The 143,679-nt window shown below is 43.7% G+C and overlaps 1 protein-coding gene across 1 annotated transcript; it reads right to left on the bottom strand.

The window, feature by feature from the left end:
* Positions 1 to 31,314: 31,314 nt before the first annotated feature.
* RBP1 (retinol binding protein 1) lies at positions 31,315 to 103,692 on the bottom strand. Its single transcript, XM_033958965.1, has 4 exons — positions 103,337 to 103,692; positions 102,418 to 102,596; positions 38,755 to 38,856; positions 31,315 to 31,589 (listed from the first exon to the last, which is right to left on the bottom strand). The coding sequence occupies exons 1-4, from the start codon at positions 103,407 to 103,409 to the stop codon at positions 31,536 to 31,538; spliced, it is 408 nt and encodes a 135-aa protein (XP_033814856.1). The 5' UTR covers positions 103,410 to 103,692; the 3' UTR covers positions 31,315 to 31,535.
* Between the last annotated feature and the right edge of the window lie 39,987 nt (positions 103,693 to 143,679).

Below are 143,679 nucleotides of genomic sequence, written 5' to 3' on the forward strand. Positions count from 1 at the left end.
GACCAGTTCTCCCCCATAGAGAATGAAGGATGACACTGCAATCCGGCAAATTGAAATCCCTTTCCCAATAATTTTGTGAACGTCTTCAGTTAAATCTCTTTTTCTTTAGCCTATGAGGGCTGTTGGTATATACCCCAATATAAACATACACCCTCTTTCCCGAATAACCTACAGCACCTCCTTTTCACCTCATAAGTCCTTCAGTTCGTTTGCTTTAATAGCATCACTCCTCCTCCCTTTCTACCCTGTTCTTACTGAATAAATTATAGTGTGGTATAGCCATATCCCAGTCGTGGTTCTTATTGTACCACGTCTGCATGATAACCACCAAATCCAAGTCAGATTCATCCTTCATGAACTTTATTTCTCACGCTATGGACATTTGTATACATGGCTTTGCAAACGTCACCCTTTCCCCCCGCCATTTCTATACAGGTGTCTAATGTTTTGCTTACCTGAGAGCTTTATCAACTCATTCCTGTTGACTCTAGTCTAAAGCTCACCTCAGTTGGTTAACCGGTCTCCTGGAAGTGTGGTGATTTTTTTTTTTTTTTTCTTTTAACTCATTTTGTTTTAACCTATTGTAAACCGCCTAGATATAATGATAGGTGAGATATCAAACTAAACTAAACTAAACCTTGGGTTTATATACCGCACCATCTCCACGAATGCGGAGCTCGGCATGGTTTACAGGAAGAAAGATGAGAGAGGAACTATAGTGGAGAGATTAAAGAGTTAGGTGTAAAGGGGGAAGGTGAGAGGCCTAAGAGGGGGGGAAGTGTTACAGTTTTGAGAATAGCCAGGTTTTTAGGTGTTTGCGGAAGAGTTGGAGGGAGCTTGAGGTTCGGAGAGGGGAGGTGAGGTTATTCCAGATCTCAGTGATTCTAAAGGGGAGGGATGACCCAAGTTTGCCTACAAGGGAAATACCTTTTATGGAAGGGAAGGATAGTTTAAAAATTTGGGAGGATCTGGAGGAAGTAGGGGTTGGGGAGTTCCAGGATAGAGGGATAACGGCAGGAAGGATGCCATGTAGGATCTTGTAGGCCAGACACGCACATTTGAATATCAAATATTTTAATAAACGTGACACTTGAAACACTATCTTTGCTAACGTTCCTCATTTTGCCAGCCCAGGTTTTACTTCTGTATGTTCACTTTTACCAAGGAGTTCTCACAGGTACTTGCCCAGTCTGGATCAAATGTACCAGACTAAAGATGGCTGTGTTTATATCCACAGTGAGAATTGACAGTTTCTATTGTTTCACATGCATTATCAGGAGTGATTTACTCTCCTCCATAGATTAAATATTCACAGCTAAAAGAGTAGGAGTAAAGGTTATATTACTGCGTGGCAGCAAGACATTCCCTAAATCACAAAGATGCAGAGCCATTACTATAAGCAGCTATAAATGGAAAAGTCAAGTCAAGGTTGAACTGATAACTTCAAGTCTTTTCAACTTTATAATGAAAGGAATGTTACACGTCTAGTCTGAAAGCAGATAGGACAAGTTTGATTGTACTCAATTAAACTACATGGACATCTCAAGGTTATTTTTGATGTTCATTTTAGCAAAAAAAAAAAAAAAGACTTGATTTAAGGAGTGAATTAATGAAACCAGCTATTTTTATTTTTAATGCTTTTTTTTTCCTGATTTATATGTTGTTTTGAAATGAGCGACCGAATCATTTATTTATCTACACAAGAGGTGTGTCGCCAACAGTTGCAGAACACAATTTGCAGGCTACCTCATTTTTCTGCTTCAGTTCTTTTGTTTTGAGAGACAGTCTTTGGTGGTCAGTTGATAGATCAGTATTTACAGCAGTTCGGTCTGTGGTCCCTCTCTTTCTGCTATGCTGCATTAGTAGGTCCATATTCTCTTTGCTCTGCTGGGATGTGCCAGCCAGCAGTGCAAGAACAGAAGCCTATAGTGCTGTGCTTCTCACACAAACTAGGTATATGGTAGAAAGAGCTGACCTGGAAGCCTCCCCTCTGACACATCTTGCCCAGGCAAACAGGAAGTCACGGGAGAGGGCAGGCTTCCGGGACAGTGGCAGGCAGCGGGTGGGAATTGCTACGTTGCCAGGGACCCATTCATCTGGAAGAGAGTGACGCAGGATTGTGGGAGCTGAACTGGCACTGTCACTGGCACTGTGAAAGCTCAAAGCGTTCACCCCACCCCGCTTTATCACAGGCCTTCAGCCACTTTGGGGAGTTCCTAACAACTTTGTTGATCTGTTCTTTTGCTAGGCTGTCCCAGAGCTTCTTTGAGTTTGGTGATTCTTTGTGGCTTTGGGTGGCACTTGTGATAGACCTCCAACACTACTCCTGAAACAAAAAACTACGGTATATCACTGTAACATCATTAACATACTGTTTAAGCTCGGTTGCATTTGTTTTAAGGCCTTATTTGGTCTGGCTCCCACTTAACTGTCTTCATGTTTTGAATGATATAAGCCAAACAGGGTCACTCGAGGAAATTATCTGCTTGTTTATCCAACCATAAAATCTTGTCAATATAAGAGATTTCTTGACAAACTATTTGCATTTCAGGCAGGCAAAATGAATGAATTCATGGTTATGTACCATTATTTCTCAGGCTTATTCTTATATGTCTTTTAGGAAACTGTTGAAAACTGATCTGTTTGGTAAATTTGCAAATTGATATTTTAATATGTATATTTTAATTTGATTTTAATGTATTTTCATGTCAATTGTATTTTTTTTTCACTGATTGTACAGTTCTTTTAGATGTGAACTGCCTAGAACTATGTGGTGTGGCGATATATAAAAATAAATTATGATTATTATTAACTGTTAGGTGCCACCTAAAGGCATAATGACTATTGATGTGTACAGTTGGGTCTAGGTGGGTTTTGGAGGGCTCCCCATATACCTTAAGGGGTTTATGGTGAGATGTGCTCCCTAGGGTGCCCCACTGCTCTGCTGGGATGTCTGTGTGGCAAGTTTGCCTCAAATGCTGGTCTCTCCTACATCCCAATAGCTTGTTTTGTGCGTCTTTGAAAATGGTTCATTTAAATTTTAAAAAAACAACCCTGATTACTAGCCTATCCTGCACTGCTGTGTGGCCAGTTTACTAGGAATGTTGCCAGCCAGACATAGGCTGTCTTGTGTTTCTACATTTTTCCCTGCAATTTTTTTTTTTTTTTTTTTTGAAGTGGTTCTTACAGATGGATGTGTTCGGCCTGAAAACATCTAACTCCAAACCATAACTGAAGAAATAACAGCCACACATATACAGGGGTAACCTACCTGAAAAGCACCACCAAGAGAGTGAACCTGTTGTTGAAATATCAAAAGTTTCTTTCTGTGTTCTTGGATAATCATTGTCAAATCCAGAATTTTTGTCCTACAAACTCAGCAAACCTGTTTTGAAAAAAAAAAAAAAAAAGAAATTAACAATCTCAGTCTTGGGCAAATACAAAAGTTACTAGAAGGGTAGTTCAACAAACTATATATCTCAGAGTCAGAACATTCCAAGAACCCAGTCAAATCTAAACTATTTTGTATTAATTCTTATTCCATCCTAGGAGCACCCTGATTTCTGATCAGCATAAATTTTCTTTGCATTAATATAATAAAGCTAGGAGAAAGAAGGAATAGCTTCCTTAGGAATATGTAAAACTTCCTGCATATATTTCTTAAGTAGCTAAGTAGATGACAATATAGGGTGCTTTGGAAAGTTCAGAAGATGCAAGTTCAAATAGCACTGCAAATTCTCTATAGTCTCAGGTTTCTTATGAGTAAGTATCTTATCTTTAATCAGAGCATATTGGATGTTTTGCAACTGTTGTTTTCTCTTCTAATTTGTCTAATCTCTTGAAGTTATATAGATGATTCTCAGATAATGAAGTTGCAACTTGTTGATTTGAAATGACTGCAGTTAATGTTGTAACAGATTTATGAAATTCTGTGATCACATCCTTCAAAGAACTCAGTGTGACGGTGCCAGGTTTCAAAAGAGGGGTAATACTTAGCAGGTCCTGATTCTATAGCCCCATAAAACCGGTGTACTTACAAATCTTCCCGATTCATCTCCAACAGTTTCAGATCTCATTTTCCTTGAGGCTGTGCCCAGCATCTGCTTCATCAGTTGGGAACTCCCCCCCCACAGAAGAAATGCTGATTTGTGATGCAGTAAGCTACAGCTCCTCAGCCAAAATGGGAGGAGATGGAGCATCTCACAGGTCGGAGATCAAGGCTGTATCAGTTTCCCAAGGTCTGTTGCCAGCAAGTCCAATTGAAGAATAATCAACCAATTTAGTGAGGAGTTCTGGGATGGTAGATTATCAAAAGAAAGACCACTGCTGGGTTTCAGGGGGGGATTCACATATCTTCCCCTTCTGTTTTCTTCCCCATTACTAGGGAAAACTTCAGAGCACCACTCAGACTTCCCTTCAGGATGACATCTTGACTCCTCCCAATGGCTTGGCCCTCTCATGATAATACCCCTTAGAAGATACATGTTATAGAACAGTGATGGCTAACCTTTTTGAGCCCGAGTGCCCAAACTGCCGCACAAAACCAAAGAATTTCCTCAAAGTGCCAGCACGTCAATTAAACCTTAATAACAAGATTTTAGTATCTAAAAACTCTTTATAAAGTTGCCTGAACTATGTAACATCATTTTTAAAGGTTGGAATCTTTGTATTGTCAGAGAATCAATTTGATTCAGAATCCTTTGGTTTTCATTTCAATTTATTGGCAATTTATAATGTTTTAATGATTTCATTCATGGGCCGAATACACACATACTTTTCTCTGTCGCCGCACTCTTTGACCAAAAGATTTGTAAGCTTGCAACCACATCAAGGTAGACTCTTTCAGCAGCTCCCCTCCCTCCCCTTTACCTTTGTGGCCAAGTCAAAATGATCTATCAACAATAAAATTTTAAAAACACAAAGCACGCTGTACGCAGAGAAAATGTTAATTATCATTTATATTCCGCGGGTTTTCAAAGAGGTCAAGGCAGATGACTTTATGCAATGTCACCTCAGTAACAACTATACAAAAATAGACAAATATTCCCCCTCCCTTTTTACTAAACCGCGATAGCGGTTTTTAGCGCAGGGTTAGAGGTTATTAGCGCATGGAGCCGCGCTGAATGCTCATAGGAGCTCTATGAGCGTCGGGAGCAGCACAGAGCATTCAGCGCAGCTCCCTGCGCTAATAACTGCTATTGAGGTTTAGTAAGGTGGGGGGGGGGGAATAATGAATTAACAGCAGCAACTTAAGGCCCCCTTTTATCAAGTCGCATTAGGGTTTTTTATCACGGTAAAAGCTCCGATGCTCTTAGGAATTCTATGAGCGTCAGAGCTTTTACCGCAGCAGCCAGTGATTTTTAAAAAAACCCCTTAATGCAGCTTGATATAAGGGGGCCTAAATTTTACGTGATAAAGCTTTGAAAGCTGATTCAATGTTTTATATTTCTGAACTTGAACTGCGTCAGTCATTCTGGCTTAGATTTATCTGTAGATAGAGTAGCAGAAATTTTTATCCTAGCCTCATTGTATTAATTATATGCAGCAAAAGTCAAACTACAGTATGTCTAAAAACTAAGTTTTGCTGAACTGCACTATTATTCCTTCCCGGTGTATAATGATTGTGAGTGGTGATCAGCAATAATTCAGCACCAGATTATTGGGGGGTGAGTCATGTTGATTTACAATGATTTAAAGAAAAATGAATTTGTCATGTGTCAGGCTGAGCCTGATGAAGTGTGAGGTGTCAGTAAGCCAGTCTCATCTGCTGTATATTTAAGCAAGAACAGATGATACTGGGGAGAGCAGAAGGTAATAAATGATTCTTTTTCAACAAAGTATGTAGAGAACAGCGGCCAGTCTCAGAATAAGAGAAGTTGTACATGTATATGAGGCAGTTCCTGCTAAAGTAGCTGATTTTGCCCCTGAGGAAGGGAATGTGAACTGTAATTAATGTGTCAGACACCTGCTTCATTTCCTACCACATTAGCTCCTAGGGGAAAATGGAGAGGGCAAAATAGAAGGAAGAAAGAAAATGGGTCAAATATCAAACTGTGTTGCAAGACAACTTTTTAGACAATTTTGACCAACTTGGCTAAAGGAAATTTTGAATTAAATAAAGAAAAAAATAAAAATAAAAAAACACCCTCTTCCATCAGAGCACCTTTGTATTTGTTGGGGGACAGATTGCAAGCAAATGGGAATCATTACTACTACTACTACTGAAAGGCGTACGCAGCGCTGCACATTTTGACATTTATAGACGGTCCCTGCTCAGAAGAGCTTACAATCTAACTTGGACATGCAAGACATGACATAGAGGGTAGGGGATGCAGAACCCAAGTAAGGAGTTAGGAGTCGAAAGCACTCTCAAAGAGGTAGGCTTATAAATGGGCTTTGAACACTGCCAGAGATGGAGCCCGCCATAGGGATTCGGGCAGCCTGTTCCAAGCATATGGCAAAGCAAGGCAGAAGGAGTGGAGTCTGGAGCTGGCAGTTGAAGAGAAGGCCTTTCAGTGCTATATAAGTGATAAGTAGTAGTAGTAATCACTGACTGCCTGTTGGGTGGAGTACCTATGCATTGCCATTTATTTTTCTTATGTGGTCCCACCCTAACTGCTGTTATAAGGATTAAATTCCTTGTAAACGTATTATCAAAACCTGAAAATATAAAAAAGAACGGTGACACATAGGAGGATTGCTTCTGCTCTGGTTCACCACTCGACTAATAGGGCATCAAACATAGAAACATGGAAATATGATGGTAGGTAAAAGCCAAATGGCCCATCAAGTCTACCCAACCAAAGCATCCAATATCTCCTCCTCTCCCTAAGAAATTCCATGTGCTTGTTCCACGCTTTCTTGAATTCAGATGCAGTCTCCATCACTTCTATTGGGAGCTTATTCCATGCATCCAGTAGCGTACTAAAGGGGGGGGGGGCCATCCGCCCCAGGTGCCAGCCCTGAGGGGGTGCTCCCGGCTTTGCCGTTCAGTCCCCCCACCCCCGAAGGACCGCTCGCCCCCTGGCCTCCCTGCACCACCTATGAAGCAGCCCGCAGCGGGATCGCGATATCAGCGATCCCTGAGCTGCTTCGGCGCTGCTTCCTGCGCCGCGGGACCGCGGAGGAGGAAGCAGCTCGCAAATCACATTGAGCGATACGAGTAAACAAGGTTTCTCAACAGGGAACACCTGGCTTGGCCTCCGCGGGTGCAGGTCGCCGGACTGGATGGACCTAGGGTCTGATCCAGCGAAGCCATTTCTTATGTTCTTATGTTCAGATAGCATTGCTGATTTTAAGAAAGGTTTGGACAAATTCCTGGAGGAAAAGTCCATAGTCTGTTATTAAGACATGGGGGAAGTGTCTGCTTGCTCTGGATTGATGGCATGGAATGTTGCTACTCTTTGGGTTTTGACCAGGTACTAGTGACCTGGATTGGTTACCATGAGAATGGGCTACTGGGCATGATGGACCATTGGTCTGACCCAGTTAGGCTATTCTTATGTTATGTTCTCATCTGTAGGGGCCTTTGTTTTCACTTCTTATTTTAATATATTTTTTTTCTGGGAACTTATCAGTGTTTTTTAGAATGGGAACAAAAATGGAAGAGAATTAATGTGTGTGGAATGGGGGGGGGGGGTTACTAATTTCTTCAGCTAAATAATTAAATCCACCTCAACCAGACATAGGAGAACTCACGCACCATTCACACACCCTCCAACCAAAATCGTCAAAAGAAAAAAAACTGTTCGACAACCTCCTAACACTCGACCCCCAACTCTACAACCTATTGACCTCGACCACAGACTACAAAACCTTCAAAAAAGAAATAAAAACCCTTCTATTCAAAAAACACATAAAACCGAACTAACACAATCAGAACTGTCCCAAGCATCACCTGCAACTACTCCATATGTACTTCTGATGTCATGACAATTCAGACATAATTTATGTTATGTTTGGATTAATGGTTACATATATGAGGTTCAATAAAAGAAAATTTTCAGTGCCTGTTTCTATTATGACCATTTATTTTTCATGGTTATTACAAAAAATATTTTTTTACATGGGGGGTGTGTCAAAAAATGATGGGCCCCGGGTGCCACATACCCTAGGTACGCCACTGCATGCATCTACCATCCTTTCTGTAAAAAAGTATTTTCTTAGATTACTCCTGAGCCTGTCACCTTTAAATTTCATTCTATGCCCTCTCATTCTAGGGCTTCCTTTCAAATGAAAGAGACTCAACTAATGCACATTTATGCCTAACGTGACCATTTATTTTTTTCATCAAAATGGGACATCTACTAATTTTTCAGTCCAGCCCCGCACCCAATTTATTACATTCATTTTTCATTTACACACAATATCTTATTAATTCATAATGGTAACCATAAAATAGAAAAACCCACAAAGCACACTGTATGCAGAGAAAACATTAATTATCATTTATATTTGGGGGGGTTTCAAAGAGGTCAAGACAGATGACTTTAAAATATGCAATATCACCTCAATAACAACTATAGAAAAATAGACAAATATAGTGCAAAATATAGGCAGCAGATATAAATTCTCAAAACTAACACATTTCAATCACTAAAATCACTAAATTGAAAATAAAATCATTTTTTCTACCTTTGTTGTCTGGTGAGTCTCTGGTTGCACTTCCTTCTAACTATGCATCCTTTCTTTCTTTCATTTCTTTCTGTCTTTCTTTTTCTCTCCCTACCCCTTCTTTTTCTCTCCCTGCCCCTTCTCTCTTTCTGTCTTTCTTTCTCTCTTCCTGCCTCCCCCAAGCCACCGCCACCTCCCTGCCCTCCCCATGCCGCAGCCGCTGCAGCCACACTCCCCTAACTTTTTCTTTCTTTCTTTCTCTCTCCCTGCCTCCCCCATGCCACCGATGTGGGGGAGGCCGCCGCAGCAACAAGGCCAGGTGAGGCGAGGTGAGTGCAGAAACTGCACAACGGCTGGCCCAGAAGCCTTCCCCCGACGTCAATTCTGACGTTGGAGAGGAAGTTGGTTTGTTGCCCTTACAATAGCTCCTTTTAGTTTTGCCCACTGCTTTCCTACTTCTTCCAGACGTTCCCATCCAAACAACAATTCCATGATGTAATCTCCCATCTGAACAAAATTAGTTTTTTTTTTAGTCTAGAACCTTTACTTTTGAATGAGCCCTCTCTACACTTGTCTTAATATTAAATGACACCATGCAATAATCACTTTTGATAGATTCAGAGGGGTACCTAGCAGTATCATTAGTGCCAAAATGGATGAGCAGCACTGGATAATAGTCATTAGGTTTGATGAGTCTCAGCATCTTGGATTTTGGCACCAGGCAGACAGCATTCCTCCTGGGACATCATGTCTGGTCTGCAGATGGACGCCTCTGTACCCCTCAGAAGGGAATCACCAGCCACCACTACCTTCCACCTCTTAGTGGTCTCAGATCCAGTAATTTTGGGGGTTTTGAGCTTTTGTCCTTCCTCTCTCTGGTATGCTCTCATCTCCTCCACTTCCAGGGCTGCATACAGGTTCTTCAGTTCAATGGCAGGTAGAGTCACAGCAGGGCCGGATTAATGAATAGGCCCAGTAGGCACGTGCCTAGGGCCCGAAATAGTCAGGGGGCCCACTGAATGATGACTTACCAATATGCCAATTTTTTTTCTGACGGCATCGGGACCCACATCCGACAACGATGACAACACTGGCCGCCCCCCCCCCCCCCCCAGCATTGATGGACGGCAACACGGCCTTCCACCAGCATCAAAGGAAATGTGGCCAATGCAGCTCCAAGAAGGTCCTGCGATGAATGCGGCTGCTGGTCCACCCCCCCCTCCCCCTCCTACGTCACTTACTTCTTCTGGCAGACACAATCATTGTAGGATCTTCATGGAGCTGCTGTCTGTCGATGCCGGGGAGGGGGGGAGGGTGCACCGGCCGGTGTTGGTGTTGTTGTCAGCAGGGCCAGGGGGCCCAGTGTCCTTGTGTGCCTAGGGGCTCTTGAAGAATTAATCCTGCCCTGATCATGAGGGATTCAAGCTGAATACAGCTTGCACATGGAACCACTCCTTCTGCTTGGGTAACATTTTCTGTTTGCGCAGAAACAGAAGCTGTAAGCTTTGGTTACACAATGCTTCCCAGACATATTGTGGTTGCAGAAGTACATGAATCTGATGAGAAGATTTAAAAAAGAAGAAAAAGCAGAAAAATAAATCCTACACAAGCAACACCCTGTTTCTAATTGGCTGAGGAGCCTATAAATCAAAAGATGAGCCTTACAGTGGGTGAGAGGAATTAAAAACTAAACAAAACCTTTCCTCAGCTGCTATCTGTGCCCTAATCTGATTTTATGATGTGAAATGCAAACCTAAAATACTAATCTAGACTAAAAAACTTTTTATATAAAATCCTAATAGAGAATCTAAAGGCTGCACTGACTTTGCTGGAAAAGCAGAGTACTGAACTAAATAGTAAAAGGACAATGAAATAATCTACTGAAGCCCAAGTTTTACCTTTTCCCAAGTTTGAATGCCAGCAGGTAAGATATTACAATGGAGTTTTTCTTCCACTTAGCAGATCTTCATTCAGCACCTCTTCAGGACAAGGTATATGGGCATATGGGAGGTCCAGGAGGCAGGAGGCAAGGGGTGCGGAGCTGGCTGGGACAGGGCACAGGAGGGGTTGCTCTTTTCCAGCTCATCACTGGACCACCAGGTTCAAGAAAGGCTTTGGAGAGGACTACAACAAGCCCGGGATGGGGGAGGGGGTGCAGAGCTCAGGAGAACTCAAATATAAATGGAGATCCCCATTTTGGGCTCCAAAATCTCGGTACTTCAGAATTAAATAACCATGCTGTTACATCTGTTATCTTTTTATAGTTTTGGTAGTTATACTGGTCGCAAGGAAAATTGGATTTTCTGCAGAATGTGGCACCTTTCTTTTTTTATATTTTCAGATTTTTATAATACATTTACAAGGAATTTAATCTTGATAACTGTAATTAGGGTGGGACCACAAGAAAAATAAAAGGCAATGCACAGGTACGCCACCTCTCTAATGGGTCCCATTGAACAAAGGAGGAGAAACTAACTTACTCATAAATCACATGGAGTAAACCAAGAAGAAAAATGAGGACTATATTATGAAAGTGTCTATTCAGACTACTTAAACCCTCTCAACAAAAGTTGCAATGGGACTTCCTGCAACATCCAGTAATTTTGAAATAGAAAAATATTTTTGACAGAAATTCTTTCATGTTTGTGGATCCAAAAAATATAATAGGCATTGGCAATTTCTAACTAAACATTTTGCAGAATATTTTATTTATTTATTTCAATTTACAGTATATTCCGTTCTCCCAGGAGCTCAGAATGGGTTACAGACTGACATTCACAATCAGATTTAGGACAGACAATCATGACAAGGAAAGGGATACAATTAGATAAAAGCAGATATTCTGGTCATAAAGAGGAGAGCATAAGAGGAATATCTGAGGAGACTGTTCATTGGTGGCCCAATCGGCAGAAGAGGAAAGTTTTCACTAATCTTAGGTCATTGGGAGTCCAGTGATCTTATCTGTCTGGGAAGCTGGTTCCACAACTGGGGGAGGAAGTGGCTGTAGGAGCGTTTGCGAGTGGTGTTCATCTGAAGGGATCTCCCTGCGGGAATGCTGAGTCTTAGCTCTGCTTTGGAGCGGAGGAGGCGATTGGGGGTGTATGGCTGTATCTTGGATGCAATGTAGGCTGGATTTTTGTGGTGGAATCTCTTGTGGGACATCACTAGGACCTTGAAGATGCAGCACTTTCAATTGGTAACCAGTGGGCTGCACGAAATGCTTGAGTGATGGGGTAACGGAAACTGAGGTTGTACAAGAGGTGAATAACTGAGTTCAGAATTTTTGGAGGCGTTTTAAATTTCTTGTGCTGATTCTATTGAATAGAGAGTTGCTATAGTCTACCCTAGAAAGTACATAGGCATAGAGCAGTTGAATTAAAGCTGATTCTGGGAGGTAGGGTTTGATCCGACAGAGTTGGCGCAGGTAGTAAAAAGAGGTTGAGACCACCTGTGATATATGGGCGGAGAGGGCAGGTGGCCATCCAGCATTATTCCAAGACTGCGTACCTGGTCTTTTGCTATTAGGGGGGTTGATTCCCAGGTTAGTGTTGGGTGGGTGAAAGTTGTGTTCTTTTTCCTGATCCAGAGTAGTTTGGTCTTTGAAGCATTCAGCTGGAGTTTATTGGCTGTCATCCAGTCTTTCATATCAGATAGACAGTGTTGGAGGTTTGCAAGTTGGGTTGATTGATGTTCACCTAGTGGGAGCAGTAGTTGAAGGTCATTGGCATATGAGTGAATCTTAATGTTGTATTTATGCCTAATGTCGATGACTGGCCCGATATACAAAGCACTTTGGGGAACTCTATATTTGATTTGCTTGGGGTTTCATTTGACTGTCCCTAATAGCATGGATTGTAATCTTTGGTCCAGGAAGGAGGTGAACCATTGTAGAGCAGAGTGCTTTATTCCTACGTCAGCAAGTCTGGCTAGTAGGAGTTGAAGATCGACCGTGTCAAACGCAGCACTGAGGTCAAGCAGGACCAATAAGGCATCATTACCTTTATCAAGTATTGACCAGCTGTCATCAATGATGTCAAGGAGCATTGTTTCCGTGATATGGCCTGCTCGGAAGCCTGACTGAAATGGGGATAGGGCTTCTTGTTCTATGAATGGTTGGAGTTGGTGGAGTACTATCTTCTCCAACAATTTGGAGATGTAGGGGAGGTTAGAAAGAGGGCAGTAGTTGCTTGGGTTGTTTGGGTCGAGGGAGGGCTTTTTGAGAGTGGGTTTGATGATAGCCGATTTCCAAATGAGAGGTATTTTCCCAGTTGACAGGGAGGATTGATTCTGCAAAGGCATCTTTTGTGGATAGGATGAGACTGGATGGGCAAGGGTCAAGAATAGTGTTGGTTGAAGCTCTTTCATCATTTCTAGGAGTTCAACATGTGTGACCTGGTGTAGTTGGGAAAGGGTTCTACATGGTGGGGTTTTGAGCGTGTCAGGGGGGTGAGCCTGGAGGAGGGTTTTGCTAGGAGCAGAATTGAGATTGCTGCAGATCTTATCAATTTTTGTGTGGAAGAAGTTGGAGACATTTTCTCTGTCAAGATTGGTCGGGTCATTATGACTGCATCCCTGGTCAGCGGAGAAGAGGTTTGTTAGTGAGAACAGGTATCTGGAATGGTTAGGAGCTTTCTGCAGGAATTATGAGTAGGGGATTTTCTTTGCTTCCAGATTAGCAGCTTTGTAGGTATTTGATAATTCCCGCCAGTGTGACATGCACTCTTCTTTTTGGTGTTTGACCCATTTCCTCTCTGCTTTCCTCAGCGTCCTCTTTAGGGATCATAGGTCATTGTTAAACTAGGGAGCAGGGTTTTTGTGGGTAACTAGGTATTTTGTTTTGGTCTGTGCTAGATTGTTATAGAGAGCTTGAATCCCTGAGTGCCCGGTAGAGGCCACCAGATCAATGATTTTACTGAGGTCTCGGATTCCAGTGTACATGATTAGAGGGTTGATGGCATTTGGATTCTGAGTTTGCTTAGTTAGGGTGGGGCCCTGTGGTTTGGTGGAGGCAGCCATGGGTGGAAGGCGGAGTTGGATGAGGTTGGATTTCACCTCCTGTAGCTGAAACCTCCTCATAAGGTTGAGGAAGAGATTCCTTCTCCATGTTTCCATATGGAAAGAAGGAAAACAGCACAGATGTTAACCAAAAAAGCCATCAGTTGATTAAAAAAAAAACCCAACTTCACTATCAAACTCTTTGTTTCAAATAAGAAGGAAATGAACAGGGTGGCTTGATCTGTAAGGTTCTCAAATGAGATCTCAAATACAGCTTATACATTTAATTCTTCCACTGAAGCTTGTCCTGCTCACCATCAGTCCCCATATTACCAGCAATCATCCTTTTCTTCTTATTTCAATGCAATATATAGCACTGCAGGAGGAGAATCTAAGATGTTACCACCATCAGGTACATGACTGAGCTCTGTCCATGAGAATGCAAATTTCTTTGTGTTTACTTTTTTGAGATATTTCCAAGATGGAGAAGTGTAAGGGTAAAGACTGGATTGTGAACCTGCTTAGACTTCACTTCTGCAATTTGTGATACCTTTGGGTTTGTTCCATGCTGCTGGAGGTCTCCTTACTTAAAGTGACGAGAAAGGAAGCCAGCCCTATCCCGAGAATCCTCTTTTCCTCTTGCTGTGAGTTTCCTGGAAAGGAAGATATTGTGAACTTGTCCTCAGGAGAAGACACAATTTGAGCACCAGAGGCGAAGCCTACTGCCCAGAGATGGCTATAAAATTGGGTACTGGTATGGAGGGAAGCATCCAATATTTGAGTGATCATGTGGAACTGAACTGGGAGCAGCTAGGTATTGTGGATCTGGAAGGTACTATGGGGGACAGCTGGAAAAGTCATGGACAATCTCCTTGGAAGCAAAAGTGGATCAAAAGGGGAGACAGTTAAGATTATTGGAGAAGAAGCTTGGTGATACTCATGACATTCAGACTAGATTGCTGGATGTCTGTGACAATTTACAGAGGAGATTAGAATTATTTGAGAACAAACTGAGATGTTCTGAAGTGAGCTGATGTGCGTCAGTTTCTCTTGCTTTTATTCTATAGGTCCTATGGGTTATTAAAAGTTCATATGGTATAAGGGGAATTTTGGACTTAGCTTATGGCTCAAGGTGAGTTACATTCAGGTACAGTAGGCATATCCACCTTTGGTTAATTCAAACAGTGATTTAATAAAAGGTATTGCAATATATTTACAGAATAAGTACTTTTAAAGGCGAAGTGAAAATTGTATTTGTTTATGGTTAAGGCAAGTAAATCAAAATGTTAGATAGCCATTAAGCTCTTCTAATTGCACAATCTTATATTAAATCATTTGGTACCGGTATATACTCCAATACATCTGATTATACTGCTCAGCTATGAAATAAACAATGAGAGGTCTGTTTTTAAACACTGTATATAAAAACTCTGAATAGCCATGGTGGACCTAGGTTGACCAGGGCCCATCCACTTTTGCCTCGGGGCCACCTAAAAGCCAGATGCACTCTTCTGTAGCTGGTGGGGATCCCCAAGCTCTGCTACCTGAAGAAATCCAAAGCCCAGCCCTGCAAGCATGCTCAGTTCTGGTGTAAGCAACAGCATTTTGAACTGCTGACAATTGCACTTTAGGTGACTGGGGCAGGCTTTGGATTTCTTCAGCTGGCAGAGCTTGTGGATACCTGCCGTTTAGTGTCTGATGCCTACATTAAGCACCACTAGGTGCCCAAATCAAGGATGCCTAGCGACACCTAACTTCAAAATCTGCGCACAACTTTTTAAAAAATTGGCGTGATAATTGACTGTGCCAGTTTTCAGCCAATCAAAAAAAATTAAATTAACAATTAAGAGTTTGGCACTGAACTCTTAGGATGCCTAGTGATGCCTAAGGCAAGGCGCCCTCTGACGTCTACCTGAAAAGAAGGCATGGTTGGGGCAGAGAATAGGCATGGTTGACTTAGGCATTGCTAGGTGTCCAAGTTAATGTTAGGTGCCGACTCATGTTCGATTCCTAGGGATTTGATGAATTACAGATCTTAGTCCAGTAAGGTCTACCAGCGTCATCCCCATGGTTGTTTTCAATGTGTCCAGCCATTTCATTGCAGGTCACCCTCTTCGCCTGGTTCATTTGATCTTCCAAAACATGATGTCCTTCTCTGAGTTAGGCGCTGGTAAATTAGACCAAGTAAAACCTGGCCTAATATACTGGTGCCTACTTCTAATATGCCTAATGATGCCTAAGCATGCCTAGGCATCGCTAGGTGGGATTCTACAAGCGGCATCTAGCGGTTGATTCACAACTGCACTGAACGGTGTCTACAATGTAGACCCTGCCAGGTGTTGTTTATATAATGCAGCCCTTAAGGTATTGTTCAATGTTAATTAGGGGAGAGGGAGGTAAAAAGGACTACTCCCACCAATGTTCACCATTAGCCCATTGAAAATGTTGGTTCTGGCTATTCTGTTGCAATGGTGTTGCCCTTGTAATATAAAAGAGGCGAAGCAAAGGGGCAAAGTCTTCAGATTTAAAACAAAACTACAGAATAAATTGCTTTACAACCATAGGATGGCTGATGATTAATCCAATATATTAGCAACCTTTGACAAAATGGTTTTGTGAAATCTATGCATGACTAATATTCAAGAAAACTGACATGTTCTATACAAAGCTATGATCAGTTCTACTGAAGAGAAATTAATTTTACTTTCTTCAAAAGGTCTTAATGAGTTCTGAGAATAAAACATAATTTTACATAAAAACACAGCCCTTGTCAGTCACAGAATCAGGAAAATCATATTATAACTGCTTAACTTCGTTTTTTGTTTTTTTATAAGAAAACCGATTGTGCTCCTTCACTGAACTTTGATATTTTGCTTAGATACTAATTTGAACCCATTAAATGATTACAAGTCTTATATTAAGATGTTCTTTAAATATTAAATATATTATTTAAATCAATTTGTTCTGCTTCAGTACTCCAATCATTATATATATTTTTTACATCGGGCTCACTGGACTCCGTAGAAGATCACTAAATTCTCATATAAAGTCTCTAATTTATGTTGATCATGTGAGAAATCTGTGGGTACATTGCCTCATATGATATTTCAATGTTCTTAGCTCAAGATTTATTAGGACAGAGTTTGGAATACCATTTCCTCCATGTTAATGATCCAAGAGCCGCTAAATCTCAAAATTATTGTTTTAGGCCAACAGGGCCTCCTACAACCCCTTTTGGAGCTCAATGCTCGCTTGCTTAACAAAAATATTTTGCACTGCTGGAAAAATCTATCCAAAGTAGAATTCATGGGCATGGTGGAAAACTGTATGTATTACTAATAAATATGAAAGTGTAATCACAGAAAAACATCATTCCACTAGCACATTCCTCAAAATTTGGAGCCCTGTTCAAACTTATTGTGCTTTAGACCATTGACAAACAGAGTTTATTTAGACAGTGATGCTTCTTGAAAGTTCCATTATATTTTAACATGATTGCTGCGTACCATATGCCGCCAATATTTTTTTTTTGTTCCCCCCCTTCATATTCATTTGCTATATACATTTTTTGTAATTATATAGATATATACATTGTCAAAAGCCCGACTCCCGTACCAGCCTTGTGCCAGTTAAAAGATACAGAAATACCCCCATTAAGCTGGTTAGGGCAGATCAATGTGTCTCAGCAGGGCAGAATCCAGAATATAGTGACCCCACTGAGCCCAGACCGAACACTAGGCACAGAACACTACCTGCACTACATTACAAGACCAGCCAGGGAAAACAGGACTCTGTCCCATTAAGGACATCCCTTTTGAAATTGCTGGCTGAACAGGCTGGGAGGCAGTCAGAGCTGAGGAGAGACCATTCCCTGCGCAGGGCTGGGCATGGCTCTGCAGGATTTAGATGCCTGGAAAACTCAGTCAGGGAAGCTCCCATGCAGGAGGAGCTGTTGCAGCCCCAACAGCCAGAAGATATTGAAATGGAATTTCCTGAGGAGGACAGTAAGCTAGCAGGGCAGAATGGATCTGAGGCCATGGATGTGGAAATCTTGCCTGAACCCATTGGTGAAACCATGGAAGTAAGTTAAGGTTGCTTGTGGTTTTCTTTTGTGGAAAAAATAAAAAGGAATTTTTTTTTGTGACTTCTGGCGGAAGTCTAGGACTCTGGACTAAGTTAAATTAATGAGAGCTGATGGTGGGCTCGGTGAAGGGAAAGTTTTGTTTTCAACTTTCCAAGTACTGGACATTTTGGTTTATTTCTTTGTTACCTTGCTGGGAGTTTTTTTTTCTTATCCAAGATGGCTGTTGCTACAGGCAGGAATATGGTTTGAGGGCTCTGCTGAAGTCAAGCAGGTTCCAGCACTGCAGGGAGAAGTTTGTGTCTCTCCTGAGAAGTAAAAGCCTGTACTGAATACAAGAACTGTAGAGACGGGGGGGCTTGAGTTTGCCCGACATCTTTGGATGCATTTTGAAGTGCTATTCAAAGTGCCAATTTTGGTAGACTCATCAATCTCTCTCCTAACGTGGTCAGAGGAGAGTACCTTGAAGCCAACCTGTTAATTTTTGAGGTGGTTGGATTAAAGACTGTAAGAACTGGACTGAGGGTCTCTTGGTTTCTTTTCTGTTTGGATTGGGTTTTTTTTCTCCCTTGTGTGAAAATAGTTGAACTTACCAGGGTAAGGACTCTATGATTGGTCTGCTCAGCCGGGTCAGGAAAGCCTTGTTTTTTTTGTTGTCAAGATATGACCTGCTTTATTTTCTGAACAATCCTGTATGAAAAATAAATGAACTAAAGTCAGGCCTTACCAATCAAGAGCTGCTTTGACACGCAGCTCCTGATTGGTAAGACCTGACTTTAGTGTAGGAAGACCCGCCTGCGCTCTGGCTGCTCTCTCCTGCCTCTCCCACTGCCCTCTCCAGTCTCCCCCACGAAAAACCATATTCGCGGTTTTTCAAGATTCGCAGGGGTTCCAAATTGGCAGTGATGGTGTACAGTAAAGTATGGTATACAGTAAAGTATGGTGTGGCGCAATCTAGTCCATTCTCTTCCCACCTCCTGCCCATTTTCCACCCTTTAACATGGCATGCAATTAGCACACATTTGCATGCCAGCTCAGTAACAGTTTCCGCACTTGTGCACACTAAATTATGCCTTAACTACAATATAACATGGGACATGTCAAATACATATCCCATGTCACTGCATGTTGCTAAACAAAAAATGATTTTTAAAAAAGCCAACATTTTGTGTTTATTCATTTGGTGATATTATTTTCATAGAGGGCGTACTCTAGTGCACAAATCATTACACAGGCATATAATATCAGGGAAATGTGCACACTCATCAAAAAGAGTGCAAATAAAGTGCATTCTTAACAACATTGATCCTGCAATGCCAAAATGGCTAAATTCCTGGAAATGAGACAAAATGAAAAATTTCCAGCTGCCTACCACACTTCAGTAAACAGGCCCCTTGATTTCTGAGGTGCCAGCCCCTTGAAACCCTCAATTTCAGGCTTAGCCTTTTACTATTGAGGAGCTTAGAAGAGTGCTTGGACACATTACATATTTATGCTTTTACCTTCTCCAACAGTAATGATTAATTGGCTGATCTCATCCTTTAATGGAACATCTATTCATTGTACTCAAATGATTTCAGACTAGCCTGAAGCATGAGAGATTTGACATCAATATGGAGGCACAGTTAGGCACAGACTTTGCATCACAATAACATGCTAATATTTACTGCTTTGTCACTGCCAGATTTGACACTGACCTAAGCCACAAAATACTTTATACTACTGACCTTGATGTGACAATATCAAAGAGTCTTGGGTGGTACCATCATTTTGCAGCTGTAGCATTACTGGCAAGTGGGCTCTCTTGCCCATGAAGATTGGGACCATCCAGAAGAGGAGTTCTCAACCCAGTCCTTGGGACACACCTAGCCAGTCAGGTTTTCAGAATACCCACAATGAATTTGCATCAGATAAATTTGCATGTAGTGCCTCCTTGGGATGCAAATCTACCTCATGCGTACTCATTATGGGTATCCTGAAAACCTGACTGGCTAGGTATGGCTCATGGAATGGGTTGAGAATGATAGGCAATCATTGTGGAAGGGTAGGTGGGTGGGTGGGTCATAGGCCTAGATCAGAGGTGGGCAACTCCAGTCCTCGAGGGCCGGAATCCAATCGGGTTTTCAGGATGTCCCCAATAAATATGCATGAGATCTATTTGCATGCACTGCTTTCAATGCATATTCATTGGGGATATCCTGAAAACCCAATTCGATTCTGGCCCTCGAGAACCGAAGTTGCCCATGTCTGGCCTAGATTTTCTAAGTGTCCCGACCACTTTGCAACTCCGACCCAAATCACTAACCTGTCATACGATCTGTGTATGCAAATGAGGGGAAATGGCATGCAAAGTAGGAAGGCAGCGATTCACTAAACTGAAGCAGGAACACCAATTGGGCTGGCCGATCCAAAAAGAAGCGCCTGCTGAGGACCAGTCGCTCATGTCCTTGCCGATTGTCCCGCTCTTTGCCACCCTGAAATCCACTAGTATCAAAAGTAAAAACAAGAAAATAAAACATCTCCCTTATGCAAATAGGGTCTTGCTCTCTTCAAGCCCACATTTCTAACCCGCAGGTTTAAAGTGAGGCTCTAGAGCACAGGTGTCAAAGTCGGTCCTCGAGGGCCAGAATCCAGTCGGGTTTTCAGGATTTCCCCAATGAATCTGCATGAGATCTATTTGCATGCACTGCTTTCAATGCATATTCATTGGGGAAATCCAGAAAACCCGACTGGATTCCGGCCCTCGAGGAGGGACTTTGACACCCCTGCTCTAGAGCAGGGGTAGGGAACTCCGGTCCTCGAGAGCCGTATTTCAGTCGGGTTTTCAGGATTTCCCCAATGAATGTGCATGAGATCTATTTGCAGGCACTGCTTTCAATGCATGCTCTTTGGGGAAATCCTGAAAACCCGACTGGACTACAGCTCTCGAGGACCGGAGTTCCCTACCCCTGCTCTAGAGGAGTGATTCCCAACCCTGTCCTGGAGGAACACAAGGCCAATTGGGTTTTCAGGCTAGCCCTAATGAATATGCATGAAGCAAATTTGCATGCCTATCACTTCCATCATATGCAAATCTCTCTCATGCATATTCATTAGGGCTAGCCTGAAAACCCGATTGGCCTGGTGTTCCTCCAGGACAGAGTTGGGAATCACTGCTCTAGAGCGTGTTCTGTTCCCCTGCAAAGCGTGTTCCAGCAAGGGAAGCCACCCATCCCCCTTTCATTTTGTCCTCAAGCTTGTGCAGAGAGCAGGCGCATGTGTGGATCACATCTACAGGTACAGAGATGGTCTGCGCATGCGTCTGGGTTGCTCTGCAGAGATCCGTGGAGTTGGTAAGAGGCGTGCATCCGATCACTTCATTTGCATGACACTGTATTGAATCGGTCGCCCAAGACTCGGCCACGGATCACCCGCGGTTTGCAAAGATCAGTGAGCTTTAGTGAATCTAGCCCATAGAGTCCAACCTATAGAAGGATCACGGAGAAAATGGTCCTTATTTGAACAAGGAGTTGGGACTTGCAAGGGTTGTGGTAGTCACTGCTGTATATCGCTGAAGAAATCTGACCTTACGCAGGGGCTTGGCAGGGGCCATAATCCCTGTAACAACTGGCTCATTCATTTTGTACCAGTTAAATGTGTTCATGGTAAAAAATAAATTAATTAATTAACAGTAGCTTTAGCTTCAAGGGAGGTGTTATTTTTTTAGGCCTTGGCTTAGTGCTTCTGCTTCTCCTCCCCTCCTCCCAACTTTCATAACTTTCCTCCAGCTCTCCTTTCTTGGCTGGCAGTATGACAGCCCTGGCATTGCCTCCTCTACTTACAGTACTTGCGTTGATTTTCAGAAGCACTGGGGGTCTTTTACTAAGGGGCGCTAGCCGATTTAGTGCACGCTAAATGCTAGTGTATCCATTATATTCTATGGACGCATTAGCATTTAGCACGCTAAATCAGCTAGCGTGCCTTTAGTAAAAGACCCCCACTGTGAATTAGTTACCAGAATTTTGAGGTAGAAAGAGAAATATCCAAAGATCTGGAAGCCTCTTAAAGAATGATTATTTTGGTACAGATTAAATAATGGATTAGCTAGGCTCTGAAGTATTTTTTTATACTATTCCATTTTTTTGTGCTTTTTTTCCTATAATGATTGCTAATATGTTTATTTATTAACCACCTTTATGAAGTGTTGAAATTGATAGGGCTGGTGCAAGAATTGAATTGGGTTAATTGTACATTATCAATCAAGGGTTTATGTGTGTGTATGGGGTTTATTTTTGTATTTCTGTCAATATTAATGGTTGTTAAGGGTGGGAGGATATTTGCCAATTGCTTTAGGAATGGGTTTTTATTGCTATATTATTATTTGGGGGGAGTATTTTTGCAACAAGAAGATTGTTTACTTGCTATAATCTTCCTTGTACTGATTTTAGTGAGATATAAATACTACAAATTACAGTAAAACCTTGGATTGTAAGTAGCTTGATGTGCGAGTGTTTTGTAAGATGAGCAAAACATTTTATTAAATTTTAACTTCATAAATGAGCATTGTCTTGCAATACGAGTACATACAGTATAAGCGCATGACAACCAAGTCGATGGTTCTCTTTGACACTGCGGACTGTTCTAAACGAGCACAGTCTTGCAATATGACTACGTATATGCGCATCGCGCTATCACAACTGAGCCCATCAATGGCTCTTCTCTCCTCTCTCTGATGCTGTGAGGTCTTGCAATACAAGTATGCACTCTATATGCACGTCACAAGTACACACTGTATATGTTCGTCACATCATCACAACTGAGCCATTGTTTCTGCTCTCTCTCTGATACTGCAGGAGTGTAGTGACTGCTCTATAGTATTTTGTATTAAAGTTTTTGGGTTGTGGAACGAATCATCCGAGATTCCATTATTTCTAATGGGGAAATTTGTTTTGTTATGCCAGTGTTTGGGATTACAAGCATGTTTCTGTAACGAATTATGCTCGCAAACCAAGGTTTTACTGTATATTAAATTATGGGTGTGCACAGGAATTGTTTGTTTTGTCTTGCCTATTTTTCATCGATTTTCATTGTTGCAATGCACTTACTTAAAACACAGATGAAATGAAAAAAGGAAATAAGTAAATGGATGTAAGTGCTGTTCAATGTATTTCTTGTTTGTAAAATTTTTTGTACTTTGTACTCAAATTGAAAATCAATAAAGAATTCTAAAAAAAAAAAAAAAAAATCTACTACAAATCTCTGGTTTAGAACAAATGCTAGAAAGTTCTTTTTTATCCAAAGGGTGGTGGACACATGGAACATGCTTCCGGAGGAGGTGATAGGCCAGAGCACTTTACAGGGGTTCAAGGAAGGTTTGGATAGGTTCCTAGAGGATAGGGGGATTGAAGGGTACAGATAGAACTAGAGGTAGGTTATAAAAGTGGGCAAAAACCACTTCACAGGTCACGGACCTGGTGGGCCACCGCGGGAGCGGACCGCTGGGCGAGATGGACCTCTGGTCTGACTCAGTGGAGGCAACTTCTTATGTTCTTCTGGTCCCTTTCACCATTACATCCTCCATCCTCACAGAGCATTCTATCATAGAGTGTAAAAAGGGGGAGAGAGAGATCCCTAGTTGCTTCTGCCCTACCAATGCCTATTAATAAGGGTGGCACCTTTTTTACAAATCCCCTTTTACAAAAGCTGGCAGCGCAGGTCAGTGCAGTGAATGTGCCGACGCCCATAGGAATTGAATGGGCATTTGGAGCATTTGCTGTAAGGCACCCGGCTGTGCGGTTTTTAAAAGGGAGTCAAAGTTTGACTACAAGAAAATAATACTAGCCTCACCATCACCTTTCTAGATTAGGCTCCAGTGGAGCAACCAAGAGCTCACTGCTAGAGAATGACACGGGGACAAATTTTTCCCCATCCCCATGAGTTCTTTTCCTGTCCCTGCCCCATTCCTGCAAGCTCTGTCCTCATCTGCACAAACCTCAAACACTTTAAAATCATAAGTGTTCAAGGCTTGTGCGGTTAAGGCAGAGCTTACAGAAATGGGGCAGGAACAAGAACAGCGACAAAACTCGTGGGGACGGGACGGGGAAAAATCGGTCCCTGTGTTATTCTCTATTCACTGCAGCTGCTTTTAAACACTATCATGGGGTAAGAGGGCCCTGGGGGGCCATGGAACAATGGCAGGAGTGCCTAGCGAGGCTTTCCATGGTGGTAGCAGCACGGCAGGCTCAGGACTAATATTTTGAAAAGAAAACAAAGTGAATGAAATTTCAATTTTTTTCCCCCCTCACTTTCATTTTAAATCAAAATGATATGGGGAACGCCATTAAAATGTTCCATTTCATTTCAAACAAAAATCTATCCCTGCAGGGATAGTGACCACAGATTGCTTTTAACATCCCCATGGTATGCAGTGTTGGCCAAGTTCTTCCATCACTATTCTCAGGTTTTTCACATTTTTTGATCTCTATGTCAATCTCCAAGGTTTGTAAACTAGAGGGACAGTCCAAATAGAATTTGAGCCTCATGCGTTAATGCCTAGTAATATCCCTACTGCAAAATGCATTGTGTACTACTTGTATGAGGAAGCACAATGATCATTCTACCTTCTAGACAGCGAGATTTTTAAGGTCTCCCAACCAGCTTACCCTGTTTCTCACCTAACCCACCCCCTACTCTCTTTCTGCGAGACTATTGGAATATTATTGGCTGTGGCTCACTGGCTGAGCTGCTGTCTCTGCACCCAGAGGTTGTGAGATCAAATCCCGGTGCTTCTCCTTGTGACCCTTGGCAAGTCACTTAGTCCTCTAGTTCCCACGGCTTTGAAATGCCAAAGCGACAACAAGGCGGTATACAAATCCCCATTCCCTTATATGTTCTGATATTTGTCAACATTTGCTCATTTCTGATCCGAAGAAGGGATTGCCTTTGAACACTAAGCAGAAAATGCATTGTTAGTCCATAAATAAAAAAAAGCCATTGTCTTATTTTCTATGTTTTATTTTTATCTCTTTTTCGGTAAATCTTGTTTTTTTGTACTTTTCAAATCCAAACATCACTAAAAAATAGCCTGCAGTAGCCCCAACTCGGCTTTTTCAAACGCATTGAGGCCACTTTTAATGCTGCCAGTAAACGGCAGGATTTTGATATTTTCTGATAATGGCCAAGCACTAATTTCCCCATTTATATACAAGCCCTTACCACTGCCTTTGTTGTAGGTGGTAAAGGGTCAAATACGAATCCTACACTCATCAGTTAAACTGTGGCAATACCCATGTGCATGCAAATTCATAAACTATCACGTGATGTCTACGTACACACCACAGTAGTGCATTTTAACCTGTGGTAAGCATGTGTTAGTGCTTACTGCAGGTTCATAAAAAGAACCCTCAAAGCTGGAATTTTTGGTATATTTTAACCATTTAATAGTTATGCAACTTTTACAATGCTTTTCACAGAAATGATACAACAATATTTAAAGAAATGTGTTTTGATAAACAGGGCCCAAGCAGACAATTGTGATCCTATTGGAAGAGCCCTAAGGCATTAGCCACTATCACAGAAGACATAACTAGCCCAAAAGGTCATTATTGCTATCATAAACTGCCAAGTTCTAAAAAAAAAAAGCTAAAAAAAATAAATAAAAACTGAAGCTCATTTTTATGGAGAAATGTGAACTGCAGAGAACACTTAAGAAACTTCTAATTATGGAATTGAAATACTTCTCTTGACTTATTAATTAATTGCGCAGTAAATTTACTTTTCAGTTGCTAACTTGGAGATTTTAGCCATAAGCACTTATTACATGCTTTATAACTTTTTTCCCTAACTTCTTAGACCTAATTTGCTAGTTTTAGGGCTTTGAGCAATGTACATTTCCCAGTCTCTAATGTTCTGTTTTCTAGATCAATTAACTAGTTGAAGCATGAGACTTCCATCGCTGCATTTTGGTCATGCTTTATATCTCATGCATGGTAGTAAGCTATGGTAAATGCCCTATCCATCAAGTAACAGCTGTCAAAATGCCCAAAGACTGTGAAAAGACAAGACATGAGTTGCTGAGAAGAGTATAAAGCAAATCTAATGGCCATAAATAGTGGCACACCAGAAGACAGAATAATATTTCACTACAAGTCAAAAAAAAAAAAAAAAAACAGAAGAAAAAAAAGAATTAAAACTAGAAGCGCATTCACTATCACCCTTAACATGGAGATCATTTTCTTTAGAGGTTCCTGACATTCATAGCGAAACTGTGGCATGATGTGAATTATTGTAGGTAATACAAGATGAAGAGACCATAAAGGCTGAAGGAGTAAGTGCTATAATCTTACCAACACACTCAGCCGTGAGTAGTTTTATTGCCAAGCATCTAATTGTCATTGAAAAAAAACAAAACAGAGCAGAGATATATTTGTTAAAAGTTTTTATTACCCTTCAGAATAACACTAGAACATGAAATGTGTGCTTCAAGATCTAACTACATAAACACATCTACGTGAGCCACTCTTAACGAAGGAGGCAACTTCAAATATCTAAGGCATTTATTTTTTTTTACCTTTTTTTATTCTCAAAGAAATAGTCTATGTGGAACTTTTATGCCCATCTTTCTTTTCCCTCTTCTCTAATCATCTTATTGATAAACAAATCTTTTAATCCCGAAGACTCCAAACTAGATTGGGAGGGTTAATAACTTCCCTACAACGCAGACCATTAAGCTGGTTATTCACCTCAAAGCATGGTTTATTGAATGGCAGCCAGAGAACCTAGCAATGGGAGCTTTGGAAACTAAGGAATATAAAGCAGTCTCGGATCCCATTGCTTTTTATTTTGTAGTTTCCAGGATTCTTGGTTTCAGATTCTGGCACTGCCATCAGAAAAACTCTTCCCACAGATAAATGCTCAGATTGTGGGTACAATGAGATTTGAAATAGTGGTGGTATTTAAAATGATTTATCAGCCAGGAGGAGGTACTTGGCCATTTAATCACCTGTCTCGGGCTAACTGGGCATATCCAGTTAGCAGCTCCGCAAAAGGTGAACTCGCTTACTTATGTCTACAAAATGAAGGAAAAGACCTCAGACCACCACACAAAGTAAGGTTGTGGACGGTATCAATTCACCTTCATAAATTGTTTAAAACTCAATATTTTTTTATTTAATTTTACGAGTTTATCACTACTTTTTTATTTTTTTCTCTCTCTTTAAATTTTTTGCTTCTATCAGCCAAAGTACAAATAGCAATTTTGTGCAATTAGTAATGAAAACGCCACTTATCTTTTAGCCTCGCAGACGCCAACAAGGCTAAAATCATCATTTTCTAAGCAAAGGCGATGAAAAGTAATATCTTTGACTGCAATAACCCGTGATAAATCTGATGAAACCTACTATGTGAGGCGAAACGGGACCCGTCAAAAGCAATAGAGCAAAGGGGCAGCTTCGCTGTTACAGGTTTCTGTAACCTTTGGCTAATAAGCCGATTTTCCAGACACCAGTGGCGTACCTAGCATATGTGACACCCGGGGCCCATCATTTTTTGGCACCCCTCCCCCCATCTGTACGAAAAACATGATTTTTAGTAACAAGCCACATGTAACAACTAACATTTTTAGTAACAATCCCCTTCCATCTCTCCTCTAGGCCCCCCCCTTTGGTCTGGCATCCATCATCTTCCCTCTGTTCCCTCATGGCCTGGCATCTTTCTCCTTTCATCTCTCTTTCCCTCCCCCCTGTGGTTTTTAGCATTTCTCTCTTCTCATTTCCTCCACTCAGAACTGATATCTCTGTCACCTTCTCCGTTCTCTGGCATCTCTCTCTCCTCCCTTTCCTTCTCTGGTCTTCCTTCTTTATTTTCTGCCTCCGTTTAAATTAAATTCTTTCTTACTATGCAGTCCTCAGTTTCCCACTTTTCACTATGTCTACCCACAGCATGTCACCCCTTTTCTTCACCCCTCCACTATCTCACTAACTCTATCTTCTTCCCCCATCCAGCATATGTCCTTTTTCTTTATCCCTCCTTCCATCCAGTATGTGTTCTCTTTCTCCACTTCCATTCAGCATTTGCTCTCCCTTCTCCCCACTTCCATTATCTGACCTCTTCTCTCTCCCCTTTCTACCCACTTCCATCATCTGCCCTTTCTCTCAATCTTTCCATCCACCACAGGCCCTCTTTCTCCCTTCCTCACCTTTCCGATTTTGGCAACAAGATCTGCAACGCCCCCCCCCCCCCGGACAACAGGCCCGGTCCGACAAACCTCCCTGCCTGTGGCCGGCGATGTCTAAACTGCCTTCTTACAGCATTGTAGTTGCATATGGCTGCCGTAAAAGTCATCTCTGATGCAACTTCCGGTTGTGTCAGAGATGACCTTTACGGCAGCCACATGCAGCTTCAACACTCTAGCTCATGGGTGCCCACACTTTTTGGGCTTGTGAGCTACTTTTAAAATGACCAAGTCAAAATGATCTACCAACAATAAAATTTTAAAAAAACACAAAGCACACTGTACGCTGAGAAAATGTTAATTATCATTTCTATTCTGGGTTTTTTTCAAAGAGGTCAAGGCAGATGACTCTATGCACTGTCACCTCAGTAACAACCATACAAAAATAGACAAATATAACCCCTCCCTTTTTACTAAACCACAATAGCAGTTTTTAGCGCAGGGAGCTGCGCTGAATGTCTAGCGCTGCTCTGGACACTCATAGGCTCCCTGCGCTAAAAACCGCTACTGCGGTTTAGTAAAAGGGGGCCATAGTGCAAAATATAGACAGCAGATATAAATTCAGACACATTTTGATCACTAAATAGAAAATAAAATCATTTTTCATACCTTGTCTAGTGATTTCATGAGTCTCTGGTTGCACTTTCTTCTTCTGAATGTGCATCCAATCTTCCCTTCTTTCAGCCTGTATGCTTCCTCTCATTCAGACCTCATTCATAAGAACATAAGAAGTTGCCTCCGCTGAGGCAGACCAGAGGTCCATCTCGCCCAGCGGTCTGCTCCCGCGGCGGTCCATCAGGCCCATTGCCTGAGCAGTGGTCCCTGACTATTCCTATGACCTACCTCTACTCCTATCTGTACCCCTCAATTCCTTTATCCTCTAGGAACCTATCCAAACCTTCTTTGAAGCCTTGTAACGTGCTCCGGCCTATCACAGCCTCTGGAAGTGCGTTCCATATATCCACCACCCTCTGGGTGAAAAAGAACTTCCTGGCGTTTGTTCTAAACCTGTCCCCTTTTAATTTCTCCGAGTGCCCCCTTGTACTTGTGGTTCCCCATAATCTGAAAAATCTGTCCCTATCTACCTTTTCTATACCCTTCAGGATCTTGAAGGTTTCTATCATGTCTCCTCTAAGTCTCCACTTTTCCAGGGAGAACAGCCCCAGCTTTTTCAGTCTGTCAGTATATGAGAGGTTTTCCATACCCTTTATCAGTTTAGTTGCTCTTCTCTGGACTCCCTCAAGTACCGCCATGTCCTTCTTGAGGTACGGCGACCAGTACTGGACACAGTATTCCAGATGCGGGCACACCATTGCACGATACAGTGGCAGGATGACTTCCTTCGTCCTGGTCGTGATACCCTTCTTAATGATACCCAACATTTTGTTTGCTTTTCTTGAGGCTATGGCGCACTGTTCCGACGCCTTCAAAGTTGTGTCTACCATCACTCCCAGGTCTCTTTCAAGGTTACTTACCCTAGCAGTGATCCCCCCCATTTTGTAGCTGAACATCAGGTTCTTTTTCCCTACATGCATGACCTTGCATTTCCCTATATTAAAGCTCATTTGCCACTTTTTGGCCCATTCTTCTAGTGTCGTTAGGTCCCTTTGCAGATCTTCGCAGTCTTCCATGGTTTCAACCCTGCTGTAGAGTTTGGTGTCATCCGCAAATTTAATAACCTCACATTTTGTTCCCACCTCCAGGTCATTAATAAATATATTGAACAGGAGCAGTCCCAGCACCGACCCCTGCGGAACTCCGCTCGTGACCCATTGCCAGTCTGAGTAATGGCCCTTTACTCCAACCCTTTGTTTCCTGCCTGCCAGCCAGTTTTTGATCCATCGGTGGATCTCCCATTGCACCCCGTGTTTCCACAGCTTTTTAAGCAGTCGTTCGTGCGGTACCTTGTCGAAGGCTTTTTGGAAGTCAAGGTAAATGATGTCAATTGTTGACCCCCTTTATCCACCTGGCTGTTTACCCCTTTCTTTCTCCCTGCCTCTCTTTCTTTTTTCTCTCTTCATGCCCCCTTTCTTTTTTTCTGCTTCCCTTCTGTCTCCCTGCCTGCCCCCTTTCTTTCTTTCTCCCTGCCCTCCACCAAGCCGCTGCTGCCACCATCAGGAAACAGGCCCCAAAGCCGCCGCCGCGGCTGCCCCAAGCTCTCTCTGCTTCCCAGCGTCGGGCCGATGGAGAGGAAGTTCTGCCCAGCCAGGCAGCGATTGGCTGGCCTAAACTTCCTCTCTGACGGCAGCCTTAGGGGGGTGCACAGCCGGCCAGGTCCGGAAAATGGTTGATCACTAAGGCAAAGTGAGTCTATCTCGACTCACTTTGCCTTGGCGATGGACCATTTTCTGGACCTGGACGGCTGTGCACCCCCCCTAAGGCTGCACCTGGGGCGGACCGCCTCCCCCTTGGTATGCCACTGCCAGACACGAAGCATAGAGCATTCCAAGATAAGTGGCGTTTTCATTACCAATTGCACAAAATTGCTATTTGCACTTTGGCTGATAGGAGCATGATGATATAAGTGAAAAGTTGGCTGTTAATCTACACTGTTTTAAAAAAGTACCATGATATATGTGATAAATATGGGCACTTAATTTATTTCTTAAACTGGTGTGTTAAAATCAAAAAAATTAAGAAAAAATAAAAAAAGTAGCGATAAACTCGTAAAATTAAATAAAAAAATATTGAGTTTTAAACAATTATGAAAGTTTTTGACGGTAAATGATACCTACCACTACTTTACTTTCACTAGAGAACTCTATTCCCCTCTTCTACGAAACTACGCTAGCAGTTTCTAGCACAGAGAGCCACGCTAAATGGCCCGCGCTGCTCCCAATGCTCACAGGAACTCTATGAGCATCGGAAGCAGTGCGAGCCATCCAGTGCGGCTGCTAGCGCAGTATCGTAGAAGAGGGGGATGTGTTCTATGGTGTGGTGCTCTGAGGTCTTTTCCTTCATTATATAGACATAAGTAAGTGAGTTGACCTTTTGCGGAGCTGATTTAAATATTGGTTAACTGTTTTCCATGCAACAGTATTTTGAGCATATCCAGTTAAGTGCCAGTATTCAGCATTTACCCCCACCTCCCTACTTTTACAAAGCCACACAGCAAAAGCCCGGAAGCCTTTTAAATCCCTTTGAGCTTTGGGTCAGTTACTGCAGCGGCCAACGCTATTGGGCTTTATAAAAGAGAAGGTTAACCAGCCAAGGTACTGCATAAATAGAACCACAGAAGTCAGTCCTATCTTTATGCAGTTCGGCAAAGATGATTAAAGACTACATATCACAGTAGTATTTGCTGTCACCGAATACTTGGAAATTCAACCAAGGAGCCTGGACATGGCCCGGCCTTGAATTTCTGGGGATAATGCTGGTGGTGATCAACCAAACAATAAGCGATTTTGGCCGAATATCAGGCCCTACATTTTCTTTTATTATTAAAAAGGGAAAGAGAATAAAAAAAAGTGCAGAAACCATTTACATAATAATCAAGCCAATGGTGCACAATTGGATCACAAGACTTGGAGATGTCCACTTGGTCATATATCAAGGGCACTTTAGAAGCAAGAGGGCTTTGAAAGCAATCCATATTTTCATTTTTCCATCTTCATTTCAGCAGGCAGCAGTATGGATTTACTGTACCTTCTTGAAGACTTGTTTACATACCACATCTCCTACTCTCATTTCCTGAAAAGCAAATTTAAATCAAACAGTGACTGACAGTTAACAGAACAGCAAATGTTTCAACAGGTTTCTGAAATAGAAGGCAATTTTATATAACCTACTCATATGAAGAAAAAAGTTTTTACAAAATTGTGTACCTGCATGCATATAAGGAGGGGGGGAGGACAATTCCATAACAGGGTACCTCCAGTATGGCACCCAATTATGTGCTTGGAGCGCCTTGATTCTGTTCTAGAATACTAATGTAAGCCCACAAAGTGGACACAAGAAAGCTCCAGGGGCCTCCTATGGATTTTAGACTTACATTCCAGAAAGATGCATTTTTAAAAGTGCAAAACAAAAGTGCAAAACCCAAAAACACTGCACTGCTGTAAATGTGTGGGTACTCTGTAATGGGCAAGCTACATGAGAACCTGTATAAAAATAATGAATACTTTAAGATGCACCCTTAGTCTTGCTCAAATCGTATTATACCTTAAAAGCTTCTTATTTAAAGACTCTTATGATTGCTAATTGATCTCTGGCTCCTTTCTCGCCACATTCTGTTTTTACTCATATTCAGCATCAATATGATTTCTCCTATTTCCCTTTTGTTTTTAACCTTAATTGTACTCTCTCCTTTTAAAATTGTATTTCTCCCTACTTTCCTTGTTTTCTTGAAAGTAAAGTTGTGTCTTAAGTCCTTTGATTGTCCCCATTTTAATTTTTTTTGTTAAACGCTTAATATTTATGATTAGCGTTTTATCAAATTTTAATAAACTTGAAACTTGAACTTACCAGATGGAATAGTCAATACACTAAATAAGGTGGACGCAGATGTTGTCCAATATCAATAATTCCAAAACAAAAATGCTCTGCTTATTCAAATATTGTTGGGACTTCATTTCTTCCACAGCATTAAACCAGAATGACAATGAAATCATAAAGACCAAAGTGGAGAAAAACAATCCTCAATAGAGTTGGGGACACGTTCCAGCCGAAAAGGTCAACAATTCGGGAGCAAATTGAGATAAATGAATTTTTGATGTTTTTTTGGAACCCGTTCACATAAATATGCACTACAGCTGGTTATGGAGCTTAACTATTCATTCAGTAGCCATTTAAGAAGTTTTACATTGAAGAGCACACAGTGGAAAAAAGGACTGCATGCTTATCTATGTTGAAGTGGAGTTTTTTTACAGACCTGTGATGATATGAGCTCCATCAGACACTTAGGGCTCCTTTTACGAAGCCGCACTAGCAGGTTTAACGCGCGCGACTTTTCATCACGTGCTGGCCGAAAAACTACCGCCTGCTCAAGAGTAGGCGGTAGTGGCTAGCGCGGCCGGCGGTTTAACACGCGCTATTACGTGCGTTAAACCACTAGCGCGCCTTTGTAAAAGAAGCCCTTAATGGTCTAAGAGACAACTAAATTGAGTTTATTTTTCTCCACTTTGGTCATTATGATGTCATTGTCATTGTGGTTGCATGCTGTGTGAGATGTGAAGCCCCACCAATATTTGAATAAGCAGAACGTTTTTGTTTAGGTATTATAGAAAACTAGTGTTTAAGCCCGTTACATTAACGGGTGCTAGAACAGATGTGTAGAATTTCATTCTCTTTCTTTCTGTCTCTCTCCCTGCCCCCATCTATCTTTCTTTTTCTCTCTCCCTGCCCCCTTTCTTTCTTTCTGCCTCTCTCCCTGCCTCCTGTCTTTTTGTCTTTCTTTCTTTCTTCCTTCTATTGGCTCCCGGCGCTATCCATCAACATTTCCTTAGTCCTCTGTACTCTTTTGGCCCTCATCGATCCTCCACTGCATTTATCACCCTTTCAGTCCCTGCTCCATTCCTATCTATCCTTCTTTCCATTGCCTCCAAGGCCATTCTTCCTGTCCCTAAATTCCACCCCCATCAAGCTTCTCTTCCTTTTTTACTTTCTCTTGTACCCCACCCCAGGACCAGTTTCTCTGTTGTCTCTCCCCTGCCCCTCCCCACGGTACTGCAACTCTCCCCCTCCCCATTATTTTAACCCTCTTCAACCAACCGCACCCAACACCAGAGCCTGCCCCAATTCAAACCCCACCCTCCTCCCTGGCCACTGCACTGAATCTTTGGGTAGGCTGCCCCTCCCCAGCCCTTCACCATGATGGACCCTCCACACACACACACCTGGTCCACCGCCCCCACATGGGTTTGGCCTCCTAGACCACCATTACTTAACCGAGGTGGCAGCAGCGGTCTCAACCTACCAATCCCTCCTCCTTCCCTCTGTGCCCCAAAACAGTAGCAGCGGCAGCAGTCCTGACCCTACAACCCCCCCACCCCTATTCCTTACCCAAAGCAGCAGTGGCAGCACTGTAAACAGGCTGTTTGCGGTCAGCCCCGAAAGGGCCTTTCTTTTACTGCTGCTTTGGGTAAGGAATAGGGGGATGGCAGATCAGGATTGCTGCCACTGCGTTGAAACGCTTCCCTGCTTGTCGGTTCCTCCCTGAGACTCTTCCCTGCTCAGCGATTCCTCTACTGCGCATGTGGAAGCATGGAGTTTCAGGTGCGCATGCTCGGATAGGGTTTTATTATTATAGTCAACCAGAAGTTTTCATTTCTCTGCACACATTTAAACTTATAGGCAGAGCAGTAAACCTCACTTGCTAGATCACTGCATTAAGAGAGATACTAATCATTCATGTGAATTCCTCATTAAGTCACTGCTTCTACTCAGTCATAAAGCCCAGAGAAAATGGAATGATAACCCACAAAAAATAAAATTTATTAAAAGGAAAAGCAGATAGAGCTGAAAAGTTGAATTTGCTTACCTGAAGGATGAGGCGCCATCAGGAGGTGGGTAAAAAAAAAATTCCCCATGAAGCATCACTGGGTGGAGCTTCGCACGTCCTTTTCTCTATCCGCCTCCCAATGGTGTTGTATGCTTAAGTGAGCAAATTCAATTATTCATTATTGTTTTTGGGCTTGCAAAAATTGATTACTGGGTCTGCACGCATCCTGTAGGCTGTCTGTTGGAGACCACTGGCATAATTGATAGCATTCTCTAAATTGGAGAAATACCCATGCCTCTCCCAAGCTCTATGTACAGCTCCAAGTAGTTATACAATATAGAACTTATGCACTATCATATACTGTAGAATTGCATTTAGTGAAATGCATGCGTCACAATTCTATACACTTACATGCAGAAAGCACATTTAACTGCAGCCTCTCAGTTATAGAATTGCTCTTATACAGTACAGTATAGATAAGAAGCCGACCAAACACAGCAAACGATGCAGATAGTAGACTATTTCTTGACGAATAGATCGGTTAAACCTATGCCCAATGTGTTCATGTTTCACCTAAAAATAGGATGCCTCAAGGGATAATAACTAGAGCAGGGGTGTCAAACTCAATCACATTAAGGAGCCGAAATCCAAAACACAGGCTAAGTCGTGGGCCAGACACCATCCAATCTCCGCCCCAGACCCTACCCCCATAATACTAATTTCAGTATAAGTCCATTTTTTCCATTCATTATAGGACACAGACAGCGGCCAAGGAGAGAGATAAAGAAACACAGACAGACAGACATATCTATTCTAGCACCCGTTAATGTACCAGGCTTAAAGACTAGTGTATATACATATATATATAGTGTGTATGTATATATATATATATATACTAGTCTTTAAGCCGTTACATTAACGAGTGCTAGAATAGATGTGTCTGTCTCCCCCCCACCGAGCAAAGCTGTCTGCCCCAGCACACACCTCTCCCCCAAAGCAGCCCCCTTTCCCTCTCCCAAACTGTTTCTCCATGGCCCTCTTCTGTCTTACCCCCCAGATCAAAGCTGTCTGTCCCCAGCACACCTCCCCCCCAAAGCAGCCCCCTTTTCCTCTCCCTATCTCTCCATGGCCCCTTCTGTCTCCCCCAAGCACACCCCTCCCCCCAAAGCAGCCCCCTTTCCCTCTCCCTGTCTCTCCATGGCCCCTTCTGTCTTCCCTCCCAGAGCAAAGCTGTCTGTCCCCAGCACACCTCCCCCCCAAAGCAGCCCCCTTTCCCTCTCCCTGTCTCTCCATGGCCCCTTCTGTCTTCCCCCCAGAGCAAAGCTGTCTGTCCCCAGCATACCTCCCCCCCCCAAAGCAGCCCCCTTTCCCTCTCCCTATCTTTCCATGGCCCCTACTGTCGCCCCCCAGCACACCCCTCCCCCCCAAAGCAGCCCCATTTCCCTTTCCCTCTCCCCCTGGCCCCCGGTAATAATCCGCTTCTTACCCTCCCTCCATCCCGGCGTCTTCTGTCCTGCTCCTCTTCAAAGCAGTCTGCGATCGTGGTGGCCGGCTTTAGCGAACCTCGCAGGCCGCTCTCCAACTCGGTAGCACGTTCCCTCTGACGCGATCCCGTGCGTCAGAGGGAACATGCTACTGAGGTTGGAGAGCGGCCTGCGAGATTCTTTAAAGCCGGCCACCATCGCAGGCGGCGGCAGCGGAGAGTGAGGGTGGGACAGGCTGCTCTGGAGTATCAGAAGCGGCGGCAGTGGCAAGTGAGGGCGGGAGGTGTGTTCCCTGCCGAGGACGCGGGCAGGGAGAGAGCTTGCCTGCGCTTCCAAATGGTGAGTGAGGGCGGGAGGAGGGAAGTGGCCAGAATGTTCCCTGCCGCCGGGTTCTAAAATGGAACACAGCCACGGATCACACACCACAGCGGCAGGGAACACAAAATCTTAAGTACGCATGCGCACTTAGGGTTTTATTATATAGGATATATAAATATATATATAGTTTAATTTTGTGGTTAACCATTATGCGTTGTTAATGAGATTATATTGTGTGTGTGTATCTATATATATGTATCTGTATCTATATATCTATATATATACACACACACATATACATATATATACACACACACACAATATAATCTCATTAACAACGCATAATGGTTAACCACAAAATTAAACTACACAAAACACACTGTATGCTTCTCAACATTCATTCCTACCAGAACACAGACAGCCCCTAAGGAAATACAGAACCAAAAATTAAAAATACTAATATATTAAAAAAACTACCTTAAGATTCAAGATTCTGCATGCAGTACAACCCCCAGAGAAAAAGAAACAAATGTATTTCTTCCTGAGCAGTGCAAAAGATAGATAGCAGATTAAAATGCTCAAAAATTACCCCAATTCAAACACTAACTTGAAAATAAAATCATTCCCCCTACCTTTGTCTCCCTCCCTCCATGCTGTGCCTCCCTCCGGCGGGTGTCTAACCTATTAGCTGGCTCCAACCTAGCCATTTTATGCGGCCCGTGGTCCGATGCTCCCAGTGTTACCTTGTGGCCAGCTCCCTCCTCCACACAGCCGTAGTGTGTATGGAGCTAAGTGCAGCGGCTCCTTGTGCGTCCTGCACCTGAACCGGAAGCCTTCTCTCCGATGTCGCAACTTCAGAGGGAATGCTTCTGGATGAGGTGTGGGACACGTGAGGAACCACTGCACGAGGCTCCTTGTACACTATGGCTGTGAGGAGGAGGGAGCTGGCCACAAGGTAAAACTAGGGGTATTGGACTGCGGGCCGCATAAAACGACTAGGCGGGCTGGATTTGACCCGCGGGCCTTGAGTTTGACACCTGTGAATTAGAGGGAATCAAAGAAAGGCACCTCCCTCTAGAATTAACAAAGGTTAGCAACATAGCCAAAGCTGGGATCCACACAGTGTATCAATTAACTGATCTAGTCACCAATATTTTGTCTACTACAATGGAACCTTGTAGGGGGGAGGGGAGGTGGAACCAATCAAGCGAGTTTCCCTTACTTCCTATGGGGAAACTCGCTTTGATATATGAGTAATTTGGTTTACGAGCATGCTTCTGGAACAAATTATGCTCGTAAACCAAGGTTCCACTGTATATCTGCAGGTATCTGAAAGAGGAACCGAGTTACTGTATATATATATTAGTTGTCTTGAAAACCAAAACCTTTTTGGAGGCCGAGAAGACTGGCATCTGCAATTCCAGGTTTACCAGAAGATGATTACAAGACACAGGTCATGTTAACCTGGAGCTGTGATTCCTGGCAATTCCTTAGTAGTGTAGATTCTACTGGAAAATAATGTAATAATGACACAAAGAAGTTCCGCGGAACTTGGGTTAATCGTGGACAAATTTTTTAGTGATCATTATGACTGATGTGTTTGGTGAATGACTCAATCATTATAATTTATAAGATAGAACAGTCAACACATACTGTATTGATCAAAGCATTAAGACTCCTGAGGCAGGCCTACTGGGCCGAAACACGTACGTGTCGAGTCTTCAAGGAATAAAGATATTGAGTACCACTTGGTCGCCTTCTCTGTTTTCTTTGGTTGGGAGAAGGGACCAGAAATTTAACAATAAAAATAATCACTACTGTTCCATCTCTGGGCTGTAATCTCTTTCAACAGAAAGCAGGGTCGAGTCTAACCCACGTATTTCACCTTTCAAAGCTTATGCTGTTAGCTACAGATAGTGCATGACTCTTTTTATTGTTTTCTGACTAAACGGTTAACCCTTTCAGGACCAAGGGACATATTTGTCCCATAACTTTAAAATCCTATAAATTTTGATTGGGATAGTCTACAGTTCTAAATTTGATATGTATGGATTCCATATGATACTGCCTTTATGTAAACAAACTGGTTCCGACATTCATTCATTAGCGTCGTTGCCAGATTGATGAGAAGATTCACTTGCCACACTGTCCATAAGCCAGAAGTTTGATTTTTTTAAAAAAAAATAATGATATTTCACAAAAAAAATCAATTTTTTGGCATCTGCAAGCCCTTTTTACCATAAAAATGTCGTCAAAACCACAAAAATTGGCCTACGATCCTTATGGTCCTGAAAGGGTTAAAAACCAGTCCTATTAGTTCATGGCTCCCTTGGTATGCACAATTTAAACTGATATATCAGAAAGTAGACAGTTAACACAAAGCCTTCCTGCATTTAGAACATTGCCTTGCACATAAAGGAATGTGAAAAGAGCAACGACACTGCATAGGGTATTGTTTTAGATTCAGGACCGATATAAAACCAATGCTCAATTATTGCATAGTAAGCTCAGATAATGTATTGCAAAACTGTGTATTTTTTTTTTTTTAACATTATACAGATATAATCACAAAAATGAGGAGAGAAGTGAATCTTAAAATGCTTTAGGAACATACCAGGTGCAGCTCATCTCCTTCTACCCACTGGGTCCATCCACGTCCTTCTTTTTCTCCTTTCTGTATGCAAACCAATTTATCTTCATCCCAATTCACAGTGGTCTACACAAAATACAAACCACTTGAGAATAACAGACATGCAATTTTACCCTACTAAATTTGCTCATATGATGTTCTTTCACTAAGTGAAAAAGTATTCTGTTGAACAAGTCTCTTCGAGAATGAATATAATTGACAGTTGCTATGACGCATAAAAACAACCAGAACAATCAGGAATGCAGCAATGTTGTACTTCACCTTACCAAGCTGTTTATCAAGGCAGTAAGGCACTATGGTCTCGAACTGAGGTGCATGATTTCATGATACTTTGACAATGAGGCTGTTTCCTCATTCACAATCATGGTCTGTTACACACACAGGCAGATGAAAGTAATGTATTAGATTTAAATGTCTTAGCAAGAAGCAGTGACCAAAACCATTTTTACTGCTTTCAGCTGAAATTCGCTACTCAATTTCAGCTGAAACGAAAGCCAAAACCAAAACTGACCCAAACCCTGAATGAGAACAGACCTCCCCCCTTCCCCCCCCCCCAAAAGTGAAGAGCTCCACTATTTCCACCTCACTCCCTTGGACCTATCATATATTCTGTACATCTCCTGGTGGTCTGATGGCTATGCAGGACAGGAGTGATCCCTAGTAGCTCCTGCTCATGCTGTCTCTGCAGTCAAAATGGATGCCATGACTTCTTGTGACAGTCTTGCAAGATTGTGGTGGAGATCGGAGGAGACTGATTGGAGCTGACATGGCCAAGAATGCCTGTGCCAGTGTCAGCTTCAACTCCAAACTGCTGCCACGACCTCCATTGGCTCTCTCATGAGATTAGGAACATAAGCATTGCCTTTATAAAATATCATCAATATATCTCCCATCTGATCATAGATAATTCTTAACAGAATAGTCAAGTACACTTCCCCCTTTGTATTTACGGAGGTTAGGGGCAGAGCCGGCCCGCGAATATTGAATATTTGCGAATAACTTTTGGGTCGGCTCTGACCCATCCCCGCCTCCCTCTCAGCATCCCAGACCTTACTTGGTGGTTTAGCTGGCTTTCGGGGCAGGAGCGATCTTCCTACGCTCCTGCCCCATGCAGATCACTCATAGCAAATGGCTGCCGTGAGTTCCCATAGTCTCTCTCGAGTCTCCCATAGTCTCTGGGATGCTGGGAGGAAGGCGGGGAAGGTCCAGAATGCAGCTTTATTTAAAAAAAAAAAAAAATTGTGAATAACCGAATTTGCGGATACTGAAACCGCGGATTCAGAGGGCTCACTGTACAATTGTTCTCAGTTCACTTTTATTTAATATACCACAAATAATAATTGTTTAAGCGGTTTATAGTACAATAAATAATAAATTAGATTAAGTGAAAAGGGGGGCATTTACAAAGGGAGTCTAAGGATACAATAGGGGAATTAATAATCTCAGAAGAAAAATATAATTTAAGGAAGAAACATAAAAGTTGGGGAAGGAGTAGTGAGGAAGGTGACGGGACAGCGATGGGGGAATCATTGCTGCAAAGGGGTAGGGAACTGGTGAGGAAGGCCTAAAGATTATTTAGGTTCCGATGGAAATGCCTTGGAGAAAAGATGGGCTTTAAGGATAGCCTTAAATCCAGTGGCGTAGTGAGGGGGCGTACCATCTCAGGTGCTGTCACCGCTTTGCCCACCCACACCATACCTGCGCCCTCCCTTCCCCGGACTCCCTATTTAAATCTTCATCGGTGTGAGCAACTACTCTGGCCTGCTACTCGCACTGGCTCCCTCTGAAATCACTTCTGGGTCACATGGCCAGGAAGTGCTGTCAGAGGGAAAGCTAATGCTGGTGCGAGCAGCAGGCCATAAAGCTGCTTGCACTAGAGAAGATTTAAAAGAGGTATGGGGGTAGGAAGGGAGAGTGTGAGTGTGAGTGTGGTGTGGGGGGCATGGAAGGAGTGGGGGATGGAGAGGAGGGCACCACCACCCTGGGCATCTCCTACCCTCGCTACATCACTGCTTAAATCTAAGAAATGAAAGTTCAGTTTGCAAATGCAGGGGAACAGGATTCCATAGGGCAGAAGCAAGTACAACACTGTACTGAAAAAAGATTCATTAGTTGGTATGAACCACTCTGAGAGAAGGCACAGCAAGTACTAATAAACACACACAAAAGTTAAGGTTAACCCAATTTCCTTTCAGCTAGAAAACGGTAGCCGAGATGAGTGAGCTAGATGGAAGGTCATTGAAAGTGGGAAAAATTCCCAGGGCGGCTGTAAATGCAGGATCCTAGCACCTTGGCTCAATTAGAGCAGGTTCCGATTGAGCTGGAAGGGCACGAAAAGAACAAGTAATCAGAGAACAGAAAGTTATGAAGAAAGGAAAGAGAAATGAGAACAGGACCAAGCATAGCACTTATAAGAAAAGCATATAATGGTGCTGTTCCTAAAACTTCATTTCAGGGCTTAGAACAATCAGCATACACAAGAAGATATGCTAGCACTGACCCAGAAGGGAAATAGATCACAGCCATTTCAAAGAAAAGTGAAGTGCAGGCCTAACTGAAAGTTTAATAGGCAGTAAGGGGATTCTGGCAAGGCTCAAACCTATTATTACTTCCATTTATCTACTCTTGCACTATATATATTTTAAACCCTATATAGAATTAAAAAGGACTCCAGCTTACGTTTCACTTGAGGCATCTGTATTTGACTGAATACCTCCTTTGGGGGTTAGTAATAACTGCAGGCCCATTCTGTGCTGTCATGGCAAACCGACACCATTATTCCTTTCACCTCTCAACCCCAACCCCCCAACACCACTCACACTTCTGAGGGGGTTAATGCCACGTCTTGTTTTACGGCTCATGGAGGCAACTAGTGTATAATTAAAACAAAACTTGTAATAAAGACAGTTGTGGGGGCAAGCACAGCCCCAGGGATCCTTGCCAGGGAAATCAAGATTTATCATCAGACTTTAATGATTTGCTCCAAATGAAATAAAAAATTTACTGCTCAGCCATTTGAAAGGGTTTGAAGGAAGCATTTGGTATCTGTCATTATGGACTGAAACTAGAAAAAGAAAGATTACTCGAAAATCAGGCACACAGTTCAGTAACTGCTGATGGAGAGACAGACTGCCCTGTACTCCTGAAGTTTAGTAGTCGTGTTGATTCTACCTGAAATTGAATTCTTTGCAGTGGGCGATCTCTTAACGTAACAAAGAAAAAAAAAAATTTTCATGGATGATAGGTATGTAGTTTTAAGGCCATTTTAGACAGCGAGATGTAATATATGTGACCGTTCTCTGGCAGCTATATTAGGGGTTGAATTGACACATAATACCTTAGAAAGAAGCTCATTTTCAATAACAGCGTGACCTTCATGTACGGGGAAAAATTCTAACACTGTGAATGTCTCCACAGCAGAGTGTCCTCGGCAGGTTTATTGCTTGTGCTCTATACTAATGGGCCTAGAAAGCATTCCATGTATCTTGTGTAACAATTACATCAGCTCAGTCTTCTGAATAGGTTGAGGAAGGGAAATAAGAGCAGTGGAAAGCAAACCCAGACTTTTTCTGGGTCTTGGAGCTAACATTAATAAAAGTGAAGCACAAGCCGGGCATCTCCCATCTACCGTGTTTCCCTGAAAATAAGGCAGTGCCTTATATTAATTTTGGGTCCAAAAAACGCACTAGGGCTTATTTTTGGGGGATCTTATTTTTTTCATGTACAATGATCATCTCTCCCTTCCTCTCCTCCACCCCAATTCTTCCTCTTTCCTTTCTCTCCCCCACATGTGCAACATCTTTCCTCCCCTCTCACCCGTCACCTTGTGCCTTCCCTCTGCAGCATCTTTCAATCCCTCTGTCCCTCCCATTGGTACCCTTCTGCAGCATCCTTATATCCCTTCCTCCCATCCCCCCGTGCAGCAGTACCCTTGCACAGCATCTTTCTATCCCACCCTCCTCCCTCTCCCCTGCAGCAGAACACTTGCAAAGCATCTTTCTATCCCCCCTCCCCGCGCAGAACCACACCGACCCTCCGACCGTGAAACCGATATACCTCCCTCCAAACAGCAGCTTCGGCAGCACTTAACAGGATGCTTCGTGACCTCCTGCGGGGGCCTTCCCTGTGCTGCGTCGCTGATGACATCATCAGTGATGCGGCAGAGGGTAGGACCGGGAGGGTATTCAGCAGTTAACCAGCTAGGGTGACAACATAAATGGGACCACATAAAAACACAGTCCTATCTAAATATTGACTTAACCAACCACGTGGTAGCCACCGACATAGAATAGCTGGGAATAAAGTCGGTGGCAGTTAGCAAAACAATCGCCACTATTGGCTGAATATTGACAACACAAAACGAAAAAAAGAAGACCTGTGTTCCACAACAACACTGACAAGTCCAACAATGGAGCAATAGTCCCTGGATATGACAAGAGACATCTAATGCAAAAGTTTATTATGGTATAAAAATATCAAAAGTTATAAGCCTTAATACAAAAATATACACAGTATAATCTCGTTATAACGGATTTCAAGGAACCTGGAAAAACGGTCCATTATATTCAGAGTCCATTATATCCAGAGTTGCATTTTTTAAAAACTTTATTTAGGGCCACTTGAAACAGCGTAAATCGAAGAACAACAGTCACTGCACAAGCATATCAGCAACATCAAAACTCAGCAAAACACTGGTATGGCACGAAATGAATGCAAACCAGAACACTGTACTGGAAAGAAAAATACTCTTTGTCATTTTTTTTCTGGGCTGCATTTTGATACTATATCACCGGCATGCCATAGCTAAAAGCGGCTCTGGGGACTAAAATAGTTGTCCGTTATATGCGAGTCCACTATATCCGATGATTTTCTGTATGCTTATAATGGCGCTTGGCCAGGACCAGCAGACCTCGTTCACTATAGATGAGGTTCCGTTATAACGAGATTATACTGTATTCCAAAGTACTGTAGTTTCCCAATACACCAATTGCTCCCATGAATGGCAATGAAAACTGGACCCTACATGGGCTGTGTTTCATGAGCTTTGCCTTCTTCAGGGGTCCTGATGGGTGATGGAATACTGAAACTGAGCAATTAGGCCAAAGCCGCGGATGCAGAAAAATGGAAGCCTGAGCCTAACAGCCCTGTTACCCCCACACCTGACAGGCTCTGAATAGGAAACCTGCGAGTTGCAGTTTGGAATATGTCATTTGTATTTAGGTTACTAACTTTTGATGTTTTTATACTAAACTTTTGCATTAGACATCTCCTGTCACATCCAGGAACTATTGTACCACTTTTGTTGCACTGGGTTGAATACTGAGCCCAGTATTCACTGTAAATTGACTCCTCATGGCTATGGATCCCTGCAATAATATCATGGGCCAACTCTCTAATCTAACAGTCAATAATGAACACTAAAATTAGAGACATTTCCTATGTAGAAAATAAAACCCACCTAAAGTGTCTTTTTTTTTTTCTTACATCTTTAATGAGGTTAAGCATACCCTTGTTACTTCTTCTATTGACAGAACTCTCTCTGTAGGCCATTGTATGGAAGACAATTGCTAATTACCAACAAGGAGAGAGAGAGAAAAGGAGAACACAATAGATTATAAACCTAGACATAATAAAACATTAACAGAAACTGAAGGGGGAATGGGACAGTGTATGGGCTTAATGAGGATAAATGCTTGAGAAGTTCAATCCCTATGAACTCTGAAAGCATTTATACATACTGTTAAGTAAATTGAATCATTTTGAAGTCACGCCACTCTACTAGACTGCCTAACATCTATTGGAATCTCAGGTCATGTTCTCAACTGGTTCCACAAATTCCTGACAACAAGAACCTACAAGGCGTTCAAGGACGACACTACCTCTTACAGCTGGGTCAACCCCTGTGGGGTCCCACAAGGCTCCCCCTTGTCCCCCACCCTATTTAACATCTATCTTGCCTCCCTAGGAAACCTCCTGCAGAGTTTGAATCTCAAATTCTTCATCTATGCAGATGACATCACCATAATCATTCCGCTCTCCTACCTTACCTCAGAGCTACTCAACTTGCTATCTCTCACCCTAAATCAGATCGAACTTTGGATGACAGCGTTTAGGCTAAATCTAAACCCAGAAAAAACTAAATTCTTCTTAGCATCCCCAAACGACAAAATCAAGGAAACTGCGATACATATCAATGGCCTAGACTACTGTATCGAGCAATCCTTAAAAATTCTAGGAGTCACCTTAGACAAACATCTCTCACTAGAGAAACATACTGACCTAGTGTTTAAAAAAATGCATCTCGATACTCTGGAAACTCCGCACCATTAAAAAATACTTTAACGAAACCTCCTTTAGTCTGCTGGTCCAAGCTTCTATTCTTAGCGTCCTGGACTACTGTAACATCATTTATCTAGGCGCCTTCAAGAAAGTCACCAAAAAGCTGAGATTGGTCCAAAACACCGCCATCCGCCTTATCTTCGGCCTAAAGAAATGGGAACACATATCCCCCTTCTACCACAAGTTGCACTGGCTGCCATTCGAATCCAGGGTCCTATTTAAGTTCTCTTGTATCTGCTACAAAACCATATGGGGTATGTCACCTGACTATCTTTACCCCCACTTCAACCTGAACTATAATAATAAGAGCTCCCGCAGAATAAATATGTTCGCTTTCCCCTCACTGAAAGTATGTCATCTTAAAAGATTCCTTGAACGAACCTTCTCTTTTCAAGCGGCCAAACTAAACTCATGGCTCGCCCAAATTATACTTGACACCTCTTCATACCTCCACTTTAGAAAAAAGCTCAAAACTCTACTTTTCAATGGACCAAATCCTTAACGCTCCCTTCTTCCGCCTTAATGCTCCCCCTCTCCTCATTAGAAAACAGATCGAATTCCCTCCTCTACATCAGACCAAATCCTCCTCTTCCCCCCCTCAACACGGCCCACCTTTCTTTACTTTTTCCCCCCCTCCCCCCTCCCAACGATCCCTGTCCCCTCCTCTCTTACAATATGCTTGGCTCCCCCTTCTCACAAATTCTATTGAACTCTTTTACGGTAAATACCATATATGCTCTGTATTAGCCCTTCCTTACTTAAATTGTCAATGTAAACTAGTTTGACCCTTCGATTGACTTGTTATGTACTTCTTTTTCAACTGCACTGTATGTAACTCATCTATTTGTTGTGAACCGCCTAGAACTCCATGGGTATGGCGGTATACAAAAAATAAAATTATTATTATTATTATTATTATTTCTCAGTGGCTTAACAGTCAAGATAACCAGCTAAGTAGGGATGTATATTCAATTGAAACATCAACAACATTTTCCATGTCATTTTGCAGAATTTGTTTTACCCAAAATGGCAAGAAAAAAAAATCCATAATTTCAGGGTTTTTTCCCCTTGCTGTCAATAATGTGCTCTATTTATAATAGTTCATAGTATCACTTGATAGTGTGGGTTATTGATCAATAGCACACTTTGGCAGCGTTTGGAGAAGCAGCAGGAAGGACTTGCCCCGAACTAGACTTTAGGGACAGGCAGCTCTATCTTCCATACTAGAGAGGGCAATGGTTCCTTAGGCTTTGGGGGGGGGGGGGGGGGGGTGAGATCTCCCAGAGGCCCAGCAACAGAAGTTGACCTGGGGAAGGGCACTAAAGGTGCGACAGGTGAGAACACAAAAATTGAAATTACAACCCATCAGAAAGAAAGGAGAGAGAAGGAAAACTCTCCTTGCAAAATGGAAGTAGAACCTGATGAATAACTCTCCTAACATCAAAGTCATAGAAGAGGGCAAAAAAACCCAACAACCCCAAAACAAATTCCAAGTAAAGTTGAAAGGGGATAGATTCCGTATAAACTTAAGGAAATTCTTCTTCACCCAGAGAGTGGTAGAAAACTGAAACACTCTTCCAGAATCTGTTATAGGGGAAAACACCCTCTAGGGTTTCAAGACAAAGTTGGACAAGTTCATGCTAAACTGGTGAGACTGGACTCATTTGGAGCACTGGTCTTGACTTTTGGGCCGCTGCATGAGCGGACTGCTTGGTAGGATGGACCATTGGTCTGACCCAGCAGCAGCAATTCTTATGTTCTTACGTATGGTAAAGGCCACTTTATGGACAAAATAATTCTTGGACAGAAGACTCAACTCAGCATCTGCCTACATCCGTGGTATGACATCACCCAAAACGTTTGTAGGAAAATATAAATACATAAAACAAATGGTATGTCAATGAAAGCAATCAGAAGAGATGCAATGGCAACTTAAAACAAGTCAAACAAGCATGCAGTCTCCAAAGACCAGCTTCTTTTGCTTAACTGCTCCTTAGAGACAGGAGAGATGGAATTCTTGGGACAAAATAAAGAACAACATTCTGCTGCTTCTATACAAAAGAGGTCTATACAGGGCAGGATTAATTCTTTGAGGGCCCCTAGGCATACAAGTACATTGGGCCCCATGCCCTACCCCCATTTATTTACCTGCTTTCTTATTTATTTCTTTATTTATTTTCTCTTTCGAGCAGGGACTGTTTTCTTACTCTTTTTTTTTTTTTAATTCTTTATTTATATTTTAAACTTTTGACATACTTAGTCAAATAAAGAAAAAATACAATGTGAACAAAAATACTTCAAGAAAGCATTAACTTCTTGCACAAAGATTAAACAATAAGATAATAATCACAAAGTATAGTCAGTCCTCAATAACTGGAGGAGGAACTGAAGTTGAACTGAAGAATGAAGAGGAAACTCTCAATAACGAAAAATCAGATGGAGCTAACAGGTGTCCGAACTTATCCTCACTGAGCTATATACTTGAATGCAGCAGGTTCACGCAGTAGTTACAGACTGCCCTTGGGCAGAAATAAATCTAGACAGCTGCCGTGGTTCATAGAAAACATATCGACTATCTTTATAGACCATAACACATTTACAGAGGTACCTCAAGACAAATGTAGCACCTAATTGCAATGCCTGGGGTCTCAATATGAGAAATTGTTTCGTTCTCTTCTGTGTGGAACGAGATACACCAGGGTATATTCTTACAACATTTGACATAAATGGAACATCTTTATATTTGAAAAAAAGTTTTAACATCCATTCCCTGTCTGAATCTATAGCAAACTGAACCAGCAAAGTAGCCGTGACCTGTACTTCAATTTCCAACCTCTCTAAGAAATTAGTTAAATCCAAACTATCAGCATATAAATTCTGCTAGTTAGGATTTGGGGATTTGACTCTCTTGGGAAGGTAATACATTTTTGAGAGAGGTGGATATGAAGTTTCTAGTATCTTCAAAACTTCAGTTAAATATTATTTTAAACATATCTTCTGCTGATAAAGGAAAAAGTTTTGGGAAATTTATAATCTGCAGATTACATTTCTTAGTGGCATTCTCCAGCATTTCTATCTTAAAGTGGAGATTCCCACTATCCTAAACCCAAGTTAAGGCTTGAATTTCAACAACTTTTAATCTGGAGTCTTGTTCTACCACCTTAGTTTCAAGAGATGATACTTTATTCTTTATATCCAAGTTTTCTGACAATACTGTCGTATATCGTGATGAAGGTTGCTGAATTTGAGATCCCAAAGAGAGTTGCAAACTTGATATTGCTTCCCATAAAGTCTCCATGTTGAATAACTTTGGCCTTTGCATAGGTGAAACTACATTTCCCAAGCCCTCTGAGGGAAATAAAATACCTGTGGACTCAGCAGTGTTCTTAATCGCCGAGGAAACTGAGTAGCCTGTTGCATTCTACTCTCCGATTGCAGTGATGTTAGTAGAGAAGCCTCCGCTGCCCTCCATCCAGAGCTGCTATCCGCTCTCTGCTGGGTTGGCAGTGGAGCATCCCAGGCTGGTTCCACCTTCCTCTGCTCTACCCTTGCTTTGGGGCAAATCAGAGGACTACGCTCCTCCGGAGACAAGGTGACGCCCTTGAGGGAGAGACCAGATCCCTCAGTCTGCATGTCTCTCCAAGCCGAGGATCCCTTCGGTTGCAGTATTCGGGCTCCTCGCTCCACTTAGGCATCCATTGGCCCAGTCGCGACAGCAGATTCTTCCGGGAACACCCGGGTTTTAGACTTTCTTTTGACCATGAAACATGGTCAAACAGTTTCCCGACTGGAACTCCAAAGGTGTCTCCATGGCAGCGTTTAAGCCGCCATCTTTGGTAAGCTCCTCTCTATTGCCTGTCTGTTTTCTTACTCTTTGTGACTGTACAGCGCTGCGTGCATCTGGTAGCGCTAAAGAAATAATTAATAGTAGTAGTATTTCCACTTTATTTCTTTTATTTTAAAATTGAAAATAAACAACAAAGATTACCTAGTTATGGTCCTTAAATGTTGGCCACTCCCTTCTAGCATTATAAGCTCAGATATATGAAATTTCACAGTGGATCTTCAAAAGCTCTCCTGGTTCATTCACTCTTTCCATTTTCCCCATATACCACCTTTTTGTGATTCATGACGTGGTGGGTGTACTAGAGGAGCACCGGAGGATCCGTGGACAGGCAGATGAAGCCGTGTTGATACCCCTGACGCAGCAAGAACTGGCGAAATGGGAGATTCCCCGTTGGGTACACGAGCTGCTGTGTTACTGGGCTTGGATTGAGACATATCTGAAGGACGAGAGCAGCTAAGTGTTTTTTTCTTTGGCCTAATGCTATGATTTCAGATCGCTGTGCCTTTGGGCCCTGTTGCCACATTTTTTCACGTGCGGGGTTGTGTACCCCTGGTGCATTTAAACATTGACTCTGCAAGCTATTATCGTGCTTTCTTCACTCTACCGGTTTGTTTGTGTAGGAGTGTGTGTGAAGTGGAGTTTTTATGCTATATGAAGCTGAACTGAGGTTTTTTCTCCACTTCTTTTGTGTTTTTTTGGGTTGAGTGTTTCTTCTGCTGTGGTTGGCTGGGTGAGTGTGTGTTTAAGCCTTTTAGCGTTGCTGAGCATGTTCATTTGTTCTGTGTGGAGGTTGTGTCTGAGTTATTTATTGATATAAATCGCCCTTCTGTCCTTAGTTTGTATAAGATTAAGTGACTTGCCCAGGGTCACAAGGAGCAGTGCGGAATTTGAACCCACAACCTCAGGGTGCCAAGTCTGTAGCTCTAACCCAGGGGTAGGGAACTCCGGTCCTTGAGGGCCGTAATCCAGTCGGGTTTTCAGGATTTCCCCAATGAATATGCATTGAAAGCAGTGCATGCAAATAGATCTCATGCATATTCATTGGGGAATCCTGAAAACCCGACTGGATTACGGCCCTCGAGGATCAGAGTTCCCTATCCCTGCTCTAATCACTGCACCACACACTCCCACAAAACAGTTTTGAAACAAAACCGGGCCCATGGGGAAAGAATCTTGCTATTTTCAATTAGCAAAAATAGTAGCACAAACCTAGAAAACCTCTGATTTGATGCAAAACTTTAATAAATCAGCCCTTAAGAATCCTCTATTACTATTTCATGCCTGCTTGACAATTTTCAACTTTTAAAAATAAAGCTATTGAATCTCTCTTGCCTTTTTATGGTAACATTCTCTATTATTTGGATTCAGTCTCAAATATTATTTTAGGATGATGGGTCTATGCAGCAGCATAAAATTGATGAATCATATTGCTATTTTGCTTGCATTGACAAAAACGCCAATGCCATTAGTAACACAGGTCCTTTTCCAAAGCCTCCCCTTTCATGTTTCAAGATTTGTGTGGTCCTTCTGAAGGAAACTGAAATAAACCATAAACTTGCTTGATTATTTATTGATTGATAAAACTTGGTTGTGCAATTTATGTATTTCCACACTGTAGTGGAACCACTCATATAGCCCTAACAAAGAGAACATGATGTGGAAAAGATGCAGAGAACAAAACACTGCCCTTAAAACACAAAATTCAGAGCTATAACTTCTGGAGCAATTTTTTTTTTTTTTCTATTGAAAGTCAGATCACTAGCTATATTACTAAATTACACTTTCGTTCTGATGCTTTCTCTTTCAGGGGAATTCTAAAAATGGCACTTAAAAGTTGAGCGATCAAACCTGGGCAAACGCCCATTTTATGCACACAAATTGAGTAACGAGCCTATTAGCACCAATAATTGAGCACCAACAATTTGAATACATGCTCATTTCTTGCTAAGCGCTATTTCTAAAGATGTGGGTGTAAAAATTTTAGTATGCATCTGAAAAAGCCGCATGGCCATGAAATAGAGGTCTGCACGGGAACGGGGATCGCGGGGTCCCGCAGGAATCTCCCCTAACCCACGGGACTCAAACGGGGACCCCCCTCTGGCCTACGGGACTCCCACGGGGTCCCCACTCTGGCCCACGGGACTCCCACGGGGATGGAAGGCTTTGGAAGCAGGGTTCATCCATATAATATAATGGACACGTCAGCCTTAGTAAAAGAGGGGGGTTTATAAGTTAATTACCTGAACAGAAAACAAAAAAAGGGTTCCACCAAAGAGATTCCACAAGGAAAACAGCAGCGCAAACACAAAAGAAACTGTGGAATTGATGATCCTGTCAGAAGTAATTGCTGCTTTTTATGGGGACGGGCGGGGATGGAGGTAATTCCTTGCGGGGATGGGTGGGGACGGAGAGGATCCTGACGGGGACGGGTGGGGACGGAGAGGATCCTGGCGTGGACGGGTGGGGATGGGTGGGATTTCTGTCCCCGCGCAACTCTCTAGCATGAAAGTGGCATGGGTGGGTCTGCACTGTTATAGAATTCAGGGCATCCCTACCTAATTTAAGCCCCCATTTACAAATTTGTAGTAGTGAGTCCCAGCATGGCAAATGTGACGCATCCCAAAAGAATTGAATGGGCTGTGTCACATTTACCATGCAGGAATCGCTACCGTGGCTTTGTAAAATGAGCCCTTAGGCATGGGAATTTACACCAGGGTTCAACGGGTGTAAATCCTCACACTTAGTTTGGACATGGATCCTAGCACTACATATAATTCTATAAGTAGCACCCAACTCCCAAGTGTCATTTATAGAATTGCACTTGGTGCACATTTTTACGGTAACCAAATCTGGGCCCCATTTACTGAATTTAATCCTTTGTTCCTAATGCTTTTACACGTGCAATGATATCATTAATATCCCTTTTTATACAGAGTAGGTTGGTATTATCACTGGCTCTGTTTTCAATATGTTGGGTATGTTATCAAAATTAACTAGGTGAAATTTCTCTAAATGGTTTTTATCTTTGCCCATATCACTGCTATATTTCAGTTGTTACCAAGTCAGGCAGTGGAAGAAACCTGGCAGTCACAAACCTGTGGAGGAAAAAAAGCCTCAAACCTAAGTAGCAACATAAATACAGAAACTTCTAGCTGCCTTCAATCTTATCACTGGCATAAAAAAAAAAAAACACTCCACAGAGAACTTGCTCCATATCTCAAAAAGGTTCAAACCACTGTGTGCACAGGAAAATTAGAAAAATACTTGTCTTTAACTGGAGAAACAAACATAAGAACATAAGAATAGCCTCACTGGGTCAGAACAATGGTCCATCAAGCTCAGTAGCTTGTTCTTACGGTGGTCAATCCAGGTCACTTGTACCTGGCCAAACCCAAGGTGTAGCAATATTCCATGCTACCAATACAGGGCAAGTAGTGGCTTCCCCCATGTCTTTTAAAATAACAGACTATGAACTTTTCCTCCAGGAACTTGTCCAAACCTTTCTTAAAGCCAGCTACGCTATCTGCTCTTACCACATCCTCTGGCAATGCGTTCCAGAGCTTAACTATTATCTGAGTGAAAAAAAAATTTCCTCCTATTGGTTTTAAAAGTATTTCTGTGTAACTTCATCGAGTGTCCCCTAGTCTTTGTAATTTTTGACAGATCGAAAAATGAATCCACTTGTACCCGTTCTACTCCATTCAGGCTTTTGTAGACTTCAATCATATCTCCCCTCAGCCGCAATTCATAGTCCCCAAATGTTCACAAATTCTTCAAGTCATTAAATCTTCAAACACTCCAGTAGCTCCAGAAGTTACACTGCTCCAGCAAAAGAATTCATAATCCCAACTAGGATCCTTGTTTTGCCAGATCACCTGGCTATGTCAGGAGAAGGACGCGGATTTGAAGGACTTCCCATGATACAGCCAGGTGATTTGGCGAAACAAGGATCCTTGTCGGGATTATGAATTTTTTTGCTGGAGCAGTGTAACTTCTGGAGCTACTGGAGTGTTTGAAAATGTAAAGACTTAAAAATTTTGTGAACATTTGGGGACTATGAATTGAGTGTTTGTTTCTCCAGCTAAAGACGCATGTTTTTCTAACTTTTCTGTGAACAGATAGTGGTTTGAACCTTTTTGAGATAAGGAGCAAGTTCTCTGTGGAGTTTTTTAAATGCCAGTGATAAGATTGAAGGCAGCTAGCAGTTTCTGTATTTATGTTGCTACCTAAGTTTAAGGCTTTTTTCTCCACGTTTGTGACTGCTAGAAACTCTGTAGAGGTTCCTTCCACAGCCTGGCTTGGTAACAAATGAAATATAGCTGTGACATTAGTTTTTGTTACCTTTTATTCTGGATTTTATTTTTCCACATATCATGATAGTAATAAACCTTACTCCTAAGTCAGGGTATGTGGAGTAAGATGTTAGTTTCTCAAATTTACTGCTATCGCTTGTAGTATTGTATTATGCCAAAGAGTGACCTTCTGGGATTTCATAAGCCGCTACACATAAAGGGAATTTATCCAAGTGTGCTTGGAAATTCCTGCTTTGTGAGGGAAGAATGGAGATGTAACATACTAATATAAAATTGTGATGAGAAAGTGTTTTTCACATTTCTTCCAACTTTCCTTGGAAGTGCCTGGCGCGATGGACCACTGGTTTGACCCAGCAGCGGCAGTTCTTATGTTCTTAAAGGGTACGCCTGGACTCCTATGAGAAGAGGAGCCAGAAGAGAGGAGGAGACAAAAAACTGGCAATTAAATGAAATCTGTGAAAAGAAAGAAGAGAGGAGATACAAGATTATATTTTTGCAGTTAACCCCTATTTGCCCTTTTTAATTTGAAGAAATTCAAGAAATAATGTTTTTATTTAGGGATTGGCCTATACAGGGGACTTTTTGTGAAGTGCTTGTTAAGCTCGAGGACTATTACAGCGACTGCAACAGTATCCATCGGAGCTCCAACATTGCCCTCGGGTATGAGTCACTGCTCACTGCCGGCAAAGAAATGAAGGCTTTAAAAAGGTACAAGGAGGTGTGTGTGTTGGGGGGGGGGGGGAAGAGAGGATTTAAGAGACGCTGGAACATATGTGGGGGAACGGAGGGAGAGATGCTGGAAGTCTTCAGCTGGGGGTCCCTGGTAGTGGGGTGACACCGATGCAAGTGAAGGGGGGCACTGAAAAGGGGTAAACAAGGAGAGGGAGTTGTATATCATGTAGCCCCTGTGTGTTTTCAGAACTTGTTCGAGTATTCCGTCCAGGGAGAGTATTAAGATCTGAAAGCAGTATGAGGGTGTCGGTAGACAGAAACAAATGTACTTCATGCAAAAATTAGAGCCTCCATGTTTTCAATAGCAGGGGTGAAACTTTGGAACGTATTACTGGGTCAGTTAAGCTTATGTCCAGGCTGGGTTAATTTAAAAAAAACTTTTGAAGACACAGGGCTCCTTTTACAAAGCCACGCTAGCGGTTTTATTGCACGTACTGGATTAGCGCGTGCTAGCCCGAAATCTACTGCCTGCTCAAAAGGAGGCGATAGCGGCCAGCGCACATGGCAATTTAGCGCGTGCTATTCCGCGCATTAAGGCCCTAGTGTGGCTGTGTAAAAGGAGCCCAAAGATTTCAGCTTTCTTGTTCTAAGCCCCATATTACACTAGTATCAAGCAAATCAGTCATATTTTTGACCCAACATTGCCCATGTATGGCCAAAAAACAAAAACATGCATAAGCTCATTATTACCCTAATTTTATATACAGTATGGCACTAAAAAATGCACACCCATATTTGGGCGCACACTCAATTTGCATTGATAATTGAGCACTGATAATCAATTATCAGTGTTAACTGGCATTAAGATTTGCGTGCACATGTTTAGACATTGGGATCCACATGTAAAAGATCCAAAAAGGGGGCATGGGCAAATCAGGGACATTCCTGAAACTTGTGCCATTTATAGAACAGAGATCTATATGTTCACCAACCATCTGTAACTATTTGAATATTGCCCAAGCTGTCTTTGCAGAAAGCATTCAGTGATGTAAGTGTATACCTGCATATAAAATGTATGTAAACCGCTTTGGTTGTACCATAGAAAGACCATATATCAAAACTATGACCCTTTACCCTTCCCCATAGGGCTCTGAGGACATATTTCAATTCCAAAAATACTAGGAGAGTAAAATCATCCAACAGAAGTCTATCACTCAGTTTCCGATGTTTCAATGCATGAAACAGAGAACCTGAAAGATGATAAAAATCTGCCAGGCCAATCTAGCCCATCGTATTTTCTTTACTACCTGCAATACTGGAGATAGTTCTTTAGATTTGACCTCACCTCACTTCCTACTGCAGAAGAATCTTCTGTACATATCCCATTTTCAAAATGAAAACCAGGACTAGCAGTGAGAAACAGTTTCAGCTTAGGGGACCGAAAACAAAAGTGTATTTCATTGCACACTCTGCAAGAACAAACATTATGCAAAACAAGAGTTTCAGCAATTGGAGCAGTGTACATACAAATGCTGGCCTTTACATGAATGGCTTTTGCAATACTGCATAGCCAAGAACAACTTGTTTTTTTTTGGCTTTTGGACAGACCCCTCGCTCCAAATCATATTTCCACAGCACAGGTCAAAATGAGCAATTACTGACTCAGGGCAGGTGTAAATGCAGATCAGGAAATAGGAAATACATGTATAATTTTGTGTGCATTGAGACTGGCACAGTATCTTCAATCAAATTTACTATACTTGAATGAGACAGTATTTTCAATCGAATTTACTATACTTGAATGAGACGTTTCGCTCAAGTAACTGATAAATCTGAGTAAGGCTCCTGAGGCAGGCCATCTTGGCCGAAACATGTGCGCACAGATTTTTATGATTGAAGAATAAATGGCATGCCGACATTATTTCGTATCTCCACCGAGGTTTGTTCAGTTCTAATTTTAAGGTTCACCTAAAACAAGGGTGGGTAACCATTATCCTCAAGGGCCACAACCCTGTCAGGTTTTCAAGATTTCTACAATGAATATGCATGAGATCTATTTGCATATAATGAAAGCACTACATATAAATCAGAGGAAGAAAATTAGCTACTAGAACAGGGGTGGGTAACTCCGGTCCTCGAGGGCTGAATATTCATTGGGGAAATCCTGAAAACCCGACTGGATTCCGGCCCTTGAGGACCAGAGTTGCCCACCCCTGTACTAGAGGAAAATAGCAGGCTCCCACCCTCCTACTAGAACAGGATAGGAGAACAGGTCATGGCATGAATGCACATAGTAGATCTTTCCAGAAATGTTTAAGATATGAGGAATATAGTAACAATTATAAAATAAGTTAGGATGAAAGCAACTAGAATTATGTTTATTAAAATCTTTATAGTCCACCTATATAGCCCAAAAGGATCAAAGTGGTTTACATCATAACTTAATTAAATTTGTGAAAAGAACTCGATTAAGTAATAAAAAGGAAAGAAGATAAAAAAGGAAAGAAATTGACGTTCCTAAAAAACCCCCATTATCATATTACAACTAAAATTAAAAATATATACATACAAATGAATTCAAATTAATACAAGTCAATGCAGACTGCAGTCCTGAATTCAATTACTCAATTTGGAAAGGCCATTTGGAAAAAAAAAAATGTGCTTTTAGATGTCTCTTAAAGTTTTGAAATGATTCTTCCTTTCTTAACTCTACTGGTAAATTGTTCCATAATATTGGAACCAAGTTAAAAAATGCATTATTTCTAGTTGAGGCAAGATCACTCTTCGAGATATGGGGAACAGCTACTCTTACAAAACAATATAACTAATAGCAAGTGGAATATTAATAAGACACACCACCAAAATATATTCCAATAAATACTCACTACTATGGAGAAATACAGACAAGAGATAAGGATATGTAGTTAAATGGAGAAAAGACCTCAGTTTCCTCTTAGAGAGGTCACTATGTCTGCCGTACTCAACTTAAAGCAGCATAGGAGAAAACATCCCTGGTCAAAAAACTCCACTACATATTACTAACAAAAAAGACTAATAGTTAGAGTCAAAAAAACTTATCTCTTAGGGTCACAATTCTCCAGGTGAGACAAGAATCCAGTTGGTTAACTTAGGATTATCATGTTAGTCTTCATTCAAACGTGAAAAATTTCTTTCTTAAGACTCTTAAGAAAGAAATTTTTCACGTTTGAATGAAGACTAACGTGATAATCCTAAGTTAACCAACTGGATTCTTGTCTCACCTGGAGAATTGTGACCCTAAGAGATAAGTTTTTTTGACTCTAACTATTAGTCTTTTTTGTTAGTAATATGTAGTGGAGTTTTTTGACCAGGGATGTTTTCTCCTATGATGCTTTAAGTTGAGTACGGCAGACATAGTGACCTCTCTAAGAGGAAACTGAGGTCTTTTCTCCATTTAACTACATATCCTTATCTCTTGTCTGTATTTCTCCATAGTAGTGAGTATTTATTGGAATATATTTTGGTGGAACAGCTACTCTTATCATTTAAAGATCTCAATAAAGGCCTAGGCGCATAAAACAACACTAGGCTAGCAAGATATGATGGCTGTAACTCAAACAATGCCCTCTATGCCAGGGATCTCAAAGTTCCTCCTTGAGGGCCGCAATTCAGTCGGGTTTTCAGGATTTCCCCAATGAATATGCATTGAAAGCAATGCATGCACATAGATTTCATGCATATTCATTGAGGAAATTCTGAAAACTCGACTGCATTGCGGCCCTCAAGGGACTTTGAGACCCCTGCTCTACGCCAACATCAGAATCTTAAATTTAATTCTAAATTCCATTGGTAACCAATGGAATTTCAAATATAAAGGAGTTACATGATCATAAATGTGTGCAAGACCTAATAGCCAAATTGCCGCTGGAGGAGTGTAAATGATCTAGGACAGGGGTGTCAAAGTCCCTCCTCGAGGGCCGCAATCCAGTCGGATTTTCAGGATTTCCCCAATGAATATGCATGAGATCTATTTGCATGCACTGCTTTCATGGTATGCTAATAGATCTCATGCATATTCATTGGGGAAATCCAGAAAACCCTTGCATAGGGACTGCAGCCCTTGAATAGGGACTTTGACACCCCTAATCTAGGAGGAGTGTAAATAGAGCAAATATGGTTCACATTACTAGAGCAATCAGGTTGCATATAATTATAATTTACTTAGTTGGGAGAGTGTAAATACAGCATACTTCCTCCCCCCCTTTTTACTAAACCGCGAGCATCGGGAGCAGCGCAGAGCATTCAGTGTGGCTCCCAGCACTAATAACCGCTATCGCGGTTTAAGTAAAAGGTGGGGTTAGTTAGAATAGTTAATAATAATCTTGTGTAATAATGCAAATGTAATCATGGTAACCTAGCCAAGCAGCAAGGAGACCAACAACAATCGCAGTGGAATCCATCTGAATCTATTTTAAAATCCATTACTGATGCCTTTGTAAACCACTCATAATTGACTCCCCAGTCATTAGTAGTGGTATAGCTTACAATAACGATAAAGATAAAAGATATGCATAAAAAAATGTATCTCTTCTACTTATACATTAGAGAATGATACAGGGAAAAAATCTGTCCCCGTCACTGCCCCGTCCCCGGCCCACCATCCCCCTCACCGCCCCGTCACCGCCATGTCACCGTCACCGCCATCCCCTTCACCGCCCTGTCACCGTCACTGCTATCCCATTCACCGCCCTGTCACCGACCTCGCTGCATCCATATAAGCCTTAGTACTGCAATATTTAGCTTATTCCTTTCTTATAAATCAAAGTTCTGGCTGCTGAACTAGAGAAAGAGATGTTCAGCTGGCAGGGCTTTGTTTATAAATTTTTATCAACACAACTAATATACTATATCCTAAAGCAAAAAATAAATAAATAAATATAATTTTTTCTTCTACCTTTGTTGTCTGGTTTCTGCTTTCCACATCTTCTCATTCAATTCCTTCCATCCACTGTGTGTCTTCTCTCTGCGTCTTCCATTTGCTGTTACTGTGCCTCTCCCTTCACCTCCCCTTCTTAATTGGTCTAGCACCCATCTTCTTCCCTCCGCTCCCCCATAGTCTGGCATCTGTCTTCTTCCCTTCCAGCGTCTTCTCCCCACTCTGTCTTCCACATTTCCCTTCAGGGTCTGTTCCTCTCTACCCTCTTTCAATGTCTGTTTTATTCCTTTCTACCATCACCCTTCCCTCCCTCCTTCACCATCTGTTCCTTTCTACCACCCTTCAGCTCCTCTCGCGTGGCTTATCTATCTCCCTCCCTCTTATTTTCGTGGCACGTTACAATGTAATTTGTGCAAGCTGCTGGAGCCTGCGAGCTTGGTCCCTGTTCCATCTCCACAAACCATCTCGCTTCTGTGTTCCTATTTTCCCCATTTCTAATATATCCCCTATGTATCTGGCATTGCCCCCCCTGTGTCCATATACCATCCCCATAGCATGTCCCCTTTATGTCTCTGTCCCTATGCCCCATGCACATAATTTCCCCTCTTTCTGTTACCTTCCTGTGTCCAAATTTCCCCTATCTTCCTCTTCCATACCTGTGTGTCTCTTCTTTTCAACCCCATCTAGCTTCTTTCCCTCTTTCTCTCCCCCTCCCCCCCCCCCCCCCCCCCCCCCCCCGCTTCCAGCATCTGGCTCACCTGCCTGTCCTCCCCTTTCTTTCCTGCTGTGGGTTTCTTTCTTTCCCTCTTCATCCCCTTGGCCCAGAATCTTTTTCCCTTTCACTCCCTCCTTCCTAGTGTGAGCCAGGAACACGCGCGATAGCGTGGTCCAGCAGCCCCCACCCGCCCAATCTCAGCGTTTAACCAGCTCCCTCCCTCCACCTCACCTTATATGCCGAGTTTGCCGGCTTTCTTTTTCCCGAGCTGCATGCATGGCTGCGCGAGTTGATCAATCTTCTCCTCTCCTGCAACTTCCTTTTTCCGGTTGCGTCAGAGGAGAAGATTGATCAACTCGCGCAGCTACCCGTGTGCAGCATTTTGAATGCATGCGGCTCGGGGACTGCTGGATCATGCGATCCTTGATGCCTCACTGCAGAGACAAGACCATTCACCGCTCCACGGGGCAGTGAATGGCCTTGTCCCCATCCCCGCAGCGACTACTATTTTTTTTTCCCCGTTTCGGTGGGTTACCCGCGGCTGCGGGTAACAACCACCTTGTCATTCTCTATTATACATGTTTCATGATTGCACATGTAAATGGCATGATTTTTACATGATCATGGAGAGAAATGTAGAAGTAGTAATCTCTCATTGCTTCTAGATAACCATTGTGATGTTACTTTGGAGGGAAACATTTCTTCATTATTTTTGCAATTTGCAGTGATAATAGAATTGCCCTGTTACCAGCAGGTGATTAATCCTCTTAGTCATATTTGAACTTGTAAACTAAATTAAAACACACCTTGATATAAATTGGAATATCAAAGTCATTACTAACATTATTTTGAATAGCTTTTCAGCACAGTGAAATATTAGATCCATGGCACATATTTACAGCTGTGAGATTGTTCTATCTAAAGCAGTGGTCTCAAACACATGGCCCTGGGGCCACATGTGGCCTGCCAGGTACTATTTTGAGGCCTTCGGTACGTTTATCATAATCATAAAAGTAAAATAAAACAATTTCTTGATCATATGTCTCTGTAGCTATAAATTACAATATTATTATTAAGACTTAGCCAAAAGGAAAGATTTATAAACTATAAAGAGTTTTACCTCATGCAAAATTGTCATTTTAATAAGACATTAACTATTTTTTCTGAGGCCCTCCAAATACCTACAAATCCAAAATGTGGCCCTGTAAAGAGTTTGAGTTTGAGACCACTGATCTAAAGTAACAGTGAATCTTTCTTCCATAGTAATTGGCTGCAGTGTCATATTAAGAGCAATGCGAGTGGAGTAGCTGCACAGGAAGCAAATATACAGTCAAACCTCGGTTTGCGAATATCCCGGTTTGTGAGTGTTTTGCAAGATGAGCAAAACATTCTTGCAAAACTTGTCTCGCAAACCAAGTGTTGACTCAATTTGCGAGCACCCTCCCCCCCGAGAACCGGCATCGCTCCCCCCCGCTCGCAAAGGCCCCCCTGCTCGAACAGGACCCTCCCCCCACTCCAGGTTTCAGGATTAAGAATTCTCTTCTTCTCTTTTGAGTCTCTCTGGAGACGTCAGGAAATATCTGAATATGATGTCCAGGAAGTCCTTGGATCTATTTTTAAAGAAAAGTTTTAGTATCCAATACTTGTCTGGAGCCAAAGCCACAGACAGCAAGAGAGTGGCTGAAACAGCCAATTCTCTATCTGATTGTTCCAGTATTGCGGAGATGTCCAATGGTCTATCCCGGGATTCCTCAACTTTTTCTTCTTCTTTGAATTGGGATTTGGCAGGAAGATAATATACTCTTGTAAGAGGAGGTAAAGAGCTTTCAGGAATTTCCAATATTTCCATAAAGTAACGTTTCACCATTTCTCGAGGAGAAGTTGATAAGATCTTAGGAAAATTTATAAATCTCAAATTGTTAGCTCGACCATTGTTCTCCAGAGCTTCCAATTTCCTCCTAAGAATTATATTATCTTTAACCAACAATTCTTGATTATGTTTTAGTGATATTAGCTCTTTACTTGTGTTTTGTGTCTCTATTTTTAACTGTGATATGTCTTGTTTTTATCAATTTTATTTCTCCTTTCTGTTCTTTCAATTCTTTGTCTAAATTTTTAATTTGAGGATTTAAAGAGTTTCCTAAGTTCACTACCAAGTCCCACAATGCTTCAAGTGTGACTTCTGGGGGTTTAGTAGGAGAAAAAAAATGTACGGTATTTTCACGTAGATAACGCGCACCCTTGTAAAACGCGCACACGGGTATAGCGCGCGGGAAACCGAAATATATGTAAAAAAAAAAAATTTGTATACCGCGCACACCCGTATACCGCGCATGCTGCCCGACTCTCCCGTCGCCGCCCGACTCTCCTTTCGCCCGCCCCGACTCTCCTCTGGCCACCCCGACTCTCCATTTGCCTGCCCCGACTCTCCTCTCCCCCTTGAAGTCCTGTCTCCACCCTGAAAGCCTGATGCCCCCCCCGACGTCCGATTCCCCCCCCCCCCGCATGACCGCTCGCACCCCCACCCCGAAGGACCGCTCGCACGCACACGCACCCCCACCCTGAAGGACTGCTCGCACCCCCACAGCCTCCCGACCCCCCCATCATGTAGAAGCTCCTACCGGTGTCCTGCTGCTTCCTCTTGGCGGTCCCGCCCTTTCTCTGACGTCAAGCCCTCTTGCCCCGCCGACTCCCCTACTCCCCGACACGATCGGGGCAAGAGAGAGTTCAAGCCCTCTTGCCCCAGCCAACCGCGGTACTCCCGACACGATCGGGGTAAGAGGGAGCTCAAGCCCTCTTGCCCCCCCCGACTCCCCGACACGATCGGGGCAAAAGGGAGCCCAAGCCCTCTTGCCCCGCCGACTCCCCAACTCCCCGACAATATCGGGCCAGGAGGGAGCCCAAACCCTCCTGGCTCTTGCGACCCCCCCCGCCCGGCTAGTTGTTCGGGCCAGGAGGGAGCCCAAACCCTCCTGGCCACGGCGACCCCCTACCCCCACCCCGCACTACATTATGGGCAGGAGGGATCCCAGGCCCTCCTGCCCTCGACGTAAACCCCCCCCCCCCCAACGACCCCCCCCCAAGAACCTCCGACCGCCCCCCCAGCTGACCCGCGACCCCCCTGGCCGACCCCCACCCCCCTTCCCGGTACCTTTGTATAGTTGGCCGGACAGACGGGAGCCAAACCCGCCTGTCCGGCAGGCAGCCAACGACGGAATGAGGCTGGATTGGCCCATCCGTCCCAAAGCTCCGCCTACTGGTGGGGCCTAAGGTGCCTGGGCCAATCAGAATAGGCCCGGGAGCCTTAGGTCCCTCCAGGGGGCGGGGCCTAAGGCACATGGGCCCAACCCGAAGGGGCTATTGATCGCCGGGAGGCACTACCAGCGTTCTTGCTCCAGCTCTTCGGCATAATTATTACAGGTAAAATTGAGTCTCAACGGCGTCCTCACTGCAGCAGAGATACAGCGGCCATCTTGGGTCCCGTCGCTACCTGAACTGTTAACCTCACTTGTCAAATATGACATAGGTTACGGATACTGGTCAGCTCTACCACCTCTGTAAATCTCAACTGCCTACCTCTATTTACCGCTGTTGCCAAGTTATGTGGCAGCTCTACGTCATTAATCATTTCTACTGCTTTGTAAATATATACTGTCAACTATCTTTGTATTTTCACTGCTAATCCCCCTTATCATATCATGTTGTAGCTCGCTGACTTTGGACAGTTTTGCCTCTTTTGTAAACCGCATAGAATCGAAAGGCTTATGTGATCTATAAATAAAAAGTTACAGGCTGGGTCAGGAACTGGTTGAGTGAAAGACAACAGAGGGTAATGGTCAATGGAGATTGCTCTGAGGATGTTACCAGTGGTGTGCCTCAAGGTTCTGTTCTTCAGCCTGCTCTTTTTAACATTTTTATAAATGATATTGCTGAAGGACTGTCGGGCAAAATTTGCCTCTTTGCAGATGATACCAAAGTCTTCAATAGAGTTGACACTCCAGATGGTGTGAATAACATGAAGAGCTGGTGAAGCTTGAAGAATGGTTTGAAATTTGGCAGCTAAAATGTATTGCTAAGAAATGTAAAGACATGCATTTTGGCTGCAAAAACCCAAAGGAACGGTTTAGTTTAGGGGATGAAGAACTTATGTGCATGACAAAAGAGTGGGACTAGGGTGTGATATGTGATGATCTTAAGGTAACCAAACAGGTTGAAAAGGTGATGGCAAACGCTAGAAGGATGTTAGGGTGCATAGGAAGAGATATGGCAATGGTTACTATGGATGGGCAGACTGGATGGGCCATTTGGCCTTAATCTGCCATCATGATTCTATCTATCTATGTTATGTTAATTTTCCACTGTCCTGGCCTGACTATTCTCTCTATTCCAAATTCTAGCATTTACATTTTATTAATTTATATTCTGCCATACCTTGCAGCTCTAAGCGGAGTACATAATACAAGAGGCTGAACATCATCAGGAATTACAGAATTAAAAATCTCAAACAACATATATTATAATTAACTAACCAACCATAAATCTTCATAAGAGAAATATTTTTAATCAACTTTGCGAGGGCTGGGCTTTGGGAGGGCTGGGCCAATCCGGCCCCATTCTGCTGTGGGCTGCCTGCCGGACAGACGGGTTTGGCACCCGTCTGTCTGGCCAACGTTAAAGAGGTACAGGGAAGGGGGTGGGGGTGGGGGTGTCGTGGAGTCGGCCGGGGGGGTCGCGGGTCGGCTGGGGGGGCCGATTGGGGGTTCATCGAGGGCAGGAGGGCCTAGGATCCCTCCTGCCCGCAATGAAGTGGGGAGTGGGGGTAGAGGGTCGCCGGGGCCAGGAGTGTTTGGGCTCCCTCCTGGCCCAATCGAGTAGTGGCGGGGGGGGGGGGGTCGCCAGGGCCAAGAGGGTTTGGGCTCCATCCTGGCCCAATCGAGTAGCGGCGGGGGGGTGTCGCCAGGGCCAGGAGGGCTTCGGCTCCCTCCTGGCCTGCTCGTTCTCGGCGGGGGGGGGGGGGTACGATCGCCTTGGGGCAAGAGGGCTTGGGTTCCCTCTTGCCCCGATGTTGTATGTGTGTGGGGGGGTGACGCATTGTGGCAGGAGAGATGCCTCATCTCCCCTACTGCGATGCCATTACTCCTCTATCTTGATGGTTGCGGTAGTCGGTTGCCGGGCCGCTGAACTGATCGCGCCAGCGGCCATCAGCTCAGCGGCCCCTTTTTCGGCACTTAGACCTGGTTTGACTACATCTAAGTCAAAAAGGTCTAAGTGCCGACTAGGCAACTTGTAACTGTTTTGGTTATACCTGTTGTACGCCTAGGTGTAGGTCGGCCCACCTCCCGCCCACTGCCCGCCCTTTCCCCTCCTCTAAACACACCTCTTTTCTCTCTGTGCGTCTAGAGGCAGGGGAAAGGCCTAAGCTGTTTTTAGATACGTCTAAAAACCAGCTTTGGTTATGGGTACTTGGACGATCAGGCTTTTTGATCGTCCAAGTTGCCATTTAGGACACTTTTTAGACTTTTTTTTTTTTATTACCCCCATAACATTTGCAATAGTGGGATAAGCCTAGTATCCTGTTTCAGTGGCTAACTCAGGTCACAAGTATGTAGCAAGTTCCCAAAGAATATGATGCTTCTCTTAGGAATAAGCAATGGATTTTCCCATGTCCATCTTTATCAAGGCTTATACAGTAGACTCTTTTAGGAAGTTATCCAAACCTTTTTAAACCCTGCCAAGCTAACTGCATTTACAACATTCTCTGGCAACAAATTCCACAGGTTCTTTTTCTTTATTTATCAGTTATACATAACTTTACAAGATCAACTCTTGTTATAGCAACACAGTAGGTATATCACATTAAAAAAAACATCAAATAAAACTTTTTTTTATATATAATAGGAAAATGTATAATTCCAGAATTTAATTACATGTTGAGTGAAGAAATATTTTCTCTGGTTTGTTTTAAATCTACCTCTTACTAGCTTCATTGCAGTACTAGTTCTAGTATTTTTGGAGAGTTACCAAGCAATTCACATCTACCCATTCTACTCCATTCAGTATTTTATAAACCTCTATCATAATCCCTTCGGAATCACTGTGTTATGTGAAAAAAATCCATTTCTGTTCTTTGCTGCTTCAGATGCTGAGAAATATCACACTTTTCAGTCATATCGATGTGCGATACTGGAGCAGCTATATACAGTATGTTAGAGGCAGGGAGTCTAGCCACATTGTCCTCCTTTGCTACCGGATCCAGTGTACTGTGCTTTGAATCACACTACTCTATGGTATCCTTTGCAGGTCGCAAGACACTGATTCCAGACAATAAAAATGATGCAGTCAGTGGTGATATTCTGCCACTTTCCTTCTCCTTCTCCTACTCCTAGCAAGCAGAATAGTAAAGGTACATGAGTGATAGAAATCCATGGAACAGCACCCAAGAGTTTTAAACACTAGCTGCTCCTCCGTAGTGCCCCCTTGTCTACAGTATATAGCTATATTTTTAATTTTTCAGTACTTTTTACATCTTGTTACTCCTTTCCTCTGTTGCATCATAAGGAGGAGCTCGGCAGAGGGAAGACTGCGAGCACCATTGAACAGGCGCTTGTGTGCAGAAATCAGCTCGCTCTTCATGGTGTGTGCCAGCAGGAGGGAGGGAGGGAGGCAGGCTGGGCCCGCCGGACCCACGAGGGAGACTGAGCTAGTTCCACTGGACCCCTTGAGCGGGGGAGGGGGGGAGGAGCTTGAGCTGTCAGCCCTGAGGAAGAGAGGGAGGGAATGCAAGGAAATACAGTTGGGCAGGAAGTATGGGCACAGGAGGGGGCTGGGGCTGAAGGTAAGGGAAAGAGCTACAGGACCTTCAGGAGGAGGAACTGGAGGGAAGGGGAAGAGGTGCTGCACCTGTGGAAGGGGGGCTGCTGGAGGGAAGAAAGAGAGGTACTGGACCTATTGGGGGGAGTGGCTGAAGGAAGATAGAAAAAGAGATGAAGAGGGAATGAAATACTGAACACAGCAGAGAGAGGGAGAGACATAGGGAGTTATCAGAAACAAGGGGAAATAAATGGGCATGGAGAGGAGAATAGGGACATGGACACAAAGGTAGATGCTGCATGGGAATGGTACATGGACAGAGAGGGGGCAATTGCAGTCATGGAGGGAGTACAGATAGTCGTTGACTTACGACCTATCCAAGTTATGACTGTTTGACCTTACGACGCGATGCGACGCGACTTTCACTCTCCGAAGAAAGAAAATGTTAACAGATTGCTTTAAGATGATTAAAATGATTACAATATCATTACCCAGTCTAATATTCTTGCCTTAATTTAACATAGGCCGACTTACGTCCTGATCCACTTAAACCTAGCAGTTGGAACCAATTGCGGTCATAAGTCGAGGACTACCTGTATATGGACACAGAGGGAAAGTGCTAAATGCGGGAGAGAGATGAGTAATGCAGGACACAAAGATGGACACAAAGAGGGAAGATGGATGGTGAGCACAGAGAAGAAATATCAAATGAGCAGAAGACCCTGGCAAGTGAGTTAAGAGACAACATAGGGAAAAAGAAACCAGAGCCCGGGACCACCATGATTTGAAAAATAAAATGACCAGAAATCAAAAGGTAGAAAAATAATTTTATTTTCTAATTTGTGATGAGAACTGAAATGATTATCCTGCCAGTGCTGGTGTTAGACGTGGGTAGAGACCAGGGCAGCAATTTGGGAGGGGACCCCAAAGGGGTGTGTGTTGTGTGTGTGTCAATATAAAATCATAGCTATTTGAGGCTTGTGCAAAAGGGATCAGACAGAGTTTGTGGGAATGGGGCGGAGACAGAATTTGCGAGGACGGGGCAGGGACAAATTTTTGCCCTGCATCATTCTTTGCTCTTGGGAATGGGTCAAGGACAAAGCCTGCAGAGACAGGGTGGGAACAGATCAAACAGGGCAGGGACAAACTTTGTCCCTGTGTTATTCTCTACTTACAACTTCTTCAATCAGATATAAATTTATGCATTATTGGAGCTGATTATGGATGTTTATTTTCTAGAGCAGGGCTTCCCAAACTGGGGTTTGTGACCCTGAATAGGGTGATACACATCATGTTTGCGATCACAACCCTGGCAGGAAGTACATAAATGCATCATTCTGATTTGCCTTGGCTTGGCTGTCAGGAACCTTGTGACAACAGCCATGGGGAAGGGGGGGGGGGGAAGGGGAGGCTGAAAAAAGATTGGTAAGATCTGTTCTAGAGCCATTTTTATTTAAAGGACACGTTGTTTCCAACCAGGGCCGCCATCAGAAATTTCTGGGCCCCTTACTGAGCAATCCTATTGGGCCCCCCACGCACCCCTTCCCCCCCCTCGACGCCCCCCCTTCTTCCATGGGCCGAATACACACATACTTTTCTGCTAATGCTCCACTTAAGCCAGTCCCGTAAAATCTTCTCACGTCCATTGGGTGATTTGGCATAGAGGAGATATTCATAAAAAGAACATCCGTCAAGATCTTTACTCATAGACTGTGCCATTTGCTTTAAATCATCTTCCATCATTAATCCAAATTGCACAATTCTTTCTCTGTCTTTGTCCTGAATGGCATCTGGCCACATTGCTGGATCCTTCCAATCAACAAATTTATGAGCAGGCGCGGAGAACGCATTTTTAAACAAATGTAGTTTATCCTTGTACTCCTTATGTAATTTTAATCATCTATGGATATGTTTGTATGTTTATTGTTCAAATGGTTTTATTTATTTCCCCAAATTTATTTTTGTAATACGCATTGAAAATATTTGATATTGCGTTTAAATCAAAATCTCAATAAACTTGAAACTTGAAACGAGTGCCCGTGAGATTGTGGGAGGGTTAAATACTCAAAACTTAGAAGAATAACAATTTACTTAAAGTTTTTGCTACGCCAGCTTTTTGGTATCTTTACATACAGTGGCGTACATAGCATATGTAACACCCGGGGCCCATCATTTTTTGGCACCCCCCCCCCATCTGTAAGAAAAACATGATTTTTAGTAACAAACCACACGTCACACATGAGTACCTAGGAAAAGGCAGCATCTTACATATTGCAGTGAGCAGTACATCAATACACCCATTGTAAAACTAAACAAGCCAGACCAGCACAGATCAATCCTATACCGTCAATCCTAACAGAAAACCATGTCTTTCGAACACACAGAACACAGAAAACACCTTCGCCTAGTATGGAATGTCATCACAAACTAACCCCTCACTCTTTTACAAAACTGTAGTGTGGATTTTAGCCACAGTGGCAACAGCTCTGATGCTCATAGAATTCTGAGCATCAGAGCTGCTACCACCACGGCTGGCGCTAAAAAACGCTCCACAGTTTTGTAAAAGGGGGGATAAAATAGAAATACACAGTTTCAACGCTCTAGCTCAGAGGTGCCCAAACTTTTTGAGCTTGTGAGCTACTTTAAACTGACCAAGTCAAAATGATCTACCAACAATAAAATTAAAAAACACAAAGCACACTATACGCTGAGAAAATGTTAATTATCATTCCTATTCTGGTTTTTTTTCAAAGAGGTCAAGGCAGATGACTCTATGCATTGTCACCTCAGTAACAACCATACAAAAATAGACAAATATACCCTCCATCCTTTTTATTAAACCACAATAGCAGTTTTTAGCGCAGGGAGCTGCGCTGAATGCCCAGCGCTGCTCTTGACGCTCATAGGCTCCCTGAGCTAAAAACCACTATTGCGGTTTAGTAAAAGGGGACCATATTGTAAAATATAGACAGCAGATATAAATTCAGAACTGTGCATAGTAAGTGAAGGGAAGTTTTCATCTCTGGGAATTTACCCAGTTAACTATTAAGTTATTTGGGCAAATTCCTTTGAAAACTGTGGTAATACTGCCTCCACTTTGCTAAATTTAAAATAAAATCATTTTTCCTACCTTGTCTGGTGATTTCATGAGTCTCTGGTTACACTTTCTTCTTCTGACTGTGCATCCAATCTTTCTTCCCTTCTTTCAGCCTGTATGCTTCCTCTCCTCCACACCTCATTCCCTCTCCCAACTTTTTATTCCTCTCTTCATGCCCCCTTTCTTTTTTTCTGTTTCTCTTCTTTCCTTCTGTTTCCCTGCCTGCCCCCTTTCTTTCTTTCTCCCTGCCGTTCCCCAAGCCACTGCCACTGCCGCTGCCGCTGCCGTCGGGGAACAGGACCCAAACGCCACCAATGGATAACAGGCCCCGACGCCGACGCATGTTCTCTCTGCTTCGGGACGATCAGTCTTCCTCTCCCCGACGTCAATTCTGCCGACAGAGAGGAAGTTCCGCCCAGCCAGGCAGCGATTGGCTGGCCCGAACTTCCTCTCTGACTGCAGAATTGACGTCAGGGAGAGGAAGACTGATCGGCCCGATAGATTAGATCGCCAAGACAAAGTGAGTCCTGGGTGATCGACTCACTTTGCCTTGGCGAGCTACTGGCGCCCCTGCCTTAGAACACTGCCTAGGACCCTGGGGGAGCCCGGGCCCCCTGTCAGCTCCGGGCCCCTGAATGCAGGACTGGTAGTACTGCCCTGATGGCGGCCCTGTTTCCAACTCATAGGTAACCCTGTTATAAAATTACCCTCTGTGTGTCTTGTCTTCATGTGATTACATTACAGAAAGCAAGCATGGAAAAAAAATGCAAAAGGATCCAGTTTCCCTTTCATGCTCATGAAGGAAATATGTGGAATAGCCAAAAGGTACTCTCTCATTTTCATTTTAAATTGATGCTACGGTATTCACTCCCAGTCTTCAAGGAATACCAGTGGATCAGACTTTCAGGATCCTTAATGAATATGCATGAGAGTTTTATAAAACTCGTTATTGATCTTTGAGGACTGGGAGTTAAAAGCACTGGTGTAGTGTCTTATTAGACTGAGTAACATGAGCAGCTTCCAACTTTAGATAAAGTGGTTTGATTTAAAACCAGGCTCTGTAAAAGAATATAACACCACAACAGCTACATGTATCTGCAATTCAAATCCATTTTATCTTTAAAAAAAAAAGCACACCACCACAAAAACCCTTGTGAACTGAAACCTCATTACTGCCATTGGGCTTTAATCTTTAATGATGCGAAAGTGCTGGGTTAACAGTTTGAGTCAGATAGTTGGGCTGTAGTGCTGTGAAGACATCTGTTATTTAGAGTCCTAATTCCAGCTGGCACACATTGTAGAGAGAAGCATAGGTCCATTTCCGTAACTGAAAGACCAAATTGCTAAACACCCCAGAGGTGTTTCAGGAGCTTCTCAAGTGCAGCAGCTAAACGTAGTTGGTTATCAACATGATAACCTACACCCTTAGAAATACAACAGACAATTTTTGAGGACTATTTCTCTGAAACCCCTGGTCCATTCTGGCCCATTTTCAAGTTCCGTCTCCTTTCATCAAATTTTCCCCCATCCCTGTAATACATCCACCCCAAATTTGGTCCCATTCTGTTACATTTTTGTGAATTATTTTGTTTCCAATCAGCAGAAGAAAGCCATATTCAACCTCATATAAATTTACAGCATTCCTTTGGGTTGAAAAGAATTGGGAAAATAAAAAGGTATTAGACTGTATATTTTGTTGACTATTTTTGCATGGTCAAGTAGAAAAATACAGCAAACATACTATTTAACTGTTACTTGAAATACAGTAGAGATTTAATTAATTCTATACTTCATTTTTCTTTTCTCCTTCTGTATGATCCATAGCATGTCCCTCTCGTGGTACCTTACCTCTAAATGATCACATTTTGTTGACTGAACACATGAATGCACCTCTGAAGCTTCATTAGCATTTGTTACAGCTTGCCTAAACTTCCCTTGCTACTGGATTTTGCTTTTCAAAGCACCATCATGAAAACTTCAAGAGCTTGAGTCCCACTGCAACAATGCAAGCTCCCACGGCAACAACGGCCAGCTTATTCTTGGAAATGAATTACAGCAGCAAACATCTGCTGGAGAAGAAGTGGGGCTGTCTTGTTGTGGTAAGAGGGGGGAGGAGAAACGATGCTGCGCATTGGGAAAGAGAATCTGTAAGTGAAAGAAAAGAAATGTGTAGTAAAACCTTGGATTGCGAGTAATTTGGTGTGCGAGTGTTTTGCAAGACGAGCAAAACGTTTCATTAAATTTTAACTTGATAAACGAGCGAGGTTTTGCAATATGAGTACGTATGCGTGTCACGTCATCACAAATGAGCTGAAGGTTCTTCTTTCTCTGACGCTGCGGGAGTGTAGTCACTGTTCTAAACGAACGAGGTCTTGCAACACAAGTATGTACAATATTTTGTTTTAAAGTTTTTGAGTTCTGGAACAAATCGTCCGAGTTTCCATTATTTCTTATGGGGAAGTTCGCTTTGATATACGAGTGTTTTAGATTAAAAGCATGTTTCCGGAACAAATTATACTCACAAACTAAGGTTTTACTGTATGCTTGTACCTGTGGCAATGTAGTTTAATATACAAGAAGTCAAGAAATGTATTAAATCAGTTCAATAAATAGAATCAGCTTATATGTTCATTAACCTTAATTTTCAAGAGTTTAATATGCAGAAACTTATTTAGAGATGATTAGATAATTGTGGCCTGGACTTGGAATAGGAGAGTGTTTTCTGAATAATTTGACTGGACCACTTAAGCTGCTTTCAGACATTCAGAAATGCAAAAGGGTATTGAAGACAACTTTATTTATGGAAGCCTTTTCTTGAAATTTAATTCATGTTACTGTATTTCCCCGAAAATAAGACCTAGCATCATTTTCATGGTAGGTCTTAATATAAGCCCTACCCCAAAAATAAGCCCTAGACCTGAGATTCGCTGGCAGCAACTTTTCAACCCCCCCCCCCTCCACCACCACCACCACCACGCAGTCGAACCTCTGCTGACCCTCCATCCTTCCCTCCCCGCCGACCGCGAACAAGCCCTACCTTCAACCGAAGCAGTCATCAGTAATGTGGCAGAGTGAAATCTCTGACGGACAAGGCCAAGCAGCCTTTTTAGAGTGCTGCTGGCCTGACGCTGCTTCAGTTGAAGGTAGGGCTCGCTTGTGGTTGGCGGGGAGGGAAGGATGGAGGGTCAGCAGGGGTTCAACTGCGCAGTTGAGACGGGGGGGGGTGTTCAAGGGTTCTGCTGTACAAGGGATGAGAGGGTGGGAAGGATAGAAGCTGAGCAAGGGTTATGCTGCACGAAGGATGGGAGGGAGGGAAGGACAGAAGCTGGGCAAACTTCTGCTGCATAGGGGGAGAGGAGGGAGAGGAGGAAAGATGCTGCACATGTGGGGGAGAGAAAGGATAGAGGAAGAATTGGGGTGAAGGAGAGGAAGGGAGAGATGATCATATTCATACCCTGAAAATAAGATCTAGGGCCTTTTTTGGGCCCCAAATGAATATAAGACACTGTTTTATTTTCGGGGAAATACGGTAGTAATCGTGGAGAACTTTTCTGAGGAATGTAAATTATTTATAGTCCTTTCACGATAGCAGTTATTAGCGCAGGGAGCTGCGCTGAATGCTCCGCATTGCTCCCGACGCTCATAGAGTTCCTATGAGTGTCGGGAGCAGCGCAGAGCGTTCTGGCAGCTCCCTGCGCTAATAACCGCTATTGCGGTTTAGTAAAAAAAAAAGGGGGGGGTTATTGTACTGTTATTTATGATTATGCATGTATTTTGTGAACTGCTTAGATTTAAGCAGGGTATAAGTTTTTAAATAAATAAAATAGATTTTGAGAAAAAGCATGAGAAGTATTTTGTATAGCCATTGAGGGCATGTTGCTATGAAAAATAGTTTATGTTCTAGTTCTACTGAACTCAAACATGTGCTACCTATGTTCTAGAGCAGTCTCTTTCTCAACCAGCATGACTTCAAACCTAATTAGCGTTGCCCCAGAAAAAAACATCACGACCCATTGTGTAGGTCAATGACCAGCACATGAGCTCTGCTTTCCTCTTGACAAGAGTACCAGCAGAGGTTTATTAAATGTGCAAGAGCTCTTTTCTTACTACATGTATAGTCACAAGTAGAGATGGCCACCCAGAAAAGTTTGTTTCACGTTGTTTCTCATATTGTTAATGGGAATTTTCATTTTATTCAGGGTTTTCAGACAATAGGGTGCACTATGAGCCTGATTCTATATAGAACCCCCAAAAAATCAGCACTAACTAGAATGGTACTTAGCGTAATTCTATAAAAGGTATGCGCCATATATAAAATTACGCTTGGCAGCCTTATGCAGCATAACATTTACCAAGGAAAACCAGACCTAAATATCTACACCTAAGTTATGCACAGATCAGAGATATTCTGTATTAGTGCACTTAACTTTTAGACAACGGCCATGATCTGACCATGCTCCTTACCTCTTTTGAAGTTCACAAATTAGACCCGACATGTACCTTTTTATAGAATGTGCCTACCAAGTTGCGAGCATGACACTAATTGGCATGAGTTGATGTTAAATTATAACGTGTTTGCAAAATTAATCTGCCCCAATTGGTCTTGTTAAAACAAAAACACTATGTTGTGCGTGCAAAATCGGTGTGCACACTAATTTGCACACACAAAACTTATGGTGTTATGTACTGAATTTAAAGGTATGTGGAAAGAGGGCATGCTCTTTTCCCCGAGTTCACGTCTGCACACTAAGGGCTCCTTTCATCAAGCTGCCCTAGTGGGGTTAACGCGCATGACATTTTATCAAGCGTTAACCACCATCACGCATTAACCATCGCGCTGGCCAAAAGCTACCGCCTGCTCAAGAGGAGACAGTAGCGGCTAGCGCGTCCGGCGGTTTAGCGAGCGTTAAACCGCTAGCGTGGCTTGATAAAAGGAGCCCTAAATTGTAAATATACCATGGCCTGTGCATGAATGGTGGTTCCATTGTCAGGAAAAAAAAAAAAAAGTGCACCCTCTTTCCACACAGTGTGTACGGTTATCGGCAAAGGACAAAATACAACACCTCAGATTCTAAAAATGGCATCCAAATTTTGATGCCCAAAACTGTATGCAATACCGAGATCCACGTGCAAATAAATGAGCCATTAGGAATAAACAGCTGGCTATTGATTATTGACGTTAATTGGCTCTAGCTTGGATTTTTTTTGCAGAATGCTATAAAGATACATGCCAAAATCCTATTGTGCACAAACCAAGAGGGGGTAGTAGCTTTGGGAAGGGCACGGGTAGGTTAGAGGTATTACACAGCTGCTATCACAACTTTAATTCACTCATTGGTCATTTCTCATCTAGATTATTGTAACATAGTAGATGACGGCAGATAAAGACCCGAATGGTCCATCCAGTCTGCCCAACCTGATTCAATTTAAATTTTTTTTTTTTTTTCTTCTTAGCTATTTCTGGGCGAGAATCCAAAGCTTTACCCGGTACTGTGCTTGGGTTCCAACTGCCGAAATCTCTGTTAAGACTTACTCCAGCCCATCTACACCCTCCCAGCCATTGAAGCCCTCCCCTGCCCATCCTCCTCCAAACGGCCATGCACAGACACAGACCGTACAACTCTCTATATGTTGAAATCACCCAAAAGGAATCTCGTCGTCTGCGGCTCATTCAAAATATAGCAATCAAACTCGTATATAAGGCAGGAAAATACGATCACGTCACCCCTCTTCTGCGAGAAGTGCACTGGCTACCCATTTCACATCGCACCACATACAAAACCCTTCTGCTGGCTTTTAAAATCAAAACATACGCGCTCACCGGCTTTTCTTGACAAACTTATCATTCCCTACTGTTTTCCACAGACCCTCAGATCGGCTGACCAGAACTTATTAACTATCCCCCCAATCAAGGAACTCTATTACACTAGAAACACTAATTTCTCTGTTACAGCCCCAACCCTCTGGAATGCTATGCCATCTCACGTTTGCCAAGAAAATTTTCTTGATAAATTTAAAACTAAGTTAAAAACTTTATTATTTCAAGACGTATACCATAGCGTTTGACCCTAAACCAACATCACTTCAGCATACAAAAAAGAACTGCTTTTAAGAAGCGACCCCCCCTCTCCCTGTGTCTTTTCCTCCCTCCTCCTTCCCTCTTTTATTTAATGATGTAATTACAACCTTCCCCTCTTCTCCCAAACCTGTGTACGTCCATGTTTTTGTCTATTCCATATACAACCTTTTAATTTTATCCCTACATTTAAATTTATATTAATATTTTTTTTTAGCTTTGTAAACTGGTCAGACACACGATGATGGTCGGTATATTAAAATGGAAATAAACTTGGAAATTTGTTATAGTATTTGGGGATGTACATCCAAATTGCATGCCAGGATTTACATCAGATTTCAGCTGGTATAAGTCTTTGTGGCCAAAATTGGACACTAAATATACACTAAGGCCCGGATTCTCGAACCAGCACCAATATTGTCAGTCACCGATCACAGGTCACGTCAGCACCAGTTTTCGAATCACAGGAGGAGTGTGTAGCGCAGAGGTTGGAGTTACAGCTTCAGCACCCTGGGGTTGTGGGTTCAAACCCCGCGCTGCTCCTTGTGACCCTTGGCAAGTCACTCAGTCCTCCATTAGATAGATTGTGAGCCCACCGGGACAGAAAGGGAAAATGCTTGAGTAGCCAATTGTAAAACCGCTTAGAAAACCTTGATAGATGGTATATAAAAACCTAATAAACACAGGCCTATGTTTCCAGTGCCTATCTTCATGTGAAGCACACCTACTTAGGCACTTTTGGCATTAGACACACCTACTTTGGCATTCGGCGGCCTACAGCGCCTACAAAGGTGCGACTCCGATTATGATTTTCAGGCACTAGCATGCACCTCAATCTCAGTTAAAAATGCCATTTGAAGGGCATTTTTAATGGAGGCATATGCGCCTACTGGTACCTAGAAAACTGGCACTGGTTCAAGAATCTAGGCCTAAGCGCTATTCTATAGGGAACACTAAGCCTTGAGCACCTTTATAAAATCCTGCAGAGCGTGAATTTTCTCTGCGCCTAGTTTTCATTGCCATTTACTGAACTGTAGGTTGTAATTAGCTCTAAACTCATTAGGTAATTAGCTCAGGGTTGTATTATGCTCATATCTAAGGGAAACGCACTAATTACAAACACACCAAAAAAAAAAAAGGGAAAACCCAGGCACAAACTTTTTTTGTTTGTTTAGTATCCAGACGAAGGAAAACAATTTGGCCAAGAAAAGCTTTTATTACCAACATAGAAAAATATAGTAGCCCAATGTACTGATTATAGATAAATACAGTTGCATAAACGATTGGTGAATACTGGCATTAGAAAAAGTTCATAAACTCTAGGACCCTAAACCACACGTGCAGGCACCTAGTAATTCTGTGACAGCCACAAAATACTCACAAGAAACTTAAGAGTACGGAGAAACAGAAAGACACACAGCTAAGTTTTAGCACTGAACTAAGGGCTCCTTTTATTAAGCTGCAGTAGCAGTTTTAGCGCGTGCTGAATTATCGCGCACGCTAGACGCTAACACCACCATTGAGCTGGCGTTAGTTCTTGGTGCGTAGCACGGGGGGAGGGGCAAGCGCGCTAAAAACGCTACCACAGCTTAGTAAAAGGACCCCTAAATATCACATCACATCCCATAAACCTTTCCTAATCAGACAAATGCTCTGAATCTATCTATAACCAATTAAACAATCGGGAATCCTGCTCTCACCATAAGAGGCCAAAGGGCGCCTCCCAGCGTGTGGAGGAATTTCTCTTTCTCTCTGGGCAGTCAGCCAAGGTGTGCCCAAGGTTCTGCTGGTCTGATGGATTACCGTACGGCTGATGTCCAAGGTCTTGCCAGCTGATAAGATGCCAGCACCACCGCTGTCAGTCTTTCTTTGTCTTTCAGAGAAAAGTTCACAGACTCTGGTTGCTGAAAGTCCGTCACTCTCTCTCGTCCCAGAGCAGCAAATAAGGAGACTGATCTCTGTAATCTTGTTTCAGGGGCGGCACACGAAGTCCTGTCCAAGCTCCGACACTTCTCAACTGTTATCTTGCACTCCTTTCTTCCCTCCTGCTCCAAACTAAGGTTCCAACTCTAAGCACCAACTCCAATTCCTAACTAACCGTGATTCCTCCTTTCCCTTACTTAAAAGGTGTCATCTCCCTTTTCCCAGGCATTCTCAGAGACCAATCAGTGCCCAACTTACAGGAGTAACTTTTGGGTCACACAGCTCCAGCCATGAAGCCTGCTGGACATATTATCAATTATGATGGGATTATGCTGTGATAATGAACTCCTTGAAGGCAATATTCAGAATTACTTAAATGGCCAGGAGATGCTTCTGGCCATTTAAATTGCTTGTCAGGAGCTAATCAGGCATTTTCAATGGCACTTAATTGGATAGTACCTCTGAATATACAGGATTAGAGCTGGATAGAGGAAAAGCGCTAGTATACAGTTTTTAGATTTTAGCAAAGCCTTTGATAGTTTATTAGATGCTTATGTGGAACAGCGAGTGCACTCAGTATGGGCCACAAAGTGACAGACTTGATCAGGAACTGGTTAAGTGAAAGGCAACAAGAGAGTAGTGGTAAACAGAGATCACTCTGAGGAAAGGGATGCTACTAGAAGAATTTGGTTCTTGGGCCTGTTCTTTTTAAACATTTTTGTAAGTGATATTGCTGAAGAGCTTTCTGGTCAAATTTGCCTCTTTGTGGATGATAGCAAAAGCTAGAAGGATGCTTGGATGCATAGGGAGAGGAATGACCTGTAGAAAAAAAAAGAAGGTAATGATGCCCCTGCTTAAGACTCTGGTGAGACCCCCATTTAGAATATTGTGTTCAGTTCTGAAAACCGCAACTTCAAAAGGATATAAACAGGATGGAGTCTGTCTTGAGGATGTCTACTAAAATGGCCGATGGTCTTCATCATAAAGCGTTTTTGACTTACAGATCTCAATACGTATACTTTGGAGGAAAGGCGGGAGATGTTTAAAGCCTATGTGGCATAAATGTGCATGGCAAGTTTCTTTCAATTAAAAAGAAACTCTGGAATGAGGGAGCAAAAGATGAAGGTGAAAGGGAACAGACTCAAAATATTTTCTGAGGTTACAGTACTTCTTTCACTAAGTGGCTTCAAAGTTGAATTTCAAAAATCATTAAATTTGGTTAAGTGGTATTTTTGACTTTTAAAGAAATTTTTTTAAAAACAGTATCCTACTATCCCTGTACTGTACACACTGCCTAAAATACATAAAGGGTTGATTGATCCTACAGGTTGTCCTATTATGTCCTCTAGGGGTTCTTAAAGCCCCTTTCTTTTTTCATTGATAAATTTCTATATTACATATTTCAAATTAAATACAATAATGAAATCGTAGTCCACATCAATGAGAGGAGACATAGTGAATCATTCATGCAATTATATCAACTTTAGGAAATTGGACCCTAACCATCCTTCTACTTCCTCTTTTATTCCATAATGCCTATATCATCTACTCCTCCACAGAAACTTATTTTTCAATCAGCAATCTGTCCCACTGAGAAGGATCAAAGTAAATATATCTATTAGATTCTAATGTCACAACATACTTACATGGAAATTGGAGAAAAAAAAATTCCTGCCTAAAGATATCACCCTATCCTTTAATTTAAGACATTTCTTCTGACATACTTGTGTGGTTCTAGTCACTTCCAGAAATATCTGAATGGGTTGTCCACAAAACTGAATTTCTTTCTTTTGGAAATATTTTTTAAGAATAACAATCTTTACTTGTTCAGCTGAAAAGGACACCAAGAGAGTAGCTCTAATAGAGATATCCTCTTGGGAAGATTCAAGGAAATCAGTTAAGTTTATAGATTCTAGATTAGCTCCCCTTTGTGTGACCTCCTCATTTCTCTCAGCTTTTGGTACTGAAAGATATCTACAATTAGAAATCATGAATTCTTCCACTTTATTGCAAAACCTTAAAAACACCTGTGTCATCGCTTTTTAGGCTATAGTTCCAATGAATGCTATGACCTAATTATGTAAACCGAATCAAACTCCTATTTTAGGAAACGATTCAGTATATAAAACTAAGAATTAGATTAGATATATCTAGAACTATACCTCCTTTAAAATATCTACACAATAAGATTTTGGGAGACAGTAGATAACAAATAGGAAAATTGAAAAAACATAATGTCTTTGCTTGAATATGATTTTCAAGAAACTCTAATTGCCTATACATAATCAGGCTTTTTACAAAGGCAGAAGAATCAGATTGAATATTAAGCAAATGTGACGATATCTACGATATCCATCTTGTCTTGAAATGTATCAACTGTCTGTTGAGAAAAACCACAAAGTTGTGGTATAGTAGTTTTAATCACAACTAGCCAGATATCTTTCAGTGTAATATCTTGAGGATAATCAATAGATTTAGCCATGTTAGGACTCACAAGTCCTATCACAAACAGCTTTTGATTGTACTTGAAGAGTCAAACTTGAATCTGTATATATTTTGTCTCTTGGGATTATACCTTCTTGGGAACTTACCCTAGGTAGACAAACAGGAATAAAAGGAGGGGAAGGAGTAGAGCATTCACCCTCACTTAAGGAGGCACCAGATATGGACAAGTCACCCATATTTACAATGGGTGTTTTAGATTGAACATGCTTGTCCATAGGACCCACTGTTTTTGGTGTACTTGTACCCATTGCCTTCCTTTTCCATTTAACCATGATAGCAAAATTATAAAGAAACCTTTACCTCAAAGAGAGTTATAAGTCAGGCTCTCTTTCCCTTTCGGCTCCTTTCAGGGCTCCTAAGGGGCTCCCAAGGGGACAAACATGCCCCTTGTTGCACACTGCCACCGAACCAATTGCCTAAAAGACTGGCCCACCAGTGGCTTGCTGGAGGAGGCACTTTCCGCTGGACCCCCCAGGAGAGAGAGTAGGAGAGGCTCAATAGAGCGCCTTTCTTGTTTTGTGGACTAGTTTTTGATAATTGAGGTGCTAAAAGTTCCATCATATATCAGAGACTCAAGCCATCTGTTGAATTTGTTATCCAAGATCTCTGAAAAGGATTTTCCTTTTGTATTGTCATCTCTGATGTGGCTTCTTTGTAAACATCAATCCCCCAGGATGATGCACTAGTTATTTTTTAATTTATTTTCAATCACACAGACATATCTCATCAGATCCCTACTGATTTTTGAAGAAATCTCAGTTAGCTATGAATGATAATTATTTTTTGTTTGATGGCAAATTCTTTTTGCAAAAATCTAGAGCAGCCATGGGAGCTACTTTTGCTCTATTGGTTGCTAACTTGTACATGGCCTGTTTTGAAGAAACATGGATTCATTGTTTACCTTTCACACATAAGAATAGCCTTACTTGGTCAGACAAATGGTCCATCAAGCCCAGTAGCCCATTCTCAAGGTGGCCAATCTAAGTCACTAGTACCTGGCCAAAACCCAAGGAATAGCAATATTCCATGCTACTGATGCAGGGCAAGCAGTGGCTTCCCCATGTCTTTCTAAATAACAGATGGACTTTTCCTCCAGGTGGTATAAATTTATTGATGATATGTTTTTATTGTGGAAAGGTAGAAAGGAGGAATTAACATCTTTTTTTATAAAATGGATTAATACATGTGATGAACATCTTTGTTTCACTATGAATTTTTCAGATTCTCAGATCAATTTTTTGGATTTCAGCATCAATCTCATTACAGTTTTGTAACTAGCCTGTATATAAAACCCACTGACAGGAATACTCTTTTGAATTATCAAAGCTGTCATCCATCTGGTTTGGAGAACAGTTTGCCGTTATCTCAATTCTTGAGGATCAGGAGAAATTGCATTAATATCAATGACTTTAGACATTATGCTAAACTTCTGGAAGACAAGTTATTGAAGAGGAGTAAGCCATCATTTGTGATACGAAAAGCTTATAAAAAAAAAAAAGAGCACAATATTCTAACAGAGACTTGTTGCTTGCAAAAAAAGTGAACACAGGCTTAGATGCACTAAGAGGATCAGTAAAACCATGTGAGTCTGCTCTGATCTGATTTTTTGGCTGATTCAAAAAGAGCTATTGATGCACTAATAGGTTTGCAAGCAAATGATTCACATAGAGGTTCGTTATAATCCCTGACTTTCCTGTCCAATTGATGGCTGTGAGAGCGACTCTCACACATGCGCAGAACTGGCAGGGGACACACCAACAGCTAAGATGCAGGGGAAAGCCTCCTGCTACTCAGCTCTTCGGGGCAGGAAACCTTTTCTTCTTTTTTTAATGGGAACAAATGCTGTACATGTTACACATGCATAATATCCACCCCATTAAAAAAAGAGAAAAAAAAGCACTACCCCCCAGCCAAAGATGGACCTCCCCGATGAGCCAGCACAGCGATACAACCCCCCTCCCCCTACAGCAGTGAAAACAGCAGGAGGAATGCCTACTTCCTACTGCCATGCTGAACCCCCCCCCCCCCCCATGAAAGGAAATTGGTAGGAGAGATGCCTGCTCTCTCCTGCCATGGCATATTCCTCCCCACCCCCTCACAAAAGAAAACTGGCAGGAGGGAAGCAGTGAGGCTCAAACAAGTAAGGGGAAATGATCTTTCTGAGACAAAGGGAGAAAGGAGCATGTTGGGATATGGGAGGGGCACGATTCTGGGACAAAGGCTGGAAGGCAGGGAGGGAGACACAAACTTGACACAGAAAAGGAAGGGAGGGGGCATGAACATAGGACACAGAAGGGAAAGAGGAAGGGGGCACTTTGGGACACAGGAGGGAGAGAAAAGAAAGGGAAAATTGTTGGGCATGAGTGTGTAAGTGAGAGGGAAAGAGAAGGTGCACATGGGGAAAGGAAGAAAGAGGAAAATGGTGGAGATGCATGGGGAGAGAGGGAATAGAAAGGGAAAATTGTTGGGCATGAGTGTGTGAGTGATAGGGAAAGAGATGGTGTACACGAGGAAGGGAAGAAAGAGGAAAATTGGGCATAGAGAGAGAGAGAAGAGAGGTAGAGATGCATGGGGAAGAGAAGGATGAGAGGGAGAAATGTTGGATATGCTGGTGGAGAGGGAACAGAGGGACAGATTGCTTACAGGCAGCAGGCAGCAGGCAGCAGGCAGCAGGCAGGGAGAAGGTTCACCAGGCAGAGAGGAGGTGGTGAGCTGAGCGAGGCGGGAGACGAAGAGAGGCGCTAGCAGCGCCAGAGAACCCAGAGGCAGCCAGCGGGGTCGCGGCGAGAGTAGCTCCGCCCACCCCACGCGTCAGCAGCCAGCGACCGGGCTCCTCCTTTAAAGGAGGCGAGCCAACGGGCGCTGCACTGCTTACAGGCAGCAGGCAGGGAGAAGGTTCACCAGGCAGAGAGGAGGTGGTGAGCTGAGCGAGGCGGGAGACGAAGAGAGGCGCTAGCAGCGCCAGAGAACCCAGAGGCAGCCAGCGGGGTCGCGGCGAGAGTAGCTCCGCCCACCCCACGCGTCAGCAGCCAGCGACCGGGCTCCTCCTTTAAAGGAGGCGAGCCAACGGGCGCTGCACTGCTTACAGGCAGCAGGCAGGGAGAAGGTTCACCAGGCAGAGAGGAGGTGGTGAGCTGAGCGAGGCGGGAGACGAAGAGAGGCGCTAGCAGCGCCAGAGAACCCAGAGGCAGCCAGCGGGGTCGCGGCGAGAGTAGCTCCGCCCACCCCACGCGTCAGCAGCCAGCGACCGGGCTCCTCCTTTAAAGGAGGCGAGTCAACGGGCGCTGCACTGCTTACAGGCAGCAGGCAGGGAGAAGGTTCACCAGGCAGAGAGGAGGTGGTGAGCTGAGCGAGGCGGAAGACGAAGAGAGGCGCTAGCAGCACCAGAGAACCCAGAGGCAGCCAGCGGGGTCGCGGCGAGAGTAGCTCCGCCCACCCCACGCGTCAGCAGCCAGCGACCGGGCTCCTCCTTTAAAGGAGGCGAGCCAACGGCGCGCAGCCGTTCGGCGCGCGGCGAAGAGCCTTAAGAAGAGCCAAATCCGGGGCAACAGGACATATTAGGGCAAATCCTTCATTCCAGACACCCTATTGCTCTCTCTAACACCTAACTTTTCAACTTTACTTCAACCCTTTCTCTCAGGGTACCTACCTCAGAGGCCCTAACCTCACACACTCTTATACTATCTCTCATACTCTTACACTCTCATACTATCTCATACACTCTCTTATACTATCATACTCTCACATTTACTCTGTCATTAACTCTCTCTATCTTCCCCTTTTTTTTTGTTGTGTTATGGCAGGGCGGACAAGGAGCGTGAAACCCACAAGCAAGATCAGCATCCCCTGCACTGAGGTGATCCAGGAAATGGCCTCAACCTATGCGCAGACAGAGGAGAACAAAGCATCGGGAAAAGACATCTCCATGCAGACCGAGCCCATCACACAGCAGTACATTACGGCCTCTACACAGACAGAGGAGGTTGGCCAACAGGATGATGACATCATGCAGGAACTAAGGAGCCTCAGGGAGGAGGTGAAACGTCTGAGAGGCATTAGAGAGGATGAGGCATATATCGATGGGATAGTGCAGGAGCTATCCCAAATCACAGAAAGGGATCGTGACGGATCTCCCATGATGACACCAGGGCCGTCGATAAAGAAAACAACTGTTGTTGTTCAGGAGATGGATGGAGACACTGACTCCTGGCAGTTAGTGACCTCCTCCACAGGTAAACGTAGGAGACCCCCCCTTCCCATTTACAATCTCTTCACCTTCTCACTCTTTCTCTCAACAGGGCAGCTCCACATCGACTCCGCATCTGAACCTGAAGAACAGATTCCAGGTCTTGCAGGAAGAGACTACCGTTGTGGACATGGAACAGGATCAACACACATCTCCAGGGACAATGGACCGACACCCCCAAAAGAGGCGTAGAGTGATAGCCATTGGGGATTCCATGTTGAGGGGCACCGAGGGACCAATATGCAGACCGGATATGCAGTCGAGGGAGGTCTGCTGTCTGCCCGGAGCCAGAATACGAGATGTGACCACCTGTCTTGATAGACTTCTCAAGCCCCAGGACCACTTCCCAATGCTGCTCATCCACGTCGGGACGAACGACACTGCTAGGAACACCCTGGAGGACATAGCTAGAGACTTTGGATCTCTGGGAAAGAAACTAAAGCAGACAGGAGCACAGGTAGTATTCTCTTCTATTCTTCCTGTTAGGGGCAGAGGAAGGGACAGAGACGAACGTATCCTGAAGACGAACGAGTGGCTACAACGATGGTGCCGGGAGATGAACTTCGGATTCCTGAATCACGGAGAGGCACTACAGGGACTACAGGGACCAGACGGACTCCACCTGACCAACAGAGGTAAGAATGTCTTCGGACACAGGCTAGCCCGCCTACTTCGAAGGGCTTTAAACTAGGTAAGTCGGGGGTGGGTACCCACTTTTACACCAGAGCAGTAAGTACCAATCCTGATGGGGCGAACCAAAACTCCGCTACTAAGTCTAAGGTAAGTACCCTTATTGCAAAAGAATCACTAGGTGACACTTTAATTCAAATGGATGGCTCACTACAGGAGCTTAGTAAACAGAAAGAGTGGAGAGCTATGTATGTTAACGCACACAGCCTAGGGAATAAATTTCTAGAACTAGAAACAGAAATGGTTAATGCAGACCTGGACGTAGTAGCAATATCCGAAACATGGTTCACAGACTCTCATGGGTGGGATATAACTATACCAGGATACAACCTGCTTCGACAAGACAGAGAGGGTAAGTTGGGAGGAGGGGTAGCACTTTACATCAAAGAGAACATCAAGACAACCAGGATCACAGATGTCAAGTACACTGGGGAATCCATCTGGGTAAACCTGGCCAGAGGCAGAGAAAAATGCCTGTATCTTGGTGTGGCGTACAGACCTCCAAGGCAATCGGAGGACAAAGACGCAGAATTAATTGAAGACATTGAGAATATCACCTTACGGGGGGATGTCGTTCTGTTAGGAGACTTCAACATGCCTGATGTGGACTGGAACACACTCTCAGCGACAACTTGTGATAGCAGGAGGATATTAACGTCCATGAAGGGAGTAAGGCTCAAACAAATGGTACTAGAGCCCACTAGGGCCCAGGCCATCCTGGACCTGGTACTTACAAATGGGGAAAGCGTCTCGGAGGTCTCGGTGGGAGAAAAGCTAGCCACCAGTGACCATAACATGGTATGGTTTAACCTTAAGAAAGGCTTCCCTAGGTCACAAACAAAAACAAGAGTACTCAATTTCCGAGGCACTGACTTCGCACGCATGGGAGATTTCGTCCATCAGACGCTGCAGGTTCATGAAGTAACTGATAATGTGGAAACTATGTGGTCAACCTTGAAATCGACCCTTCATGAGGCAACTCAATGCTACATAAAATCGGTAACCAAACAGCAAAGAAAAAAGAAACCCCAATGGTTCACTGATGAGGTCTCGCACCTCGTCAAAGAGAAGAAAAGAGCATTTCTCGTATACAAATGCTCGGGGGAAAAAGAAGCAAACATTGTATACAGGGCAAAGTCTGCAGCGGTCAAAACAGCAGTCAGGGAAGCCAAACTTCGAATGGAAGAAAATCTAGCGAAAAACATTAAGAAAGGGAACAAATCCTTCTTCAGGTACATTAGCGACAGGAAAAAGAACGCAAACGGGGTAGTACGCCTTAGAACGCCAGAAGGGAACTATGTGGAAACAGATTCCGATAAGGCCAAACTTCTGAATGATTACTTCTGTTCAGTCTTCACCTGCGAAGCACCAGGACACGGGCCACGGATTGAAGCAAAGCAAAGCATGGAAGACCCATTTCAGAATTTTGATTTCACACCAGAAGATGTTTACAGAGAACTGTCAAGACTCAAGGTGAACAAAGCCATGGGACCGGACAATTTACATCCAAGAGTGCTCAGAGAGCTATGCGATGTTTTGGCGGAACCGTTAGCCATGCTCTTCAATCTCTCCCTAAGTATGGGGAGAGTCCCCCTGGACTGGAAAACTGCCAATGTTGTTCCTCTGCACAAAAAGGGTTGCAGAGCGGAAGCTGCGAATTACAGACCAGTAAGTCTCACATCAATAGTGTGTAAACTCATGGAAACTCTACTTAAAGGGAAATTAGACACGATATTGGATGAGGGAAATCTGAGGGATCCCTGTCAACATGGATTCACTAGGGGCAGGTCATGCCAATCCAATCTCATCAGCTTCTTTGACTGGGTGACAGGAAAACTAGACTCGGGAGAGTCTCTGGACATAGTGTACTTGGATTTCAGTAAAGCTTTTGACAGTGTCCCGCACCGTAGACTATTAAACAAGATGAAATCAATGGGGTTGGGTGAGAAACTAACTGCATGGGTCAATGATTGGCTGAGTGGAAGACTTCAAAGGGTGGTGGTCAACGGCACCCTCTCTAAGACATCGAAGGTGACTAGCGGAGTGCCGCAGGGATCAGTACTGGGACCGTCCCTTTTCAACATATTCATAAGGGACTTGACCCAGGGGCTTCAGGGAAAAGTAGCACTGTTCGCCGACGACGCCAAACTGTGTAACATAGTAAGTGAAAGCAATCTCAAGGATAATATGACGCAGGATCTGCTCACACTGGAAAACTGGTCCTCGACATGGCAGCTGGGATTCAACGCTAAGAAGTGTAAGGTCATGCATCTCGGCAGCAGAAATCCATGCAGAACATACACCTTGAATGGAGAAGCACTAGCTAGGACTTCAGAAGAACGGGACTTGGGAGTAATCATCAGTGCAGACATGAAAGCTGCCAAACAAGTAGAGAAGGCCTCGTCCAAGGCAAAGCAAATGATGGGATGTATCAAGAGAGGCTTCGTCAGCCGCAAACCTGAAGTCATAATGCCACTGTATAGAGCCATGGTGAGACCTCATCTGGAATACTGTGTGCAATTCTGGAGGCCACATTACCGTAAAGATGTGCTTCGAGCCGAGTCGGTCCAGCGGATGGCCACTAGAATGGTCTCCGGACTCAAGGGTCTCTCATACGAAGAAAGACTGGGCAAATTGCAGCTCTATACTCTAGAGGAACGCAGGGAAAGGGGTGACATGATTGAGACATTTAAATACGTCACAGGTCGTGTAGAGCTGGAAGACGACATATTCGTTCCCAAGGGACCCTCGGTCACAAGGGGGCACCCGCTTAAACTTAGAGGAGGGAAATTTAGTAGTGACACCAGGAAGTACTTCTTCACAGAAAGGGTGGTGGATCAATGGAACATACTTCCGGTGCAGGTGATCAAGGCCACCAGCGTGCTCGACTTTAAGAATAAATGGGACATCCACGTGGGATCCCTACGAAGGTCGAGCTAAGGAACTAAGTCATATGCACTCAGACTTAATGGGGTGGGTCAGTAGAGTGGGCAGACTTGATGGGCTGTAGCCCTTTTCTGCCGTCATCTTTCTATGTTTCTATGTTTCTATTGAAGGGGATGCAAGGGGCAGGAATATTGGATGAGGGAGAGATATGGCATGGTGCTGGAGAGGGGTGATAAAAGGAGACATGGGCATGGGGCTGGTGGGCAGTGGTGAAAAATGCTGCACATGATCCGGGAGATGAGAGAGGGAGAAATGTTGCCAATAGGGGCAGTGGCGTACCTAGGGTATGTGGCACCCGGGGCCCATAATTTTTTGACACCCCCCCCCATGTAAAAAAATATTTTTTGTAATAAACATGAAACTGAATAAATGGTCATAATAGAAACAGGCAGTGAAAATTTTCTTTTATTGAACCTCATATATGTAACCATTATTCCAAACATACCATAACATAACATAAATTATGTCAGAATTGTCATGACATCAGAAGTACATATGGAGTAGTTGCAGGTGATGCTTGGGACAGTTCTGATTGTGTTAGTTCGGTTTTATGTGTTTTTGAATAGAAGGGTTTTTATTTCTTTTTTGAAGGTTTTGTAGTTTGTGGTCGAGGTCAATAGGTTGTAGAGTTGGGGGTCGAGTGTTGCAGCTCGAATGGTTAGGAGGTTGTCAAACTGTTTTTTTCTTTTGACGTTTTTGGTTGGAGGGTGTCTGAATGGTGCGTGAGTTCTCCTATGTCTGGTTGAGATGGATTGAATTATTTAGCTGAAGAAATTAGTTACCCCCCCCATTCCACACAAATTAATTCTCTTCCATTTTTGTTCCCATTATAAAAAACACTGATAAGTTCTCAGAAAAAAAATACATTATAATAAGAAGTGAAAACAAAGGCCCCTACAGATGAGAACATAACATAAGAATAGCCTAAATGGGTCAACCAATGGTCCATCATGCACAGTAACCCATTCTCATGGAAGCCAATCCAGGTCACTAGTACCTGGTCAAAACCCAAAGAGTAGCAACATTCCATGCTACCGATCCAGGGCAAGCAGATGTTTCCCCCATGTCTTAATAACAGACTATGGACTTTTCCTCCAGGAATTTGTCCAAACCTTTCTTAAAACCAGCTACACTATCTGCTTTTACCATAACTTCTGGCCACTTCATTTTTAAGCTGAGATCTTTCCTTCCAAACAGAGACTTTGCTAGATGTCAAATACAGCAGAAGGTAACTTCACATGGACTTAGCTGTCAGGAAATGTGAATCTCCTCATACACCCACCATATAGTGCATAAATGTGCAAAGGTCTGGTTTTTTCTTTCGATCACTACATAGACTAATGCCACACAAGCAGCACTGTTACAACCATATTCTGTAGGTCAGTGCTAAGGTTAACAAAGTTTCCTTCCTTGGACCAGAAGGAGATACTGACAAACCACTGGAAGAGATCCCAAAACAACTAACCAGGAACAACACCCAAAGACCCACTCAGTGTGTGAACCAGTTGAGTGGAGTGGACTAACTGGGTGGTGGAAATGGGCCCGGAGTTTGCTCAGCAGAATTTCCCAGATCACCTCTTCCTCTCAACACATTGACACACTGCCACCACCACCACTAGGAACACCTCACCGGGTAGGCCAGCAATGTTATAAACTTTATAAAACACATTATTATATTTTCTTATAAAGCACATATTTTAACTGAACTCTCTGACATCCTCAGCCTTGCCATTCACAAAAATAGAAGGAAGAAAAGTTCCCATTTCCTGCTGTCTCATGTCCTTGGCCTATACAATATTTTTCTTCTGCAGACCCTTCAAAAGTCTGACCAAATCCTCATTTCACTTGCATTATAAAGTACTGAGGATGCCATCTCTCCCGAATCCGAGGTCCTAAAGTCTAAGACAGTAGCGCAAACTAGTGGTGCCAGATTCAGGAAAAAAAAATTTCGATTCGATTCAGCCTATTGAATTGGTTTATCTATTCGATTTTCCTGCCCAATTGGGTGTTTTTTTCAAACATCCTGGTGGGTTTATTTTATAGCTTTTTCACCCCCCTTTGGCTTCTCCTAACCACACTGGCGCTGTGGTGTAAAAAAAATAAAGAAACAAAAAGGACTTTTCCTCTCTCTGTTAAATCCTAGCTCACGTTTGCGGTCTAACACCAGCTCTGGCAGGATACACATTTCAAATCTGACATATTGTAATCACAAAACAGAAAATAAAATTAGTTTTTCTACCTTTTTGTTGTCTGGTTATTTTTCAAATCTTGTTGGTCCAAGGCTCTGGTTGTCTTCTGATAACTTGCTTGCCAGGGTCTCCTTCTTTCTTCTTTCTCCGTGCTAACCATCCATCTGCCATCTCTGTCCTCCCCTTCCGTTTCCCTTCCCTCCCCCGGATGTCTTTCCTTTTTTGTCTCCCTCCACAGATCCACCTTTTCTTAACTACCCTTTCATCCAGCAGCTCTCCCTCCTTCCCCACCACCCCAGGGTCCACCATCTCTCCCTTTCTTTTCCCAACTACCCTCTTAACCAGTATCTCTATCCCCCCCCCTCCACACCATCCCTTGTGTCCAACTTCTCTCCCTTTCTGTTCCTTCCCTCCCTAAAACCCATGTCCATCACCTCTCTCTCTCTCCTCTATTTTCAGACCCATTATTTCTTCCCACCCAAAGTCCGGCATATGCACGTCTCTTTGAACCCCTCCCCCTTCCCTCCGTGTACTTCTACAACAGGGCCCCCCTCCCCTGAAGGTCTGTCCCCCCTTAAAGGTCTGCATCCCACCCCTGAAGGCTTGTCCCCCCCTTGAAGGCCTGCCCCCCCGAAGGCCAGTCCCCCCCTTGAAGGCCTGCACCCCCCCGAAGGCCTGCACCCCCCGAAGGCCTGTCCCCCCTTGAAGGCCTGCCTGCCTGTTCCCCTTGAAGGCCTGACCCCCTGAAGGTCTGCACCCCCCGAAGGCCTGCACCCCCCAAAGGCCTGCAACCCCCCGAAGGCCTGTCCCCCCCTTGAAGGTCTGCCTGCCTGTTCCCCTTGAAGACCTGTCCCCCCTGAAGGCCTTTCCCCCCTTGAAGGGAAAGGCCTGCACCCCCCAAAGGCCTATACCCCCCTCGAAGGCCTGCCCCCCTGAAGGCCTGCCCCCCCTTGAAGGCCTGCACCCCCCCGAAGGCCTGCACCCCCCCCGAAGACCTACACCCCCCTCGGCCTGTCCCCCCTTTGAAGGCCTGCTTGCCTGTGCCCCCCTTGAAGGCCTGTTCCCCCCTGAAGTCCTGCACCCCCCCCGACGGCCTGTCACCCCCCCCCGAAGGCCTGCCTGTCCCCCTTGAAGGCCTGTCCCCCTGAAAGCCTGTCTCCCCCCCCCTCCACAAGGTCTGCCTGCCCGCCCCACCCTGAAGGCCTGCTGCCCCCCCCCCCCACTACCTCGAAGGACCGCTCGGCCCCACCACCACCACCACGAAGCACTGCTCATTCCCCCGGCCTCCCCGCTTCATTTCCCTGGGGAAACAGCCTGCAGCAAGATCGCGCGATTCCAGCAATCTTTCCCTGCTTCGGCTGTTTCCTCCGCCACGGTCCTGCCCCTCCTCTGACGTCAGAGGAGGGGGCGGGACCGTGGCAGAGGAAACAGCCGAAGCAGGGAAAGATCGCTGGCATCGCGATCTTGTTGCAGGCTTTTTCCAGACACGACACCCGGCGCGGGGGGGGGGGGGGGGAACCGGACCGGACCGGGAGCAACCCCTCAGGGCTTGGCACCCGGGGTGGACCGCCCCCCACGCCCCCCCCTTGGTATGCCACTGAATAGGGGTGGAGGAGAGAGGAAGAAAAGATGGACTGATGGAGGGAAACAGAGAGATGTTGGTTGGGGAAGGGCATGAGGTCCGGAGGAGATAAAGCGTGCAGGAGGCAGAAAGAAATAAATATTGCCTGCAGTCAGAAGGAAGTGCAACCAGTCAACTCATGAAATCACCAGACAACAAAGGTAGGAAAAATGATTTTATTTTTAATTTAAGTGATCAAAATATGTCAGTTTTGAGAATTTATATCTGCTGTCTATATTTTGTATTATATTTGTCTACTTTCAATAGTTGTTCCTGAGGTGACATTGAATATTTTAAAGCCATCTGCCTTGAACTCTGAAAACCCCCAAATATAAATAATTAAGATTTTCTCTGCATACAGTATACTTTGTGTTTTTTAAATTTTGTGGTTTCCATAATGTATTAATAAGATTATACTTCAACTTAATGGACATAATTTCCCGATATCTAATACTATTAAAATATTGGTTGTTGTGTTAGATCGTCATCTTACCTTGGAAGCTTAGACGGATTTAATGATAAAGAAATGTTTTTCTGTCCTTTGGAAATTAAGTACGATTAAGAAATATTTTGATTTAGAGTCATTTAGGCTATTGGTTTAGTTTTCAATCCTGTCTGTCTTGGATTATTGTAACATAATTTATTTGGGATCTCATAAAAAAAATTCTTAACAGATTAAGAATAATACAAAACTCAGCGGTTCGTTTAATCTTCGGTCTGAAAAAGCATGATCATGTTAGCTCTTACTATAGACAGCTTCACTGGTTACTATTTGATGCAAGAGTTTTATTCTAATTTGGTTGCATATGCTTTAAAGTATTATTCAGTTTAGCTCCAGCTTATCTTGTCTCTCATTTTGAATTTCATAGAACAAACGTGAATACACGCAAATCTTACTGGTTTGCATTTCCATCACCTAAAGCTTGTCGTTATACAAGATTTTTTGATCAAACTTTAGCATTCCAGGCTAGTAAAATGAACCTGGTGGAGTTTCTTAATTTCTCAAGCTCAATCTTACCATGCTTTTAGAAAAATACTGAAAACCTACTTGATTGATAAATTCATATCTTAATTATTTTAGTATTGTATTTATGATATGTCATGTGGTGCATTTATAAGAGTCGCTGACTGACCAGCTTTTCTTGATGTAAACTGCCTAGAACTTATTGGTATGGCGGTTTTATTATTGTGTGTATATGAAAAATGGATGGAAGAAATTGCATTACAATTAGTACTATTATTATGAGGGTGGGGTCAGAGGCAGAGCTTGGATGGAGGTACTCAGCTGGGAGGTTAGACTTAGGGGATACTTGGCTTGAAGAAGTTGAGAAACACCGTGCTAGACTTTTTGAGCCCTTAGTAAAGCACTGCATAGAATGTAATCACATCTTTAATGATTTAAAATGTTTTTGCATTATCACAGAGCCTGCCACTTTAAGAAGCAGTGATCACATAAAGAGATTACATTAGCTGGAGGTTGCTTGCAGGATTTTTAGACTACAGTCTGTTAAGCCCTTGGGGTTAAACACTAGAATGGAGTGGAGTATGTTTTTGTGATTTTTGAAATGCCATTCAGTATGCTTTGGTTTTAGCTAGTGTATTAGTCTGGCATTTAACTGAAATTTAGTTTTTGAATGCAAATAATTGCACATACATAGCTTTTTTTTTTGCATATGGTACACCAACCCCCTCTTCTATTAAACTGCACTAGCAGTTTTTAGAGTGGTGAGCCATGCTGAATGGCCGCGCTGCTCCCGACGCTCATAGAGTTCCTATGAGCGTCGGTATCAGCACGGGCCATTCGGCGCGGCTCTCTGCGCTACAAACTGCTAGCGCAGTTTCATAGAAGAGGGGGTAAAAGTTCAAAAGTGCATGCACAGCGTTCTGATGGTGTTCAGTGCTATTTTGAATACACTGCCTATCGCATGTGCAACCAGTAAACTAAGTTTGTTTGGCATGGAGAGGCACTTTTGATAAACGATTAACACCCTCCTTGGCAAAGCTGTGCTAGTGTTTTTAGCGCCGACCATGGCGGTAACAGCTCAAATACTCAAAGGAATTCTATGAGTGTCCAAGCTGTTACCGCGGTGGCAGGCACTAACAACACTAGTGTGGCTTTGTAAAGGAGGGGATAGGTATTGCTTAGTCTGAGTTTGGACATTTTGGGAAAGACGTCCAAAAAATCCATTAGAGAAAATGTCCTTTTTCAAAACCGCAAGCAGTCTTATGTTTTGTTTTTCTAAAAAAGACATGCTAGAATTCTTGGCTTTGCAAGATGTCTTTTTTGACCATTTTTGAAAAATAAGACGTTCAGATGAAACATGTCAAAAACAAGTCATTTGCATATAGGAGGGGCCAGCATTTTTAATGAACTGATCACAGACATGTCAGCAAAGCAGTGAGGGACCTTAGAGGGCACTGCTGTGAACTTCACATAAAGGGTTGCAGGTATAGATCTCATAATTCTCTTATAATATATAGTGAGCCCTCCAAAACCTACTATACCCACCAGTCTACCACTCCACTAGCCCTTATGGCTGCAAGTGTCACCTATATGACATACAGTAGGAGTTTGGTTAGAGTATGATATGGGCCTGGGTTACCCTCTCTATGGTTCACTACTCTGTCCACCAGGCTACTCCAGACTCCTGCTTGCTGTCCTACTAGGATTTCCCATACTGTGTGCTGCTGTTATACAGACGAGCAGACGAGTATGTACATTTTCATTCAGATCTTTGGGGGTGGGTGGGAGGGGGGTCAGTGACCACTGGGGGAGTTTGGGAGTGTCATACCTTCATCCCTCCAGTGGTCCTCTGGTCAGTTTGGGAACTTTTTTGGCCCTCATTTGCTTTTAAGACAGGTCAAGCTGCGAACGTCTAAATGGTGTCCTGGACATCTTGGTAAATGTTCAATTATGGTTGAAAGATGTCTAAGTGCTAAGCATGCCCAAAGCCCACCCATAACATGCCTCCAACATGCCCCTTTGAACTTTGAACACACTGCAGTCAAACACCTAGCAAGACCTCTAGCAAGTCAGTTTCAAAAATAACTACTTGGACATCTTGTCCAGCAAGACCAAAACCGTCTCAGTACTATGATTCTTCCTAAAAGCGTACCGATGACTAGCTAAGATGTTATTGTGTTCTATATGATGTTCTAAATGCACGTAAACCAATTTCTCCACTATGTTTGCTAACAGAGGAAACCCTATCACTGGCCAAAAATTCTTTATCTCCCGGACTCCCACACTCTTATCCTTCACCAGTGATTTAACTGTCGATATTTTCAGTATTTCCGATAGAACACCTTCGCTTAGCATAACAATCATTATCTTAGTAATTACCGAGGAAACTGTGTACATTTTTCCTAATTTAAAGCAACAGGAACCATTAAAAATATTTTTGAACGGCCTCTGGAGCAACCTTCACCCTGGCAAGAGAAAACTACATACACTGAACTGAATTTTTTTTTTTTTTTTTAACACACCAAAATGTTTTTTGTCATATCTTCCACAGAACTCAGCTGATTCTTATGAAATTTAGTGCATCGTGTCCTGAATGAAGTTGAGGTAAAATGTTGTAAATATTTCCCACAGCATCACATTACCTTGTGAAAATTAATTGTTGCTATGGGATACACACAGAAGCAGATGATAGCTTGTAAACAATCTGTATCGCAATGGTTTTCACTGCAGAAGACCAAATTCTGATAAAGAACTTAGTACTGCTAAAAGGTTACAGCAGATGGCGATTGCTGAATGGTTGGAACAAAAACGTCCTTGATGTGCTTCTATGCAAGATCCAAGCAACGGGCACTGTGGCTTGTAAGCCAGGCAGCAAATGACCGTGCTCGATTTGCACACAAGAGCAGGAGGGCATGCCGCAACACACCGAACAACTCACCAAATAGCAAGAGAAGCAAGTAGTAAACCAGACAACTATGGTTAGGATAATTCATGACAATCTGAAATTAAAGTATCTTAAAAAGCGTCATGCCCAAGAGTTAACTTTACACAAAAACACATGCCCGAAATGGTGCAAGCAACTTTTGACCAAGTACAAGGGGCACAGAATCAGCTTCATCTGGTTTACAGATGAAAAGATATTTACGGTCGCTTCACTGGTTAACACACAGAATGATCACCCTTACGTGCCTTCAACACTGAAGTGTGAGGTTAATGCCAAACACCTACTACAGACCCGCCCAACCGTCAGCCAATCAGTCATAGTCTCAGTCACACAGATCTGTTCACCATCGATCCTGTGGTTAAAGAGTGTATACTACTGGGATGTCCTCGAGATGCAGAAGCTGTTGCCAGCGAACTGTCGCATGTCAGGAGATTATTTTATCTTCCAACATGTCCCACCACATTGGGCAAAGGACACCGAGACCCCAGATTTCATTGGCCCATGAATTCACCTACTTCTAGAATTCATGACACACACGACAACCATAACCGGGGAGAGTTATGCCAATACAATAATCGCTTTGCGGGAGACAATCAAGGAAAAAAGATGAGGAAAATTCACAGCAGGCGTGCTGCTTCTTCACTACAATGTGCCAGTGCACATGTTACAACAATCACAGGCTGCCCTCCGAGAATATGGGTTTCAGCAGCTGAACCATCCACCTTACAGTCCTAACCTGGCTCCTTTGGATTATTTCCTGTTTCAAGTTTTGAAGAAATCGCTCTATGGACAGCGATTTTCAAGTGATGAAGACATCAAGGAAGCTGTAACGTCCTGGTCTGAAGGTCAAATAGAATAATTCTTTTCAAGAGGGTTAAAGTCATTGCAGGAAAAGAGGATGAAGTGTATGGCGCTATCGGGGGACTATACTGAAAAATAAAACAAAAATTTTTTGAAAACTCTTTCCTACAAAAGGTAGATAAATTATTGAACACCTCTCACACTTTCTACTTGCAATTTTAAAATTGGTTTTCTGTATGAAACCATATCACATCCTCTCCACTCCATCAAAAAAGTTCAGTTTTGCTATAGCCTCGTTTATCACAATGCACTGCTAGGTCACGGAATTATCTTCTAGAGACTAATTTGACTGAATAATCCAGTAGCACTACTGCTCCTGAGATGCTGGTACCAGATTCAGGGATTTCATGTAGAAAGGTGCTATTGATTTCTACCCTTACATGGAAGAAATAAAGGTCAACATAAAAGATGTAAGTGATAGTCCAATAAAACTAACTTAATATATTTATGACAGGCTTTCAGTTTCAATAGCTACATTCTTTCCATCAGATCAGAGGAGATATTGCAGACTGGAGCTAAAGAAAAAAAAAAATCTACACACTGGAGAATTATGCAGTCATGCACATCCAGAATTTTGCATAAAATTAACTGAGTATGCATAGTGGGAAAAATTCTATGAGGCACCTAAAGTTAGACACATAAATAAATAAATCAGTAAATTGGCTTCAATAATGAGCTTTAAAATGCTCATAATTGAAAAAATAAAATGCAATAGGGAGATAGGTGCCTATCCTCTTAGGTGTGATTCTACAAAAGATGTATCTAACACTAAAGTAGTTATGTTTAGGGGTGGAGAAAGACAGGAGCTACTAGGCGTGCTTCTCTAAAGAACTTAGAGCTAGATTCACGAACCTGCCCGGCCCGATCCGGGCAGGTCCGATGAATTCAGGAAACCCTAATATGCCTACCCTGATCATTCGCTAGCGATCCCAGCGCATGCTCAGACCATCTGTAGACGGTCTGCGCATGTGCTGGACCTCCGGGCCTGGCATAGATTTTTTTTTTTTCTTTTTTTAAGGAGCCTGTGCACTGCGGGAAAGGGTGGGAGAGTCAGGGCAGACGTGTTCGGGGCCGTGACCTTTTTTTTTTTTTGGTTTTAACTTTTTAAAAACTTTTCTAGACCAGCGAGCCCGTAGTTTTAACCCGCTTTAAACCCGTGGGTTAAAAGCAAGGGTTCGCAGTGCGGGGAAGAGCAGAGCAGGCAGGAGAGATGGGAAGAGCAGGGCGGCATTTGGGGAGAGCAGGCAGGAGACAGATCGAGGCAGGGCAGGGCGACATTCGGGGAGAGCAAGCAGGAGACATATCGGGGCAGAGCAGGGCGACATTCGGGGAGAGCAGGCAGGACATAGATCGGGGCAGAGCAGGGCTTCTATGGAGCTGGAGAGTCGGAAAGACGTTTTCAACTGGTCCCCAGCAGTCACTTCTTGGGATGATTGGCCAGCCCAGTCGGTTTGGAAAATTTGTGGTGTGAATTGCGTCCTTGCCTACTTTGCATGCGTTTCTCCTCATTTGCATGCATGGATTCGAATCGGATCGCAGGATCGCAGGAGAGATTAGTGAATGGAGCCCAAGGGAAATCTGGTCGCAAAGGGGTCGCAAACCGATCGGTACATGATCGGTTTGTTTTGTGAATCTAGCCCTTAGGCACCTAAAATTGTGCCTTTAAAACCCTGGCCTAAATTACAGTTTTAAAGTTAGGCGCTGCTAAGTTAGGCGCCTAAGTGCAATAAGCACCTAACTTTAGGCGCCTATCTTTTTTAGGCACCAATTACAGAATTTAGCCCATAATGTGTAATGCCCTATAACATAAGCAGAATACACATAAAGCCATCAGCTCCAGCCCTGAGGCCTAGAACTTACTTCCCAGGCAGCATCCCTAAGCCAGACATATATAGGTTAACATTACAGTTTAAGTGATTAGAATGCTAGCATTTTGTTGTGGGAATCTTATAGTGCTCAGAATACCCCTAAAAAAGAAAGTGTAAATGTCTGGAAGTATCTGTCCCATTCAGTCAAACTCCAAGGGCCTGTAAGTCAAGCTCTAAACGGTTTCAGAAAAGGGAATGAGATACTCCAGTTGGTTCTGCTTTGATGGAGGCTTTTTTTTGGGGGGAGAGGGGAGGATGGGCCTAAGTCATATTAAAAAATGATGGGAGGTTATAAGAGCTCAGACCTCACAGTCATCTAATTATCTGTGAGGGATCCGTCAATAAGACAGATTACTGGGAAGAAGGGGGGGGGGTGTTAAAAGAAACTAAGGTTTGGACAATAGACCATAGAAATCCTCCCGGTACTGTCTTTAGGTTCCCTGATTTGCCATTGAAGACCACTCCAGCCTAACCATCCTGTCACTGTCTTCTATCAAAGCTCTACCTAACTCAACTTAAACCAAATCACCATATACAAGATGCCCAGTACTGGCCTTAGTTTGTTTTATACATTCCTTTTCTAATTAGAGATCCTCTGTTTGTCCCATGCTTTTTTGAATTCCATCACCATTTTCATGTCCACCACCTCCCTCGGGAGGGTATTCCAGGCAACCACCACCAACCACCCTTTCCATGAAAAAGAATTTCCTAAAAGTACTCCTACCCCGCAACCTCAATTCATGCCTTCTAGTTTGACCATTTTCCTTTTTCTGGAAAAGATTTGTTTCTATATTAATACCTTTCAAGCATTTAAATGTCTATATTATATCTCCCCTGTCCCTCCTCTAGAGTATACATATTCAGGTCTTCCAATCTCTTCCTGTACATCTTTTGGCGCAAGCCCCATAACCATTTTCACCACTTTTCTCTGGACCCGCTTCAAGTCTTTTTACATCCTTAGCTAGATACGGCCTCAAACACAGTATTCCAAGTGGGGACTCATCAATGATCTGTACAAGGGCATCAGCACCTTCTTTGTTCTGCTGGTTATGCCTCTTTCTATACAGCCCAGCATCCTTCTGACTACAATCACCGCTTTGTCATACTGTTTCATTGCCTTCAGATCTGCAGACACTATCATCCCCTTTCCCCATTCGTTCATATCAACCTCTCATCTCTCAGCACAGAGTTTCCTTGGATTTCTACTCCCCAAGTGCATCACTCTGCACTTCTTCGCATTGAATTTTAGTTGCCAAACAGACCATTCCTCTAACTTTTGCAGATCCTTTTTCATGTTTTCCACTCTCTCCAGGGTGTCCACTCTTACAAAACTTGGCATCATCCACAAAAAGGCAAACCTTACCTTCTAACTCAGTGGTTCCCAACCCTGTCCTGGAGGACCACCAGGCCAATTGGGTTTTCAGGCTAGCCCTAAATGAATATGCATGGAGCAGATTTGCAAGCCTGTCACTTCCATTATATGCAAATCTCTCTCATGCAAATCTCTCTCATTCATTAGGGCTAGCCTGAAAATCCCGATTGGCCTGGTGGTCTTCCAGGACAGGGTTGGGAACCACTGTTCTAACCCTTCAGCAATGTTGGTCACAAATATATTGAACAGAATACTCAAAGGAGAGTATCCTATAACCTGTGTGCGTAACTGCCCGACACGCCCTTGCTCCACCCAAGTCCATGCCCCTTTGAATTTTAAGTAGTCTAGAATTTCAGCATGCAAGTTATAGAATACTGATGCACATAACTGCTAAATTATAGCCTATTATTGCTTATTAAGGCCAATTAGCTCATTATTAAATTAATAAGCACATGCAACTGATCTTATTCTACAACTTGTGCATGCATATGAGTAGCTGCATACAAGTTACAAGTTTGGGCACTCAACTTTCTATAATTAGGGAAATTGGGTACAGGCATATTTTAGGGTGGAGTTTGAGCTGTTAAAGAGAAATTTGCATATGTACTTTACAAAATACACATGTCCACTATTTAAAGCTATGAATGGAGACAGCCTAGCTTATATGAACAACCGCCTTATCTGAACTAACACAACCAGGCAAAGGAGAACCCAGACACCATTCATGCACCCCCCAATCACAGGCGTCAAATGCAAAAAAAAGTACGATGGCCTACTGGCCACGCAGGCAGCAAAACTAGACCGCCAACTATCCAATCTACTGACCATGACACCAGACTACAAAATTTTCAGAAAAGAAATAAAAGCCCTGTTATTCAAGAAATCCATCAAAACAAACTAACACCACAGGAAGCACTTCAGTCCCCCGAAGTAACCCGTTCAACTCTGTAACTCTTCTGGAAATGTCCAGATAACCTCTTATGTAATCCGCCTTGAACCGCAAGGTAATGGCGGAATAAAAAAGTCACTAATGTCATGTAATTTATACCTCTTGTTGAACAAGAGTAAACGTCCAAAGCTTCATTTTAATCATGATTTCTGAAGGTCTTCTGTTGATATTTTATAAAGACACATATGTCTTTATAAAATTGCCCAATGCTCAAAACTCTGGCACTAAATGGAAGTGCCAGACATTACTGCGAGAACAGTGCAGCAAAATAATGCCCAAATGCTCAAAGCTAACAGTATACAAATTACATGTACACTGTTAGCGCTGAGCATTGCGAAGTTAAGGGGGAAGAATGTGCCTGGTGCTTGTGCACATGAGCTGCAAGGTAAGTATAGCTCTTGTGGTATGCCTGCTCAAACTGGGGAGCAGGGAGCCCATGCTGAGAAGTGGAGGTCAGCAGGGAGGCGAGCAAACAGGACATAAATAGATGCATACAAGCATGCAAGTAACGATATAGCCAAGGCAGTTTTTCCAAAGGTTAAACCCGCAATGGACATGTGCTCTCATGATCCTGAGGCCCCTCCTCTTAAAGCGTGATCCCTCACAGGACAATACTAAACCTCTCATAAAATCTCTCTTCAGATATCCTAATACCAGCATTGTGAGGGACTAGGAAAGGGCCTCATTTGCATAAGATTGAATATATTTACATGCTACTTGCAGCCATCTTTGGCATCTACATTGTCCCCAGCGTTGGCGCCCTCTGAAAATCCTGCACACCCTAAACATTGGTGCTATTCCAGTACTTTTTGCTTCTAGCACAGGCATTAGATTCTGAGCATCAGCCTGTGAGAGGGCAAAAAGGGTCCTATTGGAGCCTGTGTGTCTTTCTGAAGTAGACTATAAATAGAATCCTTTTCACCCTCTTAATCTATTCTAGATGACCTGTTAAAAGATCTGTACTGTTATACATTCAACGACTAACCACTAGTACCAGAGTACAGTGGTACCTTGGTTTACGAGCATAATTCGTTCCAGAAGCATGCTCGCAATCCAAAGTACTCATAATATCAAAGCAACTTTCCCCGTAGGCCATAATGGCAACGCTGACAATTCGTTCCAGAACCCAAAACGTGCCGAAAAAGTGGCGAGGGGGTGGCCCAGGGGTCTGTACCTGTCGGGTGCCGGGTCTCTAGTAACGCCTCCTCCGTCCGCCAGCTGCTGAAGAATGCCGCAGTGCCACTTTGGGGGATGCCTCGTCTGTCCGCCAGCCTCTAGAGAACCCCTGAGCCCACACAGCGCCACTTCAGGGGGATTCCTCTTCTGTCCGCCAGCCAGCCTTCTGCATATTGGAGAGCCTCTATCTGATCCTACGCAGCCAAGTGCCGTCCCAACTGCACGTTGCATATGATCACGCACAACGTTGATGATTGACATTGTGCATGATTATACGCAACGTGCAGGTGGGACGGCACTTGGCTGCGTGGGCTCAAATACAGGCTCTCCAACATGCGGAAGGTACCCGGAGTGGAAGGCTGGCCGGCGGACGGAAGAGGAATCCCCCTGAAGCGGCGCTTCCTGCAGCTGTAAGTGCTCGTTTATCAGGGCAGTGCTCGGTTTGCGAGACAAAAGTTTGCAGAGTGTTTTGCTCATCTTGCAAAACATTCGCAAACCGTGTTACTCGCAAACCGAGGTTCCACTGTGTATTATAAAAACATTTCCCCTTGTGTAATAAGACCTGTATGAAAATAATTTTAATTCTTACCATACATTTACGATCATCTATTCCTGACAAATCCTCTTCAAATTCTTTTCCTATATCAAAATCCATGATGTAGTTTCTAAAGGTGCTCAAAGTTTTAATGATCATGTGATCGCCATTCTGAATGATGTCTTTGTCAGGTTTCAACAAGGTGGCAATTTTTCTCAGAGCAATATTCACATCTGTAAGCAAAAATGAAAAGGATTGCACTAAATCCCTGCACTAATCTCTTACAGTACAATGCAAGACTAGCCAGTCTAGACAGGATTTAAAAGCAAAAGAAAAGCAGAGTCCAATTAACTCATGTAAAAAGGACTGTGGCCAATCAAATAGCATTTATCCATGAAAAAAGAGCATGATCTATTAGGATGATTACATTTTTTAAAAAGTTGGAAGTATATTACAGTGGGGTATAAAAATGAATAATGGATTATGTAAATTTGTAATTACAGCTTTCAGGATGAATTAGCTATTCATATCAACAAGCACTCAAACAGGCATTCATTATGTTACCAATTACCATTAATAAATATTAAATGTACATTTCTACATAACAAATGTACACACGTTCCAAGATATGCATCACAAGAAGCATGTTTATCTTGCGTCTCCCTCTGTGGCTGCCTTGTCTCTTCAGAGCTCGGGGAAAAATTTCCACTTTTCCTAGCGTCTACATGATCAGAAAAAAACGCTAATTTACTTTGAGTCTTTAATTACACATAACTGTTTATATGCATAACACACATATGCACACACTTTTTAAGCATTTCTGTTTATGATTGCCAAACACAGCATACCATACAAAAACCTTCAAAAGACAGTAATTTTCTCTAAAACAGAATCGACTTTTTTTTTTCTCTTTACTGAAGTTTAGAAAACATTTCACTGATCTTTATATAAACTAACATGAAGGGAATCTTACCCAGTGCCTTCAGATACTCCTCAAAGTTATCATTGCTGAGCATTTTCCAGTAACCACTGAAATCAATAGGCATTTCTGGTATTAAAAAAACACGTTGTTATTAAAAACTGACTGCAATACTACAGGAACACACACAAGTCTCTCTTTTCTTCTGCTCCCTAGCTTTGAACTGGCTGGTTTCTTTTTTTCTGATCTTCCCACTCCCGCAGTTATGCAAGTTTTCCCTAATCCGATTACTCTTCTTCCCTTGAATCCCTCACAAAGCTGAACTCTTGATTTATAATGGCAACTGAGCAAACTTCCTTTCAACGCAACAGAACTTTTTTTTGTGTGTGTGAATGTGTGTGCTTTTTGTTTTGTGTCCAAGAGCGCTGAAGCCACTGGTTAACCATTTTACAGGATCACTCCGCCGCTTTGCTACTCTGCATGAACTCTCCAGGTTAATGACCCGGCGTGTTTACAGATAGATGTAAAAAAAAAAAAAACAACCCAAAAAACTTTCAACATTAGATTCTGCCTTCCTAAAAGTGACACGTGATATTTTTTGAACCTTATATTTTTAAAAATGTATCCCGTGTTCCTCCATATTCCCATTGTATTTTATCTTTTGCTATGATAGTCTCAAATAGTCCCATTACTCCAGTAGAAAAGTGATCGCTTTCTTGCTCTTTCATTTCCTCATTTGGACTTTAAATGCAGACCTTCGTTCATTTTTATATTAATATTTATGTTATAAATGAATTTCCCCTCCCTTCTGCATCACACTTTACTTAAATTTATAACATTAAACGCTTTAAAGGCTAGCATTAATTTCTGCAAAAGCTAAACAAATTAAAAAAAAAAAGGGGTCTGGGTAAAACCAGGATTTGCAGGATCCTCATAGACTTGTATTGAGATCCTGGTAAAATTGCAGGATTTGACAGATTTTCCAGGATCCTGGTCCTCCTTAATAGCACACCTCCTCTTTTTTTGATTGCCACAGCTGCTGCTATGCATTTACTGGAGTCCCCTACAACGCCGTCTTCTCCTCTGCCGGTCCCGCCCCTTATGACACGCTCTTCTCTTCCCGTGTGGGCGGACCGGCAGAGAAGAAGACGTCAACGCGGGGACTCCCTTTAGTTTACAATGACAACCAGACGGGAATAAAAATAGGCTTGCAACTCCGTCTTCTCCTTTTCTGCCGGTCCCGCTCCTTATGACATTTTCTTCTCTTCCTGTGTGGGCGGACCAGCAAAGAAGATGACGTCAGCGCGGGGACTCCCTGCAGAATGACAGCCAGAGGGGCAGTAAAATAGGCTACCTGCAAAATGACAACCAGAGGGGCAGTAAAAAAAATAGGCTATAACTTATCACACAGAGGAAAAAAAAAGAACAGCAATACTTTGGATTTAGAATTTCAGTAACCTGGTCAACCTTATTGAAACTAATAATTCAGATTTATTAAATTTTTTATACTGTTCACCCAGGGGAGCTCTGAATGGTTTACATCTAGGGTGCCCAAATGGTCAATCGTAATCGACCAGTAGATCGCAAAGGCAACGCGAGTCGATTGTGTTGCCTTTGTGATCTTTTTCTCCCTGCTGCTTCTCCAAGCCAGGCCTGGTATATACAAGCGCCGGACTCACAAGACTTCACCTCTGACATCAATTCTGACGTTGGAGAAGAAGTTCTGGGCCAGCCAATCGCTGCCTGGCTGGCCTGGAACATCCTCCCCAACGTTAGAATTGACATCAGAGGTGAAATCTTGTGGGCCCGGTGCTTGTACACGCCAGGCATGACTTGGAGAAGCAGCAGGGAGAAAAAGATCACAAAGGCAACGCCAGGCCTGGTTCGTGGAAGCAGCATGGAGAAATTGCGTTGGTGGTTTGGGGGTGGGGATAGGAAAAGAATCGGGGAAGTGGAGAAATTGACACAATGGCAGGGGGACAGAGAAAGAAAGGCAGAAATAAAGAGAAGGGCAGGGGAAGAGAGAAAGAAAGGTATGCAGGCAGGGGGGGGGGGAGAGAGAAAGAAAGAAAGAAAGAAATATTGGCTTTACAGAAGAAGGAAGTGCAACCAGAGGCTCATGAAATCACCAGACAAAAAAGGTAGGAAAAATGATTTTATTTTCAATTTAGTGATCAAAATGTGTCCGTTTTGAGAATTTATATCTGCTGTCTATATTTTGCACTGTGGCCCCCTTTTACTAAACCGTAATAGCAGTTTTTAGCGCAGGAAGCCTATGAGCATCGAGAGCAATGCAAGGCATTCAGTGCAGCTCCCTGTGCTAAAAATCGCTATTGCGGTTTAGTAAAAGGGGAGGGGGTATATTTGTCTATTTTAGTATAGTTGTTACTGAGGTGACATTGCATATTTTAAAGTCATCTGCCTTGACCTTTGAAAAAAAATCCGAATTCAAATGATAATTAACATTTTCTCTGTGTACAGTGTGTTTTGTGTTTTTTTAAAAATTTTATTGTTGGTAGATCATTTTGACTTGGTCATTTTAAAAGTAGCTTGCAAGCCAAAAAAGTGTGGGCACCCCTGGTTTACATGAATTTATTCAGGTACTCAAGCATTTTTTCCTGCATGTCCTGGTGGGGCTCACAATCAATCTAATATACCTGGGGCAATGAGGGGGGAGGGGGGATTAAGAGACTATCCCAGGGTCACATGGAGCAGCCTGGGTTTGTACCCACAACCTCAGCGTGCTGAGGCTGTAGATTTAACCACAATGCCACACGCTCCCCTAGGCAAGTTAATGTTACTGTCTTTTAAACAGTGCAGCAGGATGTAGCTCCTCCTCCTTCCATTAATATTTCTAAACCTGCAGCAGGAGAAGATCAACACCTTCTGGATGGACTAAAGTGTGACACTGTTGAAAAGGTGGAATCTGTCTACTACCAGAAAATGCTTGGGTTCAAAATTAACATGAATCCAAGGTTCACTATAGATTATTGTCCTCTCCCCATGTTTCTTGGACATGAGTTTTTTAACTTTAACCCAGAATGTAAATTAACTTCAGACATCCTGTAAAAGAAGTGCAAAACGCTTCTGCCTGCAGTTACACCAGCTGCAACACAGTTTTGCTTTTTGTGTAGCTTTGAGGGATACCTGACTGTAGGGTTATGATACATCCAGGTTTCCCCAGAAATGCCCTCCTTTTGAGAACGTCTGGAGATCCGGATGGCTTTTGAAAACCCGGCAAGCAGGATGGGCAGGGTTAGGGTGGGATTGGCGGCGGGATTGGGACATGATGGGACAGGAATGGGTGGAACTGGGTGGGTATAGGGGGGTCCGGATTTCCAAATGGGTAATCTGGTAACCCTACCTGAGTACACCCCAGCCCTCTCATTCTGGCTCTAGCAGTGCCACCTGGCTTCCTTTAAATAGTATCCAAAATTTGTTGACAGAACACGCTGGAAGTAAGAGCAGACTGCCCTCTTAAACATAGAGGGCTAGGGCAAGGTGCACAATATTCCGTACCAGAATATTGCAATTCTGACCCCAGGAAGGACAGCATCTATCTGATTTCAGAACCCTCAACCACCTATAAGGCAGGGAACATCCATTCCATACACTCTTTCCCTATCAAAAGCACAGGATATGCCAGGATGTGTCGGAATGTACCAGGATCCTGCAATTCTGACCCCAGGAAGGGCTGCATCTATCTGATTTTAGCATCCTCAACCACCTATAAGGCAGAAAAAACATCAATTCCATACACTCTTTCCCTATCAAAAGCACAGGATATGCCAGGATCTGCAGGATATCCAGGATCTAGCAGGATTTGTCAGGATCCTGCAATTCTGACCCCAGGAAGGGCTGCATCTATCTGATTTCAGCACCCTCAACCACCTATAAGGCAGAAAAACATCCATTCCGTACACTCTTTCCCTATCAGAAGCACAGGATATGCTAGGATGTACCAGGATCCTGCAATTCTGACTCTAGGAAGAGCTGCATCTATCTGATTTCAGCATCCTCAACCACCTATTAGGCAGAAAACATCCATTCCATGCACTCTTTCCCCATCAGAATCACAGGATATGCCAGGATCTGCAGGATTTCCAGGATCTAGCAGGATCTGTCAGGATCCTGCAATTTTGACCCCAGGAAGGGCTGCATCTATCTGATTTCAGCACCCTCAACCACCTATAAGGCAGAAAACATCCATTCCATGCACTCTTTCCCCATCAGAAGCACAGGATATGCCAGGATGTGTCAGGATGTACCAGGATCCTGCAATTCTGACCTCGGGAAGGGCTGCATCTATCTGATTTCAGTATCCTCAACCACCTATAAGGGAGAAAACATCCATTCCATGCACTCTTTCTCCATCAGAATCACAGGATATGCCAGGATGTGCAGGATTTGCAGGATATCCATGATCTAGCAGGATCTGTCAGGATGTGTCAGGATGTACCAGGATCCTGCAATTCTGACCCCAGGAAGGGCTGCATGTATCTGATTACAGCACCCTCAACCACCTATAAGGCAGAAAACATCCATTCCATACACTCTTTCTCTATCAGAAGCACAGGATATGCCAGGATGTACCAGGATCTTGCAATTCTAGGAAGGGCTGCATCTATCTGGATTCAGCACCCTTAACCACCTATAAGGCAGGAAAACATCCATTCCACACACTCTTTCCCCATCAGAAGCACAGGATATGCCAGGATTCTGCAATTCTGACCTCAAAAAGGGTTGTTTACACCTGGATTCTGTATCTTTCACAACCTATTAGTGAGGAAACATCTATTCCCTGCACTCTTTAACCATGAAAAGCATAGGACCTGCTAGAATCTTGCTGGATATGCGAGGGTTCTTTAATCCGAATCCAGCTGTCTTCCTTCAGCACAGCTAGGGCTGGTATTAGGGGAGGGCATTCATGAAAGCTGCCCAGTGCCCCTCAGCTCCAGGGGGGCCCACAGTGAGCAATCTCCCTCCCTTTCCATCACCTTTGTGGGCGCTTTTCAGGATCAGTTTTCTCTCTCCGAGGGGCCCGGATGCTGCAGCCATTCTCACTAGTTGCACGCGGCTACTCCAAGGCTTCTCCTCTGACATAAGTCGCTCAGGCGGAAACAGGAAATTGCATCAGAGGAAAAGCTTTGGGGCAGCCATGAGCGACTTGTGATAATGGCTGCCGTGTCCGGACCCCTCTGAGAGAGAGAACTTTTATTCTGAAAAGCACTTGCCAAGGTGATGGGAAGGGAGAAAGATGGCCTGATGGGGGAAGAGTTTGAGTGGAGCTGAAGAGAAGTGAGGAGGGGAGAGAGAGTGGAGCATACGCTGAAAAGAATTGGAGATAGAAGGTAGAACAGTCACTGGATGGATATGGGGAAGGGAGACAGGGGAACAGACACTGAAGGGAAGTGGGGAGGAGAGAAAGGGGAGCAGACACTGAAAGTGAAGAGAGAGGGAACAGACAATGGAAGGAAGTGGGGAGGAACGAAAGGGGAGCTGACTCTGGATGGGAGGGGAACAAGAGGGGAACAGAGGTTGGATGGAAGTGGAGAGGAGAGAGAGGGGAGCAGATTCTGGAAGGAGAGGAGAGAGAAAGCACATACTGTATGGAAGGAGGGGATAAAGAAAAAAGGACGCATGCTGGATTGGGGGAAGAGATTAGAGTTAGTGAGATACTGGAAGGGGTGAGGGAAAGAGGTGGCAAGTTGTAGGTAAACACAATAAAAGGGAAATTGAGGACTGGAAAGTAAGTAGATAAAAGGTAGAAAACAAATTGAGAAGGAAGAGCAGAAAAGAAAAGGAAAGGGAGAAGAAAGAGAGATACCAAGGTAGGGGGGAGGGAAGGAGGAGAGAAATGCTAAAAACCACCTGTGGGAGGGTGGGAGAGATGCAAGGGAAGAAGACAGAGATGCCAGACCATGTCAGAGAGTGGAGGGGAGAAGATGGGTGCCAGACCAATGAGGAGGGGGGGAGGCAGACAGTTTCTTGAAGAGGCATAGAAAGAAAGCAGATGCCATATGGAAGAGGCAAAGATAGGGCAGACAGTGGATGGAAGGAAGAGAATGATGAGAAGATGAGGAAAACAGAAACCAGACAACAAAGGCAGAAATAAATTTCTATTTGTTTTATTTGTTTATGGAAATAAGGTGACCCTGTTTATTACATTTTTTACTAATTCACAGACCATAACTCTTTTCCTCAGGACAGGACAGGACAGGGATACTGTATAGTTTACTGACCTGAAGAAAGAGGTTTTAACCTATGAATGCCAATTGAGAAATGTATTAGTCTAATAAAATAGCGTGCACTAAATTTTCTTCCTGCCATGTCCCAAGCCTCCTACTCAAATGCAAAATATAAATTGGTGGGCTTCCCAAAGCGCTGCCAGCTGAAGATCTCTTCCTTTAGGAAGGAAGGGGGGATTTATTCAGCGATGTTTGGAGGTTGCATAGAAGAAAAACTGTACACTGGCACTGGTATGATAATCTTTGTTATTTGTTTTGAATTTTAAAATAAAAGTAAAAAAGAAATAAAGTGGAAATAAAGAAGTAAATAAGAAAATGGGTAAGTACATGGGGGTGGGGCAGAGGGCCTTGACAAATTAATCCTGCCCTGGCTGGGGGTGTGGGAAGAGGGGAATTTGTTATATGGGGTGGAGGGAATGGTTAAGAGAGAGAGAGAGAGGGAATAAGTTGCATTTTGAATTTATAAACTAGTAAGGGAGAAAGGCAGACATACTGTACAACATGTACAAATTCACGGCGACGCTTCTGGGTGTCTCGTGCCAGATCCGGAAATATTTGTATTTTAAATCCCAAAAAATTCTTTTGACTTGTTTTTAAAGTAAAGTCTCAGCAACCAGTTTTTATCTGGTGCCAAGGTAACAGTAAGAAGTAAAATTGCAGATGTCGCAATTTCCTTATCCGACTGTTCCAACATCAATGAAACATTTAAGTTCTGTTGGACCTCTGATGATGATTGTCGTGGTTCTTGATGTTATCCTTCAACCCTTCGTGTGGGCAGATAATAAACCTGAGCAAAAGGTGGAAGCAATTCTTCTGATATACCCAATATTTCTATCATATACCTTTTCATCATTTCTCTCGGAGGTATTGTTGCCACTCTAGGGAAGTTAATTAACCTGAGATTATTTGCGAGAAAGATTGTCCAAAGCTTCCAATTTTCTTCTCATATTCATATTGTCTCTCATTAATGTTTCATTAAGTCAATCCTAACAGAAAACCATGTCTTTCGAACACACAGAACGCAGAAAACACCTTCACCTAGTATGGAATATGCAATCACAAATTAACCCCTCCCCCTTTTATAAAATTGTAGTGTGCTTTTTAGCCTTGGTAGTAACAGCTCAGATGTTCATAGAATTCTGAGCGTTGGAGCTGTTACCACCACGGCTAGCAGTAAAAAATGCTCTATGGTTTTGCAAAAGGGGGGATAAAATAGAAATACATAGACAAAGGTTAAATTGAACCACCAAGAAGCTGAACTCTGCAAAAAAATGCAACACCACAGAAACAGCGATGCAACTCCCCTATAGCAAAAAAAAAACAAAAAAACATTTTTTCTATCGTGTCTTATCTGGTTTCTGCTTTCCTCATCTTCTTGTCACTCTCTTCATTTCATCCACTGTCTACCCACTTTCTGCCCCTTCTATATGGCATCTTCTCTCCCTTCACTCCCATTGGTCTGGCATCCATCTTCTTCCCTTCCCTGGCATCTCTTTCCTCTCCTTCCCTTCCCTCTTCCACACCCCCAAGGTCTGGTATTTCACTCCCTCCTCTCCCTTCCCCCCACTTCCATCAGCATCTGCCCCTTTCTTTCCCTCCAACCCAATTTCCTCCAGTATCTTTCCCCCTTATGTCTCTCTCCCCATTACCTACACACCAATTCCATCAGCATCTGCCCCCTTTCTCTCCCTCCACCACCCTTCCATGCTCCTTTCTCTCTCCCTCCAAACAAATGCAAGGTCCCGTGCTTCCGGCTCTGTTCTCTGAGCTCCTTGGCAAAAGGCAGCCCGAAAGCAGAAATCATTAGAACAGCTGGCGGCATGGACAGCAACGCGGTCAACAATGCTCCAGGAAGGTCCATCCCCTTCCGAAATCACTTACTTGCTCCGGAAGAAGTGATATCGGAAGGGGATGGACCGGCAGATGCAGTCATCGCGAGACCTTCCTGGAGCAGAGCCGGTTGTATTGCCGTTGACGCCGGTGGGAGGGGCTGTCACCGTTGATGTCGCGGGGGGAAGGGTCGTTTCCGTTTGAACAAAAAAAATTGCAAGGTGAGTTGACTTTTTACCTTACCTTTAGTGCCCCCCCCCCGACAGTTTTGGGCCCTAAGCACGTGCGTACTGGGCCTACCCATTAATCCAGCCCCGGGAAGAGGCAATGCGGATCAATTTGGAAAGAGGGAATGGTACCGTATTTTCACGTAGATAACGCGCACCCGTGTAAAATGCGCACACGGGTATAGCGCGCAGGAAAGCAAAATATATGTAAAAAAAATTTTGTATACTGCGCCCACCCGTATACCGCGCATGCTGCCCAACTCTCCCATCGCCGCCCGACTCTCCTTTCGCCCGCCCTGACTCTCCTCTCTCCCTTGAAGTCCTGTCCCCACCCTGAAAGCCTGATGCCCCCCCGACGTCCGATTCACCCCCCTCTGCAGGACCGCTCACACCCCCACCCCGAAGGATCGCTCGCACCCCCACAGCCTCCCGACCCCCCCCATCATGTAGAAGCTCCTACCAGTGTCCTGCTGCTTCCTCTTGGCGGTCCCGCCCTTTCTCTGACGTCAAGCCCTCTTGCCCCGCCGACTCCCCGACACGATCGGGGCAAGAGGGAGCTCAAGCCCTCTTGCCCCAGCCAACCACGGCACCCCCGACACGATCGGGGCAAGAGGGAGCTTAAGCCATCTTGCCCCCTGACTCCCCGACACGATCGGGGCAAAAGGGAGCCCAAGCCCTCTTGCCCCGCCGACTCCCCAACTCCCCGACAATATCGGGCCAGGAGGGAGCCCAAGTCCTCCTGGCCCTGGCGACCCCCCCCCTGCTAGTTGTTCGGGCCAGGAGGGAGCCCAAACCCTCCTGACCACGGTGACCCCCTACCCCCACCCCACACTACATTACGGGCAGGAGGGATCCCAGGCCCTCCTGCCCTCGACACAAACCCCCCTCCCCCCAACGACCGTCCCCCCCAAAAACCTCTGACCGCCCCCCCAGCTGACCCGCGACCCCCCTGGCCGACCCCCACGACACCCCCACCCCCCTTCCCCGTACCTTTGTGTAGTTGGCCAGACAGATGGGAGCCAAACCCGCCTGTCCGGCAGGCAGCCAATGACGGAATGAGGCCGGATTGGCCCATCCGTCCCAAAGCTCCACCTACTGGTGGGGGCTAAGGCGCCTGGGCCAATCAGAATAGGCCCGGGAGCCTTAGGTCCCTCCTGGGGGTGGGGCCTGAGGCACATGGGCCCAACCTGACCATGTGCCCAAGGCCCCGCCCCCAGGAGGGACCTAAGGCTCCCGGGCCTATTCTGATTGGCCCAGGTGCCTTAGGCCCCACCAGTAGGCGGAGCTTTGGGACGGATGGGCCAATCCGGCCTCATTCCGTCATTGGCTGCCTGCCGGACAGGCGGGTTTGGCTCCCGTCTGTCCGGCCAACTACACAAAGGTACGGGGAAGGGGGGTGGGGGTGTCGTGGTGGTCGGCCAGGGGGGTCGCGGGTCGGCTGGGGGGGCGGTCGGAGGTTCTTGGGGGGGGTGGTCGTTGGGGGGAGGGGGGTTTGCTTCGAGGGCAGGAGGGCCTGGGATCCCTCCTGCCCGTAATGTAGTGCGGGGTGGGGATAGGGGGTCGCCGTGGCCCGGAGGGTTTGGGCTCCCTCCTGGCATGAACAACTAGCGGGGGGGGGGGGGGGTCGCCAGAGCTAGGAGGGCTTGGGCTCCCTCCTGGCCCGATATTGTCAGGGAATTGGGGAGTCGGCGGGGCAAGAGGGCTTGGGCTCCGTTTTGCCCCGATCGTGTCGGGGAGTCGGGGGGAGGCAAGAGGGCTTGAGCTCCCTCTTTCCCCGATTGTGTCGGGGGTGCCACGGTTGGCTGGGGCAAGAGGGCTTGAGCTCCCTCTTGCCCCGATTGTGTCGGGGAGTCGGCGGAGCAAGAGGGCTTGATGTCAGAGAAAGGGCGGGACCACTGGAAGAGGAAGCAGCACAGGCGCAGGGCTCACAGAAGGGCCCGGACCGCCAAGAGGAAGCAGCAGGACACCGATAGGAGCTTCTACATGATGGGGGGGGTCAGGAGGCTGTGGGGGTGCGAGCGGTCCTTCAGGCTGGGGGTGCGGGTGCAGGTGGGAGTGTGTGCGAGCGGTCCTTCGGGGTGGGGGTGCGGGTGCATGTGAGCGGTCCTTCGGGGTGGGGTGCGAGCGGTCCTGCGGGGAGGTGAGTCGGACGTCGGGGGGGGAACTATGTAAAAAAAATTTTGTACAACGCGCTCACGCGTATAACGCACAAGGTTATGCATGGTTTGTAAAAATCCTGTATAACGCGCGCGTTTATGCGTGAAAATACGGTAAATATAATTACATTAATGGGAGATATGATAGAGACATTTAAATAACTATGTGGCATAAATGTGAATGAGTCAAGTCTCTATCATTTGAAAAGAAACTCTGGAATGAGAGGGCACAGGATGAAGTTAAGAGGTGATAGGCTCAGGACTAATCTAAGGAAATACTTTTTTACAGAAATGCTGGTAGATGCGTGGAACAGTCTCCTGGAAAAAGTGGTGGAGACAGAGACTGTGTCTGAATTAAAGAAAGCGTGGGATAGGCACGTGGGATCTCTTAGAGAGAGGAAGAGATAATGGTTACTGTGGATGGGCAGACTGGAATGGACTTTTGGACCCTGATTCTGCAAAGTGCCCTCGATTGTAGGCAGCTGTAGGCATCCTACAGCTGTCTAATCAGCCAATCGGGAGGCACTTTTCCTTAAAAAAAAAATGTTCCCCAGGTAGGCCGCCTATATTGAAGGCGCCTCCAGGGAGCCTAGAGAGGCCCGCAAGCCCGCCTAAGAGTCTGAGGTAGCCTTAAGCAAACCTAGTCGGCCCTACGCGTCTCCCTAGCAGAACGGGAGACGCTTACAATGCAGGCTAGCAAAATGCTGGCCTACATGGTATGTAGATGCAGCCGCTATACCTAATCGCGGCAAGGATCCTCCTGCCGTGATTAGTATAGCAGCTGCGGTTATGGCCGCAAGTCTCCCCTCCCCCCAGTGATCACAGCAGGAGGGTGCGCAACCCCTTCTGATGACAGAACCTGACCCCCCTTGAAGATAGTGGCAGGAGGGTACCCAACCCCTCCTGCCGGAACCCCCAAAGGCCCTCCCGACGATCACAGCAGGAGGGTACCGAACCCCTCCTACCAGCCCCCCCAACGAACCCCCCCCCAGGAACCCCCCTTGGACTTACCTGCAAGTTGGACCGGAAGGCTCCTCGCATGTCCGGCCAGCAGGCCCACCTCCATCCAAATGAGGCGGGCCCACCTCTCCCCTGCCCAACCCACAGGATCCTAGGGCCTGATTGGTCCAGGTGCCTAAGGCCCCTCCCACTATAGGAGGGGCCTTAGGCACTTGGGCCAATCAGGCCCTAGGATCCTGTGGGTTGGGATGGAGGCGGGCCTGCTGGCCGGACGTGTGAGGAGTCTTCTGGTCCAACTTGCAGGTAAGCCCAAGGGGGGTTCCGGAGTGGAGGGGATTCATTGGGGGGGGGGTCCGGCAGGAGGGGTTGGGTACCCTCCTGCCGTGATTGTTGGGGGGGCGGGTTCTGTCAGCAGGAAGGGTTGAGCACCTTCCTGCCGGCGATCTTTGGGGGGCTGTTGGGGGGGTCCGGGGAGGGGGGTTGGGCATATTAAACCCGATTCTGTAACCAGCATCTGCAACTTGGATGTCGGTTACAGAATCGGGTTAACTTTGGGTGGGTGTAGGCCCAATTCTGTATAGGACGCCCAGAACTAGCATCCTCTACAGAATCCAGGCCTTGGTCTTTATCTGCCACCATGTTCTCTGTTTCTTGCAACCAGAGGATTGTTGCAGCTAGTGGGGCTTGGGGATTCCCCACAAGCTCAGGTATTTAATTATTTCAGTTGACATGGGGGTGGGGATGTGGAGACTAAATGTGCCCACCAAGTTTGCCCAGTGCCCCATCCAAAATTTGAGGGCTAGCTATGCCTCTGCTCTCTTGTTCCCTATCACTCAAACTTCCTCTGTGATGTCCAGCATTTCTATCCTTCCCTCATCCCTCTCATAATGCCTAACATTCCTCTCTTACTCTCCTCATCTGAACTCCTTCTTTTATCTCCTTCCTTCTCCTTACCCATCAGTTTCAGCATCTCTCTCCTTCATGATCTTCAATATGCTCTCCTTCATTCCCCACCTCAGTTTCCTGAATCTTTCTCTATTGATTTCTTGTAGATTAGTGTGTCTTTTCTTCCTGTCCTGCTTCTTGATCTCATAAATATCTACTCTACCTTCCCCCCATTATCCATACCATCTCTCTTTTCCCTCTTGCCCCCCCCCCAATTGTCCAGCATGTCTGTTTTTCCCTCTTACTAGTTTATAATTCCACTAACCAGCTTATTTCCTATCTTTCTTAACTCTTCCCCCACCCCATGTAGTTGAGGAGATCTATGCAGTTTGCAAATAGTAAGCCAGTGCTTATTTGCAGTCCAGAGAATGAAGAGCTATTTCACCAGGATGAGAATGAGGGTTAGGAAAAAAATACTGGAAGAACAATCGATTGAGATGGAAATCAGTGATGAACTTTGGTAGGAACTTCAGATGAGTGTGAAGCACAACCTTATCATGATGGAACACTATGAAAGGTGGATCCGTTACTAACGATTGAAGTTCACTTAATCTTCGAGCAGAAGTTAGGAACAAGAGAAAAACTACTTTCCACACAAGGTATTTTAAATGAACCATAGACATTGGTTCAAAAGGAGGCTTCATCAATTTAGCAAGAACCACATTAAGGTCCCAAACTACTGAAGGTGGCTTAAGAGGTGGTTTGACATTGAAAAGACCTTTCATAAATCTGGAAATTAATGGATGAGCAGAGAGAGATTTTCCATCCACTGGTTGATGAAAAGCATTGATAGCACTGAGATGGACTTGAATGGAAGTAGGTTTGAGGTCAAAGTCAGAGAAGTGAAGCAGATAATCCAGTATTGAGGAGACAAAGATGGATTTTGGATTCTGCTGATGCAGGGTTCACCAAGAAGAAAAACTTTACAGTTTTCTGGAAGCTTCCGAGAAGAGGTGAACAGGCTGAAAAAAATGGAGATCAGCTGAGCTCAGCCCGATAGGTACCAAGCTGTCAGGTGTAAAGACTGAAGATTGTGATGCATAAGAGATCCTTGACACTGTGTTAGAAGAGAAGAAAAAATTGGAAGAGTTATTGGCTCTATGGAACTAAGTTGAAGGAGAAAGGGGAACCAAGGCTGTCTGGGCCATCGAGGAGCTATAAGAATCATGGTGGCTGATTCCTGTTTGAGTTTGACAAGTTTGTTGAGGACCAGAGGAATGGGAGGAAATGCATAGAAAAACTGATGTGTCCAATCCAGTAGGAAAGTGTCCGCATCCAGGTGATGAGTCGAATACTGTCTGGAGAAGAAGGGGGGCAACTTGTGATTTTGGGGAGATGCAAACAGGTCGATGTGAGGCATTCCCCATTAAGAAAAAATATGATGAAGAACAGGAGAGTTGATTGTCCATTCATGAGGTTGAAGAACTCTGCTGAGTTTGTCTGCTAATGAATTCTGCTTTCCTTGAATATAGATTGCTTTGAGAAAAATGTTCCAAGCAATCGCCCAGTAACAAATCTTCTGGGCCTACTGACAAAGAAGAAGAGAGCCTGTTCCTCCTTGTTTGTTTAAATATTACATGGCCACTTGATTGTTCATGCGGACTAGAAGGACATGACCTGAGACTAAATGCTGAAAAGTCTTGAGAGCATTGAAAATCACTCTGAGTTCCAGTAGATTGATATGATGGTGCTGGTCCCGGGAAGACTAGTGACCTTAAATGTGAAACCCTTCCATATGAGCCCCCCAAGCATAAGTGGATAAGTCCACGGTGAGAACCTTCAGATGTGGAGGTGAGTGGAATAGCAGTCCTCTAGGAAGATTGGAAGAGCTCATCCACCACTGTAGCGATCGTCAAAGAGACAACGTGACTGTAATGTGCTGCAAAAGAGGATCGAGGGCTTGAGACCACAGAGATGGCAGAGACCATTGAGGTGTCCGGAGGTGAAGCCTTGCAAATGGAGTTACATAGACTGTGGAGGCCATGTGTCCCAGGATGACCATCATTTGCCTGGCTGAGATGGATGGGAGTTAAGAAATTTGCTGGCAGAACTGAATCAAAGCATCTTGCTGCTGCTGGGGAAGAAACGCCCTGAGCTGAATAGTGTCCAATTGTGCCCCTATGAACTGGAGCATTTGAGAGGGAAAAGTTGTGACTTGGGAAAATTGATCTCGAAGCCCAAATGTTGATGGACGAGTATTGTCCGATGGGTCGCTAAAAGGAAGCCCTGAGAAGAAATATCCTTGATGAATCAATCGTCCAAGTAGGGAAAAACTTGAAGATCCTGAGAGTACAAGGCTGCTGCAACTACCACCAGGCACTTCGTGAACACCCTGGGAGAGGATTCCAGGCCAAAAGGTAAAACCTTATATTGATAATGATAGTGTGCCACCTGAAACCTGAGAAACTTCCTGTAAGCTGGATGGATAGAATGTGAGTGTAGGCCTCTATGAGGTCCAGAAAGCATAGCAATTGTTGCGATCCAAAAGAGGATACAAAGTCGCCAGGGACATCTGAAACTTTTCCTTGACTAGAAATTTGTTGAGGCCTCTGAGATCCAAGATCAGTCGATAACCTCCTGTCTTCTTTGGGACAAGAAAATAGCGGGAGTAAAATCCTTGGTTCTTCTGTGCTAAGGGTATATTCTCGATGGCATTGAGAAGGAGAAAAGAATCTATTTCCTGAAGAAGAAGAGATGTCTGATAAGGGTTTTGAAAAAGACTCTCTTGGAGGATAATCTGGAGGAACAGTGAGGAAATGAAGAGAGTACCTCTCCTGAATGACCCTTAGAACCCAGAAGTCTATGGTCATCAACTCCCATTGCTGAAAATAGAGTTGAAAACGACCTCTGATTGGCTGTGAGAGGGAATGAAACAAAGGAACAGTGGCTATACTCTCTAGAAGCCCATCAAAAAGACTAAGTGAACTTCAGAGGAGCTGCTGGTTGAGATTATGGGGTACATTGTGCGGTCTAACAGGAGCAGAAGGTTTAGTTGAAAAATGCCTCTGATAAGAACAGGAAGGTTTAAAAGACTTTATAGTAGCTGGTCTTATTTTGGATTTGACCAAAGCATTCCAATGTTTCTCATGGTCAGTGAGATTTTGGGTGGCATTTTCAATAGAGTCCCCAATCTGTCCTGGAGATTAGTATTAGAGAATGACACGAGGAAAAAATCTGTCCCCGCCACTGCCCTATCACCGGACCACCGTCCCCTTCACCGCTCCATCCCCGCCATCCCCTTCACTGGAAGTTGCATTAGAGGAGAAGCTTCCGCCCACACACACGTGACTGCAGGCACAGGCAGGCTTTGCCAACTTCAGTAAGTTTCTTTTCTAAAGCGCCGCAAAGGTAAGGGGGAGAGGGGAGGGAGATAGATTTGGCCATAGGTAGGTAGGGAGCCGCATGCGATCGTTGACCGCGTGCCTTCCCTCCCTTAACTGCGGGGCAAGGCCATTCACCGCTCCATGGGGCGGTGGATGGCCTTGTCCCCGTGCCCACGGTGAGCACTACCCCCCCCCACACACCATTTCGGTGGGTTGCCGCGGATAATTGCTATCATGTCATTCTCTAATTAGTATCCATATTTTCCACTTGAAACCAGGCTAAGCATCTCATGGCTACAGACATGGCAGAGGCCCTGGAAATTCAAAAGTATCGTAAGCAGATAGTACCATATATTTCCATAGTTGAGTGAGAGTGTGAATAATGGACTGAAACTCCTTCAGATGTTTAGTAAGAAAATATTTCTTAAAAGAAGGAAATTTCTTTAGAAGATGTTTCATGTAACAGGAAAAATAGAAATTGTAATTAATGACCCTGTTTGCCAACAGGGAATTCTGGTTTAAACTCTGGATGGATTAGACTTCTTTAAAGTAGATTCCACCACTAATGATTGGTGCTGAAGCTGTTGCTTGTCAAAACCTGGAATGCAGATGATTTTGTAAAGAGAGTCCAACTTTCTGGGAGCCACAGGTATAGTGAGAAGGATCTCCCAGTTCTTATGAAGAGTCTCTTTAAGGATTCCATGCAATGGGAGTTTTAAGAGCTCTTTAAGAGGCTGATCATAATGTAGCATCTCTAATAATTCAGCACTATATGCAGAATCAGCCTCAAGTTTGACAGAGCGATATTTACCCAATTGTCTAATAAATTTGGTGGCAGAAAGTCTCTCAGTGGGAGATTTCACTCTAGGAGGAGACCGGCATGGAGATTTTTCCTCAGACGTGTCACAAACCTCAGTAGAGGAAATGGAGAAGTCAGCATCTGAATCAAACTGAAGATGCGGACTTCTTCTCCATACGGTTGTGAAGATGAATTGTTTGCACTGATACCCATCAGATGATGAAGTCGAAGCTGAAGTTGGGGACTGTGAATGTTTAGAAGCATGGTCAGGAGGATGCTTCTTTTTGGACGAAGTCAGTGTGGAATACTTGGTATGTTTAGAAGCATGATGAGAAGAGTGATGTTTCTTACATGGGATCAGTGTTAGAGACCTGTGACATTGGGAAGCATCTGCAAGAGAATGGTGTTTCCTCTTGGAAGAACATTTGCTGGAATGAGAAGGCAATGATCGACGATGCCTTGATGAACTTGAATGACAAGAAGATGCTGTGCAGTATTGATGAGATGATCGGTGTTAAGAGGTGCTTCGATGAGGTACCGAAGAGCCAGACCTCACAGTGTCATGCTCAGGCTGAGCCGGTACCAGAGCAGTCAGTGCAGAGGTCATAAGGTGAAACATGTCACCAAATTCTAAGTTGAAAAAATGCATCCAGCTTTTCCCAAAAAGACAGCACCAGTACTGTCAGCTTTTCTGCCAGTACCAAAGGTGCCTTGGCTCGCCTCGGAGAAGGTAACTCCGCTGGAAAAGAAGCGAGTCTTAAGAGAGGTTATCACTTGGCCGGCATGATTGGACTCAATGCCATAGTGGCCTGCGACACGGACCGGGAAGCTGGTGGCTTCTTAACAGGCTTACCAGAGGGAGCGATGTCCTCTGACACCATTGTTGGTTTTGATGGCTGGGAATTTTTATCAACGTTCATGCTGGTGCCAAATAACTTTTCCTGCTTTAATTTTTTGAAGGTATGATTCTGAAGCAATGAACAACATGCACAGGACTCAACATGATGTTCCAGGCCCAGGCACTACAGACACCAACAATGTGGGTCGGTGAGAGATATGGGCTGTTGACACCTGCTACACTTCTTATAACCCATCAATGAATGGGACATCGATGGGAAGAGCACCTCAGGCAAATCAAACTCAATGACTGAGATGGACATGTGACACTCTGCTCTCTAGACTAGCCCACAGTTCCTTGTTCCTCTTCCTCCTTCCATTGTTATGACTCCCTTACTCCCCCTCCTACTGGTATTAACGATCCCCAATCTCTCCCCAAGTCACTGAATCCCTTAACACCTCACCACTCACTCTTTAAACCCATTGCCTCTCCCTTTCTCTTATCCTCTTCTCCACTCTAAAGATCCAACACTTTCTCCCTCTCATTCGATCATCCAGTCTCTTCCTGCTTGAACTTCACCCACGTCACAGCAGCAGGTGCCCCCTCACTTCTCCTACCCTCACCCATACCACTTTCACCTCCTCTAGCTCTCTGCCTGCAAGAGGAAAAAAATAAACCCCGCTTTATTATTTTTTTTTAAAGAAAGAAAAAAGGGAGAAAAGAAAATACAAGAGAGCGGGAAGGCAACAAGGCAAAATTGAATGACATTCAAAAAATACAACTTAGCTCCGTGGAAAATTAAAAACTGAGGAGTCGTAAGCCTAGGTCGGGCAGGAAGGCGCTCTCGCAAGTGTGGTGCAGTCAGTCATGAACTTTTTTTAAATCTTTATGTGGCAATACACTTTTTAAGCTGTCTGTACCAGGGCTCCAAGGATTACGTCACCAACATGTGATAATATGCCAGTGTTCTCCCCAGAAATTTTTTCTAGCCGGGTGGCACGAAAAAATAGTCGGGTGGGACGGGACGAGGAAATATGTTGGTGTAAATTTGATGCTATGCAAATTAACCCTCCCTGCTTACAGTGAAGGAGCAGGAGTGGGGAAGAGGGTTGGCCCATGACCTGGAACGCTATGGAAGTTACCCCTCCCTGCTCACAGTGAAGGAGTAGGGTAGGGGTGTCCAACCTTTTGGCTTCCCTGGGCCACATTGGACAAAAAAATTTTCTGGGACCGCACAAACACCAACACTAGCTGATGAGCAAAAAAAAAGGCTGAGCAGGTCCCAAATTTGCAATCACTAATATAGAAGATACACGTATCTAATAATAAACCTTCATTAAAGGGACACTGTGGAGAGGAACCCAAAAAAGCAGTAATTCTTACCCTGACTGAGTGATCCTCCACGTACACTGCTGACAGTGGGAGCAGCCACAGGCTTCCGCATCCCCACTCTGATGAGCAAGGATGTGCGTTCCTGGTTCTCCCATTCACTTCTATTACAGCTATGGTGAGCCTCTTCAGAGGTGAGCCTCATTAGAGCGGGGATGCTGAATCAGCTGTCAGCAGCACACATGGAGGATCGTTTAATCAGGGTAAACATTACTGCTTTTTTGGGCCTCCTCCCTGCCCCCCCCCCTTGGTTTTCATGTATGCATGAAAGCAGGGGCAGCTTGAGGATATTGCCTTGGGCTGCAAAGCTTGGAGATTTTGAGTTGCCAGACTGGAGGAAGATGTCTTCAGTTGGCAGAGCTTGGGAATCTCCACTAGCTCAAGTATTTATAAATTGCACTCAGGCAGGGAGAAGCTTTGGTGCTCCACCACTAATTTTGGGCTCCAGTCCTTCCCCCAAATCAGCTGTATATGACTACGCCACTGAATACAAAAATAATTGTGATTCACATATCCCAAAGCTAACATATTCCAGTTAATAAATTCATAATAAAACAATTTTTTCTACCTTATTGTCTGGATGTTTTGTTTTTCCATCATTTTGGTCCCAGTTCCTCTTTCTGCTTTTTAATTCTCTTTCCAATGTCTGCTGTCCAGTTTTTCTCCTCTTCTCAATACTATTCCATTCTTTCCTTATGCCTGTCTCCAACGTATTGATTTTTCCCTTTCAGCCTTCTTAACTTTTTCTCTTTTTTGCCTCTGTCCACTCAAATCTTGCCTACTTTCTCACCCTTCTTCTTTATAAATGTTCAGCTACCTCTCAATTCTCCATCTTCTCTCAGTCCCTAGCTCTCCCATTTCCCATCTCACTCCTTTCTCAGCCTCCTATTTCCTTCTGTCTACTCCCCATTACCACATTTCTACCACTGTACTCTCTGCTCTCTCACTCATCTTGTCATTTCCCTTTTGACCTCATCCACATGGCTCACCACTTTCAGAATCCCCCTCCCTCTCTCCACTGGTCAGGCTGTAACTCCCTGTCCCTTTCTTTCTATCTCCTGCCTAGCATCTTCTTATCCCAGCTCTCTTCCCTCCTGCCCTCCCATGGGTCCATCTCTCCTCCTCTATCTCCATGGTCCAACATTTTGCTCCCTCTCTTTTCTGTTTTCTTCTTCCCTCCCCCTTTGATGCTGAACAATGAAATGGAGGGGAAAAAAAGAGAGATGCTGCATCTCTGCCTTCCATCCACAGACCTAACATTTCTCCCTCCTTCCCATCCCAAGATCCAACTTCTCTCCCTTTCTCTTCCCAACTGACCCCATCCCATCTCTCCCCCTGCCTGCCTGTCTCCCTTCCCCAGGTCCACCATTTCTTCCTTTCTCTTTCCAACAGTTCTTCCTTCAAATGTCTTTTTCCCTCTTCCTCCACACTAATGCTATAAATTCTGTGCAGGGTATCAGAATTATGCAGGTAAGATGAACTAGACCATTTCTAGAATGCTTTTGAAAAGTTATCAAATGTATCTACAATTGATCTGGATCTCTAGAGCAGTGTTCCTCAACCTTTTGACACCTATGGACCGGCGGAAATAAAATAATTATTTGTGGACCGGCACCAGTCCACAGACTGGCAGTTGAAGAACACTGAGCTAAGTCATGCCCATCTCCACTCAATCTCTGCCCCAAACTCCGCCCCCATAATAGTACTAATTGTAACACCATTTGTTCCATTCATTTTTCATATAAACACATAATATAATTGTATTAACAACACATAATGCTTAACCACAAAATTAAAATACACAAAGCACACCGTATGCTTTTTAACATTCATTCCTAAAACAGATAACCCCATGCAAATGCAGGACTAAAAACTAAAAGTACTAATATTTACAAACAAACTCTAAGATGCAAGACTCTGCAAGCAGTACAACCCCAGACGAAAAGAAACAAATGCATTTCTTCATGAACAGACAAATCAATAATTAAATTTAAAAAAAAACAGACAAATCAATCACTAAATAAAAAAAATAAAAGCATTTCCCCTACCGTTGTTGTCTCTCTCCCTCCATGTGCCTTGCCTTCTGGCCTGCCCCCCGGTGTTATCTTTGGGCCGGTCCACTTTGAGATCAATGCAGCATCTTCGGGCCGGCTCCCTGAGTGTTGCATTGCACAAAGCTGTGGGCAGCAGCTCCTCGCATGAGTCCCGCGTCTCATCTGGAAGCCTTCTCTCTGATGTTGCGATGTCAGAGAGAAGGCTTCCAGTTCAAGCGCAGGCCGCGTGGAGGAGCCTTTTCCCATGGCTTTGTGCACTGCAGCACTCAGGAAGCTGGCCCGCAGACGCCGCGTTGATCGCACCGTGGACTGGCGGCTGAAGAACGCTGTCTTGGGCCCGATGGATGTGCCGGCCCTGTGAACCGGCAGAAAATTTTTGCGGACTGGCACCGGTCCACGGACTGGTGGTTGAAGAACACTGCTCTAGGGCACCTGGTTTTGGCCATTTCCACCAGCTGTGTGCAGTGAACTTTTATCCCTCTACATGAGGAACTATTCTCTGGGAATAATTTTTAGTCTTCTTCCTTTTGGATAGACTGATTGTCATTCAAACAGTCATAGCTGCCAGTGCAGAAATTAGAAATAAATTTAAAGAAATGGGTCAAGTTATTTTGGTCTGTTCCCTTTTTGTACTGTATATGAAGGTTTCAATCCCTTATACAAAGTTCTGCGTTTATTCAAGACCACATAAATGAAATACCCCAAAATACTCACCAATTTCACCAATTAATAATTCAGAAACTCCAGTCAGAGTCTCAGGACTTCTACAGTCACTTTGGTTCATGGGACACATTATTTTTTGCAAGCCTCGCACCTATCATCTTCCCTGTCTCTACTCCAGGAGTGTCCAACCCGCAGCCCAACAAGGAGTTTTGTGCAGCCCAGCTTCTCTCTCCCTCCGGCGGTAGTTTTCTGGCCGGCTCCCTTCTGCAGTCGGCTGCGGGTGGCGTCAGCTCTTCGCGCACGCGATTTATGGCTGATTCGGAAGCCTTCTCTCTGACATTGTGATGCAAGATGACAGCCGGGTGCTCACCTAAATTAACTGGGCGCAGCGCCCGGCTAAAACACGCTAGGGAGAACACTGTATGCTGCCTGCTTGACTGGGATAATGGATGTTTCCTGTCTTATAGGTGGTGAAGGGTGCTGAATCCAGATAGATGCAGCCTTTCCTAGGGTCAGAATTGTAGGATCCTGGTACATCCTGACACATCCTGGCATTTCATGTGCTATTGATAGGGAAAGAGTGCATGGAATGGATGTTTCCTGCCTTATAGGTGGTTAAGGGTGCTGAATCCACATAGATGCAGCCATTCTTAGAGTCAGAATTGCAGGATCCTGGTACATCCTGACACATCCTGGCATATCCTGTGATTCTGATGGGGAAAGAGTGTATGGAATGGATGTTTTCTGCCTTATAAGTGGTTACGGATGCTGAAATCAGATAGATGCAGCCCTTCCTGGGGTCAGAATTGCAGGATCCTGGTACATCCTGACACATCCTGGCATATCCTGTGCTTCTGATGGGGAAGGAGTATATGGAATGGATGTTTTCTGCCTTATAGGTGGTTGAGGATGCTGAAATCAGATAGATGCAGCCCTTCCTGAGGTCAGAATTGCAGGATCCTGACAGATCCTGCTAGATCTTGGATATCCTGCAAATCCTGCACATCCTGGCATATCCTGTAATTCTGATGGGGAAAGAGTGCATGGAATGGATGTTTTCTGCCGTATAGGTGGTTGAGGATGCTGAAATCAGATAGATGCAGCCCTTCCTAGAATTGCAGGATCCTGGTACATCCTGGCATATCCTGTGCTTCTGATAGGGAAAGAGTGTATGGAATGGATGTTTTGATGTTTTCTGCCTTATAGGTGGTTGAGGGTGCTGAAATCAGATTTGGGTCAGAATTGCAGGATCCTGACAGATCCTGCTAGATCCTGGATATCCTGCAAATCCTGCACATCCTAGCATATCCTGTGATTCTGATGGGGAAAGAGTGCATGGAATGGATGTTCTCTGCCTTATAGGTGGTTGAGGATGCTGAAATCAGATAGATGCACCCCTTTCTGGGGTTAGAATTGCAGGATCCTGGTACATCCTGACACATCCTGGCATATCCTGTGCTTCTGATGGGGAAAGAGTGTATGGAATGGATATTTTCTGCCTTATAGGTGGTTGAGGGTGCTGAAATCAGATAGATGCAGCCCTTCCTGGAGTCAGAATTGCAGGATCCTGACAGATCCTGGATATCCTGCAAATCCTGCACATCCTGGCATATCCTGTAATTCTGATGGGGAAAGAGTGCATGGAATGGATGTTTTCTGCCTTATAGGTGGTTGAGGATGCTGAAATCAGATAGATGCAGCCCTTCCTGGGGTCAGAATTGCAGGATCCTGACAGATCCTGCTAGATCCTGGATATCCTGCAAATCCTGCACATCCTGACACATCCTGGCATATCCTGTTCTTTTGATAGGGAAAGAGTGTATGGAATGGATGTTTTATTGCCCTATAGGTGGTTGAAGGTGCTGAAACCAGATATATGCAGCCCTTCCTGGGATCAGAATTACAGGATCCTGGTTGGTCCTGTGCTTTTGATAAGGAAGGAGTAAAATATGTGGATGTTTCCGGCTACTGTCTTCCTCCACCCCTTCACTTTATTTTGTATGCTATTTTTATTTCTTCTTTCTGGAACATATTGATTATATTTTATGCCTCTTTCAGTTCCCCACAATCACTCCCTGCAGCAGCTTCCACTATTTAGCTCTGCAATTTGTACCAGCTGTGTTGACTGATTTTCTGTGTTGACTGATTTTCTGTCATTCTGCAGGAAGTCCCCTCCCCTTTTGCTGACATCATTGTCTTCTGCCAAGCCCACTCACAGAAGAATAGAACTGCATCATAGGGGGCGGGACTTTACAGAGAAATTCCCCACTGAAAGACAGCATGTTGCTGTCATTAAAAATGAGCAATCTTTTCTTAAGGTGGTCTGTCCTACATCCTGGAGATCCTGAGAATTCTGCAAATCCTGGTTTTACCGGGTTCCCCAAAAAAGAAAGATCTTAAAAATGCTTTTGATGCAAATACCAATCAAAAGTACTACTTTAAACTCTCTCTGATGTAGAAAACCAGCTAAATGCATGTTTTCTTTATCCACTCTACCCAGCTGGTTTAATGAGTTGGGATTCGACTCTTTTACAACTGGAACTATTTTTTATTTAATCACACAAAAACCTTTTGAGTGACTAAGCAGAGTCTCCCCTCCCCCTCCCCCCAAGTATCTGTGAAAAGTAAGGAAATAACCAAAGGATGAGAGGGAAGGAAATAATCCGGGAAGCAAACTAGGCAATGGGATGATAGAAAACCCACCTAATAGTTCAGGAATGTTTAAACAAATGTGTATTTTACCGTCAAGAGCTCCATTGCACAGCTGCTTTATTAGTCAGGGTGTGGGCTGGAGACGAATCCTGCTGAGAGTCTGCTGCTGCAAAAAGGCAGATAAAGTTTAGGCTTCCTTTTTACCCATTATTGTATAGAAATAAAAGGTCAGCAAATTGGCAAGTAACGCCTTTTAGTGGAATGAACACTTTTAGCTAGTTTTGAAGAGTACTGCATTAGGTTGCATAAAAAGGTAGGATGGGTTTTTTTTGTTTCCGTGTCCCCTCCTCCCCCTTAGTCTGTGTTGTGATTTGAAAGCTCAAGCTCAGGGTAAATATGGGGTTTAAGTAATTCAGATTTGTATGGGAAATTGTTGTGAAAACTATGAGGTATGTAAATGTTTGAAACCTGATACTTTGAGAACATGTTCTATTCAGTTGCTGTCCCATGGTGTGTCTCTGAAAGAATTCCTAATTACCGTAAATATGTGTGGTTTTATACCATTGTACAGTAATTTCGATATGCTTCCCATGCAGTTTAAGGCATCTGTATTTTTTCCTGGTGTGGTAGCCATGTTAGTCTACTTTTAAAGGTAATATATAGAAATTAAAACCTAAAGAAAATAAGGTGATAACCTTTTTTATTGGACTAACTTAAATTTTTGATTAGCTTTTTTTTTTTTTTAGTACAATGAAAAAGTTTATCATCTTATTTCTTTTGTTTTGTTTTATTACATTTGATTCTCCAAATTTTACTCTGCATAGCTTCTTTAAAAGCTATGAGGGTGGCTTGAAAAGTTCAGGAAAAAAACCAAGTTATACAAATATGTATATATATTTTTAAAAAGCCAAGCAATTATACTTCTCTACATTGTATCCTGTAGTCCAGTGAGTGTTTAGCTTTTTTTATCCTGTTGGAAAAATAGGTTTTGCCAAATTAAAAAAAAAATTTGACTTTTTTTTTTTAACCTGAACTTTTCAAACTGTCCTTCTATATAGAAACTGCATCCGCTATAATAAAACCCTTAGCGCGCATGTGCACTTCAAACTCTGTGGTCCGTGATCCGTGGTGATGTGCCTGCACATGCGCAGTACACCGCCAAGCGCCGGCAGTTGGCCGCTGGGGATGATGTGCTACGGGCTGTAGGGAACGTGCATGTGGAGTGGGGGAGGGGAGAGGGGGTTTCTGCTCATCCGGTCTGGCTGCCACGTTATAGTGGGTGTGGTGTCCTACTTCTTACTCGCACCAACATAGAAGATGAGGCGATGAAAGCTAAAATACAGCGGTTTCTCTATTGGGGTGCACAGACTGCGTGTGGGAACATGACTGCGGCTCTTTGGCATTGTGAGGGGTGCTGCTGGACCAGGGGGATAAAAGGAAGGGAGAAGGGCTACTGCTGGACAGGGGGAGCAGGGAAAGGGTGCTGCTGGACAGGGGGGAGGTAAAAGGAAGGGAGAAGGGCTACTTCTAGATAGGGGGAGCAGGGAAGGAGTGCTGCTGGACAGGGGGGAGAGACAGAAATAAAGACAGACAAATAGCAGGCAGGGAGAGAGACAGAAAGAAAGAAAGGGGACAGGGAGAGAGAAAGAAAGAAATGCCTAAGTCTACACATCTATTCTAGTACCCGTTAATGTAACGGGCTAAGAAATTAGTTTAAATTATAATTAGATTCTAGAGGGAATCTTGCTTTTGGAACCTTTCACCTGTAAGTAGTCGTACCAGCCTTTTCTCTTAAAGCTACAGTACTTCCTAATTCTTTGAAAACATCAATATTGAGGTAGCCTGTTTTTATTTTAGTTCCATAAGTTCTATTGTGTATTCTCCTTTCCCTTATACCAAAAAATCCTGTGTGTGCATAATATATACAGAGAGAGATATTTGAACCTTTCAATAAGAATGGCTATGGCTTAATGATTACAAAGATTGCATCATTACCCTTTCTATAGTAGTGTTGGAATGATTATATTATTTGGGGAGGATTATTTTATTGTGATTTATTAACCACCTTTATGAAAGCATTTAGCCAAAGTGAGGTACAACTGTCAGACTCAGGTCCCTCCAATAAATATGGCAGCTAGTACATGGTTTGTTCAGTGAGAATTACAGGTTTGCGAAGTTGAGAAGTTATTAGAATGGCTATGTTGGTGAAGGCTCCCCTGAAGAAGATCTAATGTAGTGTTTCCCAACCCTGTTCTGGAGGACCGTCAGCCAGTCAGGTTTTCAGAATAGCTCTAATGAATATGCATGAGGCAGATTTGTATGCCTGTCAACTCCATTATGTGCAAATCTCTCTCATGCATATTTCTTAGAGCTATCCCGAAAACCCGACTGGCTGGTGGTCCTCCAGGACAGGGTTGAGAACCACTGATCTAATGGAACAAAATGCTTCTTTGATAGACTTGGGAGTTATGAAGCCAAGCCAGTGTTTGAGTCTGTTGCTGTTTTTGAGTGACTAATTGAAAACATATGACCAATGACTCGAACTTGCAGATTTTAGTATTAACAGCGGGGTTTTGGTTAAATTAGTTTGTGTAGTTTGGAGGTGTTGGACTAATGATTAGAATCTTGACCCCAAGGATGGGGATCAGGAATAACTGTGGATTATAAAAGATCCTATGATCTGATTTATTGATTTCTGTGATGTCCTCTCCTCTTTAGCTTTAAGTTAACCTATGAAAAGTCTTTTTTGTCTTTTTTTTTTTTACAGAATTTTGATGTGATATATTTTGTATTTAATTAATAACTTTAACCTTGTTCTATTTGGTATTCTAGCACAGGGGTAGGCAATTCCAGTCCTCGAAAGCCATAGGCAGGTCAGGTTTTCAGGATATCCATAATAAATGTGCATGAGATAGATTTTCATCTCAAGGAGGCAGTGCATGCAAATCCATCTCGTACATATTCATTGTGGATATCCTGAAAACCTGACCTGTCTATGTCTCTTGAGGACCAGAATTGCTTACCCCTAGTTCTAGCATATTGTGGGTAACAGACTTACTATGACCTTCCTCTTTATTCTATAAGCTAGTGCATGGCTGGCAGGGGTGCTCAAGCCCTGCGAGTCAGAGTTCCCCTGCTGGAACCCAGTCACACTGCCTCTGCAGCAAGGGGGGCATACAATGAGGTTACTAAGTAGTAGATTTAAAATGGACCAGAGAAAATATTTCTTCATACAACATGTAATTAAATTCTGAAATTAATTGCCGGAAAATGTGGTGAAATCAGCTTGCATAGCAGGGTTTTTAAAAAGTTTGGATAATTTCCTAAAAAAGAAGTCTGTAGGTCATTATTGAGATGGCTTGGGGAAAATCCACTCTCTATTCCTAGAATGAGCAGAATAAAATCTGTTTTGCTACTTGGGATCTAGCTTGGGACCTGGATTGGCCACTGTTGGAAACAGGATGCTGGGATTGGTGGACCTTCGGTCTGTCCAAGTATGTTCTTAAGTTGGCAGGGTGCTCTGGTGGACATGTTGGAGGCCAGAGCAGGCCATGACTTATGCTTAGTCAGGGGAACTCTTCAGCTGGAGAGGCTTGATCAACCCCACCAGTAAAGGTATGATAGGGAAGGGAGTTTGGCAACAGCAGTGGTAGCAACAGCCTGGGGGGGGGGGGGGATGAGAGGATGCATGATCCATCTCCAGTCCACCCCCTAGGCCATCCTAAAAATAAACTACTGGCTAATCCCCTGGGCCAATCGAGGTCACAAGTATCTGGCAAGATCCCAAAAGATAAAATTGATTTTATGCTGCTTATCCTAGAACTAAAATAGAATTAGAAAAGGTACAGAGAAGGTCAACAAAAATTATAAGAGTGATGACTTCCCTAAGTGGAAAGGCTAACATGACTAGGGCTCTTCAGCCTGGAGAAGAGACAGCTCAGGGGGAGATATGGTAAATGTCTATAAAATATTGAGTGGAGTGGAACAGGTACGGTAAATGTGAATCACTTGTTTACTCTTTCCAAAAATACTAAGTAGTAAACCTAAAACAAACCAGAGAAAATATTTCTTCACTTTACATGTAATTAAACTCTAGAATTCTTTGTCAAAGAATGAAGTAAAAGCAGTATAGCAGGATTAAAAAAAAAAAGTTTGGATAATTTCAGAAAATAAAAGTCCATATGCCATTATTAAACAAAGGTGTTTTGGAGAAATTGGGAGAACTTTAAAAAAAATTGGGAAAATCCAAGATAGCTGCCGCTGGTGAATATTAGTGCTTAAAAATCACTTCAGGGTTGACCAAAAACCTCAAGAAATAGGATTGTAGTGGAAGGGGGACCTAGGCCCTCGATGTTGAAACAATTAAAACCCATTTTTGTAGATCCCCCCACCCCTATTTTTTCCACAGGCTATCACAACCTTACTCACAGACCGTGCGCTGGGGAATGGTGGTGCTGGTGCTACCTGCTTCAGCTCCTTTCAAGTATAGTTGTTCTAGGAGAGGCCTTCTGCTTCCAGTCACTCAGCCATCTCACTGGGATCTTTGGGCTGCCAGTCGAATCTCCACAGACTGACTCAACCCCTCCTCCCCTGACCTTTCATGAAGAAGGGGGAGGAGGGAGATGAAATGCGGCAGCTATCTTGGATGATCCCAATTTTTTTAAATTCTCTCAACTTCTCCAAAACACCTTGGTTTGCTTCCAAAGTGCCAGGGATGGAGTCCTCTGACTCTAGTACCCCTATATCATACCCTGTTTATGAAGGTTGGGTGGTGGAAAAGTGCCCTTGCGCCACGTGCCATGTTGAGCAAAGCAGGGAGGTGGGAACTTAAAGTTTAGCTCTCAAGCGGCCTCTGGGACATGGCTTTTGAGACTGTTAGAGAAGTGAAAATTTCCCCAGGAGCCCCGGAACAGCAGCACAGTGCGCCAAACTGGTGCAAAGGCTCTGCAGCCAAAGAGGCGTCTCCTCCCTTCTAAACGGGAAGGAAAGTTGCCTTCTAAGGCTTTTGCCTAAGAGTTCATTAATCTGCTCTGGCAGGTGTATGCGATTGGCCAAAATATGCAATTTAGGTCCGCTGAAGAGCAATCCTCTGCATACGCCTCTAAGAATCCTCAGATCGCTTCTTCTAGGAGAGCAGAGCTCCTCCCCAACTCTGTTTGTCAGTTGGACAGTGATTCAGGAGACTACAGTTCAGTCTTGATTTCCCCCCCTCCCCCTTACTGTCACAAAGTGAGGCCTCTCTGATGGGAGATTTGGCCTCCTACGTTGAGGATCAGGATGGAGTTCTGGCCATGGACCTGGGGGAAGCTGTTGAAGTCTTCGGCCCTGCCAGACATTATTATTATTATTTTTTTTTCAATGTTTTGTACTTAAAAGTTTAGATGACTTTATTGAGAATTTTGTATAAAGTTAACAATTCACTGTTTTCTTACAATTCAGACAAAACAGTAATTCTCTTTTTCATTTTCTTTTTCCAAGCTTGAATCTTGAGATGGAATGTCTTCTTTAGCTTCACATTCATCTTCTTTGGATGACATTATTACCAAGTCTCTGTGAGTTCAAAATTGATCCACCTCAGCCTCGTTTATATTTTCTGTTTTGAGCGGGGTCCGATCTCAGCCCATGTCCTTTCTGTGGCACCCAGACATGAAACTCTTGGTTACTGAGCCCTGGGAGATCCCAGAAGGCTCCCTTAAAGGGGCAAATGTCATGACTAGGCTGTACACATAGAAACGTAGAGTTTGACGGCAGAAAAGGGCCGGCAGCCCAACAAGTCTGCCCACACAATAACCCTCCCTCTCACAAGTCTACTCAAGAAGAACCCTCCCTCCCTGAAGTATCCATCTTTTAAGCAAAACCCTGTGGTACCCCCACCTATTGGTCCCATCGATGCTTGAAGTCGGATCAAGAGTTACAGCAAATGTTTGATGTGCCATAGGTATACTCCCTGGTGGACTAAATGTACGTCCTTACCCAAGGAGGGAGGAATTGTGCTGAAGGATACACAAGACTGCAGAGTAGATATGATCCGTAGGAGACAGTTTGAGGCCATGGCCCTAGGAGTTAAGGCGTCGTCAGATGCTTCTTTTGTAACTTACATCTGCCATTCACAGCTACGAACCCTAGACGTGACCACAGCTGAACCATTACTCAGCTCATGCTGGCAGGGATGAACTATGTGGCTGATACACGTTGTGATGTAATTAGAGTTATGGTGAGAGTCTCCACATATTCCATCTCCAGCCAACATATGCTATGGATCAGACAATGGGCAGGCAATTTAACCTCCAAGGCTACGCTTAGCAGGTTCCACTTCAAGGGACAGATGCTTTTTTGGCAAAGGCCCGGATGATCTTATGGCCAATGTGCAAGATTGTTGCCCCAAGTCCTTATAGGACAGCATACCTTGAGCTGGCTAGAGGCTAGAAATGGAGCTCCTTTTGGGGGTCCTGGCAACGTTTTCACCAGTTCACCTCCTGAGCCTCCTGAGGCTTGTCTCAGAGAACCTATCAATGTTTCATACAGAGAGATTCCAGAAGTCAGAAAATCCAAAAATTCAGGTTCCCAGGCCGCAACGGCAACCAAGAAGCCACAATGATTCCAGGCTTCCAGCTGCCGTTCAGAAACTTGGAGGTCAGCTCTTGGACTTTCTGGAGGCCTGGGAAAACATTATGATAGATCTTTTGGGTCTTGGATATTGTCAGAGAAGGTTACAAGATAGTTTGCATACCCTCTGTCTAACTGGTATATATCGAATTCAATCAATCCAATCAAAGGAAGCAGAATTTTGCTTATCTGTTTTCCACTCATAGCCCTGATAAACATAGGAATAGCCATATTATATCAGATCAATGGTCCACCCTACCCAGCATCCTGTTTCCAACAATGACCAGTTCAGGTCACAAGTACCTAGCAGAAACCCAAATAGTAGCAGCAATCCATGCTACTGATCCCAGGGCAAGCAGTGGCTTCCCCTTGTCTGTCTCAATAGCAAATTACAGACTTTTCCTCCAGGAATTTGTCCAAACTTTTTTTGAAACCAGCTATGCTAACTACTGTTAGCACATCTTTTGGTAACAAGTTTCAGAGTTTAACTATTTGTAGAGTGAAAAAATATTTTCTCCTATTTATTTTAAAGGTATTTCTATGTAACTACATTAAGTGTCCCCTACATTTTGGAATTTTTGAAAAAGTAAAAAATCAGATTGCATTCATACAAATGTTGATTTCTGATCATGTGGCACACTGTTGCAAGGAAGCATTTGGATGGCCCTGGTTTAGAAAGAAAGGGTCTATCTGCATTTCATATGTTAATCAGAGTGCTTCACGTCTTTTCAGGTGTAGATATGCCCCATTTAGAATTTTCCTGGTCTGCTCCATGCATCAGTGGTGGTGGTTCTTATACACTCCTAAGATCTTGTGATTCATGTTAATACATTACATTACAATTTACTTATGTACCGCAGGACCGTGAAGTTCTATGCGGTTTACAAAAGAAGTTGGACAATGAGATGAATTAACTTAAATTACCTAAATATTTGGTAAACAAGTTTTCAGATGCCTCCTAAAATCCAAGTAAGTGGTTGAAGTCATAATTAAGGTGTTTAAATCTTTGTCCCAGGATGCTGCCTGGTAGGACAGATGGCGATGGTGATACTTTTTGAATATGCATCCTCTCACAGATGGAAAGATAAAATTGGTATGTGAGTGTCTAGTACAGGGGTGCCCACACTTTTTGGGCTTGCGAGCTACTTTTAAAATGACCAAGTCAAAATGATCTACCAACAATAAAATTTTAAAAAAACACAACGCACACTGTACGCATAGAATTGTTAATTATCATTCCTATTCCGGGGTTTTTTCAAAGAGGTCAAAGCAGATGACTCTATGCACTGTCACCTCAGTAACAACCATACAAAAATAGACAAATATACCCACCTCCCTTTTTACTAAACCACGATAGCAGTTTTTAGCGCAGGGAACTGCCCTGAATGCCCAGCGCTGCTCTCGACGCTCATAGGCTCCCTGCGCTAAAAACCTCTATTGCGGTTTAGTAAAAGGAGACCATATTGTAAAATATAGACAGCAGATATAAATTCAGACACATTTTGATTACTAAATTTAAAATAAAATCATTTTCTTCTTCTGACTGTGCATCCAATCTTTCTTCCCTTCTTTTAGCCTGTATGCTTCCTCTCCTCCTGACCTCATTCCCCTCCCAACGTTTTCTTCTTCTCTCCCTGTCCTTTCTTTCTTTCTCTCTTCATGTCCCCTTTCTTTTTTTCTGTTTCTCTTCTTTCCTTCTGTCTCCCTGCCTGCCCTCTTTCTCCCTCCCTGCCCTCCCCCAAGCCACTGCCACTGCTATCGGATAACAGGCCGCCGGCCAAGCTCTCCCTGCTTCAGGCCCACCAGCATTCCTCTCCCCGACGTCAATTCTGCCGTTGAAGAGGAAGTTCCACTGGCCAGAACTTCCTCTCCGACGGCAGAATTGACGTCGGGGAGAGGAAGGCTGATCGGCCCAAGATCGACCTGTTGGGAGAAATGTTGCCGGGTCCTGCCTTTGAGGAAACAGAAAGTAGGCAGGACCTGGCAGCAAGAAGAGCAAATCGCAAGCTTCACTGACCTGTCTCCCGCTTTAGCCCGCGAACTGGGCTCTAACATGTGCGTGCCGGCTTCCCTTCTCCCCCTCCCCCCCCCCCCCGACATAACTTCTGGTTTCAGAGGGAAGAGAAGGGAAGCCGGTACAAGCACACGTTAGCCCCCGGAGCATAAATTCTCCAAGCCGTTTTTTTTTTTTTAAAATGTTGAGCAGCGGAGGCAGCAGCAGAATTCAGGAGCAGGCCAGTCAGGAGGGGAAAAAAGAGAAGGGAAGAAGGGAACCCGCTCTGCGATCGACTGGGGTCGCCTAAGCGAGCGATCTGTCGATCGCGATCGACGTGTTGGGCACCCCTGGTCTAGTATGTTTGTTAGTAGCAAATGAAAATGAATCCATGAGATAATTGGGAGAAAGTCCAAACAAGATTTTGTAGCAAAAACATCCAAATTTAAACTTAATCCAAGCCTCCACTGGCAACTAATGTAGTGTGCAAAATAAGGCAGTGATATGATCATATTTCTTCAATCCGAAAATCAGCCTAACTGCTGCGTTATGCACAATGTGCAACCTGTGCAAGTTCTTCTGTGTTCTGCCAAGTGAACAACATTGCAGTAATCTAATTGGCTCATTACCAAAGACTGAACTAGAAGTTTGAATGAATTGACATCAAAGTATGCTCTGATTGATCGGAGCTTCCATAATGTGTGAAATCTCCTCCTCACTAGGGCATTCACCCGACTCCTCATCGTCAGATTCTGGTCCAAGATTACACCTAAGATCTTTAACAGGGTCAATTGAATAGGTTTTGTTGTTTTAGTCAGAGTTAATTCTGAATTATTGTGCCATAGAAAAAATTTAGGGGTCCTTTTAATAAGGCATGCTAGCTGACTTAGTGCGCGCTAAATCGGCTAGCTCACCTTAGTCAAAGAGGGGGTTAGTTTTTTCTGAATTTAATTTCAGTCAAATTCAGCCATCCATTATTCCATTAATCTAAGTACCTCAGCTACTATATAGATAACTTGAGAAAGGGAATCTGAAATAGGAATAATGATGGTTATATTGTCTGCGTAACTAAACAGCTTTATTTCCAGATGCATTAACCTATTTCCTAATGAAGACAGATAGACATATTTGAATCTAAAAAGTGTATGGGGGGGGGGGAGGACAATGGCGATTCCTAAGGGACACCACATGGATTGCTTCAGTTGCCTGAGAGGATGTCATCAGACTGGACCTGATAGGTTCTAGTTGTAAGGAAATCTCAAATCCATTCCTGCACTCTTCATGGATTCCAATAGAATCCAAACACTGCGGCATTTTATCATGATCAACCAAATCAAAGGCAGAGCTCATGTCAAACTGCAACACCAAATTAAATTGTGTTCACATTAATGCTAGCATTTACAAAGCTGTGGTAAAGGTTTCTTCCTTGGGCTGCTGAGGTAAATGATCTGACACTCACAGAATTCCTCTGAGCATCGGAGCATTTACTTTGCCGGCCCATGGTAGAAAGCTCTACCATAGCTTTTGTAAAAGAGCCCTAAATGTTTCCTACTATGATTTTCCCCCCACCCTATCATGGCTTTACTGCTTTATCTCAAATCCTTTCTATGAGTTTCTATTTTTGGTCTTGTCTTGCATTAACTAGACGTGAGCTCTAAGAAGCAGGGACTGCCTGTTTTGTGTCTTATTTTATAAGTGGCCAGGTGTTCAACCAGGGACTCTTAATCCCTCACTCCTTGGCCAGCTTTCCTGTCATCCTAGCTGACAAATGAGGTTTGTGGGGAAAATGTATTGAAGCTGGAAGCCAAAGCTAGGAGGATCCATTGTCAGCAGTGGAGCCTCTCTTGCTGAAGGCACCAGAGGCCACATGGGGTACTAGGTGGATAGGAAGTGACATGGAGCACAATAGAAGGCCAAAATCAATATTTCCAACAATTGGTGGTCGACATATTTCTTCCTCTCTCTCTCTCCTTCTCCCGTCCAAATCTTGGCCACCAGGGGCAGCAAAATGCCTTGTTGGGGGAAGCCCAAGCTCCATCCCAAGCTCCCTGTCCTTCTCCCAGGCCTAGCATTAGATCCTTTCTCCAACCACTATCTCCAATTCCTGTGTTAGCTCTGAGCTCCCTTTTGCCATCTCCAGTCTTGCAGCAGCCCTTAACCTCTACATAAAACCCATCTCCCCAACCCTACCTGTGCTCCAGCATCGTCCTTGCAAACCTCAGTCCCTGTCACAACAGGATTAGCAATAAAAGGACCAGTGAAGGGGCCACAGAGCCTTGAGGAAAACCTGAACACCAAGGCTCTATGACTGCTTAATTGGTCTTTTTTGTTGCTATCCTATTATTGGAAAGCGGAATTCACCAAGCGTTAACTTTTTCACCCAGTAATAGAGAATGTGAGATGGGGTTAGACCATTGAGACAGGTTAGTTTTACCCTACTGATGATGCATCGTTGTGATAGTAATCCTGCTCAGTATGAGAAGAACCACAGGTTCAGACATTCAGTATTCCAATGTGCTTGTAACAGGGTTAGCAATGAATGGACCAATTAAGCAGTCACAGAGCCTTGGTGTTCAGGTTCTCCTCAAGGCTCTGTTGCCCCTTAACATAGACTGAGGTTTGAGATGAAGGTTTCTGGAATAAATGGGCAGGAGCCAGGCCTTTGTTTGCATCCCTATAACCACAATGTTTGAGGGGGGGTGGGGTTGCCTCTCAATTCTGAGGCTTGTACTAGCAATCGGAATGTCCATATTCTTGATGCCCAGCCCACATATTAACAGGACTGGTCAAGTAGCAGGTTGAAAATTATCTTTGAAGCAGGGCATGGACAGGTGGGCAAAAATCAATCCCTTGGCATCACTTCTCTTGCCCCCTCATCTTCTTCCTTGGTGTGCTGCAGTCATTCTGTGCTGTTTTTCAATAGTTCTGCCAAGCTAAGTGCATGACAAGTTAATTGTACACAAAACGTTCTTTTTTTATTCCATCATATTTCAAAAGTGCATGTTAATAATGGCTGTTATGAAAAGCTGGGAGAAAATAATGTCCAATATTTTGCTCTACCAGTTCGTTAACTTTTAAATTATAGTTTTCTATGTGACTGAAATTACTTGCAGTTTGCATGCCACAATTGTTCTATGCATCTTTTTGTAATGATCTCATAATCAATTGGGCTGTGGTTTTCAATCTGCTACAATTTAAAGAGTCAGTTTTTTTTTGGGGGGGGGGCAGGGAGGGAGGAGGCTGCGCTGTACTCCCCTGGTGTCCTTTTATATGAAAACAAATTAATCAAAGGTTGGATTCTTTTGAGTTATTCCCCTATTCTCCTTGACCCCTGGTTTTGGGTTTTGTTTTGTTTTTTGGAGGGGGGGGGGTCCAGAATATCCTCCTCATTTTGTCAGGAATGGGCAAAAACATGTGAATCACTGTTGGAATGTGACAATCCAGGTAACTACAGTTTTATTTTGTTCTGTGACAGTAAACTCCACTTGCTTGATGTTAATTAAAGCATATAATGTTGTGGTCAGGAGCATGTCTGTTTTAAAGATATCACTTCTGGACACCTTGAAAAAGCAGATGGCATGGAATGAAGGTCAAATCAGGGTATCACGATAATTGGCAAAGTACCCACAGTGTTACCTGATACTTATATAACTCTTGTTTGCCCAATGAGCATCGAGACAGATCATTTTTATTAAATTTTTGTTTGTTTATGGGGTCAGAGTTGGGGCCAGTTTACACAGTGGCTCTCGTATAGCTACTGTCTGTCCCAATCGCTCAAGGATGTCTCCTCTTTGTTTCCAGGCTCCATTTGTTTCCACTGTCTCTTTCACCCTCGGACATTTCATGCTTACTGCAGCTCTCCAGTGAATCTCTTTACAGCCTTCCTCTCTGTGCCCAGCCTGGAGAGAGGTAGATGCTACTAGAAAACAGCCAGCCTATTGCTCCTGGGTCCCTTTGCTGTGTTTTACAGTGGCATGGTTTCCCCTTGTTCACCTCCGTAGCACTTTTTTGTGTCTCTTGCAGGGCCAGCCCCACCAGTGAACTAGGTATCTGCCCAGGGCGGCAATAGTTGGGGACAACAGCAGATTGGTAGTATAGTAGTCTCATCTTCACCCCTCTCTTCCCTTTTCCCTTGGCCCTGCTGCCTTACATATTTGTTAGCTGCTCCGAAAGTACTCAGTGCCAGCCTGAGACCATTCAGTAGAGGATATCCACAATTAAGATTTGTAAGATTGATCTGCATACAGTCCCTCCATTGCATGCAAATCTCTCTTGAAAATTCAAAGCCAAACTAAAAACCTTTTTATTTCAAAATGCATACCAAAATTTTGGATAAGATCCTTTTTCTTCCAATTTTTAATTGTTAAAAACAACCGTTTTTAAGAAGCAACCCCCTCCCCTTCTCGTTCTCTCCCTTCCTCTTCCTACCTTCCTTTTATTTTTATTTTGACTTAGATGTAATTTCGAATCTTTCCCTTCCCTAGTGCCTATTGTATCAACTTTGTCCGTATCTTTGTCTTTGTTTTTCATGTTACCCTATTTTGCTTTTATTTTTAATTATTACTTTTAAAAAAACCCAAAAACCTCTAATTTTAAACTGTCCAGATATTTTTGTTTGATGGTCAGTATATCAAACTGTAAATAAATTTGGAAACTTGGCATTGTGGATATCCTGAAAACCTGACTGGGGGCTAGGACAGGTTTAGGAACCACTGAACTAGGTGGCAGCAGCTTCAGGAAGTGCCACAAAGAGCAGCTGTAGTCAAAACAAAATAATGGGCCCTGAAACATACATATGCTAAAAAAATTTTTTTAAATAAATAAAAATTCATCAGCACTTACTGTACTCCCAGGAAGGGTGAGTAATTTTCCAATAGCCCAAATACTTGGATAAATGGTTTTTGGAAATGGTTCTTCTGCATATAAATATATGATGATAGTCTTTTGATGTGCTATAGGATTGTTCTTGGAGTGATGGTATTGGAACAATCATGATAATTTAAGTTTAATGATCACAATCTGCAGTAGGGAACCATGGGGGGGGGGGGCTGAAAGTTAAGGAGAGATACAAGGCTGAAGGTCACCTATGTTGGACATGTAATTGCAAAAAGTACAGTATAATTAAGACTCGGAGCAATCCTGTAATTTCTTGGCTGCAGACTGATCTGACTTCTCCCTTCCTGTCTTATTGTTTGTTGGCCACTTGAGAGCATCTTGGATTGTAAGTGGTGGCGTACCAAGGGCAGGGCGAGGGGACAGTCTTTCCTGGGTGAAGGGAGATTGGAGGTGCTGGAGTGGTTATGTGTCTATGGGCCCCCAGTCCCCGCCCCCCTCTGTCAACTTCCTGTCTTCCTGGCAGAGGGTCAGCAGAGCCTGGAGGAAAGGGGTGCTCCGGCCAGAGGAGGGGATGTTCTGCCCCAGGTTTCTGCCACGCCCGGAATGCCACTGAGTGTAAGAGCAAGATTCTAGAAATTATTTGTAGGATAATCTGTAAAATCTTGCTTTCAGTTTGAATGTGAACTCTGTAAATCCTCTCTAAATGTTCTGTCTTAAACACAAGTTCTTATCCTTTGCAGTTATAGGAACAGAATAATAAATTAGGCTTCAATAATTTTTTTTTTTTATTACTGTTTCTGTAATTGCCTTTTTTCCTCAACAACCCGACAGGTTTTTAGGAATACATTTATTAAAAATATAGGAAGTAGCTTTACCTGCAAATATATGTAATTACAAATTTATCTCATACCATATTCATGGACCAATGTTCACAATCTAACACGGTGCTAGAGATGATTAGTGCTGGAATAATGGCAGCATTAGGATGTGCAAATGCTCTAATGGTTTCTGTACTGGTGCTGAACCCATTAGCGCAAACCACTTTTAAATGTATGTAAGTGCATTTAAGTGTGGTCATTAGTAAATCCACCGTATGTGGGGTTGTTTGTTTTTTTAAATAAAAAAAGGCTGTCCAGTGTCTTTAGTACTGGAAAACTAATGTCTAGTCTGGGCATTGTTGAGGGTTGGTTGAGAGAAGAGATATCTAAGGTCATCCTTCTGGTGGGCTCTCCAACCCCCAACTTCTACTGGCCCTAATGATTTAATGGACCCCCCAGGCTAGACCATACTCTCTATCACTGCCCTGGTAGTTTAGTGGACTCCCTTACCCTCTCCCAAACTAAACCCGACCCTCCAGACAGGACAGGACTGGCCCTTATGGTCTAGTGCAGGGATAGGCAATTCCAGTCCGCGAGAGCTGGAGCCGGGTTGGGTTTTCAGGATATCCACAATAAATATGTATGAGATATATTTGCATCTCAAGGAGGCAGTGCATGCAAATCTATCTTATACATATTCATTGTGGATATCCTGAAAACCTGACCTGGCTCCGGCTCTCGAGGACCGGAATTGTCTACCCCTGGTCTAGTGGAACTTGAACTCCCCTCTCCAACCAGACCTGACCCAGACTGGACCCAACCCTCTATCACTGCCCTAGTAGTCTAGTGGACTCGCATACCCCTTCCCAATCCAGTTGGGCTAGGACAGGCTGGACCCAACTCCTTATCACTGCCATGGTGGTCTATGACACTGAAACATACCTCTGGCCCTGGTGGTCTAGTAGAATCCCCCACCCCTCCACATACTTTAGTCATAGGAGGCATGTTTTCTCCCTCCTGCTTCTGTGCTGCCTCTTTCAAAATGGTGGTGCTCCGCCCCTGCCCGGTGCATCCTGGGATGCAGTAGGTGGGGCCAAAGCACCATATAAGGAAAAAACTCATACAAGATCATGTAAAAGTAGGCATACACTTTCTGTGCAGATTTTTTATGTGCCTCTGTGGGGTTGTACAATTCAATAAAGTCCTTTTCTGCATGTAAAAATAGGCTTTGTATAGAGGAAAAAACCTCCAACTTATAAAGCTATCCTCATAAATGGGGAAAATGGTGCAATGAAAGTGAAGGTTTCCTAGCTCAGTGCTTTAATGACTGTGTTCTTCTGTCATAGATTTGAAGTGTTAATGCTGTTGCAAAAATATTTTGGCACCTATGTTCCCTCATTTCTACTGATCTATTTCCATTCTCTACAACACATTTTAGTCATTTAGATTTGTTCTTCTACTGATATAAATGCAATTATGGTATAATCAGTTTGCCAGAATTAAACAATGTTGAAGCCTACATTTTCTTCACTATGGATCATTTCCTCAGTTCCATCCCTCTGCCTCCCAAAATAACGTATTCATCTTTTTTTTTAAATAATGAAAGCATATGTAAGTGCAATGAAGGACAATAACTGTGCTGAATTTTCAACAGCTCTGCCAAGCCAACTGCAAGACAAGTTAATCTTACAAGAAAATGGACAGCTTTTAAACAAAACATTCTTCCTTTTCTTCCATCATATCTCAAAATTGCACATTAATAATGGCTGTTCTGGAAAGCAGAGAGAAAATAAAGTCCAATATTTTGCTCTACCAGTTTGTTAACTTTTAAATTATAGTTCTGTACGTGGCCAAAATTACTCGCAACTTACACAGAATGATTGTGGTACACTTTTAAAAAAATAATAATTAATCTCTTATACCCTTGGACTGCAGATTTAGTTCTGCTAAAAATTAAAGAGCTAGCTGGCTTCTTGAGAGTACATTGTAGCACACATTTTATCTTTTTCTGTATTTTCTGATGAGGAATACATTGGTACTGCAGAAGCTATCTGCAGGCT

The sequence above is a fragment of the Geotrypetes seraphini genome, chromosome 9 (genome assembly GCF_902459505.1).
Source record: "Geotrypetes seraphini chromosome 9, aGeoSer1.1, whole genome shotgun sequence".
NCBI classification, from domain to species: Eukaryota; Metazoa; Chordata; class Amphibia; order Gymnophiona; family Dermophiidae; genus Geotrypetes; species Geotrypetes seraphini.

Excerpts from the sequence above, each read along its gene's own strand:
- RBP1 (XM_033958965.1), bottom strand. The coding sequence starts at position 103,409 with ATGCCTATTGATTTCAGTGGTTACTGGAAAATGCTCAGCAATGATAAC. Across the intron at positions 102,597-103,336 it reads GGAGTATCTGAAGGCACTGG|ATGTGAATATTGCTCTGAGA; the intron begins GTAAGATTCCCT and ends TTTTGCTTACAG. Across the intron at positions 31,590-38,754 it reads AAGGAGATGAGCTGCACCTG|GAAATGAGAGTAGGAGATGT; the intron begins GTATGTTCCTAA and ends TTTGCTTTTCAG.